Consider the following 126,254-nt stretch of genomic DNA (forward strand, 5'->3'; position numbering starts at 1 on the left):
GATTTTAAGAAGGCAACTTCAAAAGTTAAAGAGGTGATCCTAAAACTTAGGCAGGTTCCTACAGGAGAAGATGGTCTTTCAGGTAACCTAGTCCCAAGCCATAGAAGGCTTTAGCTCCAGCACTTTGAATTGTGCTCCGAAACAGACTGGAAGCCAATCAAGCTGTTATAACAAGGGAGTCATGTGCTCCCAGTTATATAACCCCATCCTAATTCTCTACCACAAGAAAGCACCAGAATTGTTTCCTTAATTCTAATTTTGTTTCAAAATGCCTCCTCTTCTTCTTCTTTTAGTCCAAGAAACTCCACCTCTGCCAACAGCAGCCTTCTAAAGAACATAAGCGAGAGACTACAAAGAAGAGGAGAGAAGTAAAGTAATCTGAATATAATAGAAAATGAAAGCCCCCTAGTGAGAGCTAAGGCTGGTATTTTTAAAAGCGTCTAAGCCACTCAGAAGCACAAATCTCATTTGCTTTCCATGGCACGTACATGTCAAACAGCTAACATTTGAACATGCAAGCATACATTTGGCAATGTTTACTTCAATCAGGCTAGTGGAACATTCTTGAAACCAAATGTGACTATTTAATAAAGAGGGGATGTTGAATGATTAAAGAAATTGTTGTCGATTAGTTGCTTGAGTTTTAATCAATCAATTAACTAAGTCCACATACATTTGCATATTAATACAACCACAAGTAGTACCTGCTACAAAGCTTTGCAGTGTGGAATGCTTTGTTCATGGTTCCAGCCAGCCAGAAGTGCCCTTTTGCAGGATACTTCATTCCACCACTACCCATTATTTTTCCATCCCTCACCCTGCTCATTGAGCATGATCAGTACTTATTGGGCTCTTTCATGCCCCCTCCCTCCCATCTTAACATTTTTTTCTGACTTTTTTTTTTTTTTTTTTTTGTACTTCTGCAGAGCTTGGGGTTTCCCCAAGACTACTGATATCCTACTCTTGTGTGTGGATGGTGTCATTTGGGCTACATAAGAACCCACACTCAGAGAACATAATTTGCTATTCATATATAGGATAGTGCTGAAGTTTATTATTTTTTATGACAAATGCACATGCCACAGCAGGCATCATCTTAGAACAGCCTTCCCTAAGCTGGTGCAGTCCAGATGTTTTGGCCTACAACTCCCATAATCCCCACACATGGTCCATGATTAAGGATGATCGGGACTTGATATCTAAAACATCTAGAGGGCTGTTGTCATCAATCAGGAAGCCTTACTCTTGGAGGAGCCCAACCTCTTGTCCTCAGAAGTGAACCCAGAGTTAATAGTTCAGGAAGAGGATTTGGTCATGGAAAGGCATCATGAGGCTTTCACCTTCCCAGGACCTAGTTCCCCAGAAAGATCCCAGGGATCAGCTTCCCTGTGTCCAGAGGAGGTGGCCTTACCACCTTCGGACTCTGGCCATGAGGACACTAGCATGCCACAGCCACTCACACATTGTCACAGCCAGAGGCCGCTAAATCAGACCAGGCCCCTTTAAGAGACAAAGCTTCACTCAGTGTAGAGGTGGAGCTGACCAGCCTTGAAAGTGATGGAACTGTTACTTAAGGCTCAGTCTTGATCTGTTCCTTGTTGGAGAAAGTCAACCCTGTCTGGCCTGCAAGCCCACTTGGAGCTTTCCAGGGTGCTGAACCTTTCCCATCTTGCTTCCTTGAGAAACCTGACTCATGCGAAATATATGTCCCATACCAGAACCCTGGAACCCATTCTACAATACACAGCATTGACAGAACCCACAGCCTAAAATGGCATAGGTGCCATGTTGGAGAAGTCTGCCTTAGAAGAAATATCCCCTGCCCTATGTGATTAGCAGGAATCCCTCTTGTTTTCCAGCCTGCCAGCCTGTCTGGGTTTTTTTTTAAGCTATTACATTAAAAAGAGTTAATACTTTTTTAAAAAATGACAGCTTAATTTGGAGCATCTGTTTAGTTGAACAGAAGTTTGTTTTTAAATTGATGAATGGTGTCAATTCATCAACTAAATGTTGCAGCCCTGCTAATAAGTTATGTACCCCAAATATTACTTTGTATGAAGCAAGCAATGAACAATCTTTTAGCCAATATTAACACACCACTGTTAATGGGCTTTTGATGTTTGCATATCTTTTTGTCCATTTAAACAAAAGAGATGTTATATATGGTGCACAGTCTGATGCTTTATGGCAAGGGAAAAAATGAGCTGGTAGAATTGGAGTTATTTCTGTGAACAGATTTTTCATAGTATATAAAGCAAGAGGAACTTTTGTTTAAGCAAGGTAAGAGTTGGAAGGGAATTAGCCAGGGACTATTAAAGGACACATTCAGCCGTAACTGCTTTAATGATGTTTTCTGATTGATAATGCTAATATAATTAATATTCCTTGCCAAGAGGGAAGGTAAGTACTTCGGCGAAAATTTGAGAACTAATCTAGGAGAAAAGCTTCATTTGTTTTTATAGTCCTTTGTCATAATGGTCTTTCTGTTTGAAAAAATATGAGGAACCTCAATCTTCCTGAAGTTACGGGCACTACTAAAGAGGAGGCTATGAAGGACTAGGAAGCCTTTACCAACACTGGCTTGTTTCTAACCCCTTCCTGATATTTATTATTTCCATGAAGGGCTTTCCAAATTTAGTGCTGTACAATACAGTTAAACACAAGCACAGGCCCTGCCCACAGGAGAAGTCCAAAGTCAAAGTAGAGCAGATACTTTGCATACAGAAGGTCCCACGTTCAATTCCCAGTTAAAAGGATCACGTAGCAGATGATATGGAAGAGCTCTCTCTGCTGAAGACCTTGGGAAAATTACTGCAAATCATTGAAGTAGACAATGCTAGGCTAGATTAATAATCTGACCAGATATAAGGCAGCTTTCTTTGTGACTGTGTAAACCAGGGGTGTGCAACTCGTAGCCCAAAACATTGGGAGAGCCACAACACCCATCAAGCCTCACCATTGGCTATGGTGGTTACGGCTGATGGGAGCTGAGGCCAAAACATTTGTAGGGCCACAAGTTGCCTACCTCTGGTGTTACTGATACCAGATGTGGTGAGGTCCGCTATCCCTTAGATGACATGGGGGAGAGATGGCTAGTAGCCATGGTAGCTAATTGGAAACTCTAGGTTTGGATACAATATGCCACTGACTACCAGTTTATTTTATTATTTATTTTTGGCATTTATATACCAATGAATATAATGAAATCTCTCAGCAGTTCACAATATTAAAATACACTATAAACACAATATTAAAACAACTACAATAAAACAATTAAGGAGCAGCAAAATGAGCAGCATGATTACTTTACTTATAGCCCAAGGAAAGCCTGGGTGAAGAGGGAGGGTTTTCTAGATGGTGGCTGCTACTACAGAGGAGGCCTGCTGTCTGGGTATTTCACAGTGACATTCCATTCATTTTGGATAATTGGGAGCAATAGCAAGCAGGGACTAATGCCTTCAAGTCTTGTTTTTGGGTCTCCTGGGAGCATCTGGTGATTATCCACTGTGGGAAACAAGGAGCTTGTCATGACCCCCCCAGCTCTTGGACCTTCCAGTGTGCAGCAGAGTACTGGGTGTCCTATTCAGAGCCTCCTGGCCATAATCCACCTCCTCTGAGTCAGAAGATGAGTCCCTGGCAGAACCTCCATCTCTCCAGAAGTCTAAGTTGCAAAACCAGGTGAGGACTCTTCAATAGTCTAGTCAGCTCCTCCAGGGGGAGGCATAGCTGACCATACCACAGGTCTTGTCAGCCAACATAAGGCATGGGTAGGCAACCTCTGGCCCTCCAGATGCTTTGGCCAACAAGTCACATGAGTCCTCACTGCTGGCTGTGCTGTGAAGGGAGTCAAAACATCTGGAGGGCCACAAGTTGCCCACCCCTGACATAAGATTTAATTGGCTTTAGCTCCCTGCTGAGACACCAGCCTTCTATTGTCCTAGTAGAAGGGAGCTTCAGCCAGCAGAACCCACTTGGAGCTGCAAAAGGTTGTTTTTAAACTTCCCTCTGCTTACGAGGGCTTCTGCATTGATGTTGTGCCCTGAGTTATCTACCTCTGACCAGACTATACCTGCTTAACATGACCTTGTGTACTGTGACTTGACTCTGCTTAGTAGACTGGACTTCACATCAGATTCTACTAGCTTCCCCTTGAACCTCATGTAAGCACCGAAAGAGGCAAGGGGTGGGGGGATTAGATAGGCTTAGATAGGATTAGATAGATATCTCTGTATGTCAGAGTTCAAAATATGACTCAGAAATTCATGGGCATGCCAGAGATCATGGAAAGCCAGATAAACACAGATAAACACAGTAAGCAAGATGGTTGTGACAGAGTTAAATAAGTTTGTTGTTTCAAATGTTAGATAAGACAGAGATTCACAGGGAAAAAAATGACAAACTGATGATGGATTATACAATTTTAATGCTCAAACTCCAGAACTTCCTTCACACAAATAGCCATTACGTACATGAATAGTCCCACTAAAGTTAAATTTTTATTGAGCAATTACTCATTTAAGGATCTGCAGGATCAGACATGCTCTTTCTTTCAGGAAGTGTTTTCTCACCACACTTACAAATTCAAGGCCTGGATCCTGCTAGGATTCGTGCTGGGGTTCCATTATATACCATTCTTCCCAGCAAATAGAGGGAAGCTGATTTGAGTATCAAATATGTTTGCAAGGTATCCTTTATAAGGCGCTTGATTTCTGTTCAATGCAATCTAACATAAAGCATATGAACAGATGTAGGACAAGAAAGCACCGTTCAATATGACACACATATCATCTGTTAACTACCTAGAAATAAGTTATGAAATGCTAGTTAAATTCAGCTTACATTTTGTAAGCAGAGGTGCCCGGTTGCTACTAGAAATATACAACTGCCCAATGCCATCACGTGAGTGGTAACAGAACTCCCAATTGCCCCCATTTCATCTGTTGCTTTGTTTGCTGGAAAATCAAATGAGGTAAATTCCATGTCCTGAGTTTTGACTGTTTAATGTAAAGATGGCCCTCTTTCAAACTTTAAAAATAATAATCAATGTGTGTCATAGATGACTTATACCAAATTTTACTTTGCAAAGTAGCATGGAAGTACCAACTATAACCATTTGGTGGCATTGTCTTTTTTAATTATATGTTACTTTGAGAGTGCTAGGATGAAAGATGATTCAGATTTTGTTTTTGTTTTTAAATATATACGTTTCCCCATTTTGGGAGAGAGAAATGTTCCCTTTTAGATTTCCACCTCTTCACCCATAATCAGAGTGTTTTGAACTACATGTTACTAAGTCTTACATTTCTAGTAGTATGGATGTACCCTAATAATTTTGATTCAACTTTGATGCAGTATTAGATATTTTTAATTGTACTGATAGCTTTTTAAATAGATTTTCTCATGGCAATTCTAAATTAATACAGAAAGGGAAGGGAGCTGTTTTGTGTTGTGCTTAATGTTCATCTAGAGACCGGCACAAGAAAATCAAACCTGTAGAAAGTGGCCAACAGAATAATCAAATGTGTTCATTTTTTAAAGAACCAACATATTTATTTATTTATTTATTACATTTATATACCGCCCCCCAGCCGAAGCTCTCTGGGCGGTTTACAACAATTAAAAATAGTAGACATTAAAAGTATACAAAAATTTTAAAAAACATAAAAACAGTATAAAAACAACAACAGTATTCATTTAAAAACAATAATTCTGGGGTCCATTAAAACAAACTTAACGTTATTAAATGCTGTTAAAATGCTGTTAAAATGCCTGGGAGAAGAGAAAGGTCTTGACCTGGCGCCGAAAAGATAACAACGTTATCCCCCTATATTATCCTGACTAAACAATGGTATTATTCAAACTAAGGGAAAACAGATAATTCAGACATGCTTTTTTTATGTACAATATTTTTTTAGAAAATGAACTCAGTTTTATTTATGAGGTTAAATGAGATAGGATCTTTTTCTTGAATAGTAATTAAAAAAAACCACTTCGCACATGCCGGGACTGTAGCCAGAAATGTGTGTTGAGAAGGCTGAAGGGAATGAGCGAACAGTCAGAACATAAATACAGAGACCCTAAGATGTTTAAAAGTATTTAATTGCATTGCTTCTCAGAGAGCAATTAGACAGAATACTGCTTACATGCTTTTCCTTATTTCCCACATTTCCTTTTTAAATGAAAGCTGATTTTTTATGAGGGTGGGGTGGGGCATGAAGTATCCCTGAGGAGTCAAGGCTCCTGCAGCCCGCCCCCGCCCCGGATGCTGCAGACCTCCATTCGCCATCAGCCAAGTTATCTGAAGACAAATCCAGACTTCCTCCAACAAATCCATTAAGACAAAAGATGGAAAGCTTAGTTAATATTATCTCATCCATCTTCCGGCTCACACATCCTAAGAATAGTGTTCACTGGTGCTTTAGCATGTCTGATAAAATAATAATGACTCCCATTTATGCAGCATCTCTCATCACAAGCCATTCCAAAGCATGCTGCCAATCTGGCATGCTCAGGAACTTTTGAGGAGCTGAAAGGGGGGCAGCTCTAAAGCACAACGGTTACATCCAGTAGGTCTATCTGATGGGAAGTCTCCTAGTTTTAGGAGGGCAGCCTTCGGAGGGAGCCATGTAAGACAGAACAAGGGACTCTACTGAATCCATAACACAGAGAGCATTAAACATGCAGGCTGATGCTGGGGAGAGACAGAGGGCATTTTCGCAAATGATTCCCAAGAATGCTTTTCAGTCTTTATGAGTCACTTATGAATGTTAATGCGACACAGAAAGTGGAAGTAATCCATTTGAAAATCGAATGGACTTTATGATCTATGTGGTTCCTTCATTCAGCTCATCGAGAAGGGGGAAATAAGGCTTGCGCAGCACTGCTCTTGGAAATTCATCAAGGCCGAAAGGGGATGTAGTTAAGAGTGCCTACATTCTGTGTCCCCCTTCCTTGCTATTTTGGTTCTAAAGAAATCTGTGTACTCCCCTAGTTCCCTTCCCCCTCAGCTCCTTTGCTCTTTCACTGTTCATTACTCACATCCCTTTCTGGATGCTGGCCAAACTCCTATCCTTCCCTGGTATCTAGGGCTGTGTTTGTATTGGGGAGGATTCAAACACACACTTTCCACCTGTGTTCTGAATGGTCCAATCCAGGGAGGGGTATACCTCTTTCTGTTACAGCCTGTTTGAATAGTCTCAGGGAACCAGAGTTAATCTGGATTAACACAGACCTCAATACATGTCAGAAGAAATAAGATTTGCTGCAGCCCCAAGGAGCCCTTGGTCATTTGAGATCTGAGATAACTGTGAATGTGGCGGCCTCTCGTGATACTTTCACCTCTCTTCTTCTTCATCTTCTTCTCCGGTAACCCTTCTCCCAGTTCTCTGAGCATTCACTATAGAGATGTATAACAGATTGTTGTAGCACACATATACACTCTGCTTGTCCCCCTTATCACGTTTTGGATTTCAGGAGGGTAAGAGGACAAGAGTCAAAGCAACATTTGCACAGCAGATTTTTACATTCAAATTGCAAAGGAAAAAAATAGATCAGATGTTTTATTTTAAAGTGTTTCTTGTGGTTATTTGACATGCCCCATATTAATTATTGTAAGTTTGTCCACATAGGACATACTCCCCCTCCCAACCTTTTCTTTTTAAACAACAAAAGTGTTGTGTGCTTTTGGGAGATACACTTACCCTATTTCTTCGATTCTAAGACACACTTTTTTCCCATATAAACATCTCTAAAAATGGGGTGCATCTTAGAATCACGGGTGTGTCTTAGGGTTTTTTTTTTTCCTGTTGGTGGTACTGAAATTAGTGTGCGTCTTACAATCAATGGCGTCTTACAATCGAAGAAATACGGTAGTACCTAAATTCATGTAATTGCTTTATTGTGCTAGTGTGTGGAAGGAGTGCATTGGGGGCAGATATATGGCCTTCCTAATGAATGACCACATGGGATATGAAACAGGTGTGGCGATGGGGAGGCAGGAGGGAGACCACAGATCTTAAGCCTAGCTGGGCTTCTGCTCCAGTATCAGAGACATAGACAATAAGCCTGTATACACCAGTTACTGGGGAACATGGGTGGGAGGGTGGTGTTGCACAGTGTCCTGCTTGTGGGTCCTTGATTGACAGCTGGCTGGCCATTGTGTGAACAGGGTGCTGTACTAGATGGACCCTTGGTCTGATCCACCAGTGCTTCTCTTATGTCCATTCCCAAGGAGCACCATTCACCAGGCAGGAATCCTGGGAAACCACCCCACCCCAGCAGGGGTCGCTGTCCATTCCCTCCACATAAATAGCTATAAGCATCTTACCACCACCCCAGCAGCAGAGGGCGCTGCTAAACGCTCTAGCCATTACCTCCTCCTACAGGGGGCGCTGACTTGTTTCCGTCTGACAGCCCTGCCAGAACGAGACGCTTGAATAGAGAGGGTACTCGTGATTGGTGGGCGGCTCCATTGCAATGTTGCGACGGGATGAGACATCTGCTGTGATTGGTGGATATTGATCCCCGACCGATGCAGGTCTAACGCAGAGGGGGGGGTCCCCTCAGCCTACAGATTTTGCCCCCTCCCTTTAAGTCTCGGCTTCATGATGTAGGTAGTGTGGTCTTCCCGAGGATTTTTTTTTGGCGTCATCTCTTTAGACGAGCGTGACTGCGAACCAATCAGCTCGCGGCTCTGGCGGCTGTTGCTAGGCAGATTATGGTAATGAGCCCATGCGGACGCCCCCCCCCCCGCTCTGCTGCTACCATTGTGAGGTGAGGATAGGTGGGCGGGTTTGGTCTGCGGTGAGGCCCTGGGAGCCGGCCTGGACACGACACCTTCACTGAACCCCCTCAGGTAAAGCGATGGGCCGGTCCGGGCAGGGAATTCGGCTCAAGGTTCCCGCAAGGCCCCGTCAAGGGTTTTTGGGGTTGTTGTTTTAGTCGCACCCAAGATGGCGCCGGGACCGGGACAAACCGTTCGCTCCCGCGGGTGGGGGAACAGATATAGGGTACTGCCATACCCCCCTCCCTGCTGGAGAGGTACAGTCCGCTCCCCCCCTCCCCGCCCTGATCGGGATACCCCATCCGCCCCGGACAGGGGGAGAAAGGGCTGCCCCCATCTGGGCTTCCCCTCCTCCCCGCTTGGTATAGTCCGGGCCCCGGCACCTCACTGGAGCGGGGGGTGCGTGGCGAAGCCATTTTAATGCCCCCCCTCCCCAACACTCTGTCTCTTTCACCCCAGCAAGGGCTGCTCTTCCACCCTCCCGCGGTTGGATTATCCTCCCTCTCGCCGGTTTCTTCAGGCCACCCTCCTCTTTTAACAGCGCTGTACGGTGCAATCCCGGTTTCTTCTTTCTCCCCCCCCCCCATCGCCCAGAGTGGTTGGGACGGCCGGGGATGACCGTTGGGCGCGAGCTGCTGGGGCTGTTAACGCCCTCGCGCTGGGGGGAGTCAGAGGCTCGGCGGTGTTGGGCTCTGCCCTTTGATTGGCTGGGAGCTTTTGCGCGCCCCTTTCTCACATTAGTCTGTTCGGGGCGGGGGAGGGGTCGGGCGCCTGCGGCTCCTTCTTTTTCTTTTCTTTCTGGCCCTCTTTCACTTCTGAGGGGAGCGCACGTGAGGGAGTCAGTCTTCCTCACGAACGTGCCTTTTCTGAAGCACCTTTTTGTGAGGCTGCTCATGGGTTGTGTTTACCACACTTGGTGTGTGGTAAAATAAAACAAACCCCAAACCTACCCGTATCGTTTGACAAAGTTGACACAAACGAGGTTTTTTTCCCACCACACAAGTTGGTAGTTGGCGTGTGGTATCCCCTTCAATACACACCCACACATACATCTTTCCTTATCATCTCAAAAACACACCAAAGGATGCAATCCTATACATGCTTAGACAGAAAAAAAGTCCTACAACTCCCAGCATGCACCAGCCAGCATGCTGGGAGTTGTAGGCTTTCCCCCCCTCCCTGTCTATTTTTTTTTAATTTTTTTATTATTATTAGTTACATTACATTAAATAAAACAACAGTGCAACCATCACCAGGACCAACTACGCCTTCATCCCTGTTCCCAAAATTGTAATATTTCTTGTACAGGTGTACATCCTTTCCCTCTTAACAAAACAAATTCCAAAAATGGTTTCCATATGATCTCAAATTCATTATAATTACATCTTCCTTTTTCTATTTTAATATTACATGTTAATTTATCATTGATGGCTATGTCCCATAGTTCCTTATACCATTCCTCAATCTGATACTCACTTTGTATCTTCCATTTCCTAGCTATTATTAATCTTGCTGCTGTTAATAAGTTCGTGATCAAATCCTTAATAGGTTGTGTGCAGTTCACCCCATCATATATTGACAACAGTGCTACCCTCCCTGTCTAAATGTTGCAAAAATATATTTATTTCCAACATAAACATTTATAGGGTTGCACCTAAAGGGTCTCGTGGCACCTTAAAGACTTAACTAATTTAGGGTGCAATCCTATATATGTTTAAAAAGTCCCCATGCTGGAAATGGCGTGCGTGATATCTCCTCAGGACTATTTCGAGTGCCATCTTTCTGGTTTTATTAAAGACGTCGGCAGACGTTCACACGATCCAAGATGCGTTTCTTCTCCTAGTTACAGATTAATTGCTGCGGTGGCAAAGGCCATTCAGAACCAATTGTCAGCATGGCTTGTCTTTTTCCAAGACCCGCACATAATGAACAAGCTTCAGGGCTTGCATCTTCTCCGGTGCTTCAGTTTCCAACTAAACGTGCAAGTGACATGCATGCAGGCTTCCAGATAATGTACCAGAATGAAAAGCAACGTTTGTCCTCTTTTTCACATATGAGATATATGCTGTTTCCCACACAGAAGTTAAACTGTTGGGGAAATACTTTTGAATGAGAAGGGTTGAGAAGTGGTTTATTCATACGTTTTTTTTTCATAGGGATGTATTGACTTCTCGTATGTTGTGGCATAAGATAATTAAATACAAGAGTAATGGAGTCCTTGCGTGTTCTATGTGAATTGGACCTTGATCTTGAACAGGAGAGGTGCTAACATGGCATAAATTCAACTATTGTCTCAACTGGTTTGTGGATCGCCTGCCTGTCTTTTATTGATAGGAAAATACAAATCATTGGCGTGGAAATTGGCATGAAGAGCTTCCTTACCCTTACGTTTTCTGTTCTTAATCATATTTATCATTTTTCTTTTAATTACCCTGTTGATATTGAACAGGTTGATTCCTTTGACCACATGATCTCAGCATCTGCCATGTAGGGTTGCTATGGCAACGTCTACCCCACGGCAAGCATCCAGCAACCCTTGCACTGCAGAAACTGGGGCATTCAAGTCAATGGCAGGATGGAATTGCTAAAACAAGCCATTTCATTTTTTAAAAAATCCAATATAGACCCTACGGTACAAATATTCATATAAACCTGTTTGCTTCTAACCACAAAAGGATGCAAGCCCTTTTCCTGAGGAAAAGTAGATGGTGTCTAGAAGCTGCAGTACAGTGGCCTGAGCTGTGGACCTGCCATGCAGGTGGTTAACACAGTGGGCGAGTTTGCATGTCACGATAACTCTCCATGAAAATAAGCTATAGTGGGTTGGTTATTCTTTCATTGACCCACATTACTGCCGATGGACAATCAAGTGCTCTGCAGCTTGCTGTGGCTTGATACCCCATTGGTTCTCCCACTCTAGGCACGTATCCCATGGGTCTTTAAAACTCAGCAGCCTACTCTGCTAATGAGTGCATTTGCGCTCAGTAATAAACTAGGGGGTGTTTTGTAAAGAAAAGAAAAGAAATCACCTTTGGAAAGATTTGCATGCTAAAGCAAGTCTGCCCGGCTTCGGACATCACAACATGCCACCCTGAAAACAAGCCGCCCTAAACAACCCTACTACAAGCCATGGGTTCTCAGGATGGCTTGTTTGAGAAAAACAAACCATGATGGAAAAGATGTGCCGGGTTCAGACCTCATGCTAAGTTACCCTGCAGCCACCCATGGTAACAATTCACTGTGGCTTAGCGTGATGTGCAAATCAGGTCACTTGTGTCTTGCAATATGGAGGATGGGAGAAGAAGTTATGATAAAAGTGGGCAGAGTTATAATGGCAGATATAGTTATGCCATTTTTATTTATTTTTTAAATAGAAACTTTGTTTACAGTGGAAGATACAGTTTTATCCAAGGGGGATCATTAACACTTCTCTTAGTACACTGAACTTGTTTTCTACTCTAATTCCCAATTATAGTTGTATGTGCCAAAGAAATACAGGGGTAGATTGATGACTATTCAGGCATAGATCATCATGGCCAGCGGTAGCTTTCCATTTAGTACGTGAAGTTGTATGTCAGTACAGTGTTTTCTTTATCTCTGTGGTTATACCTGTTCCGATTTGTGTTGGACTACAGTAATAATTGGAACATTATGACTGTAGGGATTTTTCTATTCAGACTAGAGTAAATCGTCACAGGGGCTAGTAGTCTGAGAACGATTGGATAAAAAAATCGGTTTGCTTATTTCCCTTGCAACTGGTATAACTTTTCACTTCTAAAATAAATGTAGTACAAATAAACCAGCAAAGATGAAAAAAAGTGTTTTTTTTTTAAAAAAAATATTGTTTACCATTTCTTGGAAGTCAAAAACATGTGATGTAGGATTTTTCTCTCTCTTCTCCCTCTGGTATACTTTCAGCTCTTTCTTCTCAGCTTCTCTTCCTTCTACACTATCTATTACCAACTGACTTTTCTTCAGCCTCTTTCCCAACATTCTGTGCCTGTCCTTTCATTGGCTCAGCATTCTAAGACCTCATAGGAATAAGCAGTACTACACGTGTATGCACACACTGTGTAACATGTTACATTACATGCACACTGTGGGGCATATGCATTAACCTCCGCTTTGCCTCATCCTTCTTCCTGCTCAAGCTTGTGACTTCTTTGACATTTCAAAATTTTCTACACTGCTCAAAGCCTTACGCTACCATATTCTTATGTAAGATAAGATATGTTCAGGTACTCTGCCCTCAGTGATCTTACCTCCATTATCCCAGTGTGCCTTGAAGTACATTACTATTTAAAAGTATTGTGATGTTTCCTCAAAAAGGGCTATTAATTTTTTTTTTCAAGGGAGTTCAGAAAGTGAAAGATGACCTGTGCCCTCTCCCCATATTAAGTACATCATTATGTGAGGTCCCAAGTTTCTTAATGGAAAGAGAAATTATACTGATGTTGACATCTCAGTTTCAATTGCTAGCTGCTATTGAAGATTATCCCATCTATGGTGGATATACTCATTATTGTTCTGTGTCATTTTACTATTGGGTATTTTAACTAGTTTTATGGAAATGAAGGCATTATCAGATCTGCTATCTTTTGAGGTAGGTTGATTGCTTTTAATAGAATTGTCTTGATAGAGGGAAACTGACCCATAAATTGTCATAGTTGAAATGGCACAGCATAGATATGAGACATTTTCCTAGTGCAGAATGCTGAAGATACATTCACCATTAACGTTGTACATGTTGATGACAGCCTGTTTCTTCCACTTGCCAAAAACAGTATCCATTTGCTGCAGATGGCAGCGATGAAGGCCATTTGCTCATCATACCACCCACCTCTTATGTGGGATGTAATGAATTTGTACCAATACATCTGGAATAAACAAGTCTCTGTGTACTCTGAACCAAAGAAGCCTAAGTTCTGTACCAAGGTAACCAAAACTGGGCCAAGGAAATCCATGTGTTGTAAGCAAAATATATTACACAAAGGAATCAGATTTGCAAGTGTCTGCAAATATTGCATAATATATTTTGCTTTGAGGAGTAGATTTTGTAAGAACGTGAAATGTGGGTAATCCATTGTGGGTAATCCAAGAAGGGAAGGCAAAAGGAGAGGTATAGGAGCAAAGCTGGATACATTTTCATGCCAAGTGGGAAATGTCCACAGCTTAGGCATGGAGCGATCTGGCACCTCCATTTAAGGGATCTCAACAGAATTGGAAGAGACGTCTGCCTGAGTCTAGTGCCAGACTCAATGGATAGACCATTGGATCAATTGGATATAAAGCAGATCCTTGTATCTTGCTGCTACTCCTGCATTTCCCCCCATATGGGCCCTGTTGTTTATGCTACTGTGCTTTTGTTTGCCTGAATACGTTTGCTCATTTCATCCTGACTTAGGTTGCAATCCTATACTTGGGAAGAAGATCCATTGTTCTTACTGGGGCTTGCTTCTGGGCAGTCATGCTTAAGATTGTACTGTTAAACACTGACTTTCTGGTACAGTGTGTTTTAAGACTGAGAATGCGTGGGACAGAAATATCTGTCCTTTACATAATGCAGGTGGGTGGTGACATGTCTGTCTTGCTGGCATATATTTTGTATTAAATTGTATAAACCTGCTGATTGTTGTTTGGATCCGTGCCAAATAAACCCATTATGATTTCCTTCATATTAACTTGCACTGTAGTAGCCAAGCACCTTTCTAATGTGTTTCTGGCCACCTGTTGTCATTGCCAGCTGTGCAAACCCAATTGTAACAAACTTGTAAAGCCAGCTGCAGGGCAAGGTTCTTTTTAAGATCAGGGATTTATTTATTTTTCATCTATGGAGAACATTAATAGATTTGCTTGCCACTTTTTGTGCGCTGCATAACTAATAAAAGAGAGAGCTTGTTGGAGAGAAGATTAAAAATGTGGCTTTCTGTACTAGTTGCCATTTATCTTTGGCAAATCCTGTGCAAATGAGATAGCCAACAGATGTAATGATTTTGGAATCATTGATCATCCAATTTTAAAATCTCTTCACTGGCTGCCGATTAGTTTCCGGGCAAAGTACAAAGTGTTGGTTATTACCTTTAATGCCCTACATGGTTTGGGTCCAGGCTACCTGTGGGATCATCTTCTCCCGTACAATCTGCCCCGCACACTCAGGTCCTCTGGGAAGAATCCACTTCCGCTAGCAAAGGCCATAGCTAGACCTAAGGTTTATGCCAGGATTGTCCTGGGGTCAAACCTGTTCATCTAAGTGCCACACAAGGCATCCAGCGCTCAGGCAGGGACGAACCTGGGATGATCCCAGGATAAACCTTAGGTCTAGCTATGACCAAAAACTAGATTAACAACTGTTACCCAGAGGACCTTTTCTTCTGCTGCTCCCAGACTGTGGAATGGTCTGCCGGAGGAGATTCGTCAACTTGACAGTCTTTTAGAATTTAAAAAAGCAATAACGACTGATCTGTTCCGGCAGGCCTATCCAGTGAAATTTTAGAATGTTTTCAGGATGTTTTAATCATGTATGGTATGTTTTAATTCATTTTAATGTGTATTTTATATCATGTTTTTATACTGTTTGTTTTACACTTTGAATTGTTTTAGTTTTTGTGAACTGCCCAGGGAGCTTCAGCTATTGGGCGGTATAAAAATGCAATAATAATAATAATAATAATAATAATAATAATAATAATAGGAGTGTAGGTGATTCTTGAAGGGGAATTGTTCCCAAATGTTGTCAGGTCTAGATATTCTAATGACATGAGATGTCATGAGCTGAATTCATGAACCAACCATGAACTGAGTTTATGAAGTAATGAAGGGCTTGGGGTAGTCCTGGGCATCATATTGCTTTTCTATAGAACTGATCAGAACAGGATTGTGCATAACCTAATCACCCCTTGATTTATTGGATTTGATGGCTTTTATCATATAGGGCATTGTGTTTAAAACTCTGGCAACAGCCTCGGTTGTGGGAATAAAACAATGAGCTTTTCTCTTCCTCCATTGCTTTTAATGGAAGCACAACAGAGGTGCCAGTATATTTGGTACATTTTTCGTGGTATCCTGAATTTCAGTGAACTACATGGAATAGGTGGGATCTGAAACAAAATACCTTTTAATCTCTGTATAATGTTCAGAAAATTTTATAACTAAAAAAATAACAGTGTTCTTGTTCCAGACAGCCATGCTTTCTTTGAGTACACTCCATTACATCCCCCCTCCTTCCTGGTTTTTTATTTCCCCCACCGTCCCCAATAAACACTCACCATTGTGTGGCCTGAGCTTGCTCAGTCGTCATTGTGTTGGCTCAAAGGGTTTTTGGTATTTTTAAAGCACCCTTAGTTCCTCTCCCCCTCAATAATTTTTCCACTTTTGTAAACGTTGGGGTACTTTCCTCTTATTTCTCTGTTTGGCTTCTTTTTCTTTCTTTTTTTGCTGCATAGTCATCATAATTTAAGCACATGAGTTAGGTATTATTAGTATATATGATTCCTTCCCCTAAAGCTATAGGAGAATAATGCAGGTACTCCTACTGTTAAGGTTAAGGTGAACAATATGCCTCAACATCGTAATGGTATCTGTCTATCTGCCAGAATGCCGACATTCCATCTCATTTTACTGTGCCCAAGAAACACTGACTCCTGGAAGGGTAAAGTGTTGCATTTGGGGAAATTTTTCAGTGGAGCCAAAACCTGCCTGGCGCCCCTGATACTACATGGTCCAGACACCTCCAACAGGAATGCTTTAGTGGAAGGCTCAGCGCATCTCTGTGCCTAGTGCACACATTATTCTTCCAGGACTCTCTGCAGATATATATGATACATTGGCCTTTATTCCATACATAACTTGCCTGTCATAGTGACAGGAATTTTGCTAGTAAGAGAAAAATGGAATCATTTTGCATCATCACGTAGTTCAAAGAAATACAGCATAGGAGGGCTTAGCCCTATTAATCTGTTGAACACAGATACCCCTTTATAAATTGTCCAACTATCTGAGGTCATTTAGTCTGTTTTAACCATATGCCCGACTTCAGTTCTGTCCCACTAATGATTTATAAATTCTGTGGTTGTACACTACCTGATTACTATCACCCAGCTGAAAGCCACCAGCGCCAGAGTTCCTTGAAACAATAAGTGTGCTTGATGAATGAGAATGCAGAGAAGAGGCAGCAGTCGTGACCCAGTAGTCAATGAGGTTATAATCCTACAACACTTTCCAGCACTTTTGCTGCCATGAGGGCATATTCTTGCCAAAGGCTCTCAGGAAATGCAGTGACTTCCCCTCCTATACATACTGTGATAATTAAGCTAAGCGTGGGATGTAGCTTTTTGCAGGCATTTGTGGTGCTGCTTCGAAGCACAATGAACCACTTTGATCTGAAAGCCTGCATGACGGCAGCATAATTCCATACAAAACTAGCCTCTCATAGTAATTTTGAAGCCCTTGCATATGGCTTGCAGTGGAAGAAAGTACTCCGGCTTTAGCAGCAACTACATCAACTTAATAGCAATTGCCATGGTTGCAGCAGGGAACCCATACCTGTGTGCCTGCTATTCAGTATCTTGCAGTGAAATCAGATAAGTCCTTTAGTGTGCTGATATTGTGAACAGAATAATGCTTTGACATAAAATAGTGGCTTTTTGACATTGAGTAGAGGACTGATTATTCGCTTGTAAGGCTCCCATCTATTCTCGGTCTTCTCTGAAGGTTGCTTCACACATTCCGACCCCTATGCTAATGTAGATATGTATAATGCTACACAATGCAGCTTTCAAATACATTGTTACTTATCAAAGATACCATTATGATTTTCATATATGATGGCTACAGAACCGTTCATGGGGTTTTCTCTGTATTGTACTGCTTCACTCAGTTCTACAGAATTTGCCTAATTCTGAATGGAACTGCCAGCACCCAAATCCCTGGTTTGGGAGGTCTTGGTTGTTGCCCCAACTCCCGGCAAGCTCCTTTGACGGTCATGTTGCATCAGGACAGTCATTTGTCCTATAAAAGCCATCCCTCCATTGTTGAATCTATGCATCCCTAACTTTGATTTCCAGGGGTTTTGAAGTTGGCCACAGCTTATGCTAGGAAACTGTTTCATTTGTGTGCCTGCTGCAGTGGGACAGTTCAAGGGACTATTCCATAGCAGTTGCTGAGTGTTGCGTAACTGCATCAACAACGTGAATAGGCACCATTGTAAGGGTTGTGAATGTTTGCACAGGGTGTTTTGGTACCATACCTCAAGTACAACTTTTAGTCTTTTGGTCTCTTTCCTAAGGTGATGTTTCAAGTGCTGTTTGTTCATTCCTAATTTTGTATTTTATACTGGCTGCGTTCGCATGTAAGTTGAAGCCATTGTTTATGTTAACCATGCCTTGTTGTTTTAGACATGAATTGTCTAGCAGACAAGCAATATGGATTGTTTTTCTTATTTCTGGATTGTTTCTCTACTGTCCATTTTGCCAGCCTTCACAGCAATTTCATTTTCAGGCTGCTCTTTTTCGGTTCCTCTGTTTCAGGTCAGACAGCAGCACAAACAAACCAGGGACAACCCATGGTTCTGGGTTCATAATGACAAGCCGGATTTTGTAAGCCAACAATGAAGCATTGCTTTTATCTGTGGGTTTGTGGTTGGTTAACAAACCATGGCTTGTTTGCAGGGATGGTTGCATAAACAAAAGCAAGTCAGATTTCAACAAACCACACCATGTCTTAGTGTTATGTTCAATCCAGGCTACTGTTGCTTATTCAAGCATCATAAAAGAAAGAGATAAGAGGAAGGGTAATTTACTGAAAGATCTCTCATTGATACTTTGCCTAATGTAGGAGTTAGAATGGAATTTCCCTACATGTAGATTTTTAACCCTAACAGCTTTACAAACCTCTAATAATAATAAAACCACCTGAATATCAACCTACACTGACTTCACACTGGAAGGAGAGGATTTTACATGATCAATTCTTGTTCCCAGCTATGTTAGGGGCTGCTCCAACCTTGCAACTATCATATGACCTGCAGAGCCTAATTTGAATGTATGCAGATCCACCCACCCCATCCTCTCCCACTTCATATTGGGACTCTGGACATGCAGACACTGACTCCACATCAAGTCAAGTATTTTTTTTCCCTTCCCCACCCCCATTTTTGTAACATCTTGTTTGATGAAGAGATTTGGAGATCTCAAAAGATGGCAGATTTGTGTGATCTTTTATTTGGCCTAATAAACGAATTACACAAATATGGATTTGTGAATGCTGAGATAGTTTTGTCAAACCTGTGACAATACAGATTTTCAAATAGAGAGCAGTCCCTGAAAACACAACTGTTTTCCAAGTCCTCCAGTTTCAGATATTAGATGAATAGGTCAGGATGAGGTCTGTTTAGCAGTCCTGAGCCATCCCCCCCTCCCCAGGATTAATTTGGGTAGCACCTGTGTTAGGATAATTTAGGTACCATGTTAAATATTGTTTTATTAGCCAGGGTTTTAATGGTTAAGATGTGATTTACTGTTCTGATTGCATTTTACCCTTTTAGTGTTTACTAGATGATTAATCAATGTTGTTGTTTTTATGGCCCTGGTGGCTGTTTCATTGTTTATTGAGTCACATTTATTTGTGTTCAGTGTGTTTAGTGCTATTTTGTTATTTACATTTCTATGGATTTTTAAATTGGGTTTTTTTGTTGCTTTGCAGACTCAAAAGTGAAACAGTGGCATATAAATATTTAAATGAATAAACAAACAGTGTTATACCCAAGTGCATCAAAAGGCTCTTTCACACTTTTCACAGCAAGCAGACTTGCTTCATTTACACTCATATATTCAGTGCTAAATAAGACATAAAGTAGAGATGCATGTTTGTAAACACACAGGGATATTTCATGGACATATGCTGGGGAGTCACAATGAGTTGTGGTCCCCTGGAACATGCCTGCTGCATAGGCATAAGGCCTAATCTACACCAAGCAGGATATTGCACTATGAAAGCGGTATATAAAAGGCAGGAGCATGTTGCAATATTGAAGTGCACTGACAACTGTTGGGGCCCATTGACATATACCATATACCGCTTTCATACTGCTATATCCTGCTAAGTGTGGCCTTTTATATACCACTTTCATAGTGCAATATCCTGCTTGGTGTAGATTAGGCTTCACATGCACCTCCACACTATACCCAATAATGTTTACTGCTGAACACTGATTATATATGTCCTTGCCATGTAAATTGTGAAAAAGTAAGGATCCTTTCTGGATGACAGTTTCCTTACTAACAATGCAATCCTATAACTGTCTGTTCAGAAGTAAATCCATTGAATTCAATGGGACTTACTCCCAAATAAATGTGTAGGATTGCAGCCTAAATCATCCTTTCCTTTGTGTCAAGCATTACAGCCTTGGAGTTACAGATTAAAATAACATTAAGGAGAATTATCAGTTCAAGAATAGGTTAAAATGAGTCAAATATCCCCACCACAGTACTCATTTTCTAATGCCTACAGAGATTAGGTTTAAAGTCAAGCTCATGGTGAGTGCTAGTTTATTTATTTATTTATTCATTCATTCATTCATCATGAGTTCTGACTTTTTGAAAGAAAAAAAAATGTTTTTTCCATATAATTGCTACTAGGTGTGATGATAAAAATGGCAGAAAAGCCCATTTTTCATTCTCCAATTCAGACTCCCATCAGTTCAATATATGTCTGAGCAGATTTATTTTCAAACAAAATTTCTCAGAATAGAACGTTGGTAAAGTCGGTACCTGAATCACTGCAAGGGCAGCTTTATTGCATAGTAGGTGCTTTTGAAAGGGAGCTACCTAATGCATTTATCTTTCCCCCAGTATCTGCACTGGTCTTTTATCTCTTTCAGTGGTCTCAGTTCATTCATCACTGAAACTGATAGTACACTTCTGTGTTTGCAGACATTGAGGAGTCTTTGTTTACTGCATCAAAAAGAGGAAAGCCGTATGCCTTCACTGTGACCCAAGACACCACCCCAAAACATTACTGACTTCTACTAATCTTTAATTTCAGCATTTCTATAGAACCCCCTTCCTGTCCTGCCATTCACAATGCAAGTTGACATAAAAAGAAGTAACCTTTAAAAAATGAGGGTCGCCATCATTTTCTTCCTGTGACAATGCCTCTAGAACTGAAGCATTGTGGGGGAACATGGTGGCCTACTTAGCTGGAGATTATAGGAGTTCCGCACCACTTGAAGTGGCAGGAAAGCTATGGAGACCAAGGGTCATGGGGAGGCTGCCATCCCGGTCTCCCAAGAAGAACATTATGGCAAGGATGAGACCAGCCTGGCCCCATCCGTTGGCCAACAGAGAAGCTTCAGGGAGCTTGTGTCACCCTGCCCTCCCAGGAAAAATAACAATGTTGTGACCAAGAACCTGAGCCTTAGTTTGCTTTTTGCTTTCTCCTTCCAATCCCTTTACCTGTTGTGTAGAGATTTTTTAGCTTGTATGACTCATGACAAGGGTGGTTTCGTTATTGATATAGACTAGGGTTTTTGTTGCATAGGGGTTGGAACTGTACAAATGTCTTCATGACAGGGCTGAATCTAGAGCTGGAGGCTTGAACCTGAAGCCCTGTAGGCAGAAGATGCTCTGTTTGACAAGGTAAAAACCGACGATCAGGCTCTTAGAGCTTTGGCTATTGGGCGGTATAAAAATGCAACAAATAAATAGTTTTTAGAATAAACCTCACCAAAGCCAAAACATCACAGGGAGCAATGAAGTACACCCTTCTGGGCCTGAAGAATGCTCAAGCCGCAGCACATGTGGTCCCAGGGATAGGTCCAAGGTTCAGACCAGTTCAAGCACTAGAGTCACTTAAACTTTCCCAACTCTGAGAAGCCCTTCCCTGGAAGACTTGACCATTTCTGGAGTCATTTGACGCCATCAGCTTTCTGTAGAATATATTCCAAGGTAGTACCTTGTGCAGAATTTGCATTTGCATTGCAAGTAAATATTGGATGTTTTTGTTGATTGCAATACAGGGACTGGTGGTCTCAATGAAGGGCATTTCATGCATGTTAAATTTCATATATAGCTATCATTCCCATGTCGGACATTTTGCATATCCTACATAGAAAGTGATGTTCATATTGGAAATTGGTCAATATGAACATCACTTAGAGATAATAGTATAAATACAAGTATAGAATATATGTAAGATTGAAGGTATTGAATTTGGAGATGCCAGTAGAAATTAATGGGTGACTGTCTCTCCCTGCACAGTGTTTGACTTTTTGGTCAATATTGTTTTCCCTTTCCTCAGTGACAGGGTGATATGTGTACTGAAATTGGTTACAGTAATAGAAAATTATGAAAACCATAGGATATTTGTGAAAAACAATGGGGGCATTTCTCCTTTTCACATCCTTTTACTTCTTCACCCTTTGGTTTTTGACACTGATAAGCCAAGCTTCCTCAACAAGCCAGGCATTTTCTGAATAAGATTCTGCATTTTGCACCTTAAAATTTCAAACATAGTTTTGAATCTTATACATGCTTTAGTTTCCCTTCATCCTTCCTTTGAACTAAACTTCAATAGTTAGGAACATTGTTTTTGTACAGAGTCTTTCCATAAGCAAGCCCTTGGAACTAGTAATATGGGATCTAGTTAAAAATACATTCACGGCACAGACACAGTGTGAAAATAGAAGATAGGAAAACATCAAAAGAGAAAAGCTGACCTTTTGGTGTAATCCGGAAAGAGAGGGGAGAAAGAATGGATTAAAGAGAGTCACGTAATGGAGAAAATTCTGCCATTGACTTTGATGAAGTTGGGAAACCAAAAAAAAAAAAAAGGTTAAAAGCCCAAGAATTATGATTTGAAAATAAAACTCTAGGTAGCTTGTCCTGATGTTCTGAAATGACAGGGAGCCAATGATTGTATGTCACAGCATCTTGTATATAATAATCATAATAATGATTATATTATAACACTGTTTCCTAAGTGCTCCAAGCTCTTCATATCTACTATCTCCATTACAATCATACATAGGGCAGATCAGTGTTTTCATATTTGTGAGACTGGCCTACCTTAAGTGAGATAAAATTTGAACTGTTGGGGAAGGCTGCCTTTATCATGCTATTGTTCATTTCCTTTAATGAAATCCAAAGATATGTTGGAGAGATCATTAAGGCTTCAGTCGTAATCCTATGCATGTTTAGACAAAAAAAAAGTCTGACAGCTCCTAGCATTCCTCAGCCAGCATGGCTGTCTATTGAATATTGGAGGTTATAGGACTTTTTCAGTTTAAATATGCATAGGATTGTCCCTTATAGACTTGAATAAGATAAAGTGGCAACATAAAGTGATAACACTATGGTCAGAACTACACCTTGTGTCAAATCATTACAATCCCATCATGGTAACACTACCTTGTTGGACACACAATGACAGTTGTTGCAGTATTTTGGATAATGTGGAATAAAAAGCCGGGGGGTTGGACTCAATGACCTTGTAGGGTCCCTCCAACTACTATTCTATGAAATGACACTATGAATGAGGTATGTGTAATGTTCCCCAACAATTATCCGTGCATTTCAGTGCTGCTATAAAGCCGTAATGCATATCTAGCCCTAGTTTGCATATTATTCTACTGCTTAATTAATATTGGCTCTTCTTTTTTAATTCAGCATTGTGCTGAGGTTTGGATGGGGTGTGTGTGGGGGGACAAGGACAGGTTTAGGTCCATGCACACTTCCCTCCATTAGAAAGCTCATTGTGTGGGCTTGGGGAAATCACTATCTCTCAGTCTAACTTGCATCATATATTGGGCTTTTTCACACAGATTTTGTGTACTTCAATCAAGATCAGTTTCTCACTGAAGTTTGCAGGTCCTTTGCATGTTGTTATCATTCTCTGGTGCATCTTCTGCCTTTTTAAAGCTTTATTCTGTCCTGGTTTAACTTGCTGAAAATGTGATTTTAATGCACCATGATCAGAGAGCTGGTGCGTTTCCAGGATAGTGGAATATTGCATCACCATCTGTTGGTTGTATAAATGGAGCTTCCCCACAAAGGACATGGCCCCAAAAGGAGGTGAAGGTGGAAGCATGCATATTGTACCCATCGTAATTCTGAAAAGACTCAGCAAGAAGAAAACCTGGTCAGGATGCAGGATTTTGGTTTTAATGGAGGGAAGCCCTGTGAAGCCAAAAATACCAGCCTGAGTTCTTTGGAGGAAGGTTGTGATACAGATATAATTAATCACAGAAAGAGATGTTGGAGACTGGTCTCAAGACTGCAATGAATTTAAAACACATTTTTCGCTACACAAGGGGAACGTGTGGGCTTTATCTTACGCCCTGGTATATTGTTTGTACCGCCTTCTGTCAGCATTGCATTGCTTTCCCACTCCAGAATGATGACACAATGCATTTATATCCTTCTGCCACTCGCCCGGCTTTCTTTGCAGCTGCTCCTAATGGCATACCATCTTTTTGTGCTGACATAGTTTCTCACTCTCATCACACCCACGCTGCTACCTTGCTGTAAGATGCTCGCCTCAGGGATGCTGCAGACATGCAAGGGATTGGCTGGTGCCATTGCATCGCTCTCGCATTGCAGCAAGCTGCATGCGTTTCTTCTGACACAACACAAGCTGTCACTGACATACTGCTGTTGACATTCCATGTTTTGCAGTGGTAGCTGTCAAACGCCTGCCTGCTGTATGGAAATAAAAGGGAAAGCCGCACAAATGATCTAGACAAGGGCAGTATGGAGATAGAATAAATATTCCTCTACACTAGGAGAAGAGACAAATTCTGAAATATTTAGAAATCAGAGAAAATAGAATATTTAAATGTAGGATTAGGGTGTTTTAGCTTCTTAGAAAGCAATTTTATTGCTAATCTGTTCTGATCATCTTTGCTTTACTTCTCTCCAAGCTCTGCATAGACTTCGCTTTACTGCTGTCATATGGGGCCGTGTCACATAACGAAAACCATTTTGAAAACCATCAGTCTGTGAAATAAGTTTTGTTTCTATATTCTGCCATTTCCCTGGAAAACCTATAACAACTCAAAAAGAGCCACTTTCTGGTAGTCAAATATGAGATAATCTGAACTAGCTCATAATCAGTCATTTAAAAAAAAGAAAAATAAGAATTCGGTGCATGAAAAAGATCCATATTCTATGTGGAAATAACATAGCGCAGTTGAGATCACATCGTCTGTTTCCTCTGTAATACTTGCAAGCTGTCACCATCGCACAGGGAATAATGTTTTGAGAGTAGACCCTATTGCTCAAATCAGGTTTGATACCCTAGCGTCTTACAGATGCCCTTAAAATAACATTCCTGACATAATTGCTGAGTTTGGTGGACTTCAATTCATCTCTTGGCTTACAGCTTTCATGAAATTTCAATTGTGTTACCGTGGAAGCAAAAGAATTTTTTTAATAGTGTTAAGTCTATCTCTGTTTCATCATTCATTTGTTTTGTGTAAGATCCCCAATTACACAACATGTACCCATAGGAGTTGTTTCTCAGCTTCCCATACCAGATAGAAAACTGCTTTTGAAATTCAAGAGAGTTTCAAAAGCAGTCTGTCATATGACACAGTGGACTTGGTCAAGAATAAATGTAAAAATGCCAGCGGGAATGTGGAAGCTCTTGGGTACACTTAAAGTAGTTCTTTGGATCCCAGCCACCATTTCTTGGCATATTGAGATCAGAATCCTTGGTTTTGCTTATGATGTTTTCCCTACTCGTAATAATGCCTTGGCATATTGAGATTGGTATTCTTGGGTTTACTCGTAAAGCCTGTAACCTTGCCAAATGTTCCTTATTTCAAGGGAGTATCCATAATTTCATCTCTGCAGTGCTCCAGTGCAATAAACTGTAACCAATGTTGTATTTACCAGTGCCATGGCTCCCCTGGACTTCTTACCAAGAGTATCCTAGTTGTGCAGTGTTCTTTATTGGGGGAGGAAACATAGCTTTAGCAGGCTGGGATCTTTTTTTAACCCTGGGGTACTGAGATGGAAGCAGTTTCTGGCATCCTAACATTATATACAGTCCAATAATGTAAAGAGATCAGCATTGTGTTGTATTCCGACACTGATACAGTGTTGATTTTTCTACTGCTCCTCTGAGGGACATTATTGTTCGCCTTTCCTGCATTATTGATTCAAGCCTTCTGTGAAAGTCGTGTAGAAAAAATACCAACTTGGAGCCTGCAGGACTTCTGAAATGCTAGCAAGATGAATAAGAGGCACAGCTCTCTCTCAATCCCTCTTTCCCCCCACCTCCTTTAATTTACAAACCAAATGCCATTATGTGGGCATAAATTATGTCTAAAAATAATTTGCATTTAAAATTCAAATGGGTGGAGGAGTCAGTGAGGAGCTTTTTGCTTTCTTTCTTATTCATTGGCAGGAATTACTAACTATTAGATCAGCCCAGCCAGCCAGTCAGTATAGAATAAAGTTAATTGGACTTGCCGAAAATCAAATGGCCTCAGCCTTGCACTAATTCCTAAGTCTGTGATTTAATAATGACGCTGGAGACGAAGGACTGGAAAGGTGCTGAATGACTGTCTAAACCAATCAGCGGAGCTGTAAATTACCCTTCTGAGATTCCCACTGGCAGATTGAGACGCTTGGTTAAAATCACAAGGGGTAGATAAAGCTGTACGTGGAAGCAATCTGTCAAGATTCCCGGGCTTACGTAAATTGGAATTTAAGCTTCATTTTTAATTCTCTGTCTTTCTCAGCGTTTCAGCTGCCAGGGGGGACGGCACATGCAGAATCAGGAAGACAAGTCCTTGATCACTGGGGCTGGTTAAATGTTGGAATAGAAAATTAAAACAAGTCAGTCAGGGGCTGAAGGCTTCCTCTTTTTTTTGTACACAGGACCAGTTTAAGTGTACCATTTCTTGCTTATGTGATGACTTCTGGAAGTCCTCTAATGAGCACATGCACGAGAAAGTTATTTTGGAATGTGTAACCTACATAACTTCCAAAAGTCAACCATGAGTGTGAAATGTTGCATAGAATCAGTTCAGTCTTTTAAAACAGGGTAATTTTGGTTATATTGGGGTAATTTACTTAATGCAATAGCACAGGGTAGCTTATTACGAGTCCACTAGTTGATTCTGCCAAGGAAAAAGCTGCAAACTTTATTGCTATGGAGCACCCCCTCCTGGCCAGCATAACAGCAAATGCTGAATCCCAAACTTCAGTGCAAATCCTTGCATCCACTGGAAATTCATTTTGATTTGGGGAATGCAAAAGGGATCAAGAAAGGGGTGTGCAGCAAAGAGAGGAATGATTTCATGTATGTCTTGTCTCTGACAGTCCTAGCGTTCTTTGTATCCTCTTTAAATATACACTGCATTCTGAAAGCTGCAGAGTTTATGAATGATGAAATGTGTTGTCAGGAGACGTATGTCTCTGATGGGTGTTTCTTGTACCTGTATCTACCTCTTCTAGTGAACAGTCATGGTCTTAAAGCTGCTGACCATCCGTTCTCAATCACCATAGTTGCCACAGGGAGACATAGCGCTGTGGCTTCTTGAACCAGAAAATGGTGAGCCTTGTATTCCCAAGGGCGCAAAAGCATTAACACTAGAATATGCTGAGTGTGGCCATGATCTTGCAGATATAGGAAACTCAGAAACTGATTCAAGTGTATCTTGGGAAAGCATCAAGCTTGATCACGTTAACATAAATGAAGTTTTTAACTTTTAGGAGGATGATAGGAAGTTGCACATTTCCATGATTGCCAAAGAAGTGTGTGTGGGAAAACACCTCTATATTTCCGGAATTATGGGGGTGCTTTTGGGGTTGCCATTGCAGTGGTGGCTAAACCTGCCGCTACTCTTGTTGACTCTTTACAGTGTGTAGTTTCACCCCCTATCTGCTGTGACCCAATTGCCTGTTCACTTTGTCCCATAGAATTAAATGGGAATCATAAACCACTGAATTAGCCCCATTCTGTATGCCCGCATTAGACCAGGAGTGGGGAGCCTCTTTCAGCCCAAGGGCTGAATTCAGGTATGGAGAAGAAGTCTGGGGCCATATTCCAGTGATGGGCAGCACCAAAGGCAAAGGAGTGGGGCAAAAATGCAAAAATTACCAGCATATTGTATCTGAAAGCATTTACTACCAGTAACTAAGCTAGGGTGACCATACGGAAAGGAGGACAGGGCTCCTGTATCTTTAACAATTGTATAGAAAAGGGTATTTCAGCAGTTTCCATTTGTATGAATGCGGCACCTGGTGAAATTCCCTCTTCATCGCAACAGTTAAAGCTGCAGGAGCTATACTAGAGTGACCAGATTCAAAAGAGGGCAGGGCTCCTGCAGCTTTAAGTGCTGTGATGAAGAGGGAATTTCACCAAATGATGCACACATACAAATGACACCTGCTGAAATTCCCTTTTCTATGCAACTGTTAAAGATACAGGAGCCCTGTCCTTTTCATATGGTCACCCTAAACTAAGCCGTGTAGAATAGGGGGAAAGCTGCAGACAAGCTGGGAAACCACTCAATGATTGATGGAAGGGCTAGGGAGCAGTGGTGTGACCTCATGGGGAATTCTGGAGGGGTAGATTAGGCCTGCAGGCCTGAGGTTGCCCACCCCTGCACTATAGTATGACAGCCTTGTGGGATGGATTTTTATATATATTGATTTCAGCATATGATGGATACTGAAGCTTCATGGATCCCTTTGTTTCTAACATCAAATTTGCTGTAATGTATTCAGTTCTTTGTCATCTCATCTTTATTCTTCTCTTCTTCTGTCTTTCTCTATAGCCATAGTACAGAAGATTACGTCGTCTCAAGACATAGCAGACAGATGAATCTGTTCAGACAAGCTCAGTTTCAATAATTAGTTATCACTCCATGGAGCCCCACAGCAATGACGACATGAACTTGAAAGAGGAAACCACACAGGTGTGGTCTGAATCAGCTGAGCAAGAACAGAATACTGCTCAGGTGACTAGTGGCTACAGGGTTGTTGTGTTTTTTTAAAAATGGTCACTTTCCTAGGTCCATGTGTGACTAGGGCTTCTCTCCAGTAGCTCAATATGCTTTTTAAAAGGGACATTTTATGGGGCGGGGGGAATTGTCATTGGATATATGAGATTTTTCTCTTATTAGTTTTTTGCATGATATAGAAATTTACCTGAATATACACTGTGCTCTGAAGTTTTCTTAAGTTTGCAGGTACCCCAAAGAAAAGCTTTTGGTGAAGTTATTTGAATCGCTCACAGGGCTGGGGAGTCTGTAGCGCTCCAGCTGTTTTTGGATTCATAGAATCATAGAATAGTAGAGTTGGAAGGGGCCTATAAGGCCATCAAGTCCAACCCCCCGCTCAATGCAGGAATCCACCCTAAAGCATACCTGACAGTTGTCCAGCTGCCTCTTGAATGCCTCTAGTGCATGGCCAGTGGTTAGGGATGATGGGAATTGTAATTCAACAATGTCTGAAGGTCCACAGGTTCCACCTCCCAGACATAGATTCTGAAGGCAAGTGTCAGGAACTGCGGGCCACACCACCCCTTGTGGAGAGCCGCGTCACTGCAGCTTCATAGTAGTGTCAAGAACTGCTGACCACTGCCCCATGTGGCAAACCACATCACTACAGCTTCTCAGTGAAGAACCTTTTGGACTGACTCAGCCCAGGCTGTAAGAAGTATAAGAGGGCTTCCTGTCTCTATGAAACTTAAGCAACAAGGCCTATCTGATTCCTGGCATGGCCTGTGTTTCTGGTCTTGTTTTCCAGACCTGTCGTCTAGATTATCCTCTGCTCTTAAGTCCTAGCTCCTGGTTCCCAGCTCCTGGTTTATTCTAGACTGCTGCTTGCTGCCTAGACCTGGCAGAAGGGGGGAACCTAGGGCAATTTAGACCAAGGGTCCTTTATATATGATTCCTTAACCCATGCCTTCAAGGTCATAATTAGAAAATACAAGCAAACCCAGGTTTATTATGTCAGAGGTTCTTGCAGAGAACAAACTAATAGTGAAACAGACATATCAAGCAAGCGAAACAACACAAGTAATACTAAAGAAGGTGATTTAAGATGGACAATTAGGATATAACCTGTTTGGTCCAACGATTCTTATGGTTGCTGCCTCCCCTCCCTGCCCCTGGATAAAAGCTTTGTACTTTTACAGCTGCATAAAACATAGAGATTGAATGGGCAGCATTTCTCCTATCGCTACAGCTTCATGCCAGCAAGTGTTGCATTTGTTGGATTTTTGTGCGTCATGAAGCTGATAAAGTAAGGAAAAGGAAAGGAACCTCTCGTGCAAGCACTTGAGTCATTACCGACTCCTATAGGGATGCCTGCTTTCGCTGATGTTTTCTTGGCAGACTTTGTAGCGGGGTGGTTTGCCATTGCCTTCCCCAGTTGTGGCTACCTTTCCCCCAGCTAGCTGGGTACTCATTTTACCGACCTCGGAAGGATGGAAGGCTGAGTCAACCTGAGCCGGCTGCCTGAGAACCAGCTTCCGCTGGGATTGAACTCAGGCCGTGGGGAGAGTTTCGGCTGCAGTAACTGCCGCTTACCACTCTGTGCCACACGAGTCTGATCAACTAACAGAGTCCTTTTTAAGAAAACAAGATGGCAGCTGTTATTGAATGCAGTGGGATTAAATTGATTTCCATCCAAATATTCCAGTTTTAAATGGGTTTCGGCTTGGATACTGACTTATTTCCAATGTCCTATTTTCAATTGATGTAGTCTTTTAGGTTCGACTTCCCCATTCAAATGTGTTTAATTATTTCTGTGCTATTTCTACATGAGTACATTGGACCATTAAGGATATACTTATAAGGAGTATCTTTTTACACAGACCACTTCTTTACATTTATTATCTACCCCTCCAGGTCCACTTTGTCCCTGAAGGTGGAACTGTGGCTCAGATTGTATACAGCGATGATCAGGACCGTCCTTCGCAGCAGGTGGTCTACACAGCCGATGGCACGTCTTACACCTCTGTGGACACTTCGGAGCATACGCTGGTTTACATCCATCCCGTAGAAGGCACTCAGGCATGTGACATCCCACACCCCTGTTTTTGCATACTCATGGCTGCAAAGAGAAATAATTTCATTCAGGACTAGGGCCAGCTGCCTACCAAGCCATGTGAATGCCTAATAGCTCTCAGCTGTGCATAATCATCTAACCATTGGGAAAGGGGGAGTTTGGACTTTTCATTCTAAATGAGAGTGCAGATGTTGTAATCAAAAGCTGCTGGTAGGCTGAAGCCCTGTCCACCTCGTTTGTCTGAACTTGGAAAAAAAATGAAGTTTATTTTTCTCTCTGCAAAAGACAAGTTCAGGATTGGTGTAGAATGTCAGTGTTGCATAGCTCCGCCCATGATGTTGTACATGTGCTGTAAGGCCTTTTCCTCAGTGTCAATGGGCATGGCATAAAAGTAGGGTGACCCTATGAAAAGGAGGACTGGGCTCCTGTATCTTTAACAGTTGTATTGAAAAGGGAATTTCAGCAGGTGTCATTTGTATATAAGGAGAACCTGGTGAAATGTCCTCTTCATCACAACAGTTAAAGCTGCAGGTGCCCTGCCCTCTTTTAAATCTGGTCACTCTAGTATAGCTCCTGCAGCTTTAACTGTTGTGATGAAGAGGGAATTTCACCAGGTTCTCCATATATACAAATGACACCTGCTGAAATTCCCTTTTCTATGCAACTGTTAAAGATACAGGAGCCCTGTCCTCCTTTTCATATGGTCACCCTAGTAAAAGGGAGACTGTCCTCCGTTCTGCAGACATTTGCATTGCATGCTCATTCACTGTGTGTGTGTGCGCGCGCACCTGTGTCGGTATGCACACGCATGGGCAAGCTACTCAATGTGGGCTCACTAGAATGATAAAGTAGGACTTTAAAGTGCTGACTAATATATACATAGATTAGGGTGACCATATGAAAAGGAGCACAGGGCTCCTGTATCTTTAACAGTTGTATTGAAAAGGAAATTTCAGCAGGTGTCATTTGTATATATGGGGAACCTGGTGAAATTCCCTCTTCATCACCACAGTTAAAGCTGCAGCTGCTATACTAGAGTTACCAGATTTAAAAGAGGGCAAGGCACCTGCAGCTTTAACTGTGGTGATGAAGAGGGAATTTCACCAGGTGCGACACGCATACAAATGGCACCTGCTGAAATTCCCTTTTCTATGCAATTGTTAAAGATACAGGAGCCCTGTCCTCCTTTTCATATGGTCACCCTAACATAGATAGTATATTGGAATTAGTTTATTGTTGTGGCCAATGGAAGTGGCATTGCAAAAATGAAATGAAATCACTTGTTTGTCCAGTGTCACTCCCCTAGTAGCAAGGTTGTTCTGTCACTGTGAGTCTCAGGTAACCAAACAGTACTGAGATCCTTTTAATCGTGCTTTATCATTTTGTTCAGACTTTGTTTACAGACCCGTCCCAAGTGACTTATGTCCAGCAGGATGCAGCCACGCAGCAGGTAAGCTCAGCCATTTCTGTTGACCTTACGTACAGCTGTTGATGTCCTGTGGAGAGTTACTTTTCCTGGAGGCAGATTCTACTGCTGTACACCATATTTCATCCTAAATATTTCAAGTTCTCCCTCAGGCTGCAGACAGATGTTTTTCTCCTTCTTCAGAAGTTCCAAGATGGTACGATAGAGCCATTATTGGCCATGGTGTGCATACCCTTTTCTTTTGCTCATTGCTGTATTTAAAAGTATTTTTAGCTGCCTTTTAGGGCTGCGTCCTCACAAAGTGATGTGCAAAAGGAGTGGGACAATAGAATTATTGTGTATAAAGGTGTTTAGTTTAGTTTATTGCTCAATAGCCAAGCAGGCTACCTCAAACTCATAACAAGAAAGAATACAAAATGTCAACCTATTAAGGAACTGAGACTAAGCATAACAATAAGAAAAGAGAAAATATGATAGATCATTGCTGGTTTGTATACTGAAATTATCAAATTAATTAGAATAGCTCAATGTCCTGTGTTATCTTCTATTAAAATAAAAGCCTTCCTCCTCCCTTCAGCAAGTTTAAGAAATGTCGCAAAATAATCTGTTCTAGTCAATTGAAATAATATTTTGTTTAAAGGTGAGTTATCTCGAATACCAGCAGAATACCGAATCCTCAAATCTTAAGTACAATGGGTAGTCCAAACAGCAGAATATAAAGTAGAACCGTCCACAGTACTTAATAAAGTACATCACTACACACACTATTTGTGTTCTCAATTAAAGGTAGCATTGAAAGGGAAGGTCTTTGAAGCCATAAGGACTGAGTGGGGCTAGTCAATTGGAAGGGAGTTCTACTGTGCTGGGGCCACCATTAATAAGGCCCTGTCTGTCTCACCCAATGTTAATGGGCCCCTTTTGTCCTGTTACTGTCTCTGCAAAACCTGTTTGATCAGAGATGATACTGGGGCAGGAAAAGAACATCCCCAATGAATGTGCATGCTTCTTCTGTCTGAAGAAACTCATCTGTCTCCAGCTATCGTCATACAATTCCAGCATGATGGTTATCACAGACACCACAAAATTAAGCAAGTCCTCTTATTCTGGCCAGTTAAAAGGCCAACTAGCATATAAATGATAAGTCACAACATTAGGAATTTTAAGAAGATCACATAACCCAGGCTTGCTGTTCTGAAAAGATATAACAATGTCTTCCATTTAAATGTAGAAAAGAAACCTTTTTATCATTTTATATGTACTCCTACACATTTTAGGAGAGAACCGCATTTCCTCTTTTATAACCATCTGGACTTTTTTCGAGTTTTTATTTGGGATACAACTGTAAAGGCTAAAAATTCCAATTACTTGCTGATGTGTCTGAAGTATATAGTCCTGGTTTCCTGCTTGATGTGCTCACTAGTGTGAAATTGACTAGGAGTAGCATGAAATTGAGGGCTAGGGGATGTGAGGATTGGAGGATGCAAAGGGGGAGGGGGAAAGCATCTCCTTGAGAAGCACTAGCTTCTCATTTAATCTCCTGTGCCTTTGGAAACGGGATGATTCAGGTGGCAAGGCTTGGGATCCTTTTCATTTTAAGCCACTATGTAAAACATAATTGTTTGGAAACAGTAACCCATTTGATAGCTCTGTTAGAGGATTATAAAGTGAGGTAATAAATTTCAGTTTCACATTCTAGAAACTTGTAATACAATCAATGTTTAATTACCACTTGTTGGAGGACACTAAGGTGTGTGTATGTGGGGGGGGGGTTGCACAAGATCTCCACAAATTAATGGTTTAGTGCTTTAGAGCCTTGCTACACACATAGTGACCTGGTTCACATATAACGCTAACGCATGGTTTATTTAACTCATGGGTGTCTGAATTTGGGGTTGATGTGATGTGCGAACACAGGTGTGCTAACAGACCATGTCTGTTAATCACAAACAACCCAAAAGATAACCCTTGGTTTATTGTTGGGTTGTGAACTCTGGACTGTTTAAAGCATGGACTATCATTACTTGTGAACCCAGAACTGTGGGTTGTTCTTTCAGGCTAGAGTGGTGGTGGGCAAGAGTGGTTAAAAACAACAACCCAGCTACTATTTATGGCAGTATTACAGAGTTGCAAAGGCAGTTGAGATACAGGGAGGGAGCAGTCAAAGGAGGAAGGAAGGAAAAAACGCAGGGATTGAGATAATCCCTTGGTAGGACAACAAATCATGCATAGGTTAAATAAACCATAGGCTAGCATTATGTGCAAACCAGGTCCATGTGTAAAGCATTCAGATCCTGACAGTTGTGAGACCGAAGGCTTCCTCCTGGTATCGAAGGAAAGCAGGAAGGGCTTGGTTTACAGTCATACTGAGAGGGAAAGAGAGGTTATGGCCTGGTGGGCTCCTATGATTATCGCTAATCTCACTCATCTAATCTCCCCTGCTCCCCAACTGCTAGAGGAGATTAGCTGAGTGAGATAACTGCAGTGTCTCTTTCCTTTTTAGTATGACTTCAAGTATGAGGCGTCTACAGCTTTCCTTGACAGTCAACTGATGGGAGGAAGCCTTCTGAATTCTCAAAAGTCAGAGCTTGGCTGCTTCTTATCTGGTGAGTGTAATGTGTAGCTAGGCTGTTTGTCCAAAACTAGAAATGTGCGATGCACAGGCCAAAAGAAGAAGAAAGGACCATGTTGCATCCTTTCCACCTGCCAATCCTGCTAAGGCTTCCTCCTTCCCAGTAAAACACAGCAGACCTTCAGGAAGCAAAAGACCCATTTGGTAAGTACCATTGATCTGATCTCTGTTCCAGATCAGGTTCATTTGCCCAGGAACCAAGATTGGATCACTGAGATTTATTAAAGATGTCTTCTGCTTTCTGTAAGCCAGCTCCGTTGTGTACGTAAAAAGCAACAAAGTTGGCAGGTATACTACATTCACTATTCTCCAGTGAAGAAAAGTGGATATCCTTTGTACAGACCTGGGTACCAATTTACAGGGGATGGGGGTGGGGTTACTTCCCGCTATCATCTTCATCCCTTTCTGCAACCTGAAAAGGTACTCTTGAAGATCCCTAGGCCACTGGAACCACTTTTGGGTCTGTGTGGAGGAAATGGGTGACTCTTTTAGTTTCTAAAATATTTTCTAGACAGCATTTCCAAGATAAGCAAAAGAAATGATTGAAATAGCATTGTCAAACAAGGAATAAACACCACTCAGTGTAGAAGGTTTATACAGAATAGAGAAGAGAAGGATCAAGCAACATTGTCCAAATAGAACATTAAAAAATGATGTGGGAGAAATTGAGAAGCAGTCAGCAATGCGTAAGAAAATTGTTCACATACCTTAAAAAAAGAAGAAGATTGGAGCAAAGAGAAAGGCAGTGATAAAAGGGGGCAGGGGAAAACACTGTTCAATTTAATTACAAAAATCAATTCCAGTCCAAAGAAAGATGACATAAAGGTTTGAGGGGGGCGGGATCTGAGAGAACATTTTTTTCTGAATTCGACTAAATTGTTTCTAAATTAGACTAAAGAAATATTTGAAAGTTGTCAAAAAGAAAGAAAGGATGATAACAGTATAAAGACTAAGGCCATGATCCTATGCACACTTACCTGGGGGTAAGTTCCATTGAACTTAAGAGAACTTTGGCTATTGGGGTGGTATAGAAATGCAATAAATAAATTTACATCTGAGTAGACATATGCAGGATTGCAGTGTGAGTATAACTGAAGGAATAGTGAAGGCTGCAATCCTATATAATCCTGGGAGTAAATCCCACTGAAGACATTGGGTTGGATCCCGATGTAGGCGTGTGCAACTGGGCTGGCAGAAGAGGACTTCTCCAACCCTGCCCCCCTCCCCCATGGCAGCCCCTCCAGTCCCCTGCAAATGAAAGACAGAGAGTTTATTTACTTATTTATTTATTACATTTTTATACCGCCCAATAGCCGAAGCTCTCTGGGCGGTTCACAAAAATGAAAACCACAATAAAACAACCAACAGGTTAAAAGCACAAATACAAAATACAGTATAAAAAGCACAACCAGGATAAAACCACGCAGCAAAATTGATATAAGATTAAAATACAGAGTTAAAACAGTAAAATTTAAATTTAAGTTAAAATTAAGTGTTAAAATACTGAGTGAATAAAAAGGTCTTCACCTGGCGACGAAAGGAGTACAGTGTAGGCGCCAGGCGGACCTCTCTGGGGAGCTCATTCCACAACCGGGGTGCCACAGTGGAGAAAGCCCTCCTCCTAGTAGCCACCTGCCTCACTTCCTTTGGCAGGGGCTCACGGAGAAGGGCCCCTGGGGACTTTGCTGAATGGGGTGAGCTATGGTGTGTATTTGAATCCCTGAAAATCTGGCAGAGGTACCTTTCCATGAGAGGAGGCCTTCAGTCTGTAGAAGGCAGATTCTGAATCCAGCCCATTGTAATTTACTTCTGAGTAAACCTGCAGGTCAATAAGTGTGTGCATACACCAACATTAACAGACTGAATACAGGCATTGTAAAATAAATCAGATGTATTATGGAAAAGAAAACATGCTGAACAGATGCATGTTAATTGAGCAGAAATAAGAAAGATGAATGTAGAAAATTACAGCATGACAGAGTTTATTACGACAAGTGTCATGAAGCATCATCTTGAATTTGAATCTGTTTTGTTTCCAATCCTAAAAAGGGAAACAGAAGCATCGGAACAACTTAACAATAACCTGAAAGTTATTATTGATTATTTTATTTTAAAAAAGAATAAAGTACATGTGAATGATTGTCAACATACATCTGCTGTATTGATGTTTTAAAAGTTTGTGTTTTTAAACCATTATTTATTAATTTGATTTGTACCCTGCCTTTCTAGCAAATAATAATAATAATAATAATAATAATAATAATAATAATAATAATAATTCACACTCAAGGTAGCTTACAGGCCAGATCAGACAATGGGTGCAAACCCCTCAGCTGTGGAAACATTAACATAAATTTTACAGTTTTTACAAAAGCAGAAGAAAAAATTACCTTGCAAGTAATGCCTTTTAAATAAGAAAATAAATGTTATAAAAAGATATTTAAAGACATAAGGCTATTAATGGCTACTAGCCCTGATAGTTATGGGCTACCTGCAGGATCCGAGGCAGTAAGCCTGTGTGCACCAGTTGCTGGGGAACATGGGGGGCAGGGTGCTGTTGCACTGTGTCCTACTTGTAGGTCTGTCACCGTGTGAACAGAGTGCTGGACTAGGTGGACCTTCGGTCTGATGCAGCAGGGCACTTCCTATGTTCTTACATAAGCAGAAGTTTTGCATATAATGATCAATATACATAAAAGTTGAGAAGCGATGTGTAGGGTCAAAAGAAAGTTGTGTTTAGTTTACTGTTGAAAGGGAGTGTAACAAAAATGTAGGCAAATATTATATCTATATAAATAAATGACTCCTCCGACCCACAGTCTATACTTCCTGTAGTTGTTGCCACGCTTGTACACGGAGCGTTACAAAATAATTTAACAAAACGAAATGTGCCTAATGTGCAGATCTCACATTTGAGCCTCACAAAGAAACAGCGTATGGACTTGTTATAAAAAGAGAGATCCATAGCTGAATATGGAGAAGGAATTGACACAACCCTCATGACTGAAAAGGACTCCTTCAAATTAGGGGCAGACAGGTTGGACCCAAACTATAGGGTCCAATGTCTTTAAATATGTCTTTAAATATATATTTTTATAAGATATTTTCTGGCCCCAACCAGTTTTACTCTGTAGCGATATGAACTAAGAGCTGCACGCACCGCAGTTTTGTGGAAAGAGTAGGACAACATCTGGGTCTTTCCATCAGTTCCTTTTCTTTAGGCCAGAACAAATAAATCATACCCTGATTCTTTGCCATTTTATCTGTATTATTTCAGCAGATGCATAACAGTAAAGAGATGCTTCAACCTCAAACCCACATCTCCTTGTATGTGGCACATATGTACTTAAAACAGTTTAAGTACGTATGTACTTAAATGCATACTTAAAACAGTTGCATACATGATGCCTTACGTATGACTGATGATAATAAGGAAAGCATACAAGTGCCAGACTGTGTGATCTCTGTATCCTCAGCTCTCTTTCCAAAGGCCCAGCCTAGACATCAACACCGCTGACAAACTGAGAGTTCCCAGGGAGAGATTTCCCGTTTGTTTGTGAATGGTTATCATTTTATTAGAGCAGCTGCTGCCCCTGCAGGTGTTACACATACCCTCTTCCTGTGTGAAATCCCTGATATGCGAAAGCTGCTAAAATAATCATCAAGGTTCCTGCTGTTTTTGGAAAGACCTATTGAATGTTAGCTCTTATAAAGCCTTTGTGTGTTTACCTCTTGATTCGTCTCAACATATGTAAAGGGGCTGAAACAGGAATGCACTAAGGGTATTTTTGCTTGTATGCAGGAGATGCTGTCTTGATACCCTGCAGTGGCAAGTTTTGTGTTAATTCCTCTCTGCCAGCTTGCATGCAAATCTGCTAATGATGCCTTGTGGGTGTGTGCCTGGCAACTGAGGAGAAATCACAGTTAATTTCAGTTCTCGTATTGGATTTCTCTTAGTCACAGTAACCTTATTCCTTGAAGTCTTTTAAAGCAGTGATTTTAGGCTGTTTTGGAAATTAAATTGAAAAAGCTGAGGACAGGGAGAACAGCAATACAAATAAGTAGCAGCTTGTGTGTTTGAAATATTAAATATATCCCTTGAAGAGTAGTTTATTTATTTTATGTTACTTATTATTGCATTTATATCCTGCCTTTTTTCCTGCAATGAAACCCAAGGCGGCATACATAATCTTCCTCCTCTCCACTTTATCCACACAACAACAACCCTGTGAGGTGGGTTGGGCTGAGAGTCTGTGACTGGTCCAAAGTCACCCAGTGGTTTTCCACAGCTGAGTGGGGATCAAAACCTGGATCTCCCGATGCCTAGTCCGACACTCTAGCCACTATACCACACTGGTGTTATAAGACTTTAGGTAGGATGGCCTGGCATTAAGTTTCCTCTAGGGTGGGCATCAGCAACTTGAGGTTTCTCTTCTAAATCTGGTACTCTGAAGGGTCTGCTAAGCCTCCCCCCACCCGTTTTATCAACCCAGAGCGGGGGGGAAAGGATGTAAAGGATTAACAATTGTGGTATGTGGGATTTGGCAACAGGCCGTTGTAGGGAAGATGAAGCATTGAGGCCTTGTTCAACCACCCGGCCTTCTTGAAGTGGGCTCTTTGACAAAATTAGTTTCTGGCTGGAGATGCAATTCATATGTGCTCCCATTGGCTTAAAATGGTATATTGGCAGCTGCAATCAGGGCTGGCTCAATACAGTTTGCTGCCTGAGGTGAAGAACAAGATGAAGCCCCCCCCTCCCGTTCCACGTATAAAAGCTGTCTGGATTAGTAGATGAGTCTGTCTTCAACATTGGAATATGGAAAGTATCCTTCACTGCACCTGAAGGTAGCAGATTAACTTTGGGGGAGCAGAGCAGGCTACATGGCACACAGGTCTCTCCTTCAATACCTTGCTGTTGCCTCCCACCATCTGCTTAGGGTGACCATATGAAAAGGAGGACAGGGCTCCTGTATCTTTAATAGTTGCATAGAAAAGGGAATGTCAGCAGGTGTCATTTGTATATATGGAGAACATGGTGAAATCCCCTCTTCATCACAACAGTTAAAGGTGCAGGAGCTATACTAGAATGACTAGATTTAAAAGAGGGCAGGGCACCTTCAGCTTTAACTGTTGCGACGGAGAGGAAATTTCTTCAGGTTCCCCATATATACAAATGACACCTGCTGAAATTCCCTTTTTATGCAACTGTTAAAGATACAGGAGCCCTGTCCTCCTTTTCATATGGTCACCCTACATCTGCTGCCTGAAGCAGTATATTTTTTTACAGCAGAAAGGAAACCTACACCAGTCTTCAGATAGAAATCGGAGGGACGCTACACACTGTCCCCCAGTGTTTTTGCATTGTTTAAAAAATTGATAACTCATTTCTACCAATTCAGATGCCATTTGAGAGCTGCATTTTAAAATCTCTGAAGGCCCAGCATGTAGGACTAGCTGAACAATCCTCACTGATGGAAATTAGGGTGACCATATGACCGGATTTGCCCGGATTTGTCCGGGTTTTTGATGGCAAATCCGGGAGGGGAAGGGGAAATCCGGATTTTTTTCAAAGAGCAGCTCTAATGGGAATTAACAAAAATGCTTATACCTCTGTCATTTTTTAAGATAAAGACATGAAACTTGGCACAATGGTAGCTCTTAGGAAGGGCTTTAGTCATACCAAATTTGAAACAGATCCATTCATCCATTGATTTTTTAGGAATTTTTTAAAAATTGAGGTTTTAAAATTATTATTTTTTAAACCATCATTTTTAAAGATAAAGAGATGAAACTTTGCACCATGAAAGGATTTAGGTAGAGCCTTAGCCACACCAAATTTGAAACAGATCCGTTCATCCATTGATTTTTTAGGATTTTTTTAAAATTGAGGTTTTAAAATTATTATTTTTAAAATCGTCATTTTTAAAGTTAAAGAGATAAAACTTTGTACCATGATAGGATTTAGGTAGAGCTTTAGCCATACCAAATTTGAAACAGATCTGGGGCCAGTAGCAAACCCTGTTAACAACAATAGCAGCTTTCAATGAGTGAAGATACAGTCAGAAAAGATATTTGAGGGAAGGGGAGAATGTAACACAGAGACTATAGCAAAAGCTTCAAAGTACAACAAAACCTACAAAAGTAGGAGAATCTCTCACTTGTTCTTTATTTCAGTGATTTTAACATTAAGATGTTATGTAGAACAGATTTGTCTTAAATGTGTGCTGTAAAATCAGACATGTGACCAAGGCTATGTTCAGGTGAGCACGCCCCCTTGGTACTGGACACGCCCCCTTGGGGGCGACCATGTTGTCCTCCTTTTTGGTTTCCAAAATATGGTCACCCTATGGAAATGCCACAGCACTTATACACTCTTACTACGAAGTAAGTCCGATTGGACTCAGTGGGGCTTACTTCTGAGCAGGCCTGCATAGGTTTTGTTGTAACATACTAAGGGAGCAATCCCGTGGCTCCTAAATAGCATCTACGCCTTTGCTGCTCCTCCTGCTCTTCATAGGGTGATCATAAGCCTCTGAATTAGGGCACAAACTCATAGGCTTGCACCTTAGCAGTATTTTCTTTTCTTCTTTTTCATTGCTGTTGGTTTTTGTAGAATTTATTAGAATTATTGTTTGCGCACGTAAGAACATAAGTGCCATGCTGGATCAGTCGAAGGGTCCATCTAGTCCAGCACTAAGTTCACACAGTGGCCAACCAGCCACTCATAAGCAGGACATGAGTCCAACAGCACCTTCCCACTCATGTTTCCCAGCAACTGTTGTACGTTAGGCATACTGCCTCTGATACTGGAGGCAGTTAAACCATCCAGAGTCAGAAATCCTTTGTTGATCTACCATAAGCCACCCGGAGATCTGCCAGTCCATCCCCACCCTAGAACATACCCAACATTTCCCTGCGGCAATACAGGAGCTGGGGCTGGATTGGCAGTGATAGCCAAGCTACATTTCAAAATGCTTGCCTGCTATTACTGACCTTCTTATTGAGGAACCTCAAATAATCTTCAGTGGAACCTTCAAAGTTGCCCAGAATGTAGTTTTAAAAAAACGTTGAGAGTGGATTGTGCCCAGGAGGGTGTGCGTTTGTAGTCATACGACGCCCTTGTAGAATTCTCTTATTTTGTGCAATATTTAGCATCTCAGTAATCTGTTATAAACACCAGCAGAAGCTCACAAGCTTCTTGCCCTTACAGTCGACAGTGAAGATAATCTTGAATACATGTGTGGCAATGCTGTGTGAACTCTCAGAAGCTAGAGTTCTAGCAGCCAGTGAGTGGGGACTTCAGTGGTCTGTATCACTCCTCCCAGCAGGCCTAGAAGAAGCGGGAAAAGGCAGCATAAGACATATATCTTTGATGTGAGTAATTTATTTAGATTGAAGAATTTTGCATAATTTGTTCATTTTGTGATTATTATTTTTAAAGCACAATTTTGGCTTCCTTGGCCCAGAATTTGGATTCATTATTTTTAAAAAATGCAGAGTGTACATAGCCTTAAATCACTGTTCAAATATTTCCTTGAGATTTTACTTAGAAGACTTAGGAAGCTATTGTATGCATGTTTCGACAGAAAAAAGTCCTACAACTCCTGGCTGGGAAATGCTGGGAGTCGTAGGACCTTTTTCCATCAAAACATACATAAGACTGCAACTTCATTAAAAAAATAATAATCGTAATGCTTTGTGACTAGTTTTTGATAGCCTATTTTTTAGGCTGTCTTAGGGCAGTTTTCGCCCACATTGTACTGACTTCTGCCTGCTCTGCAGTGCACTGTGGGCATTTAAGTCTTCTCTTCGTAGAAAATAAAATATAATGTTCCTTAAAATTAGAGCACTCGTTGCCCCTGAGCGGTGATGAGGTTGCTTTTTTGTTATTAAGGTTTTAGATTTTAATTAGCTGGTTTCTTAACCGAACTCTATGCTTTAAGTGCGTTGGGTGTTGTTTTCTCTTGCTTTCATCAAGTGAGAAAATTATAGGCAGCATCGTTTTAAGGGCACATTTTAATGTCAAACTAATTAAAGCAGAAAATGGAGACCCAGGGTGGCTTCACTTCAAGACAGAATAAGAAAAGCGGGATGTTGACTTGCCAAGAGCCTTTATGAAGATTCAAAGGCTTGCGGATTAAATGCATTCTTTTTGCTGGTCTCCGTCTTACTATTAGCATGCTGAATACTTTCACAGTATTCAGCATGCTAAGTTAAGTTATACATTGGCCCTGTAAAGGCAGCCCCTGATCTGTACTCACTTTACAAAGAAGGAAACTGAGGCTGAGATGCATATAAGGATTTGATCCCACCTTCCCCCAAGCCAAGTTTGACACTCTGTGCATCCTCAATCTTCTTACATGTTACCTTATAGTTGGTGGATATTTTCTCATGCACTTGAGTTGATCAATGTGGAGAGTGAAGTAGATGAGATGTGAGCCCACGTGTGGCCAGAAAAGTGGCAGTGTGGTTGGTGATATACAATAGTCAGATTACAGCCCAGAGCTCCTGCCAAACCCTTTCAACATTCCAAGCCGGCAGTAGAGGATTCAGATATTATTATTATTATTATTATTATTATTATTATTATTATTATTATATTTATTTGTATCCTGCCTTTTGCCCAATACTGGGCCTCAAGGCAGTCTTACAAAGTTGAAAACATACGTTGTAAAACCTAGGAAAAGAAATGAAAACAAAAAACCCCACAATGTTTAAAATACACAACAAAATTACAAGTCATTAACATAGATGGAGGACCAAATTACTCTCCAAAGGCCTGCTGGAACAAACAAGTTTTAGCCTGCTTCCGAAAGCCCATCAAGGAGGGAGCCAGTCTAGCTTCCCCAGGAAGAGAGTTCCAGAGCACCGGAGCAGCCACCGAGAAGGCCCTCTTCTCCCATGTTCCCACCAAGCACACCTGTGAAGAAGGTGGGACTGAAAGAAGGGCTTCTCCAGAAGATCTCAAAGCACGGGCAGGCTCATAAAGGAGAATAAATTTACAATTAGAAATAAATAAAGTTAATCCAGTGCACATACCTAGTTGGTTTTACGAATTAAAACAAAAGGAATAGGGAAAAGAATCAAGCATCTTGCATCAGATAGTTAGCAGGATATGATCATTATTCTTTTCTGGTTGGCTGTTCTGAGTAACATCACATTGTTCTGAAACTTTTTTTCAGGTGTCAATACCAGTGCACAGCCAGGTTTTGCCTCCTATGGAGGCCGTGGATGATCCTGGTCCTCTAGAACCTTTGCACAACCCAATGGGTAGTATGGAAGCAAAAGAGGAAAACGATGAGGATGAGGATGATGAGGATGATGAAGAGGATGAAGAAGAGGAGGAGGAGGAGGAGGAGGGGGAAGATACAGACATGGAAGAATGGGACCCAGATCCACCCCGCCCCTTTGACCCCAATGACCTGTGTAAGCACACGAGGAAGTTGTTCATTTTTGTCTTGGCCTATTCTCTTTTGTGTTGGTTTACCACTGCAATTTTTGAATGGATCCTAAATCACTTGATTTGAATTGTACTCTTCTGGGATCTGCTATAGAATTGGCTTCGGTCTCTCACCAGAGAATAAACATCCAAGATGCAGCACGGGGAGTGATGAAATTGCTACCACAGAGCTAGAGATTGCACCAGGGACAAGCTCAGTCAACTGCTCCTACTGGTTCAAGGCAGTGCTGCACTGCACAGGATCCAGCACAAAGCTACCAGTGCTGGCATAAGGGGATGCTTCCTCCGCAGCACTAGAGGCAGAGGGGAAAAATGCAAATGGGCTTGGGCATCTGAGCTGCTCCCCATTCCTTCCCAAATCAGGAGCTCTTTGGGGCAAGGTGGCTCCGTTAAAAATAAATTGCCAAGTTCCTCAGTAATGGACATGGGAAGATGGAGAAGAGAAAGTCAGTCTCCATCTTCCCTGCCCCACTGATCCAAGTGCTTTTGAATTAGATTGATTTAAACAAAGGGACAGTCCTTCATAGCCCATGAGATTGTGATGTTCTGCTGCAAGGGGTAATCCTCTCAAATAATGGATGTCCTTTAAAACAGAGGTGAGAAGAAAGTAGATCTGATGTTTTGGACCAACTCCCAGCATTCCTGAGGATTGGCCATGGTGGCCTGGGCTTCTGGGAGTTAAAGTCCCCAAACATCTGGAGAGCTACCTTGTGTCCATCCTTGCTTTAGAAAACAGAACATGTAGCTATTCTATATGTGGGGGACATGGGTTGCAAATATTTGGTTTAGCTTTGCTGCTTTCTGCGACTTGTTTTTCTTGTATGAATGAATGTGGGGTTGTGTCATGAATCTCTTTCCTTTCTATCTATGCCTTTCAGGGTGTGAAGAGTGCAATAATGCACATGCCTCGGTTTGCCCCAAACACGGACCCTTGCACCCAATCCCAAACCGGCCAGTGCTGACAAGAGCAAGAGCCAGCCTCCCCTTAGTGCTTTACATAGACCGATTCCTGGGAGGCGTGTTCTCCAAACGACGAATTCCCAAGCGCACCCAGTTTGGCCCTGTGGAAGGACCCCTGGTTAGGCAATCAGAACTTAAAGACTGCTATATCCATCTCAAAGTAAGAGTGCACCACCTATATCCTATGCAGCCTACATGTTGTGAGAAACACATTTTGTTCTGTACAGTAATTTCTCTGAAAGGAATTCTGTGTGCCCACAAGAAATCGAAACATAGCCTCACATCTATATGCATTTAGTGCAAACATATAAGAGACAAGGGCTATTTCTACACCTGCCTTTTACCCTGGGAGCGTCCCGGGATCATCCCTGTGCATCCAAATGACACACAGGGGATCCCGGGAGCAGGCAGGGACGATCTCTTCATTTCCCTGGGGTAACCCTTAGGTGTAGAAAGGGCCAAGGTGCACATAAACCATGAAATCTCAAAAGCATCTTTGCATTCGTTACGCAGGAGGGGACATAATGACCAGAAACAACAAAAAGTGTTGTACTACCTTGAAGGCAGCTGGGCCCTCCAGATGTTTTGGCTTACATCGCCAATCATCCTTCATCATTGGGGCTGATAGGAGTTGTAGGAGTTGCATCAACACAAGGTGATGCTCTGAGAACACTAGCTGATAAGCAGTTTCCTTCATTATTTCAGACATGTTTATGTTGATTTTTTTTTCAGGTGATGTTTGGTCCCATTCTTTGGTCCCTGCCTAGTTTAAGAATGTCTTGACTCTAAATTAGACTGACTTGCTGCAGCTTTTCTAAAACAGGTCTCAGAAATCTTAGGTTGGACAGACAAAGTATAGGGGTACACAAAAACTACCTTTAGCTGTCCTACTCAGGACTCTATACATTTTATAGATCTTAACCTGTTGGTTGTTTTATTGTGGTTTTAATTTTTGTGAACCGCCCAGAGAGCTTGGGCTATTGGGCGGTATAAAAATGTAATAAATAAATAAATAAATAAATAAATAAATAAATAAAATAGGTACATCCAATCCTTGTAGGATATCACATGTGAGATCATCATTGTTTATAGTTTATGATGCAAGCCAAAAAGGATTGGTGTCACATTTTTCAGTGTTCAGCAGCTTCATGCTCTGTTTTCTCCACATTTTTCCTAATTATCACAATTTATTTATTTATTTATTTATTTATTACATTTCTATACCGCCCAATAGCCGGAGCTCTCTGGGCGGTTCACAAAAATTAAAACCATTCAAAGTATAAAACAACAGTATACAACAGTATAAAACCATAATATAAAATACAATATAAAAGCTCAACCAGATAAAACAGCAGCAATGCAAAATTACAAATTTAAAACCATGTTATTTAAAATTTATAGATTGTTAAAATGTTGGGAGAATAAAAAGTAAAATAAAATTTATGATAAAATAAAAACTGTTTCTTTATTACTAGACACATCACACTGATCTGCTTTGTGCATATATATTTAATTTTGCCTTAGGTGTCCCTGGACAAAGGTGACAGGAAAGACCGGGACTTACAGGAGGATCTCTGGTTTGAGCTATCCAGTGAGGCTCTTTGTAATTGGATGATGTTTGTACGCCCAGCCCAGAATCACCTGGAGCAGAACCTAGTAGCCTACCAATATGGCCATCATATTTATTACACTACAATTAAAAACGTTGAGCCCAAACAGGAACTAAAGGTATGGGGCAGTCTTCATTATATACCTCCTTTTTGCAAAGTGAAAACGGGTTGATTTTTTTTTTTCAAGCTTCCCAGCCTGGTAGAAAGTCTCTTTATCAGTTCACTATGCTTTGGTGAAAGGGGTTGATAGCACTATAAAAAGCCTTGAGTTGCTAGCTTGCAGAGGCTCCTCAGTGAAGGCAGTGAAGAACCACCTGCATGGTTCCATTTCCTATGGCACATCCTGTCCTCTCTTCTTTAAAAACATGTCCTATTTCTTTATGGACTATACATGGCATGGAATAAAAGTACTCGTCTCTGGTTTTACTGTACCTTTTAGCTGGCCTGGTCCTCTGCCTGTTTCGGATGCTGTGATAGTTTATTGTGTGCATCTACTGAGCAAACCTGTCCTCCAGGAGACCGAGTTTATTTTATTAATTTTGTTGAACTAAGGCTGCAAGTTGTAATTAGTAGATTGATCATCTAAAGCTTTGTTGGTTAATCAGTGGGGGCCAGTTTTATTCAGTGTGGCAGGTAGTTAAGGGCACACATTTATTTTTGCAGGCTCTGTTGTGTCTCTCATGGCTAGGGATGTATGAAAAATTCGTTTCAGTTCATCTTTGATCAGGAATTGCCTAGTTTGCATCTTCCAGTTTGATCACGGACTCGGACATAATCTGCTGTCAAAGTCCGTATATTTCCTTTTGTTCAACAGCAGGTGTACTTTTGAAAAATGCACACAAATACGCTTTAATCAATGCGAGAAGAATATGTACATTTCCAAGATGTGCATAATTGATGTGTACATTTGGAAAAATATACATGAAAATATGGATGGATTTTCATGCAAAAAGAAAGAGAAAAAACAAAGCTTGCAATGTGATACGGACTCAAATTGGAGAATTTCAGCAAATTTGGGTTTTACTGATTCGCTCATCCCTATTATGGTTTGCAACCACAGTTCAGATAATGACTTCATTCATGGTTTGTTTTAATCAGGAAGGGATTGGGGGAGGGAATGTTATGGAGCAGGCAGGGCGGAGTGTGGTGGGGAGGCAGAACCATATGAACATGAAGTTATTACTAACTAGTTTATTACTGTTATTAATATTTATATACCGTCTGTTTTACTAAAAACGTATGGTATATCTGTATCAGTCCATACAGTGATTGTCTGAATGATACTCAGGGCTTGGTTTATTCAATCACTGTTCCTGTGGTTCTTGTTCTGACCCAACCACCCAGATTTTGCAATGGAGGAATTCCAGGGTGTCTTGGTCATGCAGTTTGTTGTCTGTATAAAATCCCTTTCAGGTAGGGATGTGCTCCGCTTCTAATCGGACCGGAGAAGCAGTAGCGGAGCGGGGGGCTTCGCCTGCCCTTAAGGCGGAGGCGAAGAGGATTGGGGGGCCGGCGGAGCGTGGCGAAGAGGATCGAGGTGAAGGCGGATCCTTCGCCTCGATCCGGAGCTCCGCCGGAAAGGTAAGTGGGGTTTACCGGGCCCTGCCGCTGTTGCTGTCGCCCATGCGGCGACAGCAGCAGGGCCCGGTAACGCCCCCCGCCCTCCTCTCCCTTACCTGCCTCCGTCCGCGGTCCGTCAGTGTCTCCAATTGAGCCCGTGGTTCCAGCAGGATGTCTGGGCCGTGCGGCCCAGACTTCCTGGTGGAACCACGGGCTCAATTGAAGACGGCGACGGACCACGGACGGAGGCAGGTACGGCCCCCCTCCTCCTTACCGGGCTCTGCCGCTGTCGCCGCATGGGCGGCGATGGCGGCAGGGCCCGGTAACCCCCCCCATGGGGGGGGACCGGAGCTCCGATCCGGATCCGGAGCTCCGAGCGGAGCGGAGTGGGCACAGGCGGAGTGGGGGCGGGGCTGAGCGGGCCGATCCGAAAATGGCGGATCTTAAAGTGAAGCGGAGTGGGGGGTCCGTGCACACCCCTACTTTCAGGCCATTCTGGGATTGTGAACTCCACCCATTGGAAATACCAGCCTAGCCATTAATGTGATCACTTGTGCTGAGGTGAAAGGAGGAGTGGGTCAGCAGATTTTGATCTTGCTTGTATCTGCTGGCTCTCTGCTTGCTTCAGCCACTGTTGCCATTTGAACATGTAAGCAAATTGGAAGGTGCAATGAGTCTGGTGTAAAATTGCCTGTGTCAATCGGCCCTACGGCTATCATGCATCTAGGATAAAAGATTTAAAATGAATGTTCACTGAAGCAGCTTAGTTTACTTTTAATTCCTTCTTCCTCTTTTCCTTTGTGGCACTTTTGCTTTGCCTGCCCATGAATGTGATTGGTTTTTCCCCAAGTCTAGGGCCTTTCAACTAACAAGGTGCCATTTACTTCAATCAGCGTACCTCTGAGGTTTGCAACCTGGCCTGTGCGTGCAATGATCTGATTTTTTTCTGCTTGTGATTCCAATCATCGTGAAGTTATTTTTATCTCATGCTAAAAACAAATCAAGTGGAACTTAGAAGGGACAGTTGGGAGAATAGCTTTTTATGTTAAGCTTACATCTTGAGAACTGGAGGGCAGTCAAAAGATGAGTGCCTGCCATCTGGGCTTTTCCTGCTTCGTGCAGCCTTCCCTTTCTCTTCTGTCTCGTCTCCTAATCTTGGAAGCACTTGAAATGGCCAGGACAAATCAAAGGCGAAACCCCTCATTTTATGCATTATTGATTGATTTGATTTGTAGCCCAACCTTTCCACCAAGGAAATGGCACTCAAGGTAGCTTACAATGATAGATAAATAAAAACTTGATTAAAACAATAATAAAATAAATGCATTAAAAACACAACAATAACAGTAAGCAGCACCCAGCCCAACAGGCCTGCTTACATGTTAAAAGCTTGCTTTTAAAATAAAATAATAAAAGTGTCTTTGCCTATCAGTGGAAGAACAACAGAGAGTAACCCTTAAGAACGTAAGAAGGGCCATGTTGGATCAGACGAAGGTCCATTTAGTCCAGAATTATGTTCACACAGGGGCCAACCACATGCCCACGGGAAACCCACAGGCAGGAGGACATGAGTGCAAAAGCACACTCCTGGCCATGTTCCTCAGCAAATGGTGTATATAGGCCTTCTGCCTTTGATACTGGAGGTAGCATATAGCCATCAGAACTAGTAGGCATTTCTAGCCTTATAATCCAACCTTCCCTTCCTTGGCAGGAAGTTCCACCTCCTGGGAGTGGCCACTGTGAAGACCCTCTCTCAAGTTGCCACCAAGCGCTTCTCTGAAGGTGTCAGTACTGAGAAAAGGGCTTGCTCCAAATATCTTAAAACCTGGGCAGGCTGATAGGAGAGAAGGCTGTGTTTCCAGAAGCCTGGTCTTGAGCAGTACAGCGCTTTCTAGGCCATCAGAAGCACTTTGATTTGTTTCTGGCAGTTCTCATGTGCAAGATCTTGACAGGGCCAAGCAGGAATCTGTAGTGTGTGATACAGCGTCATCCCCTATCATCCCCATCCCTACTCCCAGTCCACAATATGGTGGGGATGATGCTATTTTGACCAACCAAGTTGTTGTCAGGATAATCTGGGCCATATTATACATTACGCTGCAGCTGCACGTAGCATAGCCTGACAGACCCTTTTCCATAGCAAAGCATCCTTGGGAGAAGGCACTTTGCAGCGGAGAAGGGGATAATTTGGGGCCAGCAGCTTTCCCCTGACACCTCCCTCCTTCCACCACCTCCTGTGCTTTTCCTCTCACCGGTGTTCTGGATCTGTGTTTACCTTGTTTGGAATCCTTGCATAAACACAGCTATTATTTCTATTCGTATTATTTAATTCCCCCCCCCGCAAATGTTTTAAAATTGTTTTATCTGAGATTGTGTGAAAACCTAAAACCCAAAATGTAAAATACTGCTTTTTCCAGTATTACCTGTGACATTTTGAAAAGTGCTTCCCCGCCCCCTCACACACGCTTTTCGTTGCCGTGGCAATCAGGGAATGAGGATGTGTGATGAAAATTGAGCCACTCATCCACACTTTCTCTGTCATGCAGCATGTGAAATAAGGTGAAAGAAATGCCCATAGGAACAATCTTTTAAGAATATTCATGGCTCAACACACCTAAAAGGCTTCTTGCTACTTGGACAGAAATTCACACTTGCTTACAAAGGCATATGTACTTGAATTGATCTCATTCCCTTTCATGTCAGACATATATAAAATGAATAATAAAATGCTAGATGCTGCTGATTCAGATCAGTGTGGTATAATGAACAGAGTGCTGGACTTGGACCTTAGAATCATAGAATCATAGAATAGCAGAGTTAGAAGGGCCTACAAAGCCATCTAGTCCAACCCCCTGCTCAATGCAGGAATCCACCCTAAAGTGGATTCCTGCAGCGAGACTTGGGTTTAAATCACTGCTCAACCATGAAGCCCTCTCAGTGAAACTGGACCAGATGTTGGCTGAGTTCAGAAAACACGATAACCCACTTTCAAAATTTGAGAATGGGTTGACTGTGCGCTGTGGTTGAACCATGGGGCGTTGTTGAAACATGGGTTATCATGTTGTCTGAACACAGCCACACTAACAAACCGTGGTTTGTTAAACACAAACAACCCATGAAGAGAACTCATAGTTTATTGTTGGACTGTGGATTGTTCATGGTTAACAACATATCTTACATTTCAACAACAACCCATAGTTCAATGACAATCTGCATTCAACCTATGCTCAACACTTGAGTGGGGGTTATTGTGTTGTCTGAACCCACTATTTCTTAGTATAAACTCACAGGGTTGTTGCAATGATAAAACAAGATAAACTAAATGAATGGTGCCCCAATCGCCTTGAAGGAAAGGCAGGATTCAAATGTGATAGAGAAATTGTTAAATATGTTAGCTTTTATAAATCTCAAGGGAATTTCTGTTTAATCCCTTGTGTGTCTGTTGCAGGTGTGGTATGCTGCCTCATATGCAGAATTTGTCAATCAGAAGATCCATGATGTATCAGAGGAAGAAAGGAAAGGTATTACCCTCTTATTTTTTCTATGGAAGTTTAAAATGAGATTATATTCTAATACTAAAAGCTGATGCAATTGGGCATGTATACTTGCAGCTAGACTCAAATAATAATTTGATCTATGTTAAGGCTGTATTGTCAAGCTTTGTAGTTAAATACATTTCTGCACAATAGTGCTGTATGTACACAACTCCCCTGTTAAAACAGCTCCACTGGCTTCCAGTCTGTTTCCGGGCACAATTCAAAGTGCTGGTTATGATCTATAAAGCCCTATATGGCTCAGATCCAGGTTATTTGAAAGACCGTATTCTCCCTTATGAGCCTGCCCGTGCTTTAAGATCTTCTGGAGAAGCCCTTCTTCCAGTCCCACCATCTTCACAGGCGCGCTTGGTGGGAACATGGGAGAGGGCCTCCTCGGTGGCTGCTCCAGTGCTCTGGAACTCTCTTCCCGGGGAAGCTAGGCTGGCTCCCTCCTTGATGGGCTTTCGGAAGCAGGCTAAAACTTTTTTGTTCCAGCAGGCCTTTGGAGAATAATCTGGCCCTCCATCTATGTTAATGTCTTATAATTTTGTTGTGTATTTTAAACATTTATGGTTTTGTTCCCCCCCCCCCCAATGTATGTTTTAAACTTTGTAAGGCCGCCTTGAGGCCCAGCATTGGGCAAAAGGCGGGATACAAATAATAATAACAATAATAATAATAAGTTAGTATAGGGTGACCATATGATAAGGAGGACAGGGCTCCTGTATCTTTAACAGTTGCATAGACAAGGGAATTTCAGCAGGTGTCATTTGTATATATGGGGAACCTGGTGAAATTTCCTCTACATCACAATAGTTAAAGTGCAGCAGCTATACTAGAGTGACGAGATACAAAAGAGGGCAGGGCACCTGCAGCTTTAACTGTTGTGATGAAGAGGAAATTTCACCAGGTGCGACATGCATACAAATGACACCTGCTGAAATTCCCTTTTCAATACAACTGTTAAAGATACAGGAGCCCTGCCCTCCTTTTCATATGGTCACCCTAAGTTAGTAGAGACTCCCTTTTTGTGACGTACTCGGTAATAGCTGTAGTTGACAAATGTGGCATGCAACTGAAGTACCCAAATCATCGTTTATTGTTGTCCCCCGCCTCGATCAAAATGGAGAGGCAGGCAAGAATTATTATTATTATTATTATTATTATTATTATTATTATTATTATTATTATTGCCCTCTGAGTTCCCACCATTATGATGGATGGTGTACAGCCACTGTCATCCTGATTCCTTACCCACACACAAATTGCTGGAAAAACGAATATAGATTGTAGTTGCTTTGCTAAAAGATTCTGATGGATAGTAAACCTTAGAAATCCAGCCTGATCTATAGACTGTGTTCTTCGTTTTCTGTGATCAGCTGTGGCACAGAATTCTCATTCTTGAGCATGTCCACTTGCTTTAAACAAACATGCAAGTGACTAGTTCTCATGACTGAGATATGTTTGAAAATGTGCTGACCCTGGGCGTAATCCACCATACACATTTATATGCATTTACCATGTATTTCTAGCAATTTGTGCTTCAACAGTATTCAGTGGGCTGTACCCCATATATCTCCCAAACTGCAGTAGCCAGGGTGAATACTGGGTGAAAACTTCAAGATTTTCTGGTTCCTCCTCTTAGCTTCCAGGCATATTTTCTTACCTATATCACTCTTACTGTCTCTCAGTTACCTGCACGTTGATTTCCCTTAATGTCCTGTCCTAACCCAAAAGTCCATGATGTGCAAAAAATGAAATAATGAATTTAGATTAAAATACACAAACTGAGTGAGTTTATGCGAAAATAAATTAAGTTACAACAGTAACTAGAAAGGCTCTGTCCTTTAATCTACTGAGCAGCTGAGTGTTTTTGTTAGATGGGGGATGTAAACATTTTATAACTTTTTCTGCATCTTTTCCCCCTTTCTGCATATTACCCTCTTTATCCTTCTGAAACTGACCCACTGTAAAGAAGGATAAAATATAGCCTGTAAGCAAAAGATGTGTAGAATGTGTTCCTTAGCCACCCCAATCTCAATTACGGAAGTGCAACCCACTGAAAGTATGGGGTGGGGGAGTGTTTAGCAGAAACCTGAAAAGCTATGTGGTGTCTGAAGTTTCGTTATCAAATGGTCTTACTTGAAAATGCAGTTCTCCGAGAGCAAGAAAAAAACTGGCCGTGTTACGAGTGCAACCGACGGTTCATGAGCTCGGAACAGCTCCAGCAACATCTCAATTCCCATGATGAGAAGCTGGACTTCTTCAGCAGGTATTTGTTAGTATGCAGAATCTGAGCTTTCCAAATCCCACCACTTACTTACTTGAGTTGTTCCCTGCAGATTCCTGTTTGAGAGCAGGGGGAGGGGGAGAGAGAGAGAGAGAGAGAGAGAGAGATTTCCCAGGAAGAGTGTACAGAAACTATTTTCTATTATAGGTGGTGTGTCACAATCTCCAGTGTTCAGGTGTCTGACAAATACCACTCAGAAGAGGGGGTAGTTTGAGAGGTCAGGGTGATATCTAGCAGACCAGGTCCCTCAGAGCCAGTTAACTGCATTGGGCTATGGCTTCCAGTTGCCTCCTGGAATGAAGCCCCACCACTTGGCTGCAGGTATTTGAGTGTTTTAGGCAGCAGGGGGTGTTTTTCTCTTCTTATCTTCCTTTCAGTCTTACGCCATTTGCTCAAGTCCACCACCTTTGGATCCCCCCCATGCAAAACAGCTCATGGGTTCAGCTGGCATTGGGAGAATTTGAGGCAGATGTGGATAAGCCTGTCTTCATTTGAGAAGTTATCCATGCCAGTAAGAGACTGGGGAGATAGTTTGGGGATTATTGCCTCCTGAGAGGCTCAGGGACCATCCTGGAGTTTGATATGTTGACCAGTGTCACCATGCATGGCAGGTGTTTTGAACATCTAGACTGTCATATCAACCATCCGGACCATGTTCCAGAATCAGTACATCTCCGAATATTGGATGCAGGGAACAAACAATTCAAGAGGGAGTCTTGTCTCCATGCCCTGCTTGTAGGTTTCCTAGAAGCAACTGGATGCTGGACTGATGGACCCTCCATGCAAGATCTTCCCCTACTTCTATCACCAAAGGAATAGTTTTCTTTGGAAGCTGATGAAGCTCTGCTCTTTGCTGTCAAGCGGTTGCCAAGTTTTATCGTTTAGACCATGGATGGGCACCTGTGACCCTGCTGATGTTGTTGGATCTCAACTCCCATCATCCTGGCCACCGTCCATGCTAACTCATGGGAGTTGGAGTCCAACAACATCTAGAGGAGCACAGTTCTCTACCTCTGGCTTAGGCTTTTTCTATATTGACTGAACCAGTTAAACGTTCAGAAAGGCTGAGAGGAATACACATCCCCTTCCTCTAATCCACTGTACATTTTGCAGAGCAAGAGGCAGAGGTCGCGGGCGAGGAAAGCGAAGGTTTGGACCAGGCAGGCGACCGGGCCGCCCTCCTAAATTCATGCGCTTGGAAGTAACCAGTGAAAATGGAGGAAAATGTGCAGAAGAGACGCAGGTATAGATGTTGAGAGAATTTAACAGGACAAGGAGGGACAATGTTGAAAAATCCCACCACTTCTTCTGGTATGAAACGACCCCATGCGTACATGCCTCAAATCCAACACAATCTGAGTTTCACCATGTTAATGATCATTATTTTTTAAAAATAAAACTATCTGTTGCCAGTCTGTTCTACTAATCCAATGGACTGTGTGCATAATTTTATTTTATCTGTTTACTTAAAACATTTCTAAATCGCACCTTCATCCCCCCACCCCATGCAAAAAAAAACCTTGAATTCCAAGGTGGTATTCTATTTTTTATTTTTTATTAAAAAAAATCCAGTTATGAATACAGTATTAAAACATAACAAGCTAAACAACATAGCAATAAAATGAAGAGGTGCTAAGCAAGAGCTACTCAGACGCTGCCTATTTCATTTGGGATTTCAGGACTTGCTGCATTTCTCCAACAAGGGGCAGTTTGAGGAGGCTGGGCAAACCACGCTGAATGGACTGGACCAACAGGAACAGACGCCGGTGCCACCAGAGACGCCGTCCCCGTTGGATCAGCAGCCTGAGAGCCACCCGTTGCAGCTCCAGCCGCACGAGCAGACTGTGGTGGCTACCCAGAGCATGATGACAGCAGATGACATGCGGCGAGCCAAGCGCATCCGGGTAAGTGAAGGACACGGGCAGCTGGCAGCAGCTGCCTTCATGCCTCGCTTGTTGGTTGATGTGCAGTTAAGGGTTGTCACCGTCTTGCCTGCCTCTGCTCCTGTGCTTTTAATATTTTTGATTCAGCCACCTATCGCTAAAACGATCCACTCGGCAAATGGGAAAGAAGTTAGGGAGTGGCGTCAAGGAAATACGCAAAACATTTGCAAAATTGCAAAAGCCTGCAAAACTTTTGCCGGCGAAATGTTTCTCGTAATTTTATTTCCATCGTCTGGAAATCTTGGCTTTCTTATTTTGTGTGTGTGTGTGTGTGTGTGTATGTGTGTGTATGTGTATGTATGTATGTATGTTGCGCTTCTCTCTCAGAAACAGCACAACTAAAAATGTTGGTAGTCTTATAAGTCTTACAAGTCCCAACAATGCTGGGAGTTGTAGGACTTTTTTTCTGTCTAAACATACTTAGGAGTGAGCCTCAAGGACTCTTGTTTCACTTTATAAAGTGGAGAGTAGCAGGGAGTTTGGGCACGAGCTCAGACACCAGAGGGCAGAAGTGGGTTGACCTTGCAGTCAGGAGGTGAGACATCAGTTCCTCCCATAACTTCCATGCCTGCCTGCCTGCCTGCCTTTCTTTGCCCAAATCTCTATCCCTTTTCTCCCCATCCCTTTCATTCTTTTGCCTGTTCTCACCTTGCCAAAATAGTCCCAATTATACAAGAATCCGTATCTTGTAAACAAATAAACTTTGCCAAATGAAACATACACGTGTACTTAAGTTGCATACTTTATGCTGGGCACATACTGTAATTAGAGTTCCCTTGGTGCTAAACTAGGGAGGTCTGGATTGTTGTAAAATACGCACAAAAGCCCTGATCCTTTTCACATGCCTTTTTCCAGTACAAGCCTTTGCCTGTTAGTTACTGCTGACCTTTTTTTTTTTTACCTGAAACCGGTGTCGGTTTCCAAACTTCCTACATCCGACATTTCAGGCTGAGCGTCTCTCTTTGCTTGTAACAAGAAGACAGACTCCTCATAAAGAGGCCTTCGCTGCTTTGTGGAGGCTTGATTTGCCTGCTAGTTACTGCTGACCTTTTACCTTAAATTGGTGTCAATCTCTTCAACGTCCCGCCTGGCATTTCAGGCTGAGCACATCCCATTGCTGTGAAAAGACAAACTTCACACAAATTGCTCGGTGCCTCTTCCACTGCCAGGGGGAACTGGGCACCGATTGGAGCTGATTAGATTCATGATGCTTGATGAGTCTTTCCTGGAAACACAGGCCATCCAGGCTGGCAGGAGGGAGTGCTTTGAACAGCCGGATGAGGTGGTGTGCACTAATGGCCAGGCTTGCAGCACCATCTGCGTGTGTGTCACAGATCTCTTGGCGTTAGGAGACACTGCCAAACAGGCACCGTGACCTTGGCTCCTATCCATTTTTTCTCCTACGGCAAAGATTATTTTTAATGATAAAAATTCTTTCTCAGGGCTGCAGCCCTCCCTCTTCTTCTGTGAGATTAAAGGCAACGTTGAGAACTCTGCATACCAAGAACAAACACTTTGAACCTGTTTTTTGGCAGCTGCATGGTGCTCTTCTATCAAGTGTAAGAGGGAAATTATTCAGACAAGTAATCCTCCAAGCCGTTCAGTTGGGAGATCAGTTTATGTAGCTTAATATCTTTTATTTCTCTCGCTCTCTCCACGTCCCCCTTTTCTATGTGTACGATTTAGATTACAAAAGGAAACAGCTGCAAACAGGTCAGGCCTGCATTCATTTGTAGTGTGGGAGGATTTTTTTTATTATTATTTCTTTACAAAGTCTGTGGCTGCCTTGAAGGAGTTTGAGCAAGATTTAAATTAATTACACCAGGATGAAGCCCGTGGCATTAAAGAAGTAACTCCACAGACATGGTGGCAGATTGAGTAAAACTTTCACCACGTCCCATTGGGTGAAGGATTTTCACCTTCCCAAATGCAGGGGCCGCAACACAAATCAAATCGTTTTTAATTATATAATGATCTTCAAGACTTTTCTCACATATGAAACTGTATTTTTTTAATATATATCTATATATAATCACCCATTTTCTCTCACTGAATTATTTTAAAACACTGTGGAATGAGGTGAAGCAAGAACAGACTGGAACCGGAAATGCATTGCTTCGGATGGATTCTATGTTGTGAGAAGAATCTGAATATTCAAGGCTGGGTGATATATTATATGCCTCATGTTCTGTGAGAACATTCTGCAGGACTTCACTGCCTTGAGGCCCAGTATTGGGCAAAAGGCGGGATACAAATTATTATTATTATTATTATTATTATTATTATTATTATTATAATGATAATGTCTGTTTTGTTTAGGAAAAGAAGTTGTCAAACAGGAAAGGAAAAGGAAAGGAACCTCTCGTGCAAGCACTGAGTCATTACTGACTCTTGGAGGGATGCCAGCTTTCGCTGACATTTTCTTGGCAGGCCTTATATAGTGGGGTGGTTTGCCATTGCCTTCCCCGGCCAACATGATAAATCATGAGTGGTGTGGAGAACGATATTGCAGAGAGAATGTTTTCTCCCTCTCTCATAATACTCAGTTGCACGCAATGAAATTGAGGGCAGCAGGTGCAGGACAGGCGGACGAAAATGCCTCCTCACACAATCTGTAAATAACATATGGAATTTGCTGCCTTGAGCTGTGGTGATGGCCACACGTTTAAAAGGGCTTAGAACTCTCGTCCTCCATGGATTTGTCTATCAGTAGCCAGGATGGCTCTATGGACCCTCCATGTTCACAAGTCTCTATTGTACAGCTTCACAGAAGCATCTGACCCAATGTTCCAAGGTCAGGGGTTAGGGAGGTTTATTACATTTTTATACTGCCCAATAGCTGAAGCTCTCTGGGCGGTTTACAAAAATCAAAGCCATAAAGAGCATAAAAACAACCAACAATTTAAATACACGAATACAAAATACAATATAAAAAGCACAACCAGGATTAAAACCACACAGCAAATATTGATATAGGTTAAAATATGGAATTAAAACGGCAACGTTTAAATTTAAGTTAAGTGTTAAAATACTGAGAAAATAAAAAGGTCTTCAGCTGGCGACGAAAGGCGTACACTGTAGGCGTCAAGCGAACCTCTCTTGGTTGTAATCCAGCATATATGGAGGGCACCATGTTGCGGAAGGCTGGACTGGACAGACCTTTGAACTGACCCAGCAGGCCTTTTCTTACGTACTTAGTCCTGCAGGGGTCAAGGTGGGCAGACAAACCTAGAGGGGTGAGTAATCCTCAAGCAGTTCAGTTTGTGCCTGAGGAGCACGTTGCTCGGGCCGGAGCACCAGGCCAGGTTCAGTCAGTTTATGGGATGAGGTGAACCATGGTTGGCCCTGCAGCATCTCTGCTTGCAATGTCATTCTGTCACCATCTGCCGTGGTAGCACTGCAGCAGTTTGGCCAGCGGGCAAATAGCTCCTTCCTCAGTAAGCTCCCAGACTGGTGCGAAGAGTTGGATGTGACCGGATCCTGTTGCTAGAATCTCTGAACTGAGGCTTTTTAATGCCTTGCATTTGATTATATGTTTTTGTTCAATGCTTGCTCTGCTTCCTATCCACAAGCTGTCATTTTTGTTAGCACCCATTAACTTGTTAGTGAGTCGCAAAGGCTTTTTGAGCAGACTCATAGTGATGGATGTATAAGAGGCCAGTGTGGGAGGCCTGTGGCGAGGATGTTGGATTTATGGCTTGGAAAACAGGTCCTTTCTTCTCCAGGTGTTGCCTCTGGTAGACAGTGGGTTCTAGTCTGCCTTGGGTGGTCATGGCTGTGGTTCTGGTTCCAATTCCTACAGGTGAGGTGTTCAGCATGGACTAGCTCTCTGTGTGGCTCAAATGGGAGCAAATTTCAAATGTTGCTTCAGCAACCGCATTTGCAGCTAAGTCTGGGTGGTTTCCTCTGCTCCCCTGATGGGAGAAGCCCTTCTTGTTAAAGGGGGCTTGCCCGTTTCAGCCGACGTAGAGTGCTATGGCATAGAGGAGATGGTGGCCCTATTCAAGCTTCAGGGCTAGAGTTGTCAGAGGGTGGCAACACGGCCTCCTCAGGCTACAGAGGTGGCAAGGATCATCATGGGCTATTTCCTCTCACCCTTTGCTTATTCCTCTAAGTCAGTGGCCTCCTCCTCCTCCAAAGAGCTGGAGTCAGATCCCAGGAACATGAAAGGTCACATTCCATCTTCTAAAAGAAATGCGTTGGGTAGTCCTTAAGCCTAGCCTTGCCTACCCAACAGAGTTGTTGTAAGGATGAATATAGGAGATGAGTTGTACATTACTTTGTACACTCAGCAGTTGTAAGATATTATGGAGGAGGAAGAGGAGGAGGAGGAGGAGGAGGAGTGTTTTAAGTTTCAAACTGATGTTGGAATAGAAACGAGAAATTGTTTGTTCCAGTAGCCCTTGGATATTTTAAAGCTAAACTAACTATTAAACAACTAGTATGAGATACAGAACTATAGAATGATTTAAGTTCAGTCACAAAATATCACCTCTCTGAGAGTAATGTAGTCGCGCCTGCAAATTATCTGACCAATTTAACAATCTCCGAATTCAGAAAAGTCTTTACCGGAGCTCGCTTTAATGTTTTATCTTTTAGAGGAAAGATATCGAAAGGCCCCATATCATGAACGGGCATGCCCAATGATGGAAGGGAAGTGGTAACTGTTGGGCAGGTTTTATTATATTGTTCTTTTTATCGAGAAATTCACTGTACTTTTATTACATCTATTTTTAAAAAACGCCAGGCAGATCAAATGAATTTTATCTTTGTGTTCTTCTTTCTGAGCAAAACTCTCAGATTACAGATAAGGTGGCCAGATTTTGTGCAGCTGCTAGTGCTTGCTGCAATTTTATTTTTTTAGTACAATAATACTATTCCACCAGGCTCTCTGGGGTCATGTTAGATTTGTGTGGGGCTTTTTGAGTTTCTGTATAATTATGCACATTGTGTGTAAGTATTGTACATGTGTGTGTAAGGTGCTGATCAATGATCATAATAAAATGTATGTATCTTTGTCTCACTACCAAACAAACAGACCCAGAAAAGTCCTGAGCCCTCAATAACTGAACAAAATACAAGATGGGGGACCAGGAAGCAGGGTCAGCTTCAGCATCTGGCATGGTGAGGCAAATGCTAAGGTCCACCACTGTCAGTACTGACTTCCTTTTAAAAAGTCTTTTTTTTTTAATTGTCCAGCACGCCAGGAAGAAGTGCCAGCTGAGGCAGCTGCCATCTTAATTTCTCCAGAATACCTCTAGGGCCCCAATATAGGCCCCTCATGCATTCTGGGAAAATTAAGGTAGCTGCACTTGCAACCACCTTGTCCCAGCACTTCTCTCTGGAGTGCTGGGTTGTGCGTTGTTGCTAGGGGTGTGCACGGACTCCCCGCTCCGCCCCGCGGGCCGATCCGAAAATTTCGGATCGACCCGCGCCACGCCGCTCCGCCCATACTCCCCTCCTCTTCGCCGCGGAGCTCCGGCTCTGAATCGGAGCTCCGCAGTGGAGGGGAGTGGCGCCAGGTAAGCCCTCCCTCCCTCCTCTCCCTTACCTGCAGAGACCAAGGGGGAGGGGGGCCTTACCTGCGTCCGTCCGCGGTCCCTCGGCTTCTTCAATTGAGCCCGTGGCTCAACCAGGAAGCGGCCTAGACTTCCTGGTTGAGCCGCGGGCTCAACTGAAGAAGCCGAGGGACCGCGGATGGATGCAGGTAAGAGAGAGGAGGGAGGGGGGTTACCGGGCCCTGCCGCTGTCGCCGCATGGCCCGGTAAACCCCACTTACCTTTCTTGCGGAGCTCCGGATCGAGGCGAAGGATCCGCCTTCACCTCGATCCGCTCCGCCACGCTCCGCCGGCCCCCCAATCCTCTTCGCCTCCGCCTTAAGGGTAGGCGAAGCCCCCCACTCCGCTCCTGCTTCTCAGGTTCGAGGAGAAGCGGAGCACATCCCTAGTTGTTTCCCTCCTGCTGTTCTCTGTAGCATTTGGCTCTTGATGGTGATCTAGCCGGGAGGGAGGGGGGGCACCAGAGCAGCACTGGCCAGGCCCCCATCAAACTGGTGCCATCCCGTCAGGAGATAACATAGACAATAAAATAACACATTAGCACACGCTTCTTTTTTCGTGTTGTATAAATTGTATTTTTACTTCTTTATTATGCTCCTCCTCAGGCAGTTTTACTGTAGATGTTCCATAAATACATTCATTATAGACTAATAATTATAATTAGTTAATTCCTGTGTTTCTTTGGTGATCTTGATTTATTATGTATGTTCTTCTTTTTGTTGACTTTATTTTGAAATGAAATAAATGTTCATGATAAGTATTTCTCCTGCAGCTGCGAGGAGGCTGCCTTCCTGTTCTTCTGGTTGTGTGTATATGTGTGTTTGTGTATTTGTAAACTTGGAGTGTGCCTCTCTCACTAATCCAGAAAAACAACTGTGCCCTGAGTATTAAAAGCTTGGAAAACTGTTCTAAGAATTTCTATAATTCTGTTGCTGTTTAATTTATGAATTGTTAGTCTTGTATCTGACTCCCTGGGCTGCCTTCTCTCTCCCTTCCCTCCTTGAATTCTGCTTTTAGTTGTGGATTTGCTTGAGATTTATCTAGCTGTTTTAATGATGTTTTCTTTTTTGCGAGTTTTTAAAATATTTTGTGAGCCAGCTTTGAGCATTTCCTTTGGAGGTGAAAACAGGGTAGAAATGTTTGTATAAATCAATAAAATAATGTATGTGAAACACTTTGGTTCTTATATCGGCAGGTCAGAGGAGTAAGATCCAGGCCTTCCACCAACCCCCCTCCTCGCCTTTTCATGCCCAATCCCTCATATGGAGAAACTGGACCGCCCTGCTCTCTTGCTTCACACGTGACCATGATAGTGGGCCTTCATGATGAACAGGGGTGATGCAGGGGGCAGAAAGTTCTCCTACCCTTTGCCTGTCCTCCGCTGCCCCAGGTGGAATGAACTCAGGGGAAGGCCGAGGTGTGCTTTTCTAAACCTGGCCCTGCTCTCCATTGCATCACAACTGGACCAGAACCATGCATGCAGGGCTGGGCAGAGGTGAGGGGGGGAGCAGTGGGGCCAGTTGGCACGGGCCAATGATTTTGAGGGGGCGTATTCCAAGTCCCCCTGGGCAAAGTTGCTTGATTTTTCTGTTGGTGTTGATGAATTTGCCCCAAGAAAAGCACGTAAAGCATTTCTGAATGTGAGGAAGTGATGTCTTCTATACATCTTGAATAAAAGTGCTTGCCATTACCTTTTTAATAAATTGTTCTAGTTCATATGTATTTAGAACTGATTAAAAAATACTTAATGAGCAGTTTGAAATGGGGCCTACATTTCCCATCTGGCCCGGGCCTGTTACCAGCTTTGCCCGGCCCTGCATGCGTGTAGGCTTCCCAGAGCCACGTGGTTGGCCCCTGTCAGAAACAGGATGCTTCGGCATCATGCAAAAGAGGGCACCCATTTGCATAACATTTGCATATGCAAATTTATATAGAGCTGCAAACTTAGAAATAATATGCCGCTCTCTTTACCCCACTCAGTTTACCAGATGGAAGTGAGAGGAGGAGTCCCTTTATCTTTCCCCCCTTCTTTTTCTTGGTAGCTGTGTGCAGTACAGAGAAAAGCATCAGCCGGCGGCCACCTGCCATCTTCATTTCCTAAGGATATTTCTGAGCTCAGAATGAAGTTGGCAGCAGCTGGAGGGCCTTACTATGCTTTGAAGTGACCCAAGAAAGGTTTTTAGTTTTCTTTTAAAGTAAGAGGGGGGTGGGTAAGGCATCTTGGTGAGCGCTAACAAAGGTGTCTGGAAGTGCTCTAATGCCTGTGAACACCACATTTCCTACGCCCGCTCTAGAAGAAGTAAAACACTTTGTATAGGACCAGTTAGTTAGTCTTCACAAATACTGGGAGCAATGGCATACATTTAAGGCAGGGGTGGACAATTTGTGGCTCTACAGACGTTTTAGCCGGCGTAGCCAATGGTGAGGGATTATGGGAGTTGAAGTCCAAAACTTCTGGAGGACCACAGGCTGCCCATCCCTGATTGAGGGGTGTGTGTGTCAATAATCTGGGTGTATCCAGTGATTTTTAGAAGACTTGGGCTAGAGTGTTTTGAACAGAAACATAATTATTAGATTATACATTGGCTCAGTTTGCACGATCAAATCCAGGCTTAATAAGCCAAGGGCATGTACCAGCTTTGTGCATCCTCATGCAACTCCTGTGCTCCTTCTTCATTCATTCCCTTGCTTGAGTGGGAAAATAAACCAGGAAACCACAGTTACCAATAGCATCCTGCTACATGTAAACTCGGAACTATAGTTAATGGCTTCCAAACAAGTAAGGCGTCAGAAGCCAACTTTAAACCATCTTTTCCTGATTTCTCTCCCCGTTTGCATGAAGGGAGGAGCGAAGGGGCTGCGTGTGGGTGCATGAAGCTCATGCATAAATGGTGCAGTAGTCTGGCCATGCATAGAAATTATAGAGCAATGACAGAGAGACCTGGCAGAGGAAAAAAACAGCAACACCCCCTGTGGTTCTTTAAAACACCATGTTTTAAAGAGCCATAAATTGAGCCACGTTAGAAAAGCCACCTCTTGCTTCTGTTGGACTAACGTGGCTTCTCAATGCTGAAATATCAGGCATCGAGCCTGTTAGCGCCTTCAGGAAACAGGGCATTGCAGAAGACAAGGCTTCTGTTTTATGGTCTGTTTCGTAACAAATATCTTTTTTCTCCTTCCAATGCTGGCTGCTCAGTTGGAGCTGCAGGTAGGTTTGCTTTTGGTTCCCCCCTCCCTTCTGCTGGCTTTCTGTGTACAGGAGCAGTGAGGTCCATTCCCCCCCACCCATATGGGGATGCATCTAAGCATATGTTTCCCCACTTTCAGCCTGAAATGATATAGTCCCTAGAGGACTGTACCATGTTATTTCTGAATGGATTCTTTGGTTCTTAGACTCTGGTTCTTAGGCTTCTAAGGCAAATATGAGTTGCCAGGTTCTTTTCCAAAATAGGTTTTTATAGCAGTTTTAACTTGCTCAGTGTTTACACCCTATATAGTATTCATCCTCTCAGCAACCCTTTGTGGTAGGTTATTTATCATTCCTTTTTGCAGATAGGAAATACGAAGTGGAGAGGTAGTGACTCACCTAAGGACAACCAGGACTGGTTCAGATAATAAATTGTGTCTACACGTGAGCTTTGTTGCCTGTCCTGACTATGCATTTGCATGGGAAAAATTCAGCATGTGAATCGCTATCACAGCTATGGCCAACAATAATGATTGTATTCATGGTGGCTGGAAATACGTTGCTAGGATTCCAGGTATCTGACAGATATATTTGTGATTGGCAGATTCAACTTTTTTTCATGAAGGCAAATGCCTGGGGAAGGTCGGGTCTATTTGCATGTAGGGGGTGGAAAATTGGCATATTTGGCACTGAACCCAAAGAAACCCTTGTATACCCAGAGAGGTTCTAAATATACCCCTTTGGACTGCAATCCCTTGTGCTCATTGAATGCTACTGTGTACCATCAAGTTGGGCTGCAGCCCTCCATAGCCCCAGTGCACATGTGGGTCTTTAGGGTAAAACTCAATGTAAGTCCTACTTACAGTAATTTAGGTCCATTTATTTCAGTGGGTCTACTCTAAGTAGATCTTATGTTGGATTTGACCCTTAGACTGCAGCTATTTCATGCTGTGCAACAGCTGTCCTCTACATAGCAGAGTTAGGACTTGAGCTCAAGTCTCTGAGTTCCTAGGTTTCTACTATATGTACGATTAGGCTATATAATTTATTATTAACATTTATATACTGCCTTATTAGCTAAAAAGCCATAGTGGTTTCTTCTAAGTGGCCAAGATCCAGGACACCTTAGAGAGCAGGCCTCTAGGCACCATCTGGGGGTGGGCATGGGATGTGGCAGATCTTGTGAGAACGTAAGAAGAGCCATGCTGGATCACACCAAGGTCCATCTGGTCCAGCATCGTGTTCACACAGTGGCCAACCAGCTGCCCTCAGGAAACCCACAAGGAAGACATGAGTACAACATCCTCCTCCCACCCATTTTCCGCAGCAACTGCTGTATGGAGGCATACTGCCTCTGATACTGGAAGTGGTGTATAGCCATTAGGACTAGTAACACTGATAGTCTGTTTCCTCCTCCAAGGCCAGAGACAGGCTTCGACTTCAGAGGAGGAGATCTGACTATGGATCTCCCCCAAGCTCCTCCCAGCTCTTCCCAGGATTCCAGTCTCAGGAAAGGAAGAAAACTGGTGTGTTAGGGGTGGCCAGTGGGTGGGGAGGAGGGCACCCATAGATCTACTGGATGCAAAGGCCATTCGGCCTTAATCTCTGCCCCCAGCAGAGCGAGCAAACTAAGCAGGCTGAAAGGCTCATCTAACGAAAAATACTGTTTTAGAGGACAGAGATTCCAAAGAAGCTTCTCCCACTCTGCCAGCAAGAGCCTGGGAGGGCTTGGGATGGACAGAGGGCTCCAACATCAGTCCCACCGGATTGAACCCATGTGTATATTTACGGGGCATATGTTGGGAACATTGCGGTGGTTTTCCTACTTAAAGCCTAAAGTGATTTCAACAGAATGTTTATTATTATTAAGAGGAATGTGCTGCTCTGCATCTTCCGTAAGAGAATGGTTCTGTCACCTGAAGGAAAGACCCAGGCAGGTGCCTTTTAAGCTCTGAGTACCCAAGAGGCACTTCCCCATTTCAAACAGAGTTTTGTTTGGTCTAAAACAGGGGTGAGGAATCTCAGGCCCAGGAGCTAAATCCATTCCCCTCCTATGCTCCATATTTGCTCCTCTAGGGTTCCCCAGATGAGTGCACTCCTTTCTCTCAACCTCCAATCATTCGGTGGAATCTCAGGTTTTGTGCAGTTTCTCCCCTGTTGTAAAAGGTTGAAATGCCTCCCCTAAGGCTTAGTTACTGGCAGTGAGAGCTTGAAGCTCCAATAGGCTGGTCTTGTATTTTGGCCCCACCTCCTTTTGCCTTCAGTCCCGCCCACCACTGGAATTCGGCCCTGATAACTTCTCCAGAATTGAATTCAGCATCTGGGGTGAAGGAGGTTCCTCCACCCATGGGCTAAAGCCTTCCTTTATCATAGCTGCTTGCAATGCTAACTTGGGAAAGTGAAAGGAAGCTGTGTATGGAGTGAATACTAATGATTAGCATGGTTAAATACAATTGGATTCTCTATCTAGCCCTGGGATTTTTTTATTTTTTTTTAGTATGGATCAGAATTAATATTTAATGTCTGAGAAGTAGAGTGGAAAACAGACAGTGGTTAATAATAGAAGAGAAATTGCAGCTTGAGAGTGCAAATTTCCTGCAGCATTTTCTCCTACTCTGTAGGGGTGTACAGCGTCCTGCTGCCTTTTCAATCTTCTGCTGGGCTGGTGCCTTGCAATTGGAGATTTCATGTACACGCCAGCTACCCGCCAACATCAACATTCCTCTTTAATTACTGAAGCACATAGGACATTTGGAAGCAAGACTACAAAGCCAGCTGTGAACTTTTCCTACTGCAGCCAAAGTACAGATTAAGTGATGATTCCACTGCAACTGTTTAACATAGAAGGACATAGAAAGCATTTGCTGAATGTTTTAGCACCATTTATAAGGAGAGAAAATGAACGCTAGGTGTCAAGGTACATGTTACATTTGAAGATTGGCAGAGGTGGTTTGGAAGCATCATTGCTGCCTTCTGAACACATGTAAATGGATGAGCTCTGGGACAGTGAAAAGGTTCTGCTGCAGTCAAGTTAAATCCAGGGAAGTCAATCCCTTCTCTTTTAAAGCTAAATAAATGCTAATTGTGTTACAGTTCTAGTGGGTACCTATTGGTTAGCACATGTGACATCAACAATACACCTCTCTCCCTCATTCCTGGAGCAGTTTTGCTACTGTTTTTGAAATGCTGCCAAAATACTAAAATAGGTTGGGATGAGAGTCTGTGACTGGCTCAAAGTCACCCAGTGAGCTGGTCTCGCTGCAGTTTTATCTTTTGGCCTGAGGTGGTTGGCTGGTGCACAAGCTGAATCCCCATCTGAAATCCCTCAGGGTGACATCCCATATGCCCTCATGTGTGTGTGTGCGCACACACACAAGAGCATTGAAGGGTTCAGATCTATCAACCAGTTACCTAGGGAGGTAGAGGCCTTCAAGAGGCAGCTGGACAACCATCTGTCAGGAATGCTTTAGGGTGGACTCCTGCATTGAGCAGGGGGTTGGACTCGATGGCCTTGTAGGTCCCTTCCAACTCTGCTATTCTATGATTCTATGAATGCTAAAACATTTACATGCAGACCTGCTCCAGCTAGTTAAATGAATGGGGCAGCCCTTGAGCACAAGAAAGTGTCACAATTGCATAGAGCTACTGCATCTGCAGCAAGCTGCTGGATCAAGGTGAGAGTCTGTCGAAATATATCTTGATAGATAAGATGAGGAATCAAAATTACTGAAGTCTCTTCCTAGCTCTGCCACTGACTCAACATTTTGTCCTTAGGCAAATCTGTTAACTTCTCTTTCTCTCTCTCCATGTGCATACCGCAGGTCACTCATATACATTTGTGGAAATTTAACTTGGCTAATGAATATTTCCTTTCTCGGCTGTATCTTTTCAGAACGCAGCTCTTCAGCACTTATTCATCCGGAAGTCATTCCGTCCCTTCAAATGCCTGCATTGTGGGAAAGCGTTTCGTGATAAGGACAAGTTAGATCAGCACTTACGGTTCCACGGGCGGGAAGGAAATTGTCCTTTGACCTGTGACATCTGCAACAAAGGCTTTATTAATAGCAGTGCCCTGGAGAGTCACATGAAGTTTCACTTGGACCAGAAGACCTATTCCTGCATTTTCTGCCCCGAGTCCTTTGACCGCTTAGATCTGCTGAAAGATCATGTGGCAATCCATGTTAACGATGGTTGTTTCACTTGCCCTACCTGTAAAAAGCGCTTTCCAGATTTTATCCAGGTGAGTAATAAGTGGATGAAAAGCACTGACCTCTTTGCTCTCTTAGTAGCTTCGCTGCGCTGTTTGTTTCCACATGCTGAGAATTTGCAGGAAGCCCAGGGTTAACAAACTGCAAGCTGAGATGTTTTCTTTAGAATGAGATCATTTCAGTGTTGGACACATTGTGTATACTGTCATTTATGAAGCATAGTTTGAGAGTTGGTTTTGCCATCACTCCCAAGGGTTTGACAATTTGATTTATTAATGAAACAAGAGTTGTCTGCCAGTTAAAACCTTTTAACCGATTGATTGTGTCTTTAAATCAGTTGACTGATTAATTAATCAAATGCATTTGAATATTAGCAAAAAACTCAATGTGCCCTGAGCTCCTTGGAGGAAGGGTGAGGTAGTTAGCCAGTGTTGTGTAGTGGCTAGAGCATTGGACTGGGAGTCAGGAGATCTGGGTTCTAGTCCCCACTTAGCCATGAAACTCACTGCGTGACGTTGGGCCAGTCCAGACTCTCAGCCGACCTAAAATGGAGAAGAGGAGGATTATGTACGCTGCCTTGGGTTCCTTGGAGGAAAAGAGGCGGGATGTAAATGCAATAAATAAATAAATACTAAATTCATAAAATCTTTCAACGTAGGCATACACACACATTTTGCAAACATGTGTAGTATGTAGTGCTGCCTTAGGAAATGTGGTCAAATCAGGTTTCCAGACATGTGTCCACTCGTGTGTGACATACCCCATGTGTTACATGCTTGCTGTGGAAACATCAGCACTTCCCACAGAAATCCTAATATGAGGACTTGCCCTACGAAGTAAACCACGTGAACAGAAGTGCCCTCAGTAATGATCTGTTCTGAGCAGGGCTATTTATTTCCATCTCTGAATTCTAACGGTCCCATTTTATGCGAAATGCTATGCATAACTGAGTATAGCTTATCGGTGAAGTGGCTATTATTTCCCAACTTCCTAAGTGCTTGCATTGAAAAGATAAACAGTTACAAAATGCCCTCATTGTATTATTAGTGCTTAAAAAATAGGATTTTTGGAGGGACCTGTTTTATCTTCAGCGCTCAGATTTTCAGGTTTCACTTGATATTTTATCAGAGATCTTGCTGTGTTCCTGATGAAACAAAAGCAGGATTCTTTCCTGGGTCTCTCTGTAGCTGCCTGATAGGATGAAGAGGTATGTGTGTATGAGGTGGGGGAACTTCTACTCCCAAACATGGCTCAAAACTAGTTAGAAGTCTCAGCCTGTGATGCGGTTCTTTGTGCAGAGCATTCACTCCTGAGGGGCACAGATGAGCATTGTTACCTTGCATCTGAGTAACCTGTGGAAAGGGGAGGAGGCAGAATGTACACCGTCTGAGACAAAGCTGGTCTCTGTACACCACCAGCTCAGGGCTTGGACTACAATACCCCAGAGCATAATGCCGGTGCTTGGACCACTGTCTGGCAAAAAGGGAGAAGGGAGAATACTGAAGTATGCAGATTCTTAATTCTTGCAAGCGCTCATAATGAATCAATTCGTCCCTGGTATACGCAGTTCAGATCAAGCTACGCTCACAATTTTCCCTCAAGTGATCACGAAGGAGGAGAAGTGAGCAGTTGCAAATGATTTGTTTTCACTAGGAAAAACAACTGTACAGAAATAAAGAATAAAACAGGCCCAGTTTTATAATCAGGTTCCAAAGCATTGCTAAGCGATTGTTTCGTCTTTATTGTGTTTTCTTGCACAGTTCAAGGTTTTCTTTCACAGTATTGCCTGGAGATGGGTTCTGTCCAAAAAGAGAGAGGCCTTTCAGCAATCTCAGCGGCAGAGTCTCCCACTAGTGTTAGTAACTGGAATTACCTTTGCTCCATTTGCTCCATAACCTTTCGATTTTTTCCCCATTGATCATCTCTCCCAGGTGAAGAAACACGTGCGCAGCTTCCATTCAGAAAAGATTTACCAGTGTACGGAATGCGATAAGGCTTTCTGCCGCCCTGACAAATTGAGGCTCCACATGCTGCGGCATTCAGACCGCAAGGACTTCCTGTGCTCTACGTGCGGCAAGCAGTTCAAGGTAATGCAGCCATCAGGCTGGGCCTGTGCTAGAAGAAGCCGTAACAGAGCAACACCTTTCTCCCCCATGGCCAGGACTGACTTCTCAGAAACAGAAGCCATCTGCTGGCACATAAGTCATGCCAAATTTGGCACATGCCAATTCACACTGTGCGCATTTTGCAGCATGCACATACGCAAGCTTGTGGGATGTGCTTTACTTCAGCAGTTTGTAAGCAACTGGTTCATCATGGAAAGCTACATTTGACATATGTTACAAACTACTGAGTCACAGATATCTATATATCACAAACTAGTGAGTCACAATTCAAAAGCGTATTTCTGTTATTCTGTCATAATTTCTGCTATAAGATTAGATCATTTTTGCAAACAAGTCCACAGAAATTACTAGCCCACACAAATTCTTTCGAACCCATTTACTCACACAGGTTTTTATTTATTTATTGCATGTTTATACCGCCCAATAGCCAAAGCATAGGCTATTCCTTTCCAGCCTAATCCGTGGGAAAAAAAGAGCCAAGTTTTGTAAAACTGCCTTCCCTGGAAGCCATAGGTGATTCAGTGACCAGGTGAATGGCTTTTTACAGTCTGGGATTAGTTCTTCTAGTTTGAGATTAGATCTGCTAGCAGGGAACTGAAGTGTGAGCATTTGCTGTAACACTAAATTGTACGTTCCTTGGGACTGGGGTGTGCCATCTTTGCTTATGAAACTCTACAAGCCACCATCTACATTGATGCCAAATTTACACTTTCTGTACTTCATCTGAGTTTAATTTTTTTTTTTACTCTGGACATTGATTTGTCTAGTGTTCCTAAGTAGAAGCGTCAGTCTTTTGCCCATTTGGTTTATTTTGATTTCCCCTCTCTTCTCAGAGGAAAGACAAACTCCGGGAGCACATGCAAAGAATGCACAATCCAGAAAGAGAAGCAAAGAAAGCAGACCGAATTAGTCGCTCCAAAACATTCAAGCCTCGGATTGCCTCTACTGATTATGAGAGCTTCATGTTCAAGTGTCGGCTCTGCATGATGGGTTTCCGGAGACGAGGCATGCTGGTTAGTTTGCAGATACTCCGGCTCGCTTTGAGTTCTCAGCTAATCCACCTCTGCCAATTAGGAACCGATTTTACTGTGCAAAATGCCTTCTGGGTTAGCTTGCATTATTCGTTAATAAAGGCGTGCAAATTCAGAGCAAGGACTGGAAGGGTGCAGAAACAACAGATGGATCTAGGATTTGTGAATAAGTCTATTACTGGGCCAACTTTTCATTTATTTATGACATTATTATCCTACCCTCCCTTCAAAAAACCTAAGGATGGTGTGCAAAGTTCTACACAACAATCCTGTGAGGTTGGTTAGACCTAGATGTGATTGGCCACAAGTCATCCTGAAAGCTTCATGCAAAAACTGGGGCTCCCTGGCTTTCGGTATCTCACTGGCTCTAAACACGGGAGTTTAACCTCCTTGCTGCAATATGAGGCAGTTCTGTAGCTTTTTGCTTAGTACTTTTTTTTTTTAAGTTTGGTCTGCTTTTTCATTTTAGGTGAATCATTTATCAAAGAGACATCCAGACATGAAAATAGAAGAGGTGCCAGAGTTAACCCTGCCCATCATCAAGCCTAACAGAGATTATTTCTGTCAGTACTGTGATAAGGTATGAAATGAATCTACCCGTTCTTCAGTGAGTGCATGGAATCAAATTTTGTCTCCTTGTATGAATGTAGCAACTCTTGTAAGGTTCCCCTTGCCCCTTTCAAGTTTGATTTTTTACCTGGTGAGAGGATCAAAAAATGGCACTGCCAGACTAATAAATTAAATGAGAAGCTCTTGAAAAAGAGAACTCTGGGTCTGCCCTGAAAACATATACTCTACTTCTAGGAATCCAAATAGCACTTTCCTGAGATGTTTCGGAGTGCTTTACAAATTGGGAGGTCTTATGTGTTGCACTGTTGGATGATATGGAACTGCCTTGCACAACAAACTACAAGCTGTTGACCCCGTTTGCACAATCAAAAGACAACATGGCTTACTTTAAATAAGCCATCATAGCTTGTTTAATCCCTGGCAGATGCTGGTTGCCATTTCCCTAATTACCCACCTGGACAGTATGGTTTGTTTGAGGGAGAAGCAACCCTCAAATAATCATAAAACAGGCCTTGGGTTATATGAGTGGGTTTTCACCTTAAACAAGCCATGCTGCCTGGTTTGGATGACCTGACAAACCGTGCCCAGGAAGGTTAATTAGGGGGATGTGACAGGGATCAAAACAAGCCGTGGTAGTTCATTTGATCATACAAACTGGCCCATTGTCTCCTTTATTTTTCCACTTGGAAACTGTAGAACTTGAATGATATACAATTAGGCCCATGCCTGTGTTGCCAAAGTAAATCCAGATTAACCAGTAAAACTGCCATCCTATAGGCAGGTGTCCGCAACCAGGGAGATTGAGAAAACTGGGCACCTTATTTACCTAGCATAATATTTCCTAAATATACACTGCAAATTTGGTTTGTGAGCTTGATCCATATACCATTTATTGCCTTTTTTTTTTGTAGAAGTCCTGTTTTCTTCAATACTGCTCCATAGTATTATATTTCAGCAAACACCACATGGGGTTATAGAACACTGCATGGCTTGGATGCTCAAGATTATCAGCTATATCATTTAACTATAGTATTCAAAACCTAGATGGTGAAAGAATGGTAAAATGATGGGTTTTCGGTACATGCTAATGGATGGCATGAATGCAGAACCAGCGTGGTAGCTACGCCATATTCATTAATGTGGAAAATAAGTGTGAGATCTTGTGTAATGATATAAGACCAAAAACTTAGGTAAGTGATAGTTTCTTTATTAGCTCCCTAACACATTTAAGTTTCAAAACCTGTGTGTGTTCATCCATTGCTGAAATGCCACTCAAATGCCGAGCAAACGAAGGATTGCTATTACTGTATTTCTTTGATTCTAAGACGCCATCGATTGTAAGACTCACACTAATTTCAGTACCACCAACAGAAAAAAAAGCTTTAATTCTAAGAAATAATAAATGCACATGCGATTCTAAGACGCACCCCGTTTTTAGAGATGTTTATATGGGGAAAAAAAGGTGCGTCTTAGAATCAAAGAAATACGGTATTAAAAAGGCCTGCGTATGGATGGAAGGTTTTCAGTGCAGTGGTCAGTAGTTATTTATTCATGGTCCAGGTCTTCCTCCCACAGGTTTACAAGAGTGCCAGCAAACGCAAAGCCCACATTCTGAAAAATCACCCAGGTGCTGAGCTTCCTCCGAGTATCCGAAAGCTGCGCCCAGCAGGCCCAGGAGAGCCTGACCCTATGCTCAGTACACACACCCAGCTGACTGGAACAATAGCAACCCCTCCAGTGTGCTGTCCTCACTGCTCCAAGCAGTATAGCAGTAAGGTACTGTGGGAATAATTCTTGTGGCATTTCTGTTCCTTGATCTTATAAATATATCGTTGTGTTTCAGGAGGTGCATCTCCTGTGAATGTCTGAGCCTGCAGGACCAGACTATGCTTCACTGGCAAATCGAACGATCTGCCTGCAAAACGTTGCTCATTCAGTCCCTGGCATCTCCACTGAGGGCTGGGAAACAAACCTGATTGAATCCTTGGTGTGGTGCTGACAATTGGGAGTAGTTCGCACTGAGCTAGATGTACCAGTGGTTTCACTCTGTATAGGACAGCTTCCCATGATCCAAAGTAGTAGCAGAGTTAAGAAAGACCTTGGAGAACTGCTTCCAGTAAAGCAGGCAGTGCAGGGCTAAATGGATCAGTGGTCTGACAACATCATGTAGCTTTGTATGTTCGTGTATGGGGCAGGGGAAGGGAGGAGGTTCATAGCTGTGGAACAACCAAGTTGAGAGAATTTTTCTACATACCGTTCATATTCAGAATTGGCACAGACTTTTGATATATTTAAAATCGATAAGCGCCATAGGGTTGGAAGCGGCTTTAGAGATATGCTAGGGCTCAAACCTTGCAAAAGCAATTTTCAGATCTTCAGCAGGATTCAGTCTGCTATTAAAAGTTGAAAAGCAAAAAAGTAGTACCGAAGCAAGCTGTGCAATAATATACTGTTTGGCTGTGGCTTCATGCTGCTAACCAGAACATTGTACAGTGGGGAGCTTGGTGCACAGCGTTTGTGCAAAATAAAGTGCTTACGTTAGTATGAATGATTAATATCTCTGTGATGAAAGCTGCTATTCTAGCCATTCCATAACTGCCTTCTTTGCACCTCTCTGCAGACCAAGATGGTGCAGCATATTCGCAAGAAGCACCCCGAGTTTATTCAGATCCCAACAAACACGATACATGTGCCATTGACAACAGCTGTAATTAGTGCCACCCCTGCAGTTTTAACTGCTGATAGCACTTCTGGGGAGACAGTCATGGTAAGAATTCAAGGGTGTATACTCAGGTGATCTAAAGAACCACTGGAAAAGGCCAGAAGTTTATAGCCCAGTTCAGACGTAATGACAAACCGTAGTTTCTTCTAACTGTGGTTAGTTAAGACGAATTAAGACATCCCTTACTCCCTTCCCTTACTACTTCCCTTACTCGGCTTCATCTTTTTTCTTCTGCTGCCCCTTATGCCTGGAACGCTCTTCCAGAACACTTGAGAACTACAAGTTCAATCACAGCTTTTAAAACTCAGCTAAAAACTTTTCTGTTCCCTATAGCTTTTAAATATTGAGTTTGTTCTGACCCTATACTGTCAGCTTCACCCTACCCGGTGCCTGTTTACACTTCCCTGTGCCTGTTTGCATTCTCTTTCCCTCCTTATTGTTTACTACAACTTTATTAGATTGTAAGCCTATGCGGCAGGGTCTTGCTATTTACTGTGTAATCTGTACAGCACCATGTACATTGATGGTGCTATATAAATAAATAAATAAATAAATAAATAATAATAATAATAACAACAACAACAACAACATCAAACTAATGTTTGATATCCTGGTTTGTTTTAACTAATCACAGTCAGAACAAACCACAGTTCCCTGAGTTTAGACATACTGACCCTGTTCGGGCGGCACGCTAAGCCACATTGCTTAAGCGTTTTGAGCTAAACATTATGGCTTGGTGTGTTGTGTGAATCCTGACTTGGCATGTTGTGTGAACATTCCTAGCCTTGGTGGCTACATAACCACAGTTTAAACATGCTCATTAACCATTTGCTGCAAAAGGGTTAGCGGTCTAACTGTGCCTTAGCTTGTTGTCTGAACAGGCCCAATGGGGAACTGTGGTTACTTCAGAAGCAAAAGTGGAAGCTTTCCAACTCCTCCTCTCATGCACGAAGTTGGAGAAGGAGGAGAGAGGTTTCTCATTATGGCTGAACCAGGCCTGTTACATCTACTCTAATAGCTCTTTTCCTGTGCCTTCAACAGCATCTTTTAGCTTGACACATGGAAATTAAGCCACCAAATCTTTTTCTCATCGCTTTATCTCTGGGGATAACGTCACTTCCTAAATTGTGCAGGCTGTTGTTAAAAGGCACACAAGCAGAGCAGTTATGCATAAAAGTGGCAACCCTATTTGAGATGTTCCTACATGTCCTTTCAGTTCACTCACACTGGCAAAGAGGCTAGCATAATCTAAGAGTGCACTGGTGCAGAGTGTACCCCAGGATTTTCTGAAATATATTTAGTAAAATACTGGTGCAATGATTCTTCAAGGTGGCTCGCAAAACCATTTAAAACCCCCAAAAGTACAAATTAAAATAATAACTCAAACACAAAGCTCATTTAAGAGAAGGTCCTTAAGATCTCATGGCCTTAGGCTGTTTGGGGCTTCAGCAGTCAGAACCAACACTTTGAATTGGGCCCAGAGACCAATGGGGAGCCACTGAGGTTGCCTTCAGGACTGGCATCCTCTGTTCCCTGATGTGACCTGCCTCGGTCAGTGCCCTTGTGTCTGCATTCTGAGCCAGTTTCTGAGAAATCTAGAAGCAGCTTGAAGTCTTGCATGATACAGTCATCTCATGGCCAGCATCGAGAGTAGTTGTGATCATATCCCTGCTGAGGGCCCACACCCCAGCAGGGTGACAAGAGTTGCTCCTCCCCTTCACCATTGCAGCCTGCTTGTCCCCTTGCTCTCACTCAAGCAATGGGGATGGTGAGAAGGAAGAGCAGTAGAGCATAGAACCGTAGAATCCTTGAGTTGGAAGAGGCCTATACGGCCGTTGAGTCCAACCCCCTGCTCAGTGCCACTGCCTGCTTGCTCACTGGCTCTCCGCCTGTCAAGCAAGCAAGTGGAAGCAATGATGTGAAAAGATGCAGAGCAAGAGCAACTGGCAACACAGTTGTTTCAATGGAGGGGGGAGGCATTGGGTAATCCAATGTGGGTTTCTTCAAAGCATGAATTACCAAGACTCGGCTGATGCACAAAGACCTTCTCAGCGGACAGATGAATGTGAAAAGTAGTTTTTTGTGGGTAGGACGTTTGAAAAACCTTGCCCCATAGCACATGGTGTGGATCTGTTGAGTCGGTCGGAACTCTTTGTTCGGTAGGCCCCTTTCTGCAGTGAACCTCCTCTGCTTGTGGCACACTGCCATCTGGAGAGCCTGGTGGGTAGATGGAGAGGGTGGTGGGCAGATGTTCTCACCTTTAATGCAGAGGGAAGGGGGTGAACAGCATTTGGTACCTTTCAGCTCTGTATTTCAATGATTTGGGTCTGCTGGTTAGTTTCAGTTTCAGACTCAAATGCAATGAAATAAAGACACGTTTCAAGCACGGGTGTGCGATTTTAAATACGTAACCATATGCCTCTGCCTATCTTCCCCTTCCTCAGACAACAGATTTACTGACTCAAGCAATGACAGAACTCTCGCAGACGTTGTCAACTGACTACAGGACTCCACAGGGCGAGCTCCAGCGAATCCAGTACATCCCTGTGCCGCAATCCAGCACTGGCTTGCAGCAGCCTCAACACATACAGTTGCAGGTTGTGCAAGTGGCTCAGGTGAGTTCCATTTGGCTTCGCTTTGGTGTTTCCTGCTATTACAGGAGCCTCAGCTGCACCATTGACTCACACACTCTAGATTTTTTTTTAATAATTTTTATTTGTTTTCTACACTATATAAACATACATTACAATAGTAATAATAATAAAAAAGAAAAACATCAAACAACTGCTACATACATATTGAATAAATGTTGAGTACATATATGTTGAATAAGTATTACCTATACATTATCATACTACAACATAATCATTCTTAACATAAAAGTGCACCCCCCACCTCGGGATCTATTCCTGAGTCCAAAATCTGATCGTTTCTTCTGCTGGCGGTTTCCCACTTCCCTTAGTAAACACAAATATTAGGAACTGTTTCCAGATTCCTTCAAACTCATTTATTTTAGTTACGCCTTTTCTCCACTTAATATTACATGTCAGTTTATCATTAATGGCTATATCCCATACTTCTTTGTACCATTCTTCAATAGAACATTCCCCTTGAATCTTCCAGTTCCTAGCTACCATCAATCGTGCTGCAACCAGCAAACTCGATATCAGCTCTTTAGTTTCTTTTCCACACTTTATATCTTCAAATAGTGACAGCAATGCAATCTTTGGTATTTGTTCTATTTTCATTCCCACTATTTCTTCAATTTCTGAAAACACCATCTTCCATAATCTTTGTACATATTTGCATTGCCACCACATATGTAGATACGTTCCTTTTTCCCCACAACCTCTCCAGCAATTTGCTGAATGCTGATCATTTATCTTATTCAATCTAATCGGGGTTAGGTACCACCTCCACAAAATTTTAAAATAGTTCTCCTTTACACTCTAGATTTTTTTTAAAAAATAATAATAACGGCACTTACAGGAAGATGAAATACCTGTTTATAGCATAACGGGCCTCCAAGTGAGTCCAGACATTCAGATTAAGTGATGTCCATCATATGACAGATGATAGCCAATCCATCTCCCAGCTTGGGCTCCCATGATCCCTAACAGTAACCAACTATAGCAAGTTTTCACAGGTTCATGTTATTAAATGAATGCCTGCTGTTATCACTTGATTAATGCAACAAGGGGGTACAGCCTTATGATTCCGAACAGAGAACAAAGGCCCATGAATGGGCAGGAGAAGCTTCAGAGGTCACTCGCTGCTGCAATCTAGTAGATGCAGCGTTGGACTTAGGTCAGGGAGGTCTGGGTTCAAATCTTTGCTCAGCCATGGAGCTCACTGGGTGAACTTGAATCTGGGACTATCTCTGAGCTTAACAGGCTTGTTGTTATAATGCAGGGGAAATGCCATGCAGGCTATCATGAGCTGCTTGGAGAAATGGTCGGGATATGTATCAGATCGATTGGATTATAGTGCATTTGATATAGTGCAGTTTAAGAAATATGATCTAGTCTCTCCTTTGGAGCGATGGAATTAGCATATGGGCCCAAAGTAAACAAACCATAATTCTCAGGGGTGGGTCAGGAGAAGAAATTGCCTAACAGGGTTAATGAGAGGATAAAAATATCTGAAGCAAGGATGTATTGTAACCTGTTATGAGCCTTTTAATTATGCTATGAAAGACATCAAGATACAATACATTAAATATGGATGTAAAATATTCTTTCTAAGTTTTTTGTTATTACATTACATTTATAATTTAAAAAGATAGATTACATTAAAGAGATAGATGCATCTGCTTCTCCTAATATGACTGAATTTGAGAATGCAGAGTGAACTATCTCTGCAAGCCTATAATTTTAGTTGTTTTTCATAACAATGCGACTGTTTAATCAGTATGAGCATTGATTGAGACCATGTTCTAGCAGTCTTACATTTCTTTTGTGATTATTTCTCATTAAATTGCTAAAATAAATTAGGCACTGCTTAGCAAGTAAAATTTTAGAAATGTTTTCTGTGCCCCTAGTATAAGATTGAACACCTAATTACGATGTTAGAACAGGAGAAGTTCTCAAATACATGAATAAATTGAGACACTTGCTGCTGCTGCTGCTGCTGAATTTCTTGCTTGGCTTAAGTGGAGGGTTCTTTGATTTTTTAAATAATGTGTTTACTAATCATCAGCCTTGCCCTAAAATTTCAAATATGACTCATTATTACATGATATTCATAACCTGCTAGTCCCAAGAGCAGCCTTCCCCAACCTGGCGACCTTCAGATGTGTTGGACAGCAACTCCCATGATCCCCAGCCAACATACTGGGTAGGAATCATGGGAGTTGCAGTCCAACCCATCTGGAGGGCATCAGGTTGGGGAAGGGTGAAATAGAGGCACTATCCATGGTCCTAGATCTGATAGTTACATTATTGGAGTAGTATGGTCACTGCTCCCAAAACATGTGAATGAGAACTCACATGAAAACAGGTCTAGGATGAGGTAGCCTGCCTTAAGTGGCAGATTTTAGGATTCAATTAAAGGTCAGCAAATGGTCAATTATCCCGTTGATGATGAGATGTTTATCAGCATTTGGATATTCTGCCTCAGGCACCACCATGTCCTGGGCTGTTTGTGAGATTCCTATAAGCATGTGATCCTGTGTTATAGCATGTCAGACCTTGCACAGTATGATCTGTTCCAACTGGCAGTGTGTCTCCAAGGACTCAGGCAAGGGACCAACCCTGCTGTCTAAGATCCTTTGAAACATGCAAACATGTGCTCTACCGTTGAGTTATGGTCCTTTCCCATCTGGCTGACTACTTTGGGAAACAATGGTGGACTAGATGGACCCTGGGTCTTTCCTGGCAGACTTTTATTTTGTTCTAATGGGCTACCCGGCATAAGAGGGCAGGACTACTTAGGAAAGACACATACTGTTCCAAATACTCAAGGACCTCTGGTATTGCTGGACTAAATGCCGCATCAGATTCACAGCATAGAGTTGTGTTTCATGGTTGGTTTCTTTTTTGTTTTCTCCCAGGCTACCTCACCTCACCAATCCCAGCATTCCACCGTGGACGTCGGACAGTTGCATGACCCTCAGACATATGCCCAGCATGCCATCCAAGTGCAGCATATCCAGGTCACAGAACCAACCTCTGCATCCCAGCCATCCTCACAGGTAGCACATGCATTCACTAAACATATCTATATCTATATCTATCGCTGTGCTGAGGCAGCGGATAATGGGCTAAAGGCTTCCAGTGTAATAGCTCAGAGTGTTGCACACAAAGGAAGTTCACTTTTAATTCTTTTGAGATGGGATCCAGTCTCTGCATTATTGTGACATTAAGTTACTTGTGGTCACTTGTTCTCAAAATCGTTGTGTGAAGAATTGAGAAAAATTATTAGTATTAGTATTATTTATTTATATAGCACCATCAATGTACATGGTGCTGTACAGAGTAAAACAATAAATAGCAAGACCCTGCTGCATAGGCTTACATCCTAATAAAATCATAATAAAACAATAAGGAGGGGAAGAGAATGCACCAAACAGGCAGTATAAAAGTCAGAGCAAAATCAAGTTTTAAAAGCTTTAGGAAAAAGAAAAGTTTTTAGCTGAGCTTTAAAAGCTGCGATTGAACTTGTAGTTCTCAAAAGTTCTAGAAGAGCGTTCCAGGCATAAGGGGCAGCCGAAGAAAATGGACGAAGCCGAGCAAGGGAAGTAGAGACCCTTGGGCAAGTGAGAAACATGGCATCAGAGGAGCGAAGAGCACGAGCGGGGCAATAGTGTGAGATGAGAGAGGAACCCATAAGGGTGCAATCCTAGGCACGTTTAGACGGAAAAAAAGGTCCTACAACTCCCAACGTTCCCCAGCGTGGCTGGCTGAGGAGTGCTGGGAGTTGTAGGGCTTTTTGTCTGTGTAAACGTGCCTAGGATTGCACCCTAAGTACTTTACGGCTGCTTTTTGCTTTATAGCCTGTTTGCACAACCAATCTGCACGACACTTTGCGGACAAAATCGACCGTATCTGTGCTGACTTGGATGCCGTAGTCGATACAGGTCTGGTGGATGTAACTTTGGCTCCTTTTCAATTTGTATAGTGTGAGGATGTGGGCAGGATCCATAGTGAGGTGAGGCCACTACTTGCGGGCTGGACTCTTGCCCTTCCTGGCTTATAAAAGCAGCCAGCAGGGGACTTGCAGAGTGCATAAGGGCAGTGGGGAACAGCTCTTTACAGCAAGGTGAGATTCTGTCTCACCTAAAGGAGGTGGTGCTAAAAAAAGGAAAAAAGAATCCTTCCCTGAACCCCACTGCATTGGGTAATTTCATTCTGGTCTCCAGTGTTCCATTCTTGGGCAAGGTGTTGGCGCATGTGGTGGCTTCTCAGCTCCAGGAGTTCCTGGATGAGATGGATTAGATCCATTTCAATCTAACTTCAGGTTTGGTTATGGGACAGAGACCTCTTTGGACGATCTACGCCTGGAAATAGACCAGATGTCTCTGTTCTGGGGTGGGGTGGGGGAGCTTTCTTACGTTCCTAGAAGATATATGCTGTAACTGCCTCTCCCTTGTGTTTTCTTAGGTAGGGAGTCAGCCTTTAAGTCCTTCCTCCCAACCATCTCAGCAGGAACTCAGCCCTTCCCAGATGCAGACAACCGCCTCATCACAAAGCCAATCACAGCAAGGCTCTTCAGTCCAGCAAACATATCTCCCCACGTGGAACACTATCCGCGGCTATCGTACGTATCACATGTGCTCATTCAAAATGAGCAGACAACCAGGTTTCATATAACTTCCTTTCAGACAACTGATTAAGTCCTGATCAAGGCGCACTCACCAGGGATTGGAGATATACAGGGCTCACATCGAGGCCTGTAGAAGCAGGGGGTGTTCCATTCTGTTGACTTTCATGCATTGGGAATGGGCCTTTTAAAAGAATGAGGTGTCTCCTGCTTACCTGGAACTTCCTGTGTGCATGTGAAGTCCCAGTTCATTTTTTATCTTGTTATTAGACAGGATTATTTATTGTGGATGATTAAGTTGTCAGATGGCTGAAGATCTGATTTTCATTGGCTTTCAATCTTGTATCTTACCTGGAATGAACAGAACAACTCTGATTTACTGTGTTGAGAGAATACTTCTGCAGAGATCAGTGTGGAGTTCTGTTTATTTTACCTGTACACAGACTGAGTCTTAGAAGAAAAAAGGCCTTCCACTCCACCAGAGCAAACCTGCATCCCTATCAGTGCAATCCTATACATGTCTACTAAGAAGTAAGGCCCATTAAGTTCAGTGGGCAGGAAAGGAAATGGAGATAATAGCAGGTCTGTAGACGTTACCAAAGGTGGTGTTTGGACCAACCTCCACACCCAGTAGGTGTGTATTGGATTGCAGCCTAATTGTCCTTTGAGATGGTTGATATCTTCTGGCTTCCCCCTGCTGGTTTGTGTGAAATGAATGCAAGCCATTCCTGCAGAACAGAAAAGGTCTTAGTAACACAGACAATAAACGAAGGATCGGCTGTTTTTCAAGGAAGTGTTTGTTCTGTGAAATTATGCTGTGGGTATAAAACAACACCTAGTTAGATTTTATAAGCATTACAAGACGATGTTTATAAAAATGGGGGAAGGGCCTCCACATAAAACTTGCTGTACTTTTAGGCCACAGCTACCACGATTTAATATATTGATTGTGAAAATTCACCTTTAAAATCTGGCCCTAGGAATTTGTTATGGGAGTCTAAGTTTGGGGGATCCCTATGTTTAACCCTGAAAATAATCTCACAGGTAGTTTATCAAGATCCCATTGGGTATCTTTATTTTATTTCATGTTTTACATTTCTATATTTCCCAATAGCCAAAGCTGTCTGGGCAGTTAACAAAACAACTATAAAATACAACAACGTAGTAAAACGTAATAGAAAAATCATTACTTTTTAAAAAAGAATAAAACTAAAGTATCTTTGTTAGGTATAGTAAAATAATGCTAATAGAATCATCTTGAAATGATGCTTGCCCCCTACAGATACAACACCTCTTCTGATAAAACTGAACCATTTTGTTCCATTTTTTTTAAAAAAACAACAACCCACAGACGACAGCCTCCCCACAACCTGGTACTTGCCCCACCATCTCCATCCACAATGGCTATTTACTAAGCTGGCTGGGGATGATGGGAGGTGTACTCCCAACATATCTGGGTGAACTATAATATAAACTTCAACAGACTGCAATTAACCTTTAGGTCGTACTTTGGGCGAATGGTATGAATAACTCTGTTTCTTCTTCTAAATCTTGTCCTCTAGCTTCTGAGTTTCAGATGATAAACATACCACAGGGTCAGTATGTGATTGCAGAGACAGCCGTAGGTACTCCTGTCACTACAGTGAACACAGGGCAAGTGAAAGCACTCACCCAGGTAAGCAGAAAGGTGGAACAATCCTATGCATGTTCAGACAGAAACAAGTCCTGCAGCTCACAGCATTCCCCAGCCAGCATGGGCAAAGTATTGCGAGGTGCAAAGTATTGCAAGTGGTCCAGGAAGTTCTGGGATCTCTCGCAATACTTTGCCTGATGCGCAGGTCCTGAAGGCAGAACCACTTCACTGTCCTGGGGAGGTGGGCATGCACAGAGAACAGTAAGCCAGCTGGCAGGTGAGAGGGCGGCTGTTGAGACGCATGCACATATGTGAGCCAAGAAGGGCGGGTAGGCAGATTGAGAGGGAGGCAACAGCAGGGGCGGATCCCTGCTTCAGACGGCGATCTGCCTTGAGCTGCACCTCTTGGAACATCTATGAAAAAACAGGATAGCTCATGTGGGTTTCTTTTTCCCCTGTAGACACATTATGTAATAGCTGAAGGTCAAACTGAACTGGATGAGAAACCAAACCTATCGCTTTCCAGTGGTGTTGAAGTGGATTTGTCTCAGCCGCCAGCACATTCTGACTCCTTGGAATCACAGACAGCAAATCAGCAGCCAACCACGCAATATATCATTACGACCACTGCCAACGGTGATGGAAGTGGCGACGTGCACATTGAAAAGCCATGAAACCGCCTTTTGCGGCAGAGAAATGAGGAAATCCAACTGACTCGTTAGACCATCATCCTAAACATCTGGAGGCACCAAGAGCATCTTTCAAAAACTTCATTTGTCTGTGTTGAAGTTCTACATCTCATGCTGATGCTTTGCAGAATTTCAGGTCTGAATGGTACCTGAAGAAGACACTTGCAAGGTGTTTTAGGATGCCACCATCTTCTGGAGCCCTTGAAAAAAGGAAAGGGAAAAGGGAAAACGGAAACTAAGCTTCCTCTAGACTCTCTCCCACCCTCTCTGCAAAGGAGCCTTATTTTATCATTTGTGGGCAGATTTTTAGCAGTGAAGGAAAAGATTTGCTAAACATATAACTGCTGGCAGAATATGTCCCATGTGTGTTTCTGATCCTTATACTTAAAAAAAAAGTCTGCCTCAGTAGCTAACTACATTTCTTTCGGCTTTATTTTTAAGTAGCCATGGAAGAAGAGAATATACCTGCTTTGGAAAGGAAGAATAAATAAAATAAAAAGCAAATTGCCTGCAACGAAGAAGCAAGTACAAACTATTATTTCCCACAGTGTGCGGGACAGATGGGACAGTAAAACTGTGAAGCTGTGCAGAAGCAGTTAAATTATTATTTTGGGGAAGCGGGGGAGAGGGGAATGTTTTTTTATTTGCACCTGTGAACTGTTTACATGCTATCTGCACTGCCCTGGTACTCAGTTCTGGAGAGTATGAAGGAAGCAGTCTTGGGACCTTCGCAAATCTCAGACCTAATCAAATCAGAGGAGCATATAAAGGTAACACTGAGTTTGAACCTTCACCTCTTTGACTGTGTTCCCTCTGCACAAGAGGGATGATTTATTTTCCCTGGCAAACCAATAAAAAGGCTCGGCAATGTTTTGAAGGGTGTAATGGCTTTGAATGTGTTCATTACCAGCTTGTATTGGGAGAGAAAGGATGGGGTGAGAAGCCGAAGTGTATTTTGTTAAAGGAAAGAGCTGCTTTGAACTCTGTTCCTAATACCGTTGCTGCTGGAGAGACTCTTTAACTTGAAGCATTGAAGGATAAATCTCTGCCCATCTTCCCTTCTGCATACCTTGAGACGTTTGTATTGCTGCTGCCTCAAAATCTCCATTCATTTCTCCCCCACCCACCCACCCACGCTAGAAGCCGGATGAGAAATGGTTGCGAAGTTCTGTGGGCTTTCATAAAACGAATGGCCCTTTGCACTCAGGAAAACACACACAAACACAGCAGACCACTTTTATAGGAGAACAACAAAAGCCATTTCAAAACATTGCCTGACGGAATAAGCCTGTGGGAACCATAGGCGTGTGCAGCACATTTCATTAGGGTGCGCACCCAGGGATTTATTTATTTTAAAGATGAACATTTATTGAATAATCAGTCATAACGGACATTATTTTTATTTATTTATTTATTTATTAAACATTGTAGACACTGATGCCCTACTCTGGATTCAGTTTGCCTGACTGTGGGGAAGCCGAGGCAGGTGGTAGTGGGGAATGAGACGTTCTTCCAAGCCCCAGCAATTATGCTCTTTTGAAGGCGTTTCTTCGGCATGGCATCAGAGCAGCCAGAGGGCCATTCCTGCTGTGCCTGGATCCCTATTCAATGGCCCCCTCAATTCGGCACCTATTGTTTGAGACATTAGGGTGTGCCCAGGACGCCTATGCTGGGAACATCTCCTATGTTTGTTGTTTATTTGTTCAGTCACTTCCGACTCTTCGTGACTTCATGGACCAGCCCACGCCAGAGCTTTCTGTCGGCTGTCGCTGCCCCTAGCTCCCCCAAGGTCAAGTCTGTCACCTCCAGAATATCCTCCATCCATCTTGCCCTTCTTCGGCCCCTCTTCCTTTTGCCTTCCACTTTCCCTAGCATCAGCCTCTTCTCCAGGGTATCCTAAGAGATATTCTCCAGATGGTGCTGGGCAAGTGTGCCATTCCGCGCGGTAAATCAGATGGGACAAGGTTGAGGTGTGGGGCCAGATAAAGGAGAAGCTGCTTCTTTCAAACAGTTCATTTGAGTGCTGCTAAAAAAAAATCTGTTTATTTTTTAAAACCAAATTGGGAGGAATCATTTCAACTGAAATATTAGAGGAAACAGGAGCCACATTTTTCTTTACTCTTGCTGGAAAATATGTACTAAAATCTTTATTACCCCTCCTAAAACTTGTTCCTGGAATGCAATTTTATAATGCAATATATTTGTTCCAGGCGCTGGAAGCCTTTTAGGTTCTCCCTTCCCTCCATGATGCGATTAATAGTATATGAGATGAATAAGTATTATCCTTTCATTTTGAAGAGATAATTTAAATAGGAATAAAAGTTGATCAGAACTGTTCAAACTAAGGCCTCCTCAGCTGTCGCAAGATTTGCCTGGCAACCACAGTCATACACTTATTACTTGGAAAAAAATCCAATTAATTCAAGCGAAACAGACATCTATATGATGTAAATAGGATCAGAGAGTAAGAGAGAGATCTCCTTCAATAAATATAGCAATGCTTTTGAGCTGGTTTCATAATAACTCAGTTTAGTTAAGCTACTCCAGAAATACAGCAGTCATCCAACATCCAAGTTGGTGATTGTAATTAACGAAGTACAATGTATTTAGTAGCCCCCAAATGGTTCAGATTACAGACATATTTACCCAGGGGGCTTATTTTGTGATGTACCAGGGTAAGTGAACATACAATAATAAATATTAAGGAGAAAGCATACAAATGGGCAACTAAGATTCTGCCGAGTTGTTGCCCAAACTGCAGCAAACTTACACTGCCACAGGGCAGAAACTGTTCTTTTTTGTCCCACTACATCAGGTGACAAGGGGGTTAGCTATCAGAAGTGAACAGATTTGCAAATCAAGTATCGCAGATACCCCTGCTAAAGTTGCAATAAAGAGATATGAACCGAAGGCTAGGGTCTGAGCTGACTGCTATAAAGGAGCAGTCCTACAGCCCCTATACATTACATTGTCTGAGAGGCCATAGAATAGTGGGGATTCCCCCCTCCAAGGTCAGGGGCAGTGCCCCGACCTCGGAATGGGGATTCAGAAATCTGATCACCCTCCCCTGCCCCACGCAGCTGGTGTGTAAAGATTTGTGCCAGCTGGCCTCGAAGATTGAAAAACTAACCTCGGAGAGAGGTGGAAAAAGGGGTGTTCCACTGAATGGGAATGGGAGGAGACTGGAGAGGCCAGGGTATGAGCGATCCTGAGGCTCTTCCAGCCCCGCCCCCTCCAAAGTGCCATCTAGTGAAATACGCAGGGCGGGAGGACAGGGAGATGAAGACTGCCTCCACTGCTCCTCCCACCCTGCATTGGATGGCTGGAAACCTCTTGAGTTTGGGACCGTCCCATCATCAAGGGTGCAATCAATAGGATTGCATATTGAAATTTAATGATTAGGCTACAATTCCGAAATCTCTTACAAGTTCCTAAATCCCACTGAACCTGATAAGTAGAAGGTCCTGAGTAGACCCGAGACTGCGACCTACATCTCCAAACTACTCCCCCGCTTCAAACTCTGAAAAAGTTTTTTTGGATCACAGATGGAGAATTCTGTTCTTAGAAGGAAAAACACCAACATTGTTCTCTGGCTATGATGTCACTCGTATTTCAAGGTGCAAAAGTGTGTCCCAGCACCTCCACTCCTAACGGGAAAATATCCTGCTCTTCCCTAAAATTGCTGAAACCACTAGGGATTAAAATCTGGACATTTCATGACACATGAAATTAATATAAAAGTTACTTTGCTTTGACATTGGTCTTATTTAATTGTGTTTATTGTACATTCAGTGACTGATGTAGCGTCTTAATAGTCTTGTGCTACCGTGTCAGGTGTAAAAACATAGTAAATAAATATTTTCTTTCCTTTTTAAAACAAAACAAAACAAAAAACAACTATGTTGATTTATGATTCTAGTAGCTAAGGCTCTTTCCATATCCTCTTGTTGGGGTCGACTGGGGGGGGGGGAATTCCAGTTATACTCTTGAATGTTAAAGAGTATAACAGTGCAATCCTAAACATGTTTACTCAGACGTAAGCCTCAATGAGCTCAATGCTATTTATTCCTTAGTGTTGCAGCCTGAGTAAGGCAAATGCCTTATTTATATAGTTCTTTTACAGCAGGGATGCACAACTTTGTTGCCCTCCAGATGTTTTGACCTACATTTCCCATGATTCCCGTCTTCAGCTATGTTGGCTAGCACTGATGGAGCTGTAGGTAAAAACATCTGGAAGGGCGCAACTTACCCACCTCTGATCTACAAGGGTCCTTCCAACTCAAAAAATATACAATTATACAAATAATTGTACAATTCTTTCTAAACTGAAGAGGAATTTGAACCAAGATCTGCAAAGCTCAAGTTGACTTGCTGCTTTTCTGTCTCCCTCTCCTCCTAGAAGGACTCCTGTGTCTTTAACGGCATGATTGCATAGATAGGCAGAAATAAGTAGGCAAAACACTTTTTGGATGTTCATCATCATCTGCTGGTCTCTACCTGTTTTGCAGCTGTTAAAAGGCACAAGAGTGCTACCAGGAAATAAAAATCAGCTTTGGTCACTGTTAAATTGTAAGTGAAGCCCTGGTAAGGCAACAGAATTTTAGTTCTAAGAATAAATCAGCTGTACCCCTCTCCCAACCTGCCCGTTGCTGCCTGGGCTCCTGTGACAGGCAGAAATTCAACAAGGTACACTTTCCCATCATTGCATCTCCATGCTGGAGAATGTTACCTCTCTTGAATTACTGTCTGTTGTGCACAAACCTTTAAAGGCGCAAACCTTGTCCCCAACCGGGGGGAAAGCATTAACTGTGCACCAGCCACCCAACAACTTTTAAGCCCAGTTGCTAACTTTAGTTCCTTTCATCTCCAGTTTCACCTGTCAAACCATCAGTCTGTGTTTCATTGCTTATACTTGTTCTAGGAACCTTTTCTGGGTACCAGAAAAGTAAGATTGGATGTCAATACACTTCCTGGTAGAGCAGATATGAAACTGGTGGCCCTGCAGATGTTGATGGAATCCAACTCCCATCAGCTCCTGCCAGCATGGCCAATGGTCAGAGATGATGAGAGTCCAACAGCTGGAGTGCCATAGGTTTCTCAGCCCTGTGGCAAAGTATGAAGATATTCAGCCTAACCTATGACAAACGTTTAATTGGAAATTAAGTCCCATGCATTGTCAGTTCCAGCTGCAAATGTATGCACCTCACCTAGAAAGAAGGCCCACTGAACCCCAAGGAGTCTTGCAGTATTTAAAGATGAATGAGAACAGTACACAAGAACATAAGTGCGGTGCTGGATCAGACCAAGGTCCATCTAGTCCAACGCTCTGTTCACACGGTGGCCAACCAACTGCCCACAGGAAACTCACAAGCAGGGAATGAGTGCAGCACCACCCTCCCGCCCATGTTCCCCAGCGTACCGCCTCTGATATTGGAGCTAGCCTCTAGCCAGCAGTTGATTGCCTTATCCCCCATGAATTCATCCAAGACCCTTTTAAAGCCATCCAAATTGGTGGCTACATCTTGTGTAGGGTGACCATATGAAAAGGAGGACAGGGCTCCTGTATCTTTAACAGTTGTATTGAAAACATTTGAGAACTACAAGTTCAATCGCAGCTTTTAAAGCTCAGCTAAAAAACTTTTCTTTTTCCTAATGCTTTTAAAACTTGATTTTGCTCTGACTTTTATACTGTTAGTTTTACTCTACCCTGTGCCTGTTTGGTGCATTCTTTTCCTATTGTTTTATTATGATTTTATTAGAATGTAAGCCTATGCAGCAGGGTTTTGCTATTTTATTGTTTTACTCTGTACAGCACCATGTACATTGATGGTGCTATATAAATAAATAAATAAATAATAATAATAATAAAAGGGAATTTCAGAAGGTGTCATTTGTATATATGGGGAACCTGGTGAAATTCCCTCTTCATCACAACAGTTAAAGCTGCAGGTGCCCTGCCCCCTTTTAAATCTGGTCACTCTAGTATAGCTCCTGCACCTTTAACTGGTGTGATGAAGAGGAAATTTCACCAGGTTCTCTATATATACAAATGACACCTGCTGAAATTCCCTTTTCTATGCAACTGTTAAAGATACAGGGGCCCTGTCTTGCTTTTCATATGGTCACCCTAATCTTGTGCAAGTGAATTCCATAGTTTAGCTATGCGCTGTGTGATGCAGCCGTTCCTTTTCTCTGCGCTACAGTCCATCTCAAAAACACCCCGAGTCTTTTAAGGTGCGGGCTACACACTTTCCTTGCCTTTGCTGCAACAGGCTAGCAGAGTTCTGGGAGTTCCCATTCAAAGCTGCGAGACGCAACATGCACCGAAGGACCGGGCTGCATGCTGCCATCCTACGCAAATGGACCCAGTCCGAAATAATCCCTGCCGCAATCAATGCGGTGGATCCATTACTTTTTTAGTCATACTTCAGAGTAGACCCATGGGTATTTATTTATGAGTCGACTCTGAAATATGCCTAAAAATGGATCCAACCCAATGGGCTTCATTCCTGCACAAACAACCTTGCGAGTGTAATTAGGGTGACCCTATGAAAAGGAGGACAGGGCTCCTGTATCTTTAACAGTTGTATTGAAAAGGGAATTTCAGAAGGTGTCATTTGTATATATGGAGAACTTGGTGAAATTTCCTCTTGTCACAACAGTTAAAGCTGCAGGTGCCCTGCCCCCTTTTAAATCTGGTCACTCTAGTATAGCTCCTGCACCTTTAACTGGTGTGATGAAGAGGAAATTTCACCAGGTTCTCTGTGTATACAATTTATTATTATTATTATTATTATTATTATTATTATTATTATTATTATTAATTTATTTATATAGCACCATCAATGTACATGGTACTGTACAGAGTAAAACAGTAAATAGCAAGACCCTGCCGCATAGGCTTACATTCTAATAAAATCATAATAAAACAATAAGGAGGGGAAGAGAATGCACCAAACAGGCACCGGGTAGGGTAAAACTAACAGTATAAAGTCAGAGCAAAATCAAGTTTTAAAAGCTTTAGGAAAAAGAAAGGTTTTTAGCTGAGCTTTAAAAGCTGCGATTGAACTTGTAGTTCTCAAATGTTCTGGAAGAGTGTTCCAGGCGTAAGGGGCAGCGGAACAAATGACATTTGCTGAAATTCCCTTTTCTATGCAACTGTTAAAGATACAGGAGCCCTGTCCTCCTTTTTATATGGTCACCCTATAAGAGCGCCTGTACATTGGGCGGGGGGGGGGGGGGGAAGAGAGAGAGGAGCAGATGGAAAAGCACCAGGACACCTTGTGAGTCTGCGCATGCGTAGACGACACAGAACGCAGCGCAGAGGGGCGACCAATGCGGCGGCGCGCTTTCGCCGTTCCTCCAACCCCGAGACGAGGCTCGGCCAATGACGGGGAGCCGCGCATGCGCGAAGCTCCGTTCATTCCGCGGCGGGGAATAGCTGTAGCCGGGCGCGTCCTCGCTCTCTAGACGGCTTCTAGCGCGTGGACGCGCTGTGAGAGGAGGCGTGCCTGCCTTCGCGCATGCGCGGTCTGTTCGGCCTGTTCTCCAGCCCCCCCCTCCCTACTCCCTCGCCGTCAGCTTCTTCCTCGACCTGGAAACGGAATGCCTGAGCCGGGCTCAGGTGAGTGGGACTGGCAGGTCGACCGGGGTTTGGGGCGGGAGAAGAGAAATCCGGGTGCGGGGTGTGAGGGAAAAGCCCGCTAATTTTGCCTCAGGAGCTTCTGAGGTATTAAACTGCGAAGGGGGGGGGGGGAGGAGGATAGTAGTAGTCAAGGTTTGGGGAGGGGGGGAGGGGAAATAAAGACCTGAGGTAATGTGGGGCGATAAGGAGGGGGTCCTTGAGGGGGGGGCAGTTGCCCTGGAAGAGCATTTGGGGAGCCTAGGATCAGGGGTGGGAGGGGAGAAAGGAAGAGAAAGCTGCATTTGCTGCCTTTTACCCTGACTTTTCTCTCCCCCCCCTCTGTTTTACCCATTGTCTGTTTTAAATTGCAACCTCCTCGGGGGCAGGGGACTGGGGCGTCGCCTGTGGAGCTCTGCAAGGTGCCATTGTGCTCTGAGGGTGCTGTGCAAACTAGGGTGACCCTATGAAAAGGAGGGCAGGGCTCCTGTATCTTTAACAGTTGCATAGAAAAGGGAATCTCAGCAGGTGTCATTTGTATATATCCTAGAGGTCTTCAGGTGTTCTAGATTTCAACTCCCATCAGTCTCAGCCAGCATGGAAAATATTCATGAGTGCTGAGAGTTGTAGTCCAAAACACCTGGAGGGCATTGATTGGATTAAGGCTGCTCTAACATATTGCTCTATAGGACTAACATGATCCTTAAAATCCTCCAGGAGCCAGCAAAGCACAGAATTCATCTTTCAACCTAGGACAGGGTCAGACTTGTACCAGGCTTATGCTTAGGAGGACAGGGCTCCTGTATCTTTAACAGTTGTATGGAAAAGGGAATTCCAGCAGGTGTCATTTGTATATATGGAGAACCTGGGGAAATTCCCTCTTCATCACAACAGTTAAAGCTGCAGGAGCTATACTAGAGCGACCAGATTTAAAAGAGGGCAGGTTCCCTGCAGCTTTAACTGTTGTGACAAAGAGGAAATTTCACCAGGTTCTCCATATATACAAATGACACCTGCTGAAATTTCCTCTTCAATACAACTGTTAAGGATACAGGAGCCCTGTCCTCCTTTTCATAGGGTCACCCTAGTGTAAACAAACAAACAGCACTGGAACACAAACCAAGGGCTGACACTTGATCAGAGATATCCTAAGGGTGCAATCCTATGCAAGTTTAGGCAGGAGTAAGTCCCACAACCGCCCCCCCCAGCAACCCCCCCACCCAGCAAACCCCCACCCAGGATGGGGTCCTGAGAGCTGCAGGGCTTTTTTTTTCCCCTGGCTGTCTGGAGTTGTTGTTGTTATATGACTTTTCCCCCACTTCTGTCTAAACATGCATCGGATCACACCTTTAATTGATGAATCGTGTGAGTTTTAGCCAAACCTTCTTCGCACCCAAAATGGGATGGATGAGAGCCAACAAACGGACCGAGGCACTTGGGTTTGGGGGTTCCCATGTCTGCGAAATTGACATTCAACCTGTTCTGGATGGGGGTTGCATTCCCCCTCCCCGCACAAGCTGTGTGAAGTTTTGCTGATTTAATTGTCGTAGGTGTTTAGGATCTATTTTAAACATGTTAATTAAGTGAATAATTCACAGTGATCTAGAATGAAAGATTGCTTAAAGCAGATTATTTATCCCTGAAGTCATTTTTTTCTGCTTGCATTCAGGATATCTTCACCCAATGGATGGTACTTTCCCACACTTTCTAGATAGGTGTACAGGTGGAGAAATTATGTTGTATTTTGAGTGCAAAACAAGTGCACCATAGTTATTTTGAACTAAGTATTCCATAATAAGAAATAAATATCTTGTGCCCATTGAACGGTGCCCAGCCCTGCCGGTTTCGGTCCGCCCGTGCGCATGTGGCCCCTAATGCTTGCAGCAGTGATGTAGCGTTTCTGGGGGAAAGTGCTACATCAGGGCCTTACCAGCAGTAACAGCCGCATCTGCACCAGGACTAGCCGAAGGTCCCTATTGGATCTTGCCCTTTGGAACAATCCAATTAAATAAAATACAGTATCTTAAAAGTGAATCTTGTTTGTTAAGAGTAAGCTTCTTTCACAGGATCGGCCTATTTCAAATGGAAGCTACGTTCCTGTTTTCACCCTCTTTAGCTGATATTTACAGTTCCTAGTGGGAAAAGCTGTGTATTCTTCAAACAAAAGGTAAATACCACCAGTTCCAAGATGAGATCTTGCTTTCGGAAATGCTTCAAAACTGATGCGATTAGTTTTTTGGAATAGGAATGATTTCCCCCCATCTAACAGCAATGTCGTTATAGCAATGTCGTTAAAGCCAATAAGGCTTTTTGCTTTATTCACCATGATTAAAGTTTAAGGTGTCTTCTGAACACGGCCCAGCTCTCTGGCTTAACCACTGTGGTTAAAGCCATGGTTTAAGGTGTCTTCTGAATGGGGCCTATTTCACTTAAGTGCTGTTATTGTGACACTGAAATTGTTCTATATGTAGTGATCTGAGTCTTGAGTAGCTGTTGTTTCCTAAACACTTAAACCTTTTGTTTACTTAACTCTAGAACAGGTATGCAAAAAAGTCACCCTTAGTCACCTGAAGTGACTATGACCAGGCAGTCTCTTGTTGCGCTTTGCGCTTTTTGTTCAATCTCTTTCCATTCTCTCCCCAACTAGAGGGAATAACTCAAAGGGGTAACAGCATGGGTAAACCACTAGGTTGTTTAGTCCTTAAGAAACCCAGTTAACCAGATTTCATGCTGCACAACCTATGAAGAACCTGATTGTGGGTTGTGCACTAAAGTGTCAGAGGTGAACATACTGCAGGCAGCATGTCTGCTCATGCATGACAGCCCTTCAGTTTTTAAACCAATAGCTTGTTGTTGTGTGCAAACCACAGCAAATCCTGCAAGCCCCATTGAGGAATACAGCAAGGCTTGCTAGCTGCTTTTTCTTTTTGCCTTCTGTTGGAAGGGGGTTGTGTATATAGTGATAGCCTTGGCAGAGGGAGAGAACTAACTGTAATGTACTGCAACAGGGCATGCATTAAGAAAACTATTTTTAAGTGCAAAGTTTTAAACTAGGACACTCTTTCCCTAGGGCAGTAAGAGTCACTCGGCCAACCCTAATTTACAAAGAGGTGTCAATTTAGTGTCTGTGATAATAATCAAATATGCCTTAGTTAATAATGAATCTGTTTCAAATGAAACTGAAAATAGTTTGTAACTTACAGTAAGTTTCTTTTTGTTCAAGGGTTGCATTGGGGTATGAACAATGGATTCTCTGGATCATATGCTCACCGACCCATTGGAGTTGGGGCCATCTGGAGAAGGAAATGGTACACAGATTATGGAGGATTGCATGCTGGGATCCATACGTATTAGCCTGCCAGAAGATCTCTTGGAAGATGTGAGTAGAAACTAGAGTAATCCCTCCCCCCCCGCGCTGCCCCGCAAATAATGTAAAACAGTGTCAATTGAGAAAGTACCATCTATCTTCTGGAGAATAATTTTAAAAAATGGTAGTATCGCAAAACACTATCATGTAATTCAGTAATTGAATTAGGAACAACTTCCCTTCTTATTCTAAACACACATTTTTCTAAATTGTAGTCAAATCTCCTAGCTGTGTGAAATTTCATTGAAATGGACATCATCATCTGTGCTGAATCAGATCAAAGGTCCATTTAGCCCAGTACTCTTGTCAACAAGCTGTGGCTACCCACATACCTTTGGAAAGCTCTCGGGCAGAGCACATCCTTCGTTACTTGTACCCAACATTCAGAATGCTTCTGAATATGGAGGATGATGTAAAATCTTCTTCCGTATCTCAGTGGAATAAAGTTGATCAAAGAAAGCTAAATATTGGATCTTGGCTTTCATTTTCCATAACAAAACCACTAAATGTGTTTCTAAAGCTTGTTTGGAACCTTTCTTTAAGTAATCATATTAGATTTGATCGAAGTGTAGTTATCCTTAGAAGAGACCTATTGGAATCAATGGGAAATTACTCAATACTGATTGGACTTGTTGATTTCTGTGTGTCTCCTTTAAGTATGGCAAGTCTGGATCCAACACATTGTAACTATCAATTCATCTGGTTTACACAGAGTTAATATATTTGAAAGCTAATCATATACATCTGTACCAATAGTAAATAAAGTCTGAAGTCAGTTTATCTGTTTTTAAAAAATGCTTTATCTTCTATTAGTTCATGACATTTTTAATACATTTTTTTTTAAAAAAAACAAGATTGAGGAACTTTGTTTATTTGATTCTTTCCCACTGTTGCATTTTGTACAAGTGGAATATTTTGGTGCCTTTTCAGTGATTTTATTTCATTCCTGTCTGTCTTTCTCTAGCCTGAGATCTTCTTTGAAGTTGTCAGTCTTTCAACATGGCAGGAGGTGCTGGTAGATTCACAACGAGAACACTTGAAAAAGTTTTTGCCCCGCTTCCCGGAAAACAATACTGAACATCAGAATAATCTTATTCTGTCCCTATTCAATGGAGAGAACTTCCGGTTTGGAAACCCCCTGCACATAGCCCAGAAGCTCTTCCGAGGTCAGTGACAGCTCTTGTATATATTCAGAGCTTAAATCTATGTTTTAGTTGTGCCTTAGTTCTAACAGCTTGCATTGCTTTATGCTGTATTTTAATATTGCATTGGATTTCATGCCTTCATTAGTGATGTGAGTTGACAAGACGGAGATCCTGAGAATCGTAGTTGACATTTTCTATTTTAGCTTCAATGTGGGCTGCTGCATGTATCATAGTGTTAAACATTTGAAAGTGCTCCCACGTGCAGTAGTTCAGATGATGTGAAAACAGACTAAAATATATTTGATTATTAACACAGACTACACTCTGATTATCATTACAGACTATCTATTACAGACTACATTCTGGTGATACTTCTTTGGAAATTGGATTGGCCCAGTGAGAAAATTAGGGCTGGCCACTGGGCGTGACTTTTACTGCCCGAGGTTAAAATAGTCCTCGTTTAACACTTGACACTTAAAAACTGTTTTATTGCATAACCCTAAAACAGACCAGGGGTTATGAGAGGGTTGTTTAACCTTTTATGAACCCACGTTGGCTGGGTTCTCATGGCACTACAACTCCGGGGGGCAGGTGTGTTTGCATATTCGAAATAGCAGCTGCACATGCCCCACATGCACTACAGTCTCACTATGGGTTAAAAAACACACAGTGGGCTATTGTGTTGTGCAAACAGCAGCAATGGGACCAGAAAACAGTGGTAACAACAGTGATGTTCTTGTTGTAGATGGACATTTCAATCCTGAAGTGGTAAAATATCGACAGCTTTGCTTCAAGTCACAGTACAAGCGCTACCTCAGCTCCCAGCAGCAGTACTTTTACCGGCTGCTGAAACAGATTCTTGCTTCCCGGAATGTAAGTATTTGAAGAAACTTATACAGACTGTAAAAATACAGATCTTTTAACACAGTATTTATGATCAGGGCTGGAAAAAATCTTGAGTTTGGTTGCCCAGGAGTGGAAAAATCTTGAGTTTGGTTGCCTAGGTGCCTACGACAAGTCTGGAATTCAAAGAACTATAAAACTAGCTCTGTGTACTTAAGGGAGCTGTAAGCCTAAGGTGTTTGTTTTTTAAAATGGCATCCTCATATGCCTGTGAATATATGAAGTTGCTTTATACTGCATTAGATCATTAAGCTGTCTAGCCCAGTATTACCTGCTCTGGCAGCAGTTCTCCAGAGTGTGAAGCAAAGGTCTTCCTCAGCCCTGCAGTCTGAGATCCCTTTAACTGGAGATGTCAAGAACTGAAGCTTCAGCATGGAAACCACATGGGGTGTCACTGAGCTATAGCCTCTCCCCTGTGCCACATAGCAAACCATACTGGAAACTGAGGGGACTTCCAAAACCAGCTTGTGATATGTTAGAGTAGTCTGCTGTTCAGTGTTTGTTTGTTTTTTAAAGAAGCCTGCAAGGTTTTTTAAAACCCTGCTACGTACAAATAGTAGCTTGTTGGATATCAGCTCTCATGTTTGCACTTGCATTTGTCCATCCCCTATGCAAAGCCGGTGTCTGAATAAAGTTGCATTGGTTCCTCAAGCTTTGATTCTAGTGCCTGAGCACTCACAATTCTCCAGTCCTGTATATCACTAAGAAAATATATACCTTGCCCTATTGGATCTGAGATGTGTTCTCAAGGTGGCTTATATGAAGGGCTTCTGTTCAAAAGTTATGAGATTAAGTCGCAGGTGCTTAAATAGAATGCAGCACCCACTGTGATGTTCATCTCTGTTTCAGCACCTGTTAGAGCTTGCTAGGAAAGGTGGTCCAGATCTGGCCCTGAAACGAAAATACTCGGCAGCTGCTTGTGCTGCTGAAGAACGGGACAGACAGACTCATCGTCGATACCTGAAAATCCTCAGGGAGGTGAAAGAGGAATGCGGAGACACTACCTTATCCTCTGACGAAGAAGGTAATCTCATGGGTCCTTGGAATAAAAAGAAGCCTCTAAGTGAAGAATGAGCAGGGAGGTCTTGCTAATGCTATGTTTTATGTATTATTCCCAGCGTTTAGATTAACTTACTAAAACATAAAATGTTAGACCTATGCTTTGAAAACAGTTCTGCCTTTCTTTATGGCCTTTTAAGTAGACCCACATGTTGCCTGCTCTGTCAGTCGGAAAAGTAGAAAGATCAATAGGAAAATAATCTTCTCTTCAGATATGTTTACTGTTCTATATTTCAGATCTGAGCTGCTGGATCCCAAATTCTCCAGCCCATTGCCCAAGTCCTGCTGTTCCTCTCAGAGTGATCCCCACCTTATCAACCCAAGACATGAAAACAGCAGGTAAGATGGGTATCTTATTTGACCTATCTTGAGACTTTTATTGTGAGTTTTTGCCCAGTGCTTACTTTTTTGATTTAGAATGTCTAGAGCTACTCCTTCTTTGTTTTTTTAAAAGCTGGTCTACTGCTAAGGAAAATCATGTGTTCTTTTTGTGTTTGTGACGTTCATAATTGCCTTCAATCTGGTATCTCTGTCTTGGCATTTTTCAGCTATATCTGCTAGAAATGTAATGCAAAATGCACATTAACCTATCTTCATAGAAATGTCATCTCATTTCTGTTTAATAGTGTGTTATTTTATCCATAAAACGGATAAAATATTTTGAGTTGTATTTATACTAGTCTAATATTGTAAGCCGGTTTGTGAAGGCTCTTTATTTAGAAAAGCAGGATGTAAGTACCTAAATAAATAAATGTGTCTAAATTTGTCTGTCTGGAGAATATACAGTAGAATATTTCCTTTTTCCTAGGCTGTGTAACTGACTAGACCAGTCCGTCAAAAGAAGTTGATTCTGAATGCTTGGAGATTCTAGAAGATTGAGGCACCTTAGTTCACTTTGTTATGTAAACTGATTCAAAGCAAACCTTTAATAGGATTTGACTTGTCTCTTCCTCCCGCCATCCCAGATAAACTGGATTTCGGTGAGAATGGCCTGAAGATGATGCTGAAGAAGCACCATGAAAAACGCAAGCGACAACCTGTAAGCTACTCGTGGCAGGACCGCTGCTCTTCAGTACAGGGACTGGTGAAACAGGGCATCTTTCCTCACTAGCAGTCCAACCCTATGCATGTTTACTTAGAAGTAAATCCCACTGTGTTCAGTGGGACTTACTCACAGGTAAGTGTGCATAGGATTGCAGTCTAAATTAGCTCTGAGGAGCAGATGTTCAGTTTCAAGAGCCAGGCAGCTTGAGAGAGCTTGGTGCTCTTTCCTGTACAGTCTTAATGATATGTGTATATTGATTTCTCACTTCAGACCCCTCTTAGGTTGTTTCAGTTTGTAGATTATATTCGGAGTATTCAGGTGGAGGATAGAGTTTGTAGTGGAATGGGAATCCAGGCTGCATCCAGTTCAAGGCCTGAGATACGCTAGACAATTTGGAAGCTACACAAATTGTATTTATGGCATTGTACTCATGGTTGTGGGGGTGGGGATGCTACTTTATAGAAAGCAGGGCTGAACGTTTAATGACATGCAGCATAGTTCTAAGCATGTTTATGCAGAAGTAATTCCCAAAGAATTCATTGGTATGTACTCACTAGTAATATATTTAGGATTATAGTCCCACAGAAGATAATTCTTAGAGTTGCTGGCTTCTGAATGTTCAATTTTGCTTGGACTGTACCTTTAGCAGAGTTTTTCCTTTGCTGCATCTAATAATATAAACAACCTTTTTACTTGCAAACCACAGAAAAAAGTATGGCAGTTTAGTCTCACAAGGCTGTCTTCTGTTCTCAGTTATGAGCTTACTCTTTGTGTGCTGTTCTTTTTATTGATTGCCTCTTTCTCCTGTATAGAACCATCCTGATTTAATGACAGGGGACCTGACTCTGAATGACATCATGACACGTGTGAATGCTGGCAGGAAAGGATCTTTGGCAGGTCAGAATCAGATGCATCTCTACTATGAGTGTGCCTTTACTGGTTTTTTTTAGTTATTATTATTATTATTTATTTATATAGCACCATCAATGTACATGGTGCTGTACAGATTACACAGTAAATAGCAAGTTGGAATTGTTGACAAGGGGAACATTCCTGGCTGTACTTTTCAGGCTTCGCTACCAACAAGAAGTGAAAAACATGAGCAATATAAAATGTGGCGATGTTTACATTCTCTATACAGTGATATTTGGAAAGATTTTATTCTTTTATTTGTTTGTTCTATACCTTGCCTCTCCACAAAGAAAATGGTACTTAAGCTTACTATCCAAATAAATATACAAAAGCAGAATTGAACTACATGTTTGATTTCAGTGTAATTACTTTCATGCTGTGTGTCTAGAAATGGGGCATTAAATTATTTGCATCAGTTCGTTTTGTTACTCTTGGTGTAGTGGTGACACCTACACTTCCTTATTTTCCAGCAAAAGGCTGTTTTGACTTGACCTCTTCTGTAACTAGTATTTAGTTTTCTGCTAAGATGTAATGTTCTACTTAGAAATTATTCTTCTCTCTCTTTTTTTTAAAAAAAAACAAAAGCATTGTTTGACCTTGCTGTCCTCAAAAAGAAGGTGAAGGAGAAGGAAGAGAAAAAGAAAAAGAAGATAAAAGTTATTAAGTTGGAAGCAGAAGACTTCTCCGAGTCGCTTGGCAACCCTGAAGGAATGCCTCCAATGTCTCAGGATCCATCCCCCATCCCTCCCATTTGGGACCCCCCGTCCCTCCCATCTGTTAAAGAAGAGTAAGTTGCTTGCTGAGGAAATAGCATTGTGGATGGGGCCTTCCCATGAACCAGCAAGGACCCATGCTAGTGTAACAGGAAACTAAAAGCAACCCAAAGCGAGCAGAAACACTTGATTCCGGAATGGGGCAGGTCAGTGAAGCTTGCAGAAGAAAGCTCTACTGATCCGTACTGATCCGGAAACAGGCCTTTTTGAAGCCGCTAGCTTTCTGTTATGTGAGCTTGCGAAACACACTGACACATGAAGTATAACAGGAGAGAATGCGATTTAAAAGTATTCATATGCATTGACTCCAGGCAAGGAAACAGGTTTTAAATTCCTCTGGTTGAAATGTTTAGGATCTACGTGATATCAGTGAAAAAGTGGTTAAACACTAGTGGCTAAGAAGTAAGAGCAGTGCAAGGGTGGCGTTGGCGGCAAGTGAAACACAGATTGTTAATTTGTCTCCATCCCAAATGCATCAGGTAATCTTTCAGCCTCAGCATTCACTCCTCCCGAATCTTTAAGATGGGGATATGTCAGTGATGCTGTCTTAAGTGTTCTGTTGTTAGATCACCGAACTTGTCCATCTGAAAGCGCTTTGAGTACAAAGTAGTAGTAACAAAGCTTTATTGTTCCAACCCATGGTTACAACAAGCACAATAAAAACAATACCAAAACAAATCATACATACAAGGTCAGAAATTTTGCTCTATACAGAGTGATAGATAAATGTACTATCTAAGTCTGTTCATCGCCATCATTGTTGTCTACGGAACCTGAATTCTCTAATTAGGTTACAATAAATCAATCTTCTATCAAAGGCCTCTTGAAGACATCAAGCCGTGCCTTGGAGTAAATGAAATTGCCTCCAGCTTCTTTTCCCTCCTTCTAGAGATTCTGCTTCTAGAAGGGCCAGCTAGTCTCTCAGTGGTAAGTTTTACTTTTTCACATCTTTCTAGAGTTAGAAGTTGTTGGGATTAATGAGGCTTGGGTTCTATAAGGTCAGAGTTCTGTGTCGACTTGTTTGTTAGAGAAAACGACTGTCTTTCATTTTGTGCTGATTGTCCTTTCTCTTTTTCCCCACCAAGAGCAGCTTCCAAAATTGTGTCTGTCCCCTCCCCCATTATTAAACAGTCCCTGCCTGTGGGTTTAGCATCTCTCTGATTTTTATCTATGCTTTGATTTGAAAGTGCTATATTTATTCTATTCATTAAAATATTTATATCCTTTCGTGATTTCCAAGGTGACTCAAATTTTTATCATAAGCACTGCCACCCGCTCCTGGAAGTCACTCCTAGAATCATAGATCAGTGGAGTTGGAAGGGGCCTATAAGGCCATTGAGTCCAATCTCCTGCTGAAGTAAAAAATAGTACTGTGGGAAGGAATAAAAGGAGTATAATTACTTGAGAGGCAATCATAGCTTGGCAGTGAGATGCCAAGTCATTTGTGGATTCTCATGAAAGTGGCTTTGAGCCTTCTGTTGTATTGTCAAGCCATACACAGCTTGCGCAAGTGATATGACTTAAAAGTGTTGTCATCTTCTTTTGCTCAGCTTGAGGATAAACTCATGGATTGGCAGTCTTCTCCTGCCAGCACATTAAACAGCTGGTTCTCCTTTGCCCCCAACTGGTCAGAACTTGTTTTACCTGCCCTGCAGTATCTCACAGGCGATAGCAGAGGTAAGTCCCATTTTCCTAGTCAATACAGCCAAAACAGAATTATTACCTTCAGAGTTTGCATTTGCTTTCTTGACATTGGACAAGAATTTGAGACAGTTGGTGATCTGATGTAGTTTATGAACAACTGTTCCCACATTGGTCACAAGTTGCTTTTGCCCTTGCCTGCTGTTACTCTATTTTTTAACGATGCAATCTACTTGGTAGGCTGCTCTGTCCTGAATTCATGCAGCTAAAGCACCATTCATGTAACATCTGATTCTGTTCCTGAAAAATTTAGTTCAAACCCTTTAACCAAGAAAGATAAAGAATAATGGGATGTTGGCTATGTTTTTTTATGCTGTTATGACAATACAGCCCCACAGAGACAATGGCTTGGGTGGCTTCTCCTGCTCATGGAAACACTATTTCCAGCTTAGCGTTGCACAAGAAACGGATGCTGGGAGTTGTCAGACTTTTTCTGTTTAAACATGCATAGGATTACTGAAGTTACTGAATTTTTCGTTGTACTGTGACAAAACTCGGGGTACATTGTTCTGCAGAGTCCTCTGCTAGTGAACATAAAAAGAGCCATGTTGGATCAGACCAAGTTCCATCTAGTCCAGCATTCTGTTCACACAGTGGCCAACTGGAAAATCCACGGTTCTTGAAAAACAGGTTGCAGAACAGCATTAATCGCATTGTGTTCATACTTCTTAGCCATAAGACATGCAGTACTTGACTTGAATTTTAAAATAATCCTAAAGCCTGAATTTTCTGGAATAAGTTATTACAATAATGTCTAAGCATATAAAATGTTTATTTAATTGCAGATGCTTCTTCCAGTTTTTCTCCATTTGTTGAATTCAAAGAAAAAACTCAGCAGTGGAAACTGATAGGTAAAGTAACTTTCCTGCCCTTTTTCAACCTGTTAATTACTTCTCTCAGTTGTTCTCTGGAGGCATTTAGCTTCCGATTTAAAGATGTTACAGCTTGGAGGACTGGCTGAACATGTTTTTGGCAGCCTCTGTCCTTTATAGCTCTATATTCCTATATATGTAATAGTCTTTCTAGCTGGAATAAAAATACCATGTAACTTTTGTGTATATGAATGTACATAAAATACTTATTTTGAGGCACACATCTTTCATTATGTTGTTCTAAGGGACAAAATTAGCACTCCAGTCTTCGGCTATGAGGCAAATATTGCTTTCCCCATTTTTTTCACTCTGGGTCATGGCAGAGGGTTTAAATATGCTTGATTCTGTTTGGGGACTGGAAAACTTTTGGTTCACTCCCCCCCCCCCCCCAATGGCCATGGCTAAGGTGGGTGTGTATGCAACATAATCTTTTATGCTACTATTGTAGTGCAAACTAAGGATACATGGAATTTAAAAAATCTGTTCCATCTGCATGTTTTTAGGAATGTAGAAGAGCATTGGTCCAATGGGCATTTGCAAATCTTCCCCCAAAAGTAAAAAAAATCAGTCCACAGAATCCATGTGAGTTGGAAAAAGGCAGTCTGCTGCAGAATCCGCAGATCAGATTCATAGAAATCCAAACTCAGTTGAATCTGTTGAGGATTTTCCTGACATCCCTAGTGTAGACATTATTTGTAAGGGACAATATGCCTTGTCTTTACTCTGTTTCTCATCATAGGTTCATCCCAAGACCATGAGAAGGAGCTTGCAGAACTCTTTCAGCTCTGGTTGGAGACGAAAGACCAAGCCTACTTCAAGGTGAGATGGAATATCATTTAATGCTACATGATGAGGCATCTATGTCAGCTGTTTTAGAACAGGTCTATTAGGAAAAACATTGTTTAAATAAAATTTACCTCTGGCAAACCAAGAGTTCATATCATATGTAATAGTTGTAGTACAGATATGCTGTGCAACGTACTGAAAGTTGTCAACAGCACACAAATTATTTGAATAGGGAAATAAGTTGTATGAATATTTCATAATATTAAAGCGAACAAATTGTATAATATAAAAGAAAGGAAGCTTTTTATGAAAATCAACATCGTTGTCATCTGAATATTGCAGTATGTTCATCCACTATGTTTGCATTAATATTTCTTTATCATTGGCAGGACAATGAAGACAGCTCAGATGCCACTACACCAGTTCCTCGAGTGTAAGTATATATTTGGTTCAGAAATCTGCTCAGAGACTGGAACCTGTAATGTATGCTACTTAAGTTTTGGGGACCAACTTCCATAACAACACTATGCCCCCTTTCTTATACTGGGAGAGCATAGTGTGCATTTGTTGGTAAAGCTGGTGCAAATGGTGATACATGTATTACTTATAGGCGCTTTTAGGGTTTTCCCCTTTCTATTTCTTAAGTTTAATAATGTTAATTTCATACCAGTTAAAATAAAATGAACAGGTTCTCTACATTGAAACTACCACACGTAAAATAAATGAAAAGCATGAATTACTGTTTTGAATGTGGTTTCCCCCCAGTAATCAGTAAATGTGAGCAAAATTATTATGTTTGCTTCCTTTCTTTTATCTGTATATCTGTCTGTATATATGTAACTAAGGCATGCAATATATTAACAATTCCCCACAACTTTTCAAATTCAAATGGCCACAAATGAAACTAGGGGCAGAATCCAACAGGGCACTTATGCCCCACCAATTCCTATCTGCAAGTGGGACCTACCACTCGAGGAAGGAAGATTTCGTGCTTCTGGGGCAACCAGAAAAGAGCGAGAATGTTCGTTTCTAGAATGTGCAGATTGTCGGGGCTCTGGCGACCTGCCCCAATCGAGTAATCTGCATTTCTACTCGTTGCAGTGCTTCCCCTGGGAAGTGCTAGACTGCCATTACACAAGCAGTTGGTCCCACCTGCACCACGGAAATAGCTTGCACAACAATCAATGGGGTGAATGAGAATCAATGGAGGTGTAAACACCCTGTTGGATTCTTTCCTAGGTGTCTTCCCCCCCCTACCTCCAACGTACCTAGCTAAATGAGCAGTAATTTTCTTAAGAGCAATTAGAGTTGTATACCATCTAGTTGCTAATCTATAAATGTTCTCTTTTTTTGAACTCAAAGAAAAATAGTTATAATATGACCAGATAAAATCCCATATGTCAAAGGTGCTTAAAGTACTGTGGACTCCAAAAAAAGTCATAAAATGGTTCCTAACTAACTTTCCTACAGTTGCCTAGTATATATTAAAATTATTGTGCCTGACTGATACAAACCTATTTTGGTTCTCATTAGTTCTACTGAGCCAACACAGCTGCAAGAAAAAAGCTGGATTTTGCTCTTTTGTTGTCATCAATGTTAATTTATTTCTGACTATAAAGTCTTGGCTAGCAATGATTATACCAGAGGCAGAAAGAAACTGGCCAGATTCCCAGGAGTGTGTTGGCCAAATTACACTGCCACTATACCTTCTCCCTGTAATTTCAGTGTTGGATTGCCCTTTGCTTCCAAACCTCAGTGACTGAATAGGATAGCTGCACTTTGTTTTAAAAAATCTGCTATTTTTCACCCAGAAAATTGCAGCGTTTCGTGGCAAGAGTGATGTCTCTTATTGGTACAGTGTTTTTCAATAAAAGCCTGTTTTTGCTTACTGCCAAAGAGTAATAACCTCCTTTTGTAGTTAATTTTATCCGACCCAGATCTGTGAAGGCAAACAAAACAAAAGGCAAACAAAATAAAACCCAGTAAAATAAAATAATGTGCTCCTTGGATTCATGGCCTGGGAAATTGAAGTGATATTTTTCCAGAAGTACTAAAAAAATTCACCGGGAGAACTTCTGTTATAAACCAGTTTTATAGACGGTCCCTTTTTCTGTAACTTGGTCAGCAGTTTGGAGGCTCAGCTATGAAATGTGTGAAAAATAAATGTCGCTCCCCTGCTCTACTTGAGTGAACACAGATAGCGGAAACTCAGGGACTTGGTTTTTGAGGTCCTCTGTGGTTGTACTTGAGTTGAATTCACTCAGGCCTCATGCTGTTGTTGTTTGTTTCAGAAGGACTGACTATGTAGTCCGGCCTAGCACTGTGGAAGAGAAACGTGTTTTCCAGGAACAGGTGAAGACCGCATGAATTCTGTTTTAGTTGATGCTTTATCAATATTGGATGATAAGAATATTTTGAAAAGGGTGTACTAAACCAACACAAGAGTGTGGAAACATCTAGGCATAAACCACAGAATGGTTTTCATGTTCTCAATACACTATTTTGATTTTAGCCTTAAAGTAGCATTGTATGCCCTGCCTATGTATGTGTTAAAGCACCTGGTTAAATCCTGTTGTTCACAATAGGCACAGCCCTCAGCTTTCAGATGAAAATCACTAGGATATCTCATCAGCAATTCTTAAATTGTTAGACTTTACAGATTAGGTGAAGCAGCATTCTCTATTTTGGTCATGTACAGTCATGATATAATGCTGGCCTTAAACTAGGGCTTAAGCCTCAGGAGCAAGCTGACGGATCATGCACCTCCTGGTTCCTCACGCATGAATTCCCTGGTCCTACATACAGTATTTATCTGGCCAACATTGATCTTGGTTATCACAAACCAATGGGTTAGAGGTTAGCACTTCAAAGAGAGGCATTTCTCTACATATATCTCATTATATTTTGTTGAAATATAAGCAGTCATCCTTCCTGGTGTCAGTCTTCCCCCATACATTTGTTATTAACTCAACCCAAAGTTAGGATTCATTGCAGTTGTTTGCTCTTTATCTGGATTTTTGCTCCATTCTCCTCTTGAACTGTAAAAGTCTCACTAATCTGGGTTCCCTCCCTTTTTTTCTCATACATTCAGGAGCGTTATCGATACAGCCAACCCCACAAAGCGTTCACATTCCGCATGCATGGCTTTGAGTCGGTGGTGGGCCCTGTGAAGGGCGTGTTTGATAAGGAAACCTCTCTGAACAAAGCCCGAGAACATTCTCTGTTGCGATCAGATAGGCCTGCATATGTCACCATCTTGTCTCTTGGTAAGTTGACATTCTCACCGTGTATGTGTGTGTGTTTGAGAGAGAGCGATTCAGTACATATTACTGTTCGTTTAGTTTCATGGTGAAAGAATGTAAGAGGTAAGATGAAATGGCCGTTAATGCTGAAGGATAGATTTTTAATTATTAATGGATTAAAACTGTGCTGTAATCCACTTTGAGAAACAGATATTGAAAGGTTCCAGGCATTTGAATTAAAGGCGCTTTGGATAGACTTCCATCTGAGACCTTTGTGGATACTACTGGTGATAGTGGGCAAGGTGGACCAGTGGTCTGATAGCTTAGGGCAACTTCATAGCTTAAAGAAGAAGACTGCAGGGGAACCTTATGGAAAAACAGAACATATGAAGCTTCATATGTTCTGTTTTTCCATAAGGTTCCACTACAGTCTTCTTTAAGCTATAAGGTAGGCCTGTGCTGTCAGTATTTGTCCATCTAGCCCAGTATTGTCTGCTTTGACTGACAATGGCTCTCCAGTGCCTCAGGCACATGTTTTTCCATTACCTGTTTTAACCTTTTTGCCGTGAGAGATACCAGGGCTGTGTGATGTAGGAAGCACAGTCTGTAGAGAATTTTTGCAGTCAGAATTAACCAGGTTCCAAGTAACAGCAAACACCAAAGAAGATACAAGAGAAACTGAAACAACATGTTGTGTTAAGATGGTATATCCCTAGAAAGGCATGAAAGCAAGAAAAGTTGGCTGTTAAATTGGACCGTAAAATAGGCAGGGACATTTCAATCTGTTGGAGATGCTTGAACATCTTGTATGTGTGGGTGAAACAATGGGAAACCATACATAATGTCCTTGTAGAGAACGATGCTGTAGCCTAAGATGAAATAATAACAATAGCAGAAGACAGACAAAGGGAAATCCAGGTTTATTCTTGAAAACTGACTCTTTGACTCAATATCATGTAGATATCTGCCCAGAGGGTTTCTTCCAAGAGGACCAGAGGGTCAAGTGGGGAGGCCACAAGGTGAATGGAAGATGAAAAGTTTGGGAACTGCTGTTTCAGTTTTTGTTTCAGCCGGAATCATGACTATGCCTTTTTTCTGTTTTTGCTCTCTCAGTTCGGGATGCTGCAGCCCGTCTTCCTAATGGAGAGGGAACTCGTGCTGAGATCTGTGAGCTGCTTAAAGACTCCCAGTTTCTTGCTCCTGATGTCACCAGTGCTCAGGTAAGCTGGACATGGACAAACCAAGTTATGCTTCCTTAGAGTTTCTGTGCAGGAGGGGTGTTCCATTGAAAGCAGGAGTGCTTCATGATAGTGTTATCAATTTTACTTTGAGTATCATCAGTCTATATTCATATTATTTAAGAATCCTTTAGCTGCCAGGTAACTTATCTTTGGCTGATTAATAAAGTTCAAACAAAGAGAACACCAGAAATTGTTCTTTTTTTAGTTCAATCTTTGGATCCATTTTTCATTTTTTAAAACTATGAAGTTTAAATTGAGCATGACATCAAAGTACATTTTATATATAGGTTAAACTAATAGTAATAAATACAAAGAAATTATAATTTATATATTTCATATTATCAAACATTTTAGTCTTAATAGTCTAAAAGAAGAACTTTCATTTAAGTACCAAGTTCCTCGCCCAGCTCTGAATGTGTTGTTCAGCTAATGGGTACAGGGTTGGTCAGCTTCTAGATGGTAAAGAAGCTCTTATGCCCTCAGTATCAGAGCATATTTATATACCTTTCAGGCTGGATGAGATATTCTGAATTATATGTTTAAGAAAACAACTTCAAACTCAAAATTTACTACTTAAATCTATGTATAAACTACTTAAATATCTTTATATCAGATTTTATAGTGTATATTATACCTTTATACAGTATTTATCATCCATCAATGAGAAACCATTAACTGATAAGCAAAAGCTTTAAATGCACTTTTAAACTTAAGTAATAAAATAATCAAGTGCAGTCTAACAATCTTCAGATAAATCTTTACCGCCAAACATTAAAAATCAAATTTTACAGTTTTTATCCCTCAAATTGCCCTTAGGGCTTGAACAACAGGCTTTAACTCAGCATTCTGAGAGGCAGTGCAGTGTGGTGCAAAAGAAACTTGCTATGGTGGGTCTGGATTGGATCAGGGTTTGTGCCTCTTATTTCATTCTGAGTTCTGTTCTCAGGTTAACACCGTGGTGAGTGGTGCACTGGATCGATTGCACTATGAGAAGGATCCCTGCGTAAAATATGATATTGGGCGCAAACTATGGATATACCTCCATCGAGACAGGAGCGAAGAGGAGTTTGGTGGGTGTTCACTGCAGCATCCATTTTGCACTAGCACTGAGACATGATAGATTTGTGTGGACTTGTCTTAAATGCAGTGAGGAGTCAATTTTTAATTTCTTTACACAGTTTTCATAGCGTTTAAAAAATACTGGAGCAGAAGAAATCTGTAACTCCAACTCCCTGCCCAGAGAAAGATCCTGTATTCCTATATGCATTATTGGTGCTGACCTGTACAACAGTACAGCCTGTCATTCACACTATTGGGTACCACAAATGACACACTACTAAAACTGGACTATTATTACTTTTTTTAGAAGATGGATTTAACTAAAATCCTGGCCTGCTAGTAAAAACTGTCATATAAACATGTTTTTTCCGTGTTTACTGTACATTCTACTATTATAGAGATGGAACATCTAATTTTTGTCTTGTTCCTAGCTGAATAGCAATCACTTTCTCGTATTCGTCATCCAAAATGAAAGGCATAAAAGCCTATTCAAATAAATAAAAGCCTACTCCAGGGACATACTTAAACAAAATCTCATAAACATGCATTCAGAGCTTAGGCAATTTTCAAGTAAAACCTGCCTCTTCCTGGCTACCAAATTATCCAGTTCAGTACATTTTCTATGTATTTTCTATGAGTGGGAATTCTTGGAATCGTAAGTATACTAAAAACAAACAAACTGACTGCATAGGTGTGCAGCCTTCCTGTTAGCATCTGTTTGAGAATTGCTACTTATTCTTCCTTGCAGAGCGGATTCATCAGGCCCAAGCTGCTGCAGCAAAGGCCAAAAAAGCCCTTCAGCAGAAACCCAAACCGCCTGCAAAGATAGTAAGTTGTCTGATGTAAATGTGTGGTGCAAAGGTTTTTGGACTGTCAGTAGTTCTTGATTGAATAGACTTGCCACTCATTCAAATCCAAGGGCTTGAGGTGGGTAATTGTATTCTAATCTACCCTACCCCACCCTAATCCTGGTCACTAAAATGAAGTTTGAATTAAAAAACCTTATGCCACTTCAGGAAAAAGTTCTGATCAGGTTTTGGGGAGTCACCAAGAGAAGAGAATGCCATAGTTGAGAGGCAGTCATATCTCTGCACCCCGTTGCAGACTTGTTTTGACACCTAAGTGGTATGCTTAAGAGAGCGTTCCTTATCAGTCTTTAAGTTCTTGAAGGAACATTGGAGTGCAGACTGTCTGCTGCCTCTGACAGCTTTATAGGTCATCACCTTGAGCCCAGAAGGCAATAAGCCATTTTTTTGTAGATTGATGGTCACTTCAAAAGCATTCCTAGATGGGGAGAAACGTGTAAACCATGAGTAATAAGTAGACCCAAGATAAGAGGTAACTAAACAATCTCCAGATGATAAGTGTGAAATAGAAGATAACTGCTGGTCAAACGGTGCATTAGCACTTGCTTCTGATGTATTTAATTTTATTTTTAAAGACACTATTTTCAGGTGGTGAATGTTGCCTGCTTCTTGTGTTGAAAATTGGGAATACCTGGAATTTCCCTCCTTACTAGTGTTCCTGGGAGGCCTGTCCTCTCTGAAAGAAATGAGTGGCTAGGGCAGTAGTTGTATTAGCATGCCATGCTAAACTGTGGTTTAGCACAATGTGCACAAGCACTAGTGAGCTGCAAGAAGCATCAGACTCACCTATTTCCCTGCTTTACCTCCTGCGTTTCTAAGAGAATTGTTTAGAAGGTTTTGCTTTTATTTTTCCTTAACTCTGGTTTGTTGTGATGTCTGGGGCAAATCTGTGGATAATATTAACTATAGTTAGTTTAAAACAAGCCAACTTCAAAATTGTGGATTCTGTAGTTGGCTTGTTTAAACTAGCACTAGGTAATAACCGTAGTTCAGAGAATGTAGGAAGTTGCACTTTAATTAAAGCAGAAATGAATGTTTCGAAACTCCTCTTCTGCCACCCTTGCAAAGCATGTGCTCTAGTACTGCGCTACAGCTCATCCCAAAATGGTACGGCTTGTCCAGAATTGCCTGGGCTTAATACAGTGATTGTTCCAAGGATGTCAACTACTTTGTTCCTGTAGAAATCCAGTAGCAAGGAGAGTTCAGTGAAAGTGGTGACTAGTGGCACCTCTGAACCAAGTCAACTGAGCCTTAGCGATTCCAGCATGCCACCAACTCCTGTGACTCCAATGACGCCCACTGCCCCTCCAATGCCAGCAATGCCAATTTCACCACCGCCAGTTCCTGTCGTTAGCAAGAGTTTGCCAAGTGTTGCACCAGAACAAGCTAAACCTAACCAAAGGTAACTCTTCTCTCTTGTCTCAGTAAACGTAGGGATGGAACTATTCACTGGAATGAAGGTGGAGATAACTTATTTAGTTGGGTGGGCAGGGGAATTCATTGGTGATAGTGTGGCTTTAAAGCACATAAGGCCATCAGGTATGAAAAATTGGACCAGAATTCTAAAGCAGAATTTTCCACTGCTGAATCCCAAGTTAAGCGATGATATCCAATTTAGAATGGAAAGCTATTTTAGTAAAACAATTCAAGTTGATTCACTTGTCTGAGCAAACCAGAAACAGTGGGTAAGTGGGGTGAGACCCCCAAAAACGCTTTTATAGGTTTCCCAAGCCATTGGGGAAACATGTTTAGGCAGTATTTGTGGCAATAAATGTATCTATGGTGAACTGATAATGATTTGATTGAAAAGAAAATGATTATTGATGCTATTATATTTATTGGTGTGTTAAAGCAAAACATTTGACCAATTAAAACTTAGTTGATTGTACAGTTCTAGCAGAAAGCTGTGTTTTGCTTTTAATTTAACCAAGGGTTTCTTTCATTTCTTCATAGCATCCTTTTAGTATCTTCTCCCACCATGCCGCAGCTTGGGACATTGCTCTCCACCACACAGAGTACCCAGGCACAGGCTGGGTCTCAGCCCTCTTCTCGGGCGGCCAGCCACACAGCCTCCTCAGGACTTCCACAGGTCCGAGTGGTTACAGCACAATCTAGCCTCCCGCCTGTGTCTCAGCCAGCCCCAATGGTAACACAGCCACCTCCACCACCAGCATCTGTACCTCAGATCCGTATCCCTTCCACTTCTGCACAAACCAAAGTTCTATCTCAGGTGAGAAATATCTTGTGTAAAGTTATGTGCAGAGCTGGCATTACTGATGATTTCTTGCAGGACTAAATGTGATACACCTCTGTGGCTTTACATCTTTGGGCAACAATTGTATATAGTGCAATGCAGTTAAACTCTTATTAAACTCTTCTAAGGAGACACCAGCATAACATGGGGGTAAACCTGACCATATGATTCTCCTTTATCTTTGCCTGTATCAACAGACCTTTACCTATTCCAAATGCGGAAGGGAATATGTTCAGGTTCTTCCAATTCAACCTCTCCCCACCTCCATCCCACAGAAAACTTCTGATTGTCTTGATATCTACTTTCTCTTGCCTTTAGGCTGTTATGACTGTCCCGGTGAAAGCACAATCCAGCCCGGTCCAGGTGCAGAGGCCAACAGTTTCAGTAACAGGAACAGCCAGTATGACGGGGGCAGGAATATCTGCAGCTCCCAGTCCTGCCTCCAAGCCACTAACTAGTTCTCCAAGCAGCTCTGTGCCCAGTTCCTCTACCGCTTCTTTATCATCCTCCTCCTCTTCCTCCACTGCTGTCCTCCAGAATGTAGCTGGACAAAATATCATCAAACAGGTGAGGAGCTGTATTGCGTTGATATATTAATTTAGAGCATAAAAACCTTGTGTGGATCCTACCCAGGATCCATTTAGTTTAATATCCTGTCTCCAGTAGTGGCCCACCAGATGCCCCTGGGAAACATATAAGCCAGGAATGATTATTTATTGAATACTTAAAATTCGACTGAACGTTATACAAATCCGATACACAGGAAGGTACCCCAAACACATACTTAACAGATGAAATTCATTAAGAAGAAATTATGGCCTCTTAATTGGATGTCTTTAAAAAAAAAAGGATTAGAAAAATTCATCGCGATCAGTCCCATTAAATGAAGCTTCCCTATTGAGAGATCGTGTACCCTGCTCCCCTTACCAGATTCTTTTTATTCAGTTCTGAACCTACTGCCAGGTGGCTTCATTGAATGATTCTGATGTATGTGAGAAAGAGAAACTTCTCTGCATTTGTGTCATTAACGTTTCAATACCTTGTGTGTGAGAAAGAGAGAGAGATTTAATAAAATGCACTTTACCTTACAGGTGGCTATAACTGGACAACTTGGTATGAAGAACCAGCCTGGGAGCACCATCCCGCTTTCCGCTTCCAACTTCCGCATCCAAGGCAAGGACGTCCTGCGTCTGCCTCCCTCCTCCATTACCACCGATGCAAAGGGGCAGACCGTTCTCCGCATCACCCCAGACATGATGGCTACCTTGGCCAAGTCGCAAGTCACCACCGTCAAACTCACCCAGGACCTCTTCACCACTGCCGCAGCTGGCAGCACTTCCGCTGGGAAAGGCATCTCCGCCACTCTGCGCGTGTCATCGAGCCCCATCCAGTCTTCCGACTCTCCCGCCAAGACCAGCACGCCCACCTCTGCTTCGCCGAGCTCCGCTGGGCCTACCGTGGTGAAAGTGACCCCTGACTTGAAGACTGTCGAGTCAACCAGTTCAGCGTTTCGGCTGATGCCTGCCCTAGGCATGACTGTAGCAGAGCAGAAGGGCAAAGCCATTTCCACAGTGGCATCCACTGACGCCAAGCCAGCTGCCACTATAAGGATTGTGCAGGGGATGGGGGTGATGCCACCAAAAGCTGGGCAGACTATTACAGTAGCCACTCATGCCAAGCAGATGCCCTCTGCCTCTTCAGTGAGCATGTCTGGCACAGTCCATACCTCTGCGGTTTCTCTGCCGACCATGACTGCTTCGGTGTCCAAGGCAGTTGCTGTCGTTTCAGGAGCAGCAGGGACGCCCATAACTATTGGAACAGGAACCACCACTATGCGGCAGGTTCCAGTGAGCACGACTGTCGTATCTACTTCCCAGGCAGTAAGTAATGTGGGGTTTTTTGTAGGCTAAGCTAGATCGGAAAGTCTGTGCATCGAAGATGAGATGTCGTCTTGCCTGTCTTAACTAGCTCCTCACCTACAGGAGAGTACTGAATGCCACTGCTTGTGCACTGTACTGCGTCTATTCTATGATCCTTCTGTGCAAAGAGGAAGAATTCAGCACTCTGTTGAAGGTTTCAGGTTTATAATTTCTGTGCCCGATGCTTTTTTCCCAGGGGAAGCTGCCTGCCCGAATCACGGTGCCCCTCTCGGTCATAAGCCAGCCCGTGAAAGGAAAGAGTGTTGTGACTGCTCCTATCATCAAAGGCAACCTTGGGGCCAAGTGAGTAATGCAGGAGACATTTATATCATCTTCAGTATTGTGTTTCCATATTAAAAGGGATGATTAGAAACCACAGTTAGGTTAAAGGAAACAGAGTATAAAAAAAAAAGCTTGAAAGAACCAAAACCCAAAAATTCCCAATTAGGCATAGAAAATTAATTGCCCCCAAATTCTGCCTGTACGAAGTGTCAATAGGATATTTATTCTCACTTCCAGAAACCTCGGTAGTAATGGATGATCCAGGGTTTACTAGTCTTGCTGTTTTATGCCGCTGTTGCACACCTTCAGGGTTGCCAACTTTTCACCCTGCCTCTCTAGCTGTACCTTTAACAACAGCTTGGTTTGTAGCCATTAGCCAGCGAGAACGTTTATTTCCATTAGGTAAGATGCTTCACCTGTTTATATTTTCCACAAATAAACTGCTCTTTAAAAACAGAAGAGCAGGCCTAGCCTTTTTCTGGAGTCATTTGGCAACCTTGTTCCCCTCTAAAATAGCACGGTAGTTCAGAGATTCCTCGACCACACTTGTAATGAAAAAAATGAACAGTGCAGCCTATGATCCTGAGTGCAGGTTTGTCTTTAGACAGCTGCTAGTGTGTGGCATTTTAGCCCTAAGCAGGTGAATGGTAGCCCCCTTAAAGAAAATGCTTCTAATTTGACAGTGTGATGCTTTTGGCTGAATTTCGCAATGACATCAATGCATGCTGCTCAGTGCTGAAAGGCCAGTGTGGTGTAAATACATTCCCCAGACCTTGCTGCGATGCAAGAGGCACATGAGCGAAATCCAGTCCCACGGCCTCTGCATTGACCTTTTCGATGGGTTTCTTCCAATAGCATCAGTGGACTGGGTAGAAATATCATCTTGACCACGATGCCAGCTGGGACAAAGCTGATTGCTGGGAACAAGCCAGTAAGCTTCCTGACTGCACAGCAACTGCAACAGTTGCAGCAACAAGGCCAGGCTACACAGGTAAGGACTGCATATCTCCGTCCGTTACCTTCAGTTGCCATTGGTGCTTGGTTATGAAGTTGTACACCCCAATAGCATTGTACCACGTGATTATTCTGATCATTTTTCATTTCAGAAATTCCTGTAAGCAGCTGAGATTTGGGGGAGATGGTCCTATTCGATAGGCTTGCATAAACATTGTCATGGGTAACTTTGTGGGGGCAAGCAGAGAGCTTTGCTTAGTTACAGTCCTGTTCGCAGTAATATTTATGTTTTCTGCAATGTGAACATTTAATCTTCTGTTCATTTTACACAGGTACGAATTCAGACAGTCCCAGCCTCCCATCTCCAGCAGGGAACAGTGTCTGGCTCTACAAAAACAGTCTCCACAGTAGTTGTAACAGCAGCGCCATCTCCAAAACAGACACATGATCAACAGTAAATATAATTTGCCAAAAGTTACTCTAGCCCTCTTATTCTATTTTCACCCGGTCAGGACTTTCTAGAATCATCTATCAAGCATCTGCAAGTTGGTTCCTGACATACCGGAAGCACCTGTGGGAAATGTTTGGTTTGATTCAAAATAAGCAGAACCCCTAATACAAGCGCCGTGGGGTACTGTATATTACTAACCTTAACTCCTTCACGTTAAGCTGAAGAGTCAGCAGTCCTAATTGGCCTTTTGGTTCTTGGCTTGTTGCCGATACTCTGGTGTGAATGTAAGTTTCAACAATGCTTGCTGCATAAGGGAAGACGAAAGAGGGCCTTGGAAGAAGTGGACATGTTGTATTAGACTGAAGCCCAGTTTTATCCTTCCCACAGTCCTTCTCGTGGCCATTCAGTTTCTGGATTTTTAATATTGGTTGCCTTCGTTTTGGTCTGTTCTTCTGTGTATTTTATATATTTAGTCATTTTTTAAAAAACAAACAAACTGACAACATCTTGCTGATTATGCTTCCCTCTCTCTGCATAGACTTTATCAGCCTGCTTTATCTTCATCAAGCTGAGCATTTACATGAAATGGCAAAAGAGAGGGTCTTGCAAATATGTGAGCTGGCTGTGGAAAAGAGGCAGAAGCAAGGGAGCAAAAAGCAAAGCCCCCCCTTTCCCCCCACACCAAGAACTTTGATAGCTCAGCCTTTACATGACAGGAAATTCATTTTTTAAAAAATGAAAGACAGAACCAGAGTAAGATTGTATACCATACTCAGTTCCTTCTCCCCAATTTATTTTAACATGTTGATGGTAACTATTGACGTTTTATTGCTTCCCCAGCTTCTGAATAAAATGTTAACAAAACTAAATGAACAAACTTCTACCATCAATCCAGATTATACTATTATCTAGGATTTTTCTCTGTGTTTAAGGCAGAAGTAAAAAGAGGGACGTAGCACAGAAGTGGAGAGACCGGAAGATCCTTTGTATTGTGGTGGGGAAGAGGGTCTTGTTTGATGAAGTGTGATATTTATTGCCTAACCTACTAACCTACTATGCTCATGTGTTTGTAATGTGTTCTTTCACATTATGTGTGTGTGTGTTTAATTGGTTATCTGTATTGAAGGCTGTCCTGGAATATGTTCTAATTAAATTAAGTGATTTTGTTGCCTTGTACTATTTAGTTACACAGCATGGACCAGAATTGCTTTTGAAAGCCTTCAGCTGCAGTTCTACTTTGGGGTGTAGTTGACCTGGTGACAGGGAGTTTTGGTTATAGCTAAGTTAAAAATATAGAATGTCCTGCCATTTTCTGGCACGGCAAGAGTGAAGGAGAAGTGTGCATTTGCACATTTCTGCCATTATTGTAAATATTTTTGTTTCAACACTAGAACCCATACACAGGGAAAAGAGGAACACACTACATTCACATACTCAGTGAAAGACCAAAGCGGTTTTAACATTGTATATGTTTGAGAAAGGTCAAACATTTAATTAAACAATAAAAACAATGCATACACAAATTAATTAAATCTAGACACGTATAAAGCCTCAAAGTATACTATTGCATTTCTTATCCCTCCCCCCAAAATTAATGAACTACATTTTCAGCAGTAAGCCATTAATACTCTTTCTGTCTGCTATAAATGGTTCAAATTTTGATGGAATAGATTTCAGTTTAGAATTTCCTTGATTTAATTGGTGGTGATAACGCCTCTTCATTGAAAGGTTAAATCTATGGAGGATTTATATGCTGCATTTTTCATTAATTTGTATTACTTAACACACTGGCCTTCATAGACTCTGTCTCTAAATTTTATCAAACTATATTTGATCTAATAAGGAACATTTACACACAAAACTATTGATAGAGAAAGAGAGAGAGAGAGAGAGAGAGAGAGTGTACGTGGTAACTTTATCTCTAGTGTGCATCCAGAGTTGGAAAAAAAAATCAGATGGTCAGTTTTAGTATCTTCCTTTTAAGGTACTGTCAATGATGAGCTAACTATACTTATTGGAACAAGTTAGATGTAAGATTCCAGGATGCTCCTACAGTGCGATTAATCCACAAAGAGATGGTTTTGAGGCTATTTGGAGCAAAATACAGAATAGCATTAATGAAGGGCAAACCTCTTTTGTAAGGCACCTCAATAATTAAAGTAGCCACTCTCGTTCATGTCTTTCTATACCCAAGCTATTAGGCCTTTAAATCGCCAGCACTTTGAATTGTGCCTCACCAGAAACCAGCACATCTGTTAAATTGCCCACATGCTCCCAAGCACAAGTTCCTACCAAAACCCTAACTACCTCATGCTGAATCAATTTAAGTTTCTAGAGACTCTTTAAACTCCCCGTATAGAGCATTGTGGTGGCTTAGTCTAGAATACTGGATATCAAGTAACTGCTTTTGTTGAATAAATTAGGTGAACTCTTTCGAGTAATTAGTCATTCACACTTTTCTTTCCTAAGATTTCAGCCTTACAGTGATCTCTATGTGGCACTGCTATGACATTTTATAGTACGGGATATGTCCTAGAAAATATTTGCAAAGTTTCCCTTTATTTCCTAGCACTCAGTTTAATTCCTACTACCACAAATCTTCCTGTAATTTTTCAGACTGCATTTCCCCCCCTGTCCTCCAAGTGCATAGGCACTGCTTCTCTTTGCTGTGCTAGCAGTCAAATCAAGAATTTGCTCAAGGGCAAAAATGTTCTGTATGCTATCGGAGCTGATAAAAATTTCCACATATTTGAATTACAGCTGCAGTGAACAATTTAGGATGTGGTACATATATGATACTTAGAAACACTTATGTCCAGTTGTATCTAAGCTCAAGATGGAGATCTGTGCTTCTGTATGCAGGTTATCATAGAATCATGGAAGAGTAGAGTTGGAAGAGGCCTATAAGGCCATCAAGTCCAACCCCCTGCTCAATGCAGGAATCCGCCTTAAAGCATCCCTGACAGATGGCTGTCTAGTTGCATCTTGAAGGCCTCTCATGTGGGAGAGCCCATCACCTCCCTAGGCAATTGGTTCCATTGTTGTACTGCTCGAACAGTCATGATGTTTCTCCTGATCTCCAGCTGGAATCTGGCTTCCTGTAACTTGAGCCCATTATTCCATGTCCTGTACTCTGGGATGATTGAGAAGAGATCCTGGCCCTCCTCTGTGTGACAACCTTTCAAGTATTTGAAGAGTGCTCTCATGTCTTCCCAAGGCTAAATATGCCCATCTCTTTCAGTCTCTCCTCATACGGCTTTGTTTCTAGACTCCTGATCATCCTTGTTATCTTGGTGTATGGATCATGGGAGCCCACTTGGTAAGAAGCACCACTCCCCTGCCACCATTTTGCATCAGGCTCTGTCCTGTTGCTATTTTCCACCTGCCTCTGGTTGATCAGCCTTGGCTTTTCAGTAGAAAACCCAGTAGATCCCTGAAATCTGGTGTCTATCCACCCTGATGTATAGCATTATTCACACTCTGTTAATAATCAGCAATTATACAGCACTTTTCAAGAATTCAAAATACTGCAGATTACTTCTGTGATCCATATAACTGTCTGGAAGACTCTTTTACATCCGCATCACAGAAGAGGGGCCAGGATGACTGTGTGAGTTTGTTACTGAAATTTGCATCAGTGCCTTCCCAGCTTGCTCATAACTTATTACTTACATGCCACTGTTTTGTGGTTATACTAGATGAGTTTAGATATATTTATTTATTTTATTACATTTATATACCGCCCCACAGCCGAAGCTCTCTGGGCGGTTCACAAAAGCTAAAAACAGTAAACATTAATCATAAAGATACATGTATGTGTGTTGCTTTAATCTAGCTCACTTGGCTTGGCTCTGAAACCTTGCTCGCATTGCAGTTAGTCTTACTTTATTTGCTTAAAAGCAGAGATCATTACAAAAGAGTATTTGCCATCTAATATGAATCATATCTTCACGGTTGAGGGTAGATTACAGTTTGAAAAAGATATTTTGCTGTGCCATACACTAACAATTTTTTTTATGGTAGTAGCTAAGGATTAGGTAACTTTCACAGCTCATTGTACCTTTATATAAAGCAAATTTCTCAGTATCTGTGTACTGTACTAGGTAGCTGCACAAAGTTCAAAAAGGAATGGAGCGTGTCTAGGTTGTGGGCACAGGGTGGGGATGGGGAGACAAGAATTGAAAATGCTTTCCTTCCAGCCCGCTCCAAACCAGCACGGCTAATCTTGACAGATACACCTGGAAGAACAGGTGAGATCACATCTACAGCAACAACCATTTCCCCCTCCAGAAAACAAACACCGTGATAGCACTGAGTTTTGCCCATGCTCTTGTTATATAATACACCTCTTTGTTACTTAATTCTCGGTGAGAGTCTGCAGTGTAATTCTTGCTTAATTTTTCTTGGGCCACTCCTCCCAATGAATCATTCTTTTATGCGCACTCTGAGCCAAAGCTTAGTGCGTTGCCAATACTCTCAGCCCCAGTACTCTTTTGACACTGCAAGGGTAACTCAGCTGAGCATGGTGTAGTCTTTTCAGTAGACACAATATTGCCTGAGCTATCACTTTGGTTCCATCTACTGGCAGATATGTCTAGCTCTGAATTAAAAAACACCGAACCTTTATACTTTGCTGAGAATGAGCAAGGGGCTGGAGCAACTTCCCTATGAGGAAAGATTACATCAGCTGGGGTCGGGGAGAGTTATGGGGAACATGGTAGAGGTGTACAAAATAATGAATGGTGTGGAGCATGTGGACAGGGAGACATTTTTCTCCCTCATAATACTAGAACCCTGGGTCATCCCATGAAGCTGATTGGTGGGAGATTCAGGACAGATAAAAAGGAAGTAATTCTTCCTTTTTAAGATAGGTTAAACTATGGAATTCACTACCACAAGATGTAGTGATGGCCACCAATTTGGATGGCTTTAAAAGAGGGTTAGACAAATTCTTGGAGGAGAAGGCTATCAATGGCTATTAGCCCTGATGGCTATATGTTACTTCCAGTATCAGAGGCAGTATGCCTACGTACACCAATACCTGGGGAACATGGGCGGGAGCATGCTGTTGCACTCATGCCCTGCTCGTGGATTTCCTATGGGCAGCGGGTTTTTCAGTTTACTATATAGTGTCTTACCACTTTTTAAATATCAAATCTGCACATAAATAAGCTAATTTGTTCTACTCTTCATTCCTGAACTTGGGGCATATTGGAATGAGCATAATGTAGCCGAACCCCTGTGCTGCTAGAACTGATGGCCCAATGCTACCACCAATAGAGTCTTCAGGCACCAGTTCTTGCCTTCAATCTATTCTGCCCTCGTGGTCCTGCCTCTGAATCAGGTCTCTTCTCCCCAGCTCCGTGGCAGCCCCCACCCCACACACCCTTTGTCTGCTCTGCATTCTAGATGGGTTCCTCCACCTATTGCCGGGTTGGGGAAATAAGATTGATTAGTGATAAGTTCAGGATTGATAGAAGAAAGTACAACTTCACACAATGCATCACTGAAGTTATGGAATTTCAAAGCCAGGAGATGCAGGGGTGACCACTAACTTAGATGGTGTTAAAAGTGGATTAGGCAAATCCATGGAGGATAGGTTTATCAAGAGTTAAGAGCTATGGTGCCTCGGCGCAGGGATGTGGAGAACGACTTTCAGATGGAGGCTGAATTCAATTTTGGAGAAGCTCTCGCAGCACTGCGTTTCAGCAGTTGGCATGGCCGAAGGCAAAACGGGTGAATCCAAAATACCAGCATATTTTAGCTTAAGTTCTTACTGCTGGTAACTAAGCCTTAGGGCAGGCATTTCAACTTAGTACAAAGGGTGTGTGTGTGGGGAGTGTAACTGTGGAAAAGCCAGGAAACTGACAAAATAACAATCGTCAGGGGAAAGAGAGTGTTGCCTTCTGGAGAAGCCCAGATGGTCCGTTTTTGGTCCTGGTTCTGAGATTCAACACCTCCAAGTTCAGCACTTAAATTTAACTTAAATTTAAATTTTACTGTTTTAACTCTGTATTTTAATCTTAAATCAATTTTGCTGCGTGGTTTTATCCTGGTTGTGCTTTTTATACTGTATTTTGTATTTGTGCTTTTAACCTGTTGGTTGTTTTATCATGGTTTTAATTTTTGTGAACCGCCCAGAGAGCTTTGGCTATTGGGCGATATGAAAATGTAATAATAAATAAAAAAAAAATAAGTCTGTCTCTCAGTAACAGTTCTGGGAGTAGCATTGTGAGAGGGTGTTTATGCTCCCTCTCCCTCTCCCTCTCCCTCCCTCCCTCTCTCTCTCCCTCTCTCTGGTCCCACATCTGTTAAAACATGGGGGCCTTGCCATAAAAAAAGCGACAGTTGTGGAAAATGAAAATTTACAGCTGATTTTCATATTTTGGCCTGCAGCCCACCCCACCCCATCATCTTTGACCATTAGCTATTTTGGTTGGGGATGTTGGGAGATATAGTCCCAAACATCTAGAGTACATCGAGTTGGGGAAAGCGCTTTCTCTTGCGCACGTGTGGTGTGTGTGGGTCAAAATGGGAACTGCTTCTGTGTGATTGAAAAAAACCCCAGACAAGTTACCAAGTGCAATAACCACAAATTACTACATCAGAGTAAAAATAACAATGTTGTATCACATTAACGACAAACAGATTTATTGTCACTTATTTTATATTAACAACAATACTTTCATTTCTATTCCCAAAGCTCTCTGAGTGGTTTACGACAATTCATAAAAAATACTACATAATAAAATTTGTCTATTTTTAAAATATATAAAAATTAGAACATAGCTTTCATGTATAATAGATCACTTCATGAACTATAGTCCACACATGTTTCATGTTCCCTTGGCTGCAACAGACTAATGTTGCAATCCTATGCACCAGTCTTTCCAAACCTGGTGCGCTCCAGCCAGTATAGTCTAACCCTAACCCTATACACCTTGGGTAATATCCAATGTTAGTCCTACGAAGATTAGACCCACTAAAATAAATGCAACTTAAGTTTGTTGCAATTAATCTACAGTCCTTTGTCCATGCTTAGCAGGATTGAGTCCCATTTTATTCAATGGATTTTACTACTGAGTAAACATGTATACTAGGGCTACCTTTGTGCCTAGTCCAGAAACTTCAACTAGTTCAAAATATGGCAGCCAGGTTGGTCACTGGTACATCTAGGGGTGACCATATTACACCAACTATAAAATCACTTCACTGGCTGCCAATTAGTTTCCAGGCGAAGTATAAAGTGATGGTTATCACCTTTAACGCCCTACATTGTTTGGGTCCAGGTTACCTGCGGGATCGCCTTCTCCCGTCAGCCACAACTAGGCTGGCAACTCTTACCCAAAGGACCTTTTCTTCTGCCGTCCCCAGACTGGAACGGCCTGTCGGAGGAGATTCGTAAGCTTAATGCTCTCTTTGAGTTTAAGACAGCTGTGAAGACTAGTCTCTTCCAGCAGGCCTACCCAGATGAATTTTAAACCTAAGAATTTTAAGATGTGATTGTTATTTTAATATTCTATTGGTTTTATATGCTCTTTTAACTAATTCTATGTATTATATTTTATTTGGTGTTGTTCTCTGCCTTGATCCAGAGGGAGAGGCGGGTAATAAATATATTATTATTATTATTATTATTATTATTATTATTATTATTATTATTATTTTATGATTATTGGTGTACCATGATAACCACTCACTTAGATGGTGCTAAAGAACTCCACAGATTCATAGAGGACAAGTTTAATGATGGCTATTAGACCAATAGAACATCAACATCAAGGGGCAGAATAAACAACGAATACATGGGGGTGTGGAGGGGTAAACAGTGTGACAGAGCTGTTGCCTTCATCATCTCCTCGTGAATTTCCTTCAGGTATCTAACCCACCACTCAGAAACAGGACGGCCAGAGGATGGAATTCTGGTTAGACCTATTAGGGCTCTTTTTATGTTCTGCAGCTAAATAGAACCGCCATCTTCAGAAGCAGTATATATCTGCAGGTCCGATGCTCCCGTGCAAAAATAGAAGCAGTTCTTGCCTTCCATGCCATACTGGTGGACCACTCTGGGCAATGGGATGATGGATTAGAAAGATCTCTCCTCTGATGATCCAGCAAACCCATAGGGTTGGGCTGGAAGGCTACAATTTAAAACATTTCCCAAAGGTGTAGTCCGTCGCACCAAGAACAACAAAGAGTTCCTTAACTTAAAGAGTTCCTTAACTTAAAGGCACCTTAAAGATAAACAAATTTATGCTGGCATAAGCTTCCGTGGACGCAGTCTGCTTTATCAGATGCATGAAGTGTTGGCAGATTTATATACACATGTTGGGAAGGGGGTGGAGTAGTGGGAGATGTAAACCTCGTTGTCAGCGGGAACTGAGATGCAAAAAGTACAGACAGTGACAATTACCTTAACAGCTGCCATTCCCAAAATGTTTTGGCTGGTAACTATCATTTCAATGGTGAGTCTATTAACCTATGTAGCATACTTTTTTTAAAAACCTTCATCCTTATTCAAACCACAGGAAATGGAATTGAATTTTCAAGTTAACTACTGGGCAGGAAGCCCCCTTAAAATTAAAAGGCTTTCTTCCAAG

General features: G+C 42.2%; 2 protein-coding genes across 5 annotated transcripts; both read left to right on the forward strand.

The window, feature by feature from the left end:
- The first annotated feature begins 8,722 nt into the window (after positions 1-8,722).
- Positions 8,723-86,087, forward strand: PRDM10 (PR/SET domain 10). Of its 2 annotated transcripts, XM_063138959.1 has the most exons (23): positions 8,723-8,854; positions 26,523-26,619; positions 28,566-28,748; positions 30,645-30,809; positions 32,195-32,254; positions 44,042-44,285; positions 45,198-45,439; positions 46,804-47,007; positions 51,898-51,970; positions 54,140-54,257; positions 55,389-55,518; positions 55,955-56,179; positions 68,856-69,203; positions 71,103-71,258; positions 72,131-72,310; positions 72,798-72,908; positions 74,474-74,674; positions 75,519-75,665; positions 78,065-78,235; positions 81,172-81,312; positions 82,721-82,877; positions 84,443-84,555; positions 84,975-86,087. In XM_063138959.1, the coding sequence occupies exons 3-23, from the start codon at positions 28,656-28,658 to the stop codon at positions 85,185-85,187; spliced, it is 3,492 nt and encodes a 1,163-aa protein (XP_062995029.1). In that variant the 5' UTR covers positions 8,723-8,854; positions 26,523-26,619; positions 28,566-28,655; the 3' UTR covers positions 85,188-86,087. The 2 variants fall into 2 exon arrangements, with proteins under 2 accessions (XP_062995029.1, XP_062995027.1); XM_063138957.1 differs by lacking the exon at positions 26,523-26,619.
- A 6,674-nt stretch (positions 86,088-92,761) lies between these two features.
- Positions 92,762-118,823, forward strand: NFRKB (nuclear factor related to kappaB binding protein). Of its 3 annotated transcripts, none has more exons than XM_063138857.1 (27): positions 92,762-92,826; positions 94,890-94,990; positions 96,047-96,202; positions 97,155-97,356; positions 98,081-98,208; positions 99,088-99,262; positions 99,535-99,636; positions 100,263-100,336; positions 101,155-101,239; positions 101,840-102,041; positions 102,846-102,954; positions 103,578-103,704; positions 104,514-104,579; positions 105,340-105,419; positions 105,776-105,819; positions 107,678-107,738; positions 108,478-108,652; positions 109,742-109,848; positions 110,816-110,939; positions 111,677-111,756; positions 112,976-113,196; positions 113,748-114,024; positions 114,367-114,615; positions 115,140-115,928; positions 116,164-116,270; positions 117,105-117,240; positions 117,536-118,823. In XM_063138857.1, exons 3-27 carry the CDS (start codon positions 96,068-96,070, stop codon positions 117,659-117,661), a joined length of 3,981 nt encoding a protein of 1,326 aa, XP_062994927.1. In that variant the 5' UTR covers positions 92,762-92,826; positions 94,890-94,990; positions 96,047-96,067; the 3' UTR covers positions 117,662-118,823. The 3 variants fall into 3 exon arrangements, with proteins under 3 accessions (XP_062994927.1, XP_062994929.1, XP_062994928.1); XM_063138859.1 differs by having other exon boundaries at positions 107,681-107,738; XM_063138858.1 differs by lacking the exon at positions 94,890-94,990 and having other exon boundaries at positions 92,771-92,826.
- The last annotated feature ends 7,431 nt before the right edge of the window (positions 118,824-126,254 follow it).

This window comes from Elgaria multicarinata, chromosome 12 (genome assembly GCF_023053635.1).
Source record: "Elgaria multicarinata webbii isolate HBS135686 ecotype San Diego chromosome 12, rElgMul1.1.pri, whole genome shotgun sequence".
NCBI lineage: Eukaryota > Metazoa > Chordata > Lepidosauria > Squamata > Anguidae > Elgaria > Elgaria multicarinata.

What these genes read in the sequence shown, in the direction of transcription:
- PRDM10 (XM_063138959.1), top strand. Translation starts at nt 28,656, where the DNA reads ATGGAGCCCCACAGCAATGACGACATGAACTTGAAAGAGGAAACCACA. An exon ending in CTTCTGGGGAGACAGTCATG is followed by an intron (nt 75,666 to 78,064) that starts GTAAGAATTCAA and finishes CCCCTTCCTCAG; the next exon opens with ACAACAGATTTACTGACTCA. An exon ending in AAGTGAAAGCACTCACCCAG is followed by an intron (nt 84,556 to 84,974) that starts GTAAGCAGAAAG and finishes TTTCCCCTGTAG; the next exon opens with ACACATTATGTAATAGCTGA.
- NFRKB (XM_063138857.1), top strand. Translation starts at nt 96,068, where the DNA reads ATGGATTCTCTGGATCATATGCTCACCGACCCATTGGAGTTGGGGCCA. An exon ending in CTTATCCTCTGACGAAGAAG is followed by an intron (nt 99,263 to 99,534) that starts GTAATCTCATGG and finishes TCTATATTTCAG; the next exon opens with ATCTGAGCTGCTGGATCCCA. An exon ending in AAGACCAAGCCTACTTCAAG is followed by an intron (nt 105,420 to 105,775) that starts GTGAGATGGAAT and finishes TATCATTGGCAG; the next exon opens with GACAATGAAGACAGCTCAGA.